Source organism: Nyctereutes procyonoides, unplaced genomic scaffold, assembly GCF_905146905.1.
Source record: "Nyctereutes procyonoides isolate TBG_1078 unplaced genomic scaffold, NYPRO_anot_genome, whole genome shotgun sequence".
Taxonomy (NCBI): Eukaryota; Metazoa; Chordata; class Mammalia; order Carnivora; family Canidae; genus Nyctereutes; species Nyctereutes procyonoides.
In genome coordinates, this window is record NW_026575024.1 from 27,343,052 (window position 1) to 27,485,326 (window position 142,275).

The following is a 142,275-nucleotide window of genomic DNA, read 5'->3' on the forward strand; positions in this document are numbered from 1 at the left end:
TTATTCATGAGACGCAGAGAGAGAGAGAGGCAGAGACATGGGCAGAGGGAAAAGCAGGCTCCATTCAGGGAGCCCGACGTGGGACTCGATTCCGGGTCTCTAAGATCATGCCTTGGGCTGAAGGCGGCACTAAACTGCTGAGCCACCCGGGCTGCCCTGGTATAGAAATTATTAAGAGAACACTCAACTCCAGCTAATGCAGATCAGAAAATTAGTATAGGAATGCCTGGTTGACTCAGCAGTTGAGCGTCTGCCTTCAGCTCCAGGGCACGATCCCAGAATTCTGGGATGGAGTCCCACATCTGGCTCCTGCAGGGAGCCTGCTTCTCCCTCTGCCTATGTCTCTGCCTCTCTCTGTGTGTCTCATGAATAAAAAATCTTTTTTAAAAAACTAGTATAGAAATTATTAAAAGAACACTCAAAATTCCTGCAGTGACCATTACTAGGAATGCAAGTGTCGAAGGATCACTGATAATTGAGAAAATTATGCAAAGTTCTCCAGAAGTTGGTTATGACGCTATGCTTTAAAGATTTTGTGAATATAGTGGGAAAAGGAGTCATCGATCCCATTAAGGTGGCAAGAACTGGCCTGTCTGTTAACTATGGCAGAAGTTGCAGTCACCGGAACTCCTAAAGAACACACAGATCCAGGAATGAGCAGAATGGGTGTTATAGGAGGTGGCATGTTCTGATTCCTAGAATAGTGCTTTATCATTATTAATGAGCTGTGAGAGGAAGTTAAAGACTGTGCTCCACAATAATAACTTTGGAAAGTCAACTGAAGGAAATGACTGAAGGAAAGGCTGGATGATGTTTAAGAAAATCAGTACAACCATCAGTTACTGGTTTCAGTTGACAACATATAATGGTTTACTGTCATCATTGACCATGCTTACTGACAGCTTATATTTTTGAATAAAAAAACATTTGCAAGCTCTTGATAACTGAATGCAGGAGCCATGTACCAATGTACTGCTTTTGACTTAAATCACTGAGATGTTTGTACTACTATTCTGTTAAAACCAGGATTTTAGTGCTTGCCATCACCAGATAAAAATTAAGAAGCAGCCTTTCTGTGGAGACCATGAATAATTGTGTACAAAGTAGAGATGTATCCAAATATGTAACAGTCTCTGTGGAATAAAAGTTTGTGCAGTGACATCTGGGTAGCTCAGCGGTTGAGCATCTGCCTTTGGCTTAAGGTGTGATCTCAGGCTCCTGGGATCGGGTCCCACATCAGGCTCCCTGCAAGGAGCCTGCTTCTCCCTCTGCCTCTGCCTCTCTCTGTCTCTCTCATGAATAAATAAAGTCTTTTAAAAATAAAAATAAAAGTTTTTGTAAAGTTGGGGAAAAAAAGACCCTTAATTCTCCTGCTTGAGACTTGTTACACTTCCCTCCCTTTCCTTCTTTAGAACATTTACTTTAGAAAACTTGTAAGTTCTTTCTCTTTATTTTTTTAAAGATTTTATTTCTTCATTCATGAGAGACACAGACACAGAGAGAGGGGCAGAGACACAGGCAGAGAGAGAAGCAGGCTCCATGCAGGGACCCTGATGTGGGATTCGATCCCAGGACTCCAGGATCACACCCTGGGCTGTAGGCAGGCGCCAAACCACTGAGTCACCCAGGCATCCCTCTTTCTCTTTCTTTAAAATGTTCATAAATCTTTTTAAAAATGTAAGTGGACCTCTAAGCACTTTCCAACCCAGGAATGTCTTTCTCGAAGACCTGGGAGCCACTTCTTTGAAATGCAGTCATCAAGAAAAGATGGCACCTCTGCGGGTAGGTAGGAGCCTAACTTCGGCAGAGTTCCTTGCTCCAAGTTTCAAAAGTACCACGTGCCACAAGGATGCAAGAATTTTGTTTTTCCTTTGGATGAAACCAATCAGCAAACACAAAGACCCACTCTAATTTTCAAGTGAATCTAGGATGAGCTATGTGTGACAAATGGTACTTTCACATCCTCTTACTTGAGGACTAGTGACTGTTTACCTTGAGAACATGTCCGTAATGAGTTATATCTGCTTGGCTACAGAAATGGCTAAGATTTCAGTCTTTTTAATCTCTTAGCAAATTGTCTATGATGTGCATCACATTCTGGTTTAATGCTATTCAGTGACAAAACTTTTTTCTTTCTCTTCTACCTCTGTGGGGTGGTTTTATTGATTGAGGAGAGATTTTGTTTTTAATTATATTCTCCCCAACAATAACAAATACAAACATACATGTGTGTGCACATGTGCACACACATAGATGACATCAACAAAACTAAGTGAAAAGAGTAGAAAGAAGTGAAAGTGAAAAAATGAAAGTGGACTACAACAATAAAAGTACTAACATGGGGGATCCCTGGGTGGCGCAGTGGTTTAGCGCCTGCCTTTGGCCCAGGGCGCGAGCCTGGAGACCCGGGATCGAATCCCACGTCGGGCTCTCGGTGCATGGAGCCTGCTTCTCCCTCTACCTATGTCTCTGCCTCTCTCTCTCTCTCACTGTGTGCCTATCATAAATAAATAAAATTTTTTTAAAAAAGTACTAACATGTGTCCCAACAAGGAGAATAACCTGCCTTGCATGTAAGATTAAGCCAGTTGATCTCAAAGTGTGGTCTCCAAAAAGGGAGCCTTTTTGCATTGTTGGTGGGAATGTAAAGTGGTGCAGCCACTTTGGAAAACAATATGGAGGTTTTTCAAAAAATTACAGATAGAACTACCATGGATCCAGAAATCCCACTTCTGGATATTTATTTGAAGGAAACAAAAACACTAATTCAGAAAGGTATCTGCATCTCCATGTTCACTGCAGCATTATTTACAAGAGTCAAGATATGGAAACAACCTGTGTCCATCTATGGATGAATGGATAGATGTGATTTATATATACAATGGAATGCTATTCAGCCATAAAAAAGAATGAAATCTTGCCACTTGCAACAGCATGGATTGAGAGCATAAAAATAAGTCAGAGAAAAACAAATATAGTATGATCTTACTTATATGTGGAATCTAAACCAAATAAAAACCAAGTTCATAGATATAGAGAACAGACTGCTGGTTGCCAGAGATGATAGAGGGGAGGTGGGCAAAATGGACAAAGGGGATCAAATGGCACAAAATTCCAGCTATAAAATAAATAAGTTATGGGGATGGACTGTACAACATGGCAACTATATTTAATAATACTGTATTGCATATCTGAAAGTTGCTAACAGAGTAAATCTGAAGTTCTCATCACCAGAAAAAGGAAATTCTATAATTGTGTATGGTAATAGGTATTAACTAGACTTATTAGTGTGATCATTTCCAAATCTATAAAAATATTATATACATATTATATGTATTATATTATATATATTATATATATACAAATATAAAATTATCATATTCTACACCTGAAACTAATATAATGTATTCAATTATACTTCAATTGAAAAAAAAAGTGTGATCTCTGAACCAGCAGCGTCAACACCATGGGAATGTTTCAGAAATGCCAATCTTAGGGGTGCCTGGGTGGCTCAGATGGTTGAGAATCCAACTTTTTTTTTTTTTTTCAAGAATCCAACTCTTGATTTTGCCTCAGATCAAGATCCCAGAGTTGAGCCCCGTGTCCAGCTCCACACTCAGCATGGAGTCTGCTTGGGATTCTCTCCCTCTTCCTCTGCCCCTACCTTCTTCCCTCACCAACTCTCTCTCAAAGGAAAACAAAAATGTTTCTCTCTGCCCCTCACCTTCTATAAAAATAAAAAATAAATAAAAATAAATTTAAAACTTAAAGACCTGTATTTTTACCAATCTTCTGGGTGACTCAGATCCATGCTATAGTTTGAAAACCAAAATCAGGCAACTAGATCTGAGAACAATCTGCCAAATCTAGAGGGCCCCTACACATGAGTGGATGCAGAAGTGGGTGGACAGAAAATTACTACAGTGAATATAGTAGCAGAAAACCAAAAGCAATCTAAATGATGGTAAAACATGGATGAAATTAAATATAGAATATAATGGAACACCACACAGTTATTAGGCCTATGGCAAAGATTCATACACTAGGAGGGCAGCACACTAAAGACACCCCAACACTTTTCCTGTTCCAATTAGAAATGTGTGAGGTTGCAAAATACAGGTAACTCAACTAACAGTGGCTTAACACACAAAAATATCTATTATTTATCCAACAATAAGAAGGGGGTGATTTGGTGGTGGCATGAAGTCATCCTTTGATCCTTCTACTGTGCCATCCTTAGTGTGTAGATGTGCTGATTACCACTTTATTCTCTCATAGCTCCAAATCCACCCTTCTTTGTTCTACTTTGTAATACTGGATTTAGACCCTGGAAATGTGCCTCTTTTGCCAACTGGCCCATGTTAGGCTTTGACAACAGAGGGTGTTGGAGGAATACCACAAAGTGGTAATTCTGTTCTGGGTTCCAGTTTTTCATTTTTAAAGGTAGCCAAGGAGCCCCGTGGCTCTCAGACTAGTTCCAGCCCTTCTCAGGCCATGCTCTTTCCACCTGGTGGCCGCTCCAGTAGCAGCGCTGGCTATATCCTCAGGCAACTGTCTGCCCAGTGACCACCTCTACAGATGAGATCCGGCCTGCTCCCTTGGGTAAATTCCCTTATGACTAAATGGGACATTTCCCAGACTGGTCACTAAATCCCTCCTGAGATGTTCTTCCAATTTGTAAAAATGACTTTCCTTGTTTGCCCTATGGGTACACAACCTGTACCCTGGAGGAGTCAGCAATGTACATCAGAAGGCAGGCATCTTGAAAAATTCCTGCATTTTGCCTCAGAGACTCTCTTCTTAGACTTTTGTCTAATGGACGTAATTGTACAAGTACACAATGTTTATCTCAGCTAAATGATGTACATTGCCAAATTGCTCTCCAAAAACAATACCAATCAGCACAGCAACAATGCAGCAATGCAAGAGAGTACTTGGTTCCCCCACACCCTTGCCAAAACTGGCTAGAAAGCACAGGTTGAAAGATGGGTGCTATGAACTGATGTTCTCTTTGCGCTGCCTCTTCCTCTCCCAACAGCCTCGAATACAGGTGCTCAATCAATCAAAGCTCCAGACTAGTAGACATTATGATCTAATCTGACTGTTCTGGGTGGCAAAGAATCCTTCCTCTGCTTCACTGCCCAGTATTCTGGCATCATGTGGCTCCTATAAAGGCAGTAGCTCCAAGAATATCACACAGAGGGTACAGACTCCATCAAATCACCACCTGCTCCCCAAGCCATCTCTGCAGCCATGAAGCTCCTGCTCCTGTTCTTTGCATCCTTTGGATTCCTGGGGACTCCAGGTAAAATGGGTGAAGGAAGAGAGAGAAGGGCAGGGGACAAGGAACACTAGCAGATCTGGTTGACAGATCTGGTGACAGGCAAGCCAAGTTGAGGCTTAGAGGCAGGACTCACCCTACTAAGTTCCAACCTAAGGTAGGGATCTCTCAGCATTCACTACCAGCCTCAATACCCCATACCCAGCCACCACCACCCAGCCACCACCCTATATATGAACTTACACAAAAACCAATCCCTCAAACTTTTTTCCTGTTCTGAAACAAAAGTGAGCCTCAACCTGGTCTGAAATATCCTTCTTTCACTTTACATGAGCTCCCTATGTCTGAGGTCTGAAGATGCTAAGAAGGCATCTCTCTCTGCCGTTTTCATCCTTTAAGATCAGCCCTGGGGTTAGTGCTCCGAGGAGAGACTGGGCCTGAGCAGGGAGGAAGACATAGGGGTCCCATGCCCTGCAGAGTGCTGGCAGGCAGGACCAAGAGACCTCTCAGAAGGCAAGTTCACACAAGATGGCAAGCAATGTGCTCAACTTGAACCCTGGGGTGAGGAGGGCATGCAGAGCCAGAGAGAGAAAGCAGAGAGCCAGGCAGTGGATGTGTAGAAAGCCAGAGGAGAAGGATTCACAGAAGAAACCAGTGCTGAGGTGATAGCAGACAGAGCTGAGATAAAGCCCTCAGATTTAGCCAGAAGGTGGCCCCTGGAGACAGGCAGTGTATGAATGCACAAACACCCTGTCAGTAGCAACCATTACTTTTCCTTTAATGCCTTGGGGAATTATCTGACCTTTTTTTTTTCTTTTCCCTGGGTTGACTGATATTTTTTTCATACTCCCTGAAAACAAATGAGGCAGAAACACCATAAGAGTGGATGCTGTAGGTAGGAAGTGCCCCACTTCCCCCTTTCGAGCCCTTTGAGTTCCTCCCTGACACGAAGACCTGGCTCCCCACGCCCTGATGTCACACATACATTCTGTGGTACCAACTACAGCCCCAGGACAGGCTTTAGCTCAAGGCAAAGCCACAGAGAGTGCTGCAGACAGAGCTCCCCAGAGTTCCCAGAGCGCAGCAGTAGAGGCAAGTTCTGTCTTCTCTTCCCTGCCTTCCCACATTCACTCGCCGGCTATCTCAGGCATACGTCGCAGAATAAAACACCAAAGGCTCCCAGAGAGCCCTGACCCCTGGGCAGTCCCCTAACTTCCACTCTTGTCCTCTCCTCTGCAGCCAGCGGGGGCGGGACCAGCTGCGGGCGCAAGTACCCCGGGCGCTGCAAGCTGCACTGCCACTCCCAGGAAAGATCCATATTCATCTGCGACAGGTACCGACTGTGTTGTATGAAAGACCCCATAAAGGGCATCACGGCATCTCCTGTCCACAGAGCTAAGTACCCCTGCAGAAAAACGACAGAAAGCCGAAATGTGGAGCAACAAATGGCTTCAACTCCACAACCACTGTCCTCTCCGAGTATTCCAAGTACTGTCATCTCCCCATAAAAGGCTAGGCTTCCCTCCTTCTGTGGCCCCAATTTATGACCCTTCTCAAAGCGCCTGTCTTCCACATCACTCCGTCATTCACTTAATTAATTCTGGAGTTTCTATCTATCCTATGCAAATGACTGCCCTGTGGACTCACCCACAGGATGTGTGTCAGTTTGGGGCCTCCAAGAGCTAATGCCAAGATGGAATTAGACATGGAAAGATTCTTTTGAGGGGGAAACACCTGTGATGGAGGAAGGTAAGGAGAAGGAGGCAGAAGAGCCTTCAGACTACAATACCTGTAAAAGAAGACAGGAGAGAGGACTGGAGGGGAGGAGCCTAAGACTGCAGATCTAAGGCTGATGGACAGGCTGAAAGCAAGGACTGCCCCTCAGAGGAGCCCCACAGGGCAAAGATCACCAAGCTCTAGAATGGCACGAATCATAGTCATGAGCTGGGAGCAGCCCCTGGAGAACATGGCCTTGGTGAATGTTACCATAGATCTGGAAGTCTGGCAGCTGGAGGTTGTCCACCAACCACCACATTCTCACAGCAGCATCTCTTGAGAAGGGTCTGAGCAGAGCACCTCCATGGCTGCCACAAAGCAGTAAATGAGAAAGAAAGGGCCAAGATTGTATGTTTTGGTCAGCCATGTAAAGCAGCTGATGAGGCATTCAGTTACTCATTTGCATAATAAAATGGACAAAATACATAGATCCAACATTCTAATACTCTTTACAATGATGCTTATGACTCAAACATGCTCACCCACAATATAAAATTGGCATAACCCTCTTGCAAAGTCAAGTGGAAATAAGAACAAAAAAACAGAATTTCTATTTGTTTAAGCTAGTTAACATTACTTCTAGGAATCTGCCCATTTGTTAAGTTACTCAAAAGACGGAAAAAGGCACAAAGGTGTTCAATGCAGTGTTATTTAAAATGGCAAGAAAATAAATAAATAAATAATAAAAATAAAAATAAATGTTTTTAAATGGCAAGAAAATAGGAAAGCTCTAAATGGTGAAATACTATACATTAATAATATGTATAATTATGGACAAATGGGAATACTTATGAAATTCAATACACTCTAATAACATTATTGAAAATAGCATTTATACTATGGTTGCCATTATCTATCCCTTAAAATGATACAATGAAACTCATGAAAATTATGAAATTATGACTTTTTGGGGAATGGAAAGCAGGATCATGCATAAGTTTCCTCTTACATCTGACGTCCATCAATTTTGTATAACATTTATGTGACAGATGCCAAATTCCACCTGAGAGAAACAAAGCAGAACATTCAGACCCAAACAATTCCAAGCAATTCTGGAAACCAGCTAACCATACAAAGCTTAATGCCAATACCTTACCTCATATCTCAATTCTGGCTAGTTTAAAAATGAGCATGATGGAGCACCTGCATGGCTCAATGGCTGAGCATCTGCCTTTGGCTCAGAGCCTGATCCCAGGGTCCTGGGATCAAGTTCTGCATCAGGCTCCCCACAGGGAGCCTGCTTCTTCTCTGCCTGTCTCTGCCTCTCCTCTGTGTGTCTCTCATGACTCCCTGCTGGGCAGGGAGCCAGATGCAGATGTGGGGCTCAATCCCAGGACCCTGAGATCATGACCTGAGCTGAAAGCAGATGCTTAACCAGCTGAGCCACGCACATGCCCTTCAGAGACTCTGATTTTAGGAATGAATAGATTCTGAGAAAATAACAAGAATCATTTTTTTAAGAAACCATTTTTTAATGTATTGTACAAATATAATCATAGCAGCATAGATTAGAAGAATGAGAAACTGGAAACTACCTAAATGTCCAGGAATGAGAAATGTTAAATAAAGTTGATATATTCATAATGTATAATGCTATGCATCCTTTAAAAATGATAAATTTAAAGCTTTCTTCCCCTCATACAGAATGAATACAACTGGTATTAAGTCAAAGAACATAATAAGGGATCCCTGGGTGGCGCAGCGGTTTGGCGCCTGCCTTTGGCCCAGGGTGCGATCCTGGAGACCCGGGATCGAATCCCATGTCGGGCTCCCGGTGCATGGAGCCTGCTTCTCCCTCTGCCTATGTCTCTGCCTCTCTCTCTCTCTCTCTGTGACTATCATAAATAAAAAAAAAAAAAGTTAATTATAAAATGAATAAGTCCTGAGATGTTATGGATAGCATGGTGACTATAATTAATAATACTTAATTATATATTGGAAAGTTGCTTTTAAAGCATGCTAGAAACTAATATGTCATTTATATCTCAATTTAAAATATATATATAATTATAAAAAGGAACAGTTCCAATGATACACAAAATTTAGATAAATTGCATTTTTAAGGTACAATATCAAAATTACTTGTGGTGACCAATGGTGAACCATCAAAGGATAAGACGCAGCCCTTGAAAAAGATAGGATACTACACTTTATTTCTACCTCCTTCACCCACAGTGCATGGAGGAGATAGAATTGAAGGGATCCTAGAGAAGATGCTGTATAACACTTCTACTTATAAAGTTTTTCCCACCCAGAATGTGTCTCCTAAAATTTCTTCTAGGTAGGGGCACCTGAATGGCTCAGTCGTTTCAGTGTTTGCCTTCAGCTCAGATCATGATCCCAGGATCCTGGGATTGAGGCCTATATTGGACTCTGCTCAGTGGGGAGTCTGCTTCTCCCTCTCCTTCTCCCTCTGCCTCTCCTTCTGCCCCTGTCCCTGCTCATGCTCTCTCTCTCTCTCATAAATAAATAAAATCTTTTAAAAAAAATCTCTTCTAGGTAAATGACCTCCAATTCTATTAGAAATCAACATATCAAGTACAGTAAGCACAAAAAATAAATGAATAAATAAATAAGGACATGGAAAATTTTTACTAATCAATTAACAACCTTGAAGTAATTAAAACACAAAACATGCTGCATGACTAGAAAAAATAAACAAATAAACATTTCTCTCCAAAAACCTGTGGAAGATTCACAAAAATTGGCAGTCTTTTTATTTTATTTTTTTTAATTTTTATTTATTTATGATAGTCACACAGAGAGAGAGAGAGAGAGGCAGAGACACAGGCAGAGGGAGAAGCAGGCTCCATGCACCGGGAGCCCGACGTGGGATTCAATCCTGGGTCTCCAGGATCACGCCCTGGGCCAAGGGCAGGCGCCAAACCGCTGCGCCACCCAGGGATCCCTGGCAGTCTTTTTAGATTGCAATCGAAAATTTTAAAAATAAAGTTAAAAGCAGAAATTTTACACTTGCCAGTCTTTACTCAGAGCAAAATACAATGAGAAATTAATATAAAGAGAAAGCCAACCGTCTGCTCTGGAGAGAGTATGAACAAAGAGCTGCTGGATTCAACGACTTGGGAGGAGCTGAAAACCACTCTGGAAGGATAGAAAAATCACCTATTGATCTGTAAGACACCTGGCTCCTTTTCCCTCTGCTTCATCTGGCCTGCCAACCAGGCTTTGATTTCCTGGGCAGAAGATGAAAGAATCCCTTCCTGTGGTAGTTATGGAGATCGAGGGAATTTGGGGAGGTGAGAGGACTGTTCTGCATCCTGATTTGGGTGGCAGTTAACACTCAGACAACTGTATACTCAAAAGAGTCCATTTTACTATCTGGTAATTCTTGAAATTAAAAAGTAAAAAACACAGATACAAAAAATGTCATTTTGGGAGGCGCCTGGGAGGTTCAGTGGTTGAATGTCTGCCTTCAACTCAGGTCCTTTTTTTTTTTTAAATAAATTAATTTTTATTGGTGTTCAGTTTACCAACATACAGAATAACACCCAGTGCTCATCCCGTCAAGTGTCCCCCTCAGTGCCCGTCACCCATTCACCCCCACCCCCCGCCCTCCTCCCCTTCCACCACCCCTAGTTCGTTTCCCAGAGTTAGGAGTCTTTATGTTCTGTCTCCCTTTCTGATATTTCCCACACATTTCTTCTCCCTTCCCTTATATTCCCTTTCACTATTATTCATATTCCCCAAATGAATGAGAACATACACTGTTTGTCCTTCTCCGATTGACTTACTTCACTCAGCATAATACCCTCCAGTTCAACTCAGGTCCTGATCCGGGGTCCTGGGACGGAGTCCCACACTGGGCTCCCCACAGGGAGCCTGCTTCTCCCTCTGCCTATGTCTCTGCCCTTTCTCTCTGTGTCTCTCATGAATAAATAAATAAAATATTTAAAAATAAGTATTAATTAATATTTTTTAAAAAGTCATTTGGGGGGAGAAACTTCTTTGATCTACTGAGACCACAGAGAACTTTTAATTTATATCAACATGGTCCTCTTACAAAATATCAACATAAAATATTAAAATATTAAGTACTCAAGAGCTATACCTAAATATATATATATATATATATATATATATATATATATATATATACCTTAAGCAAACAGTTCTCCTATGAAAAGACAAGGATTCTTTCCTTTTCTTCTCTTGGTCATTTTACTACAAAGAACTGTAATTGTGAGAAGCAGGAATGCTCAGAAGGATGAACCCAGAGCTCTAAATATGCTCAATCTCAATCACTGTTTTAATAGGTATGAGAGCTTAGCTTGCTTCTGCTTCTTTTCAAGCTATTTTTCCTTGCAAAGAAGAAAAATAATTCTGAATCTTGTTTCAAGGGTAATTGCATGATGATTGTATCCTTGGCCAGGAAGAAAAGGAGAGAGGGCAGGAAGGGAGAAGGAGGAGGGAAAATATGTTAAGAGGTTGTACTATTCATCCACTTCAAGATGAATTTTAATCAAAAAACCAAAAGGCTCTTATAAAATTGAATTGTCCTTAATAATCTATCTTTCAGAATAATCATATTCACAGAAGGAATTGAACTTATGAGTTACCAAACTACAAATTGGCAGCAAGTCATGAAACTGATAAAATAATGTATATATCATGGCATTATGCCCAGAAAAATGGTACAGTAGCTATATCAAGACATTTTTTTCCAAGGCTGAAATCCTGAGGTTTTTTAAAAGAAAATATTCCTTTTCCTTTTTAAAAAACATCCTGGGGGGCGCCTGGGGGGCTCAGTCAGTTAAGCACCTATCTGCCTTCAGCTACAGTCATGATACCATAATCCAGCCTCTTGTTGGGCTCCCTCCTCAGCAGGAGTCTGCTTCTCCCTCTTCCTCTGCACCTCCCTCTCCTCCTTCTTTCTCTCTACTCATTCTCTCAAATAGATAAATAAAATCTTAAAAAAAAAAAAACACCTACATCCTATGGACCTGGTTTATAAGCTGCAGAGAAAAGAGTAAACTACCACTCTTCTTCTAATATAGCCTATATAGTGATTTTTTTCCTTTTTGTAAGGTTTTATTTTTAAGTAATCTCTATACCCAAGGTGGGGCTCTAACTTACAACCCAAAGAACAAGAGTCACATGATCTACTGACTGAGGCTGCCAGACCCCCTGATTTTTAAATTTTAATCATTATTATCTTATTTTCAAATATAAAAGGCAAATAATAAAATGTATGAAATCATCACACTGTAGGGGCCCCTGGGTGACTCAGTTCAGCGGCCAACTCTAGATTTTGGCTCAGGTCATGATCCCAGGATCCTGGGACAGAGCCCTGCCTCCAGCTCCCTGCTCATCAGGGAGTCGGCTTCTCCCTCTCCCTCTGCCCCTCCCCTGCTCCCTCAAGCTCTCTCTCTCTCTTTCTCCAATAAATAAATAAATCTTTTTAAAAAGGAAGAAAGGAGGGACACCTGGGTGGCTCACCAGTTGGGTGGCTGCCTTTGGCTCAGGTCGTGATCCCAGGATCCGGGACTGAGTCTCACATCCAGCTCCTGTAAAGAGCCTGCTTCTCCCTCTGCCTGTGTCTCTGCCTCTCTCTCAATCTCTCTCTCTCATGAATAAATAAATTAAATCTTTTCTAAAAAAATTATTCATGAGAGACAGAGAGAAGGAGAGGCAGAGACACAGGCAGAGGGAGAAGCAGGCTCCACGCAGGAAGCCTGATGTGGGACTCAATCCCAGGTCTCCAGGATCAGGCCCTGGGCTGAAGGCGGCGCCAACTGCTGAGCCACCCGGGCTGCCCAAATAAATAAATCTTTAAAAAAAAAAAAAAAAAGAAAAGAAAAGTAAGGTAAGGTAAGGAAAGGAGGGAAAGAAAGAGTTATATTGTAAATGTTGATTGTTGATATGTAAATGTTGATATTTCTCAGTCCATTAGTCTGCTCAGGCTACTGTAACAAAATCCCATAGACTGAGTGGTTTAAAGGACAGAAGTCTATTTGCTTACCTTTCAGGAGGCTGGAAGACACGGATCCAGGGCTCACAGGGCAGGTTTCTGGAAGAGCCCACCCGGCTTATGGATGGCAATCCTCAGTCAGTGTCTTCATAGGACCGATCAGTAAGCTTGACTCTGGGGTCTCTTCCTACAAGGACACTAATCCTGAAGGATCAGAACCCTACCCTTATGGCCTCGTTTATCCTTAATCACTTCCTCAGAGGCCCCACCTTCAAGTATAGTCACACGGTGGAGGGAGAGGGTGCTGGGACTGCAACAGGGCTCTATCCCAGAACCCCAGGATCATGACCTGACCCGAAGGCAGACACTTAGCCAACTGAGCTACCCAGGCATCCCTATTCTGGTTTTTGTATTTGATTTTTATACTAAAGCAAACTGCCAATAACATTTTAATTTCCATTGCCTTTCTATAAACATTAGATCTTCCATTACCTATAATGATACCTGAGGATATACAAATGTAATATAAACATGGGTTTTGTGGTAGGCAAAATTTTAACATTACTCTCACCTCAAGATTCCTATCCCCTGGTAATTCAATCAAATACTGATCTAAGTACAGCTATGAAGAGATTGTGCAGATTTAATTATAGGCTCACATCAAAGTGGCCTTAATATATGGAGATTATCCACAAAGGCCTAACCCAGTCAGGTGAGGCGTTCAGAAACAGTTTTCTCCGGCTGGCATGAATAATGAACTAATGACTTACAACCTAGTTCATGTACTAAAATACCGAGGTTATGTTATACTATATGTTGGCAAATCGAACTCATAAAATTATATCAACATAAATAATAATAATAAATACCCAGGTTATACTATTAAATTATGGGAACTAAAATTCCACTAAAATTTTCCGAGTATATTTAACAAAATTAAGTTTCTATAGTAATTTTTAGCATTAATATTATTTGCATTGAGATGATATATTGTTTCTTATTTTCAAATGTCTTTTGGAACTTTAATCACTGATAAGCACCCATGTGTATCTAAAGACTTTTCATAATTGGTATTTAATTCTAAAACTATTGGGACACCTGGGTGGCTCAGTGGTTGAGTGTCTGCCTTTGGCTCAGGTGGTGATCCTGGGGTCCTTACATGGAGTCCCACATCGGGATCCCTACAGGGAACCTGCTTCTCCCTCTGCCTATGTCTCTACCTCTCTCTCTGTGTCTCTCATGAATAAATAAATAAATTTTTTTTAATTAATTAACAAATATAAATGCCTTGACTTTTCCGAAGTCCAAAATAAAATAGTGCATTGTAGGTATTATCTTAATAATATGTTTAAATTAGCCCTAATTGTGTTTTTACTGAATATCGTTTTCAAGTTTTATATAGTGTTACAATTTTTCTTTTTTTAAATTTTTTTTTATTTATTTATGATAGTCAGAGAGAGAGAGAGAGAGAGGCAGAGACACAGGCAGAGGGAGAAGCAGGCTCCATGCACCGGGAGCCCGACGTGGGATTCGATCCCAGGTCTCCAGGATCGCGCCCTGGGCCAAAGGCAGGCGCTAAACCGCTGCGCCACTCAGGGATCTCTATATAGTGTTACAATTTAAACATAGTTTGACATGATAATGTTCATAACACTAAACTGGTAACAAAACAATGACTAAGATTTAAGATAGTAACAGAAGTGGGGCACCTGGCTGACTCAGTCAGTAGAGCATGCAACTGTGGATCTCCAATTGTGAGTTCAAGCCCCATGTTAGGGATGATACTTTTAAAAAAAAATTGTAAGTTATAAGGGAGAAGAAAAATGAAAAAAAAATCAGAAATGAGAAAAGTAATTGTAAACCTTTCATACTGGAATTTTTCTATTAGAATAGTTTGGGTGCGCTTTTTTTCAGGCAAAAAAAAGATAAGCCTCCCACATTGGGACAACCACAGTTTGCCTGCAACTCCTAACCACGTGAAATGTCATCATCTCTACATCCATTTTTACAGCTACAGCCTTCGTCAGAGGGTGGCTGAAGGGGAGATTACAGTTCCCAGAACGGAAAGAACACTCTGCCCCCTTTTACCCTACTAAAGAAATGATAATCTTTTTCCACAAGAAAAATGACAGAACTAGGCTAGTTTTCACCCAAACTAAGTTCTTTCCCCCCTGGCGCTGCCTCTACCTTGCATCTCCTGGTCTTCTTCAAAGGGGGTCATGTGACGGAGTTCTGACCAACAGCCTGTAGCAGGAAGTGATTAATACCACTTCCGGGTGACCTGCGAACTCCTCCTGGGTAATATCCCCTCTTCCACGAATATCCTCGGGAGGCAGGCGATACCCAGGGGAGGCCCTGGTAGTCACACGTTGAAAAAGGCAGGGCCTCCCTCCACTTGAGTGAATGCATGGAGGAGCAGCCGCCCCTCACACTGCAGATTGGGGTGTATGTGAGAAGTGAACTATTGGGTGAAAATGTGGAATTTGGGAGTTTGTTCACCATATGAGCTAATGTTACCACAACTGATACCGAAAAAATAAGACAAGAAATAGAAACAAAATATTGATAGTAGTGACCTCTGCCCTGTGGAAGGAAAGACTTCACATCACAGGCACTGAGATGATCCAGACGTAACAGAAAAAAGTCACCCTGATCATCAGCAGGCCACATCAATCTTCCCAGGCTGCCATCTAGGTAGAGTCTATAGTTTGTCTGTAAGTCATTCATCCAAGTAAAATAGTGTTTCATGAAGAATGGCTAGTACAGTCCATAATTCAATGGCAAAGTATCTTTAACTTGAGACAACCATTATACTTCAAAATTGTTTTAGATGGGGGCATCTGGGTGGTTCCCTCGGATAAGCCTCGGCCTGTAGCTCAGGTCATGATCCCCAGGGTCAGGGAGGAGCCGCATGGGGCTTCCCGCTCAGCAGGGAGTCTGTTTCTCCCTCTGCTCCTCCCCAGCCACTGTGCTCTCTCGCGTGTGCACTTTCGCTCACTCTCATATGGATAAACAAAATCTTTTTAAAAATTGCTTTAGATGTATTTCCCATTTCATCATACAGAATATTAAAAAGATGTGTTCTGTAAGGAAGAAAATATTCTTCCCCTATCCTTTAAAGTCATCCAGCTAGACCAATAATTAAATTTACATGAGATATGGTAACAGGAGGGGGGTGGAAACCAAGATTTTATTACCTGTGCACAGAGCCCAATATTGAAAATTGAGACCTAAAGATATAAAAACCTGGCAGTTTTTATACATTTTAGACAAAAAATAAATTTGCGACTAATTGACAGGGTATAAAAAACAGGTGTTTGGGAGCTTTAATCAGTAGAGAATTCTAAGCAGAATTTAGACCAAGGTAGTAAATTAGAAAAAAATAACAAAGTTTGTTTCTAAGTTCTCTCAACTTTAAAGTCCCTGTCTCTGATGATAAAGATGTCTTTTACTTCTTAGAATAGGGACAGTATCTTTCACATGGGAGATTTGTTTCCTGCTTTCCGAGGACAGAGGAGAGTCTGAGTGCCCTTGCACCACTGTTTCTTTTTTTTTTTTTTTTTTTTTTTTTTTTTTTTTTTTGCACCACTGTTTCTTAAGTAACTTTTATTTAAAGCAATCAATATGCCAAAACAGCACATTTGGGAGCACTCTGCCCTCATTCCTATAGTACTCAAGGGATGAAAATGGATTAAAATTATAATTTTCAAAAAGGACATTCTTAAGTAAAACTAGGTTTTTGGGGATCCCTGGGTGGCGCAGCGGTTTGGCGCCTGCCTTTGGCCCAGGGCGCGATCCTGGAGACCCGGGATCGAATCCCATGTCGGGCTCCCGGTGCGTGGAGCCTGCTTCTCCCTCTGCCTGTGTCTCTGCCTCTCTCTCTCTCTGTGTGACTATCGTAAATAAAAAAAATAATAATAAATAAATGTAAAAAAAAAAAAACTAGGTTTTTGTTGTTCGTTGGGTGTTTTGTCTGCTTGTTTGCTTTACTGTGAACGGAAGGATACAACTTGCCCACCCCACCCCCCCACACACACACACACCACAGGCTTCATGCTATGGTGCCGGCAGCTTTATTCACTACTGCTGCTGAGCTACAAGTGCAAACGCTAACACAGCTAAAAACAAATAATGCCTTTGTGTCAATATGAAAATACTTGGGCCACTCCTGAGGACCACCTTAAGGGGTTTTTAAGGCCGCCCAGGAGTCCACTGACCATATTTTGAGGACAGCTGGGCTAAGGTATGCTGCAGTAGCAACAACCTGGAAATCTCAGTGGTCTTAAAGAAAAAATGTTTCCTTCTTTTTTTTTTTATTTAGTTTAAAGATTTTGTTTATTTATTGGAGAGAGAGCTTGCACACTAGTTGGGGGAGGACAGAGGGAGAAACAGACTCCCCCCTCAGCAGGGCACCTGATGCAGGGCTCGATGGGGGGCTCAATGGGGGGCTCAATGGGGGACTTGATCCCAGAACCTCAGGATCATGACCTGAGCCAAAGGCAGCGCTTAACCAACTGAGCCACCCAGGCACCCCTAAAGGTTTCTTTCTTGCTCATGTGCACAACCATCACATGGCAATGGATTGCTCTGCTCCTCATTGTCCCCGGGACCCTGTTAATATTCCCAGAGACCATTCCAGAAGTAAAAAGAACTCTGAAGAGCCTCCCACCAGCAATTATATGCTCTGTTTCTCAAGTGACAGTAGACACTTCTTCTTACAATTAATTGGTCAAGATTAGTCACGTCGTTCCATCCCACCACAAGGAGACAAATAAAAACCTACCATGTACCCAGAAGCAACAATTAATTACTACGACAAAGTTCATACAGTAAAATCTTTGACTTGGGGATCCCTGGGTGGCTTGGTGGTTTAGCGCCTGCCCTCAGCCCAGGTCTTGATCCTGGAGTCCCGGGATCAAGTCCCGCATTGGGCTCCCTGCATGGAGCCTGCTTCTCCCTCTGCCTGCCTCTCTCTCTCTCTCTGTATCTCTCATGGATAAATAAATAAAATCTTTTTTGAAAAAGTCTTTGACATTATAAAATATATAAAAATTAAGGGCAGCCCGGATGGCTCGGGGGCAGCCCGGATGGCTCGGGGGCAGCCCGGATGGCTCGGTGGTTTAGCGCCGCCTTCAGCCCAGGGCCTGACCTGGAGACCTGGGATCGAGTCCCACATCGGGCTCCCTGCATGGAGCCTGCTTCTCTCTGTATGTCTCTCATGAATAAATAAATAATAAAAGATATTAAAAAAAAAAAATTAAAATGATGTTTTGAACTTTAGATTGTAAAAGAATAGAATTTATTACAGGTCTGTGTTTGAAAAAACTGGGGACTGTAAAAAGAACATATATAGATAGAATGTGGGAAACCGGGATCCCTGGTGGCTCAGCGGTTCAGCACCTGCCTTTGGCCCAGGGCGTGATCCTGGAGTCCCAGGATCGAGTCCTGCATCAGGCTCCCGGCATGAAACCTGCTTCTCCCTCTGCCTGTGTCTCTGCCCCTCCCTTTCTCTCGCTCTCTCTATGTCTATCATGAATAAATAAATAAAATCTTAATTAAACAAAATAATGTGGGAAACCTCCTTTTTTTTTTTTCATCACCACCCACTCCCCGGAAACCTCCTTTATTCTCAGGCTTAAATCCAGCTTCATATAATAGAAAAATCCAAAAAGGTTTAAGCAGTATAGAGGTTTATACCTCTCTTATACAAAAGACTTCTGCAGAAAGCAGTTCCAGCATTGGTTTGACAGGCCACTATGTCATCACCAACCCAGGTTGTTAATTTGCTGTTTCACCATCCATACTGAAAAGCCTCCATACCCAAGGTCACCTCATAGCACAAAATGGATGCTGGGCTCCAGCCATCATGCTTTTGTTTCAGAAAACAAAAGGAATGAGAGAAGACCTCGCCTTTAGGAAACTTTCCCAAAAGTCCCACACAAAACTTCTGCTTACATACAACTGACTAACTTAGTCCCATGGCATACCGGCTTTCAGAGAAGCTAGAAAATGCTATCTTTATTCCTAGAGGCAAGATGTCTTTAAAATTTGGGGCTCTGTTACTAAAAAAGAAATTTCTAGATAGAATGATGGATAGGCGAAGAAAACAGAAATAGTACTTTAATACACTTTAAATATATACAATTATGTTTGTCAACTATTCCTCAAAAAAGCTGGGGAAAAATTGAAAGTAAGATCTTGAAGGATGTTTGCACAGCAGTTTTTATAGCAGCACTATTCACAATAGCCAAAAGGTGGAATCAACCAAATGTGCATTAACAGATGAATAGGAAAACAAAATGTGGTGTATACTGCCAATGGAATATTACTCAACCTTAAAAAGTAAGGAAATTCTGACATATGCTACAGTGTGGATGAAGCTAGAGGACACAGTGCTAAGTGAAAAAAAATCAGTTGCAGAAAAGACAAATTGAGTGTGATTCCACCGAACTGAGATATCTAGAGTAGTCAAATTCATAAAAACAGTAAGTAAAAAAGCAGTTGCCAGGGCCTTGGGGAACGGGGAAAATGGGAAGCTGTAGTTTAATGGGTATAGTTTCAGCTGTACAAGTTGAAAGAGTTCTGGGGATAAGATGCACAACAATGTATGCATATGTAAAACTACTAAATCACACCTAGAAATGATTAAGATGGTAAATACTGTGTTTTTTAATCACAATTTAAAAAAAATAGAACTCATAATTTTTTTTAATGAAAAATGTCATGAAAATAGGATGGATGGATGGATGGATGGATGGGGGCCGGACAGAAGGATAGACATGTAATAAAGCAAGTATAGTACATTGTTAAGAGTAGAACCTTGGTGGTGGGGAAAAGGTGTTATTTCCACTTTGCTGTATGTTTGAAATTTTTCCTCAAAAAGGGTTGGGGTGGGACACCTGAGTGGCTCAGTGGTTGAGTGTCTGCCTTTGGCTGAGCTGGTGAAGGGATTAAGTCCCACATCAGGCTCCTTGCGGGGAGCCTGCTTCTCCCTCTGCCTGTGTCTCTGCCTCTCTCTGTGTGTCTTTCACAAATAAATAAGTAAAATCTGGGGATCCCTGGGTGGCGCAGCGGTTTAGCGCCTGCCTTTGGCCCAGGGCGCGATCCTGGAGACCTGGGATCGAATCCCACGTCAGGCTCTCGGTGCATGGAGCCTGCTTCTCCCTCTGCCTATGTCTCTGCCTCTCTCTCTCATTCTGTGTGACTATCATAAATAAATAAAAATTTAAAAAAATAAGTAAAATCTTTTTTAAAAGTAGAAAAAGAAAGGGTTGGGGCATGAGTCTCATATTAAATGAAGGCTCGGAACAAGCTAACCACTTAGGCTTTTTCTCGCTCAAGAGTATCCCTTTCTTTTTTTTTAATTAATTATTTTTAAATTTAAATTCAATTTGCCAATATACAGTATAACACCCAGTGCTCATCATACCACGTGCCCTCTCCAATCCCCCAGTTACCCCATCCTCCCTCCCACTTCACTTTCAGCAACCCTCAGTTTTTTTCCCAGAGTTAAGACTCCTGGTTTGTCTTCCTCTCTGATTTTTCCCCATTCAGTTTTCCCTCCTTCCCTTGTGGGCCCTTGCAATATTTCTTATATTCCACATATGAGTGAAACCATATGATAATTGACTTTCTCTGACTGACTTATTGACTTACTGAGTTATTTCACTTAGCATAATACTCTCCAGGTCCATCTACATCAATGCAAATGGTAAGATTTCATCCTTTCTGATAGCTGAGTAATATTCCATTATATATATATATATATATATATATATATATATATATATATACCACATCTTCTTTATCCATCCATTTGTTGAAGGACATCTCAGCTCCTTTTCACAGTTTAACTATTGTGGACATTGCTACTATGAACTTTGGGGTGCAGGTACCCCTTCGTTTCACTACATCTGTGTCTTTGGGGGTAAATACCCAGTAGAACAATGGCTGAGTCATAAGATAGCTCTATTTTTAACTTCTTGAGGAGCCTCCATACTGTTTTCCAGAGTGCCTCATCCCATCAAGTGCCCACCTCAGTGCCCGTCACCCAGTCACCCCCACCCCCCACCCACCTCCCCTTCCACCACCCCTAGTTCGTTTCCCAAAGTTAGGAGTGTTTCATGTTCTGTCTCCCTTTCTGATATTTCATGGATTGGAAGAATTAATATTGTGAAAATGTCAATGTTACGCAGGGTAATTTACACGTTTAATGCAATCCCTATCAAAATACCATGGACTTTCTTCAGAGAGTTGGAACAAATTATTTTAAGATTTGTGTGGAATCAGAAAAGACCCCGAATAGCCAGGGGAATTTTAAAAAAGAAAACCATAGCTGGGGGCATCACAATGCCAGATTTCAGGTTGTACTACAAAGCTGTGGTCATCAAGACAGTGTGGTACTGGTACAAAAACAGACACATAGATCAAGGGAACAGAATAGAGAATCCTGAAAAGAATCCAGAAGAAACCCTCAACTTTATGGTCAACTAATATTCGACAAAGGAGGAAAGACTATACACTGGAAGAAAGACAGTCTCTTCAATAAATGGTGCTGGGAAAATTGGACATCCACATGCAGAAGAATGAAACTGGACCATTCTCTTGCACCATACACAAAGATAAACTCAAAATGGATAAAAGATCTAAATGTGAGACAAGATTCCGTCAAAATCCTAGAGGGGAACACAGGCAACACCCTTTTTGAACTTGGCCACAGTAACTTCTTGCAAGATACATCCACGAAGGCAAAAGAAACAAAAGCAAAAATGAGCTATTGGGACTTCATCAAGATAAGAAGCTTTTGCACAGCAAAGGATACAGTCAACCAAACTAAAAGACAACCTACAAAAAAAATAAAAATAAAAAAAAATAAAAGACAACCTACAGAATGGGAGAAGATATTTGCAAATGACGTATCAGATAAAGGGCTAGTTTCCAAGATCTATAAAGAACTTATTAAACTCAGCAAAAAAGAAACAAACAATCCAATCATGAAATGGGCAAAAGACTGAACAGAAATCTCACAGAGGAAGACATAGACATGGCCAACAGGCACATGAGAAAATGCTCTGCATCACTTGCCATCAGGGAAATACAAATCAAAACCACAATGAGATACTACGTCACACCAGTGAGAATGGGGAAAATTAACAAGACAGGGAACAAATGTTGGAGAGGATGTGGAGAAAGGGGGACCCTCTTGCACTGCTGGTGGGAATGTGAACTGGAGCAGCCACCCTGGAAAACTGTGTGGAGGTTCCTCAAAGAGTTAAAAATAGACCTGCCCTACGACCCAGCAATTGCACTGTTGGGGACTTACCCCAAAGATACAGATGCAGTGAAACGCCGGAACACCTGCACCCCGATGTTTCTAGCAGCAATGTCCACAACAGCCAAACTGTGGAAGGAGCCTCGGTGTCCATCGAAAGATGAATGGGTAAAGAAGATGTGGTCTATGTATACAATGGAATATTACTCAGACATTAGAAACGACAAATACCCACCATTTGCTTTGACGTGGATGGAACTGGAGGGTATTATGCTGAGTGAAGTAAGTCAGTCGGAGAAGGACAAACATTATATCTCTTCCTTTCAAGTCAGAGGGAGCTTGAAGTTCTCCCAAGGCACGTCAGGCATCTTCCCTCTGCTTCCTGCACAGCTGCCTTTTATCATTGTCCCCTAAACCTTATTTAAATTGAAGATGTCATGGTGGCCATGTATCTTAGAGATAGAAAGAAATTTTCCCCACTGGGCATTCAATCCCTCCCAGGTGTCATCCTTGGAGACATTTTTACTTAGACAAATAATCTCTCCAAGAAGGATCCAACTTGTGATCTGTGAACAAAGTGCGTCCCTCTTCATATTTTTTAGCAAAAAAACTTTGGGCCTAATTTTAGCACCTGTAATTCTTTGGGCTCTTTCACTAGTAAATAATTTTTAAATTTTGGCACAAATATGAAGAAGCTGAGCTCACTAGAGCAATGCAAACCAGAAGAGAATGTTCCAGCAGTTACTCAAACTCCTCTCCCACAACATCACTCATCAGTCAAATAACATGATGAAAGAAGTAAAAGATGTGACATTTCTCCATGTTTGTGCCCTTAATCATCATCTGGTGTGTCCTGAGGCTATGAAACGGTACAGAAATTCATTCATTTTCCTAGCATCTGATGGTGGAAATGCAGGCTGGTGGCATAAGTTGGATGAAGAATGCATTCAGTTGCTTCTGCAATTCAAAAAATTGGGGGATTTAAGGAATATGAGATTCAACTTGAGGGACTGCCATCAGTGCAAATAATTAATGGGTCCCAGTGCAAAGTAAAAATGTGAGGTCCCTTGCTCTAAAATCATTAAGAATTTCAAGACAGTTACAGTAGAATATTAAAACCAAGCAGAGAGTTATTTTGAGTATGGGGGCCTGTGTGACTGCACAGGTCACACATCCGTGAAGCCAAACTTGGCTCCCGTGGTAAATAAGGTAATTATTTTTACTAATGTGACCAAACTTCAGAATAATTTGAACTTGAAGCTATTAGATGATGAGATGCCCATTTCTTCAAGGCATTACTGATATTCCCACTAAGTGAGGCATGCCAATCGAGCAAATAATATTTAGGAACTGCATTTATTTCCCATTGCTGAGCTCCCTGACCTTGCTGGAATGGGCACCTAGCACACAGAGTAGGCATGCAACAATTTTTTAGGTGGATTCCACACCCAACATGGGGCCCAAACTCACAATCCAAGATCAAGAGTCACATGCTTGGGATCCCTGGGTGGCGCAGTGGTTTGGCGCCTGTCTTTGGCCCGGGGCGCGATCCTGGAGACCTGGGATCGAATCCCACGTCAGGCTCCCGGTGCATGGAGCCTGCTTCTCCCTCTGCCTGTGTCTCTGCCTCTCTCTCTCTCTCTCTGTGACTGTCATAAATAATAATAATAAAAAAAAAAGAGTCACATGCTTGGGATCCCTGGGTGGTACAGTGGTTTAGCGCCTGCCTTTGGCCCAGGGCGTGATCCTGGAGACCCAGGATCAAATCCCACGCCGGGCTCCTGGTGCATGGAGCCTGCTTCTCCCTCTGCCTATGTCTCTGCCTCTCTCTCTCTCTCTCTGTGACTATCATAAGTAAATAAAAATTTTTTAAAAATTAAAAAAAAAAAGTCACATGCTCTAATGAATGAGCCAGCCAGGCGCACCCCTAGGCATGCAATACTGATTGAATTAATCACAAAATTTAAAAGCTATGAAGCCACATTTCCAGAATTCATTCACATATTTTAACAAGTAAGAATTATGTTTGAATTTTATGCATCTGCCTTTTCCTAAGAGGGCAAACTTTAGAAAGTGCTGTTAACAAGTCATCATATTTTCTTGATGTATTTCAAAGTAAATTCCAGTCTTAATTACAAAAAGGAGCAATTAAGCTACATATCAGTCAACATTCTTCAGGTAATTTAGTGGCTCACCTAACTGAAGGACCAGGGACAATCATCAAGACTGTTGGTGAGGGCTTACATGATGCCATTTCAGAACCTGTCTTCCTTTCACCTCCAGGGGTCATATGCCACCTCCTGCTGTATTGGATTCGTTGTCAGGCTATATGTACATAATGGGTTCAAGCAGCTACAATTATGCATCAACTAATAGGAAATCCAGTAAGAAAGAGAGCTCACTACCCCTGCAGCACAAATAGAAGTCCAAGACCTGAGCATCAGGAGACCTGATTGGACTTACTTAGGTCTTAAGTCCATCTCTAAATCAATCAGTGGCTGGGGGGATAGAACACTATGATTGCCTTAGTCTTGGTCGTAAATCTCCACCCTCAAATTCAGAAATAGAGCCAGCCTCTGCAGAGACTGAGAATAGGGCCAAGGTGGATTCCCCAGATGGAAATTTTGAATTGTTATCACAGGAGGTAGAGTGGCCTCCTGCTAGTCCATCACAAGCAGAAAGCAAGCTACCTCTACTACAAAGATACTTGTGTCCCCAGAAATTTAGAGATGAGATATGAAGTCAGGAACCATCTTGAAATTTCTTTTTTTTTTTTTTTTTAATTTATTTATTTGTGATAGTCACAGAGAGAGAGAGGCAGAGACACAGGCAGAGGGAGAAGCAGGCTCCATGCACCGGGAGCCCGATATGGGATTCGATCCCGGGTCTCCAGGATCGCGCCCTGAGCCAAAGGCAGGCGCCAAACCGCTGCGCCACCCAGGGATCCCCCATCTTGAAATTTCTGACTGTGTTTCAGTGTTCTGGGACAACAGGACCAATTGGGTCTCTGAAAGCATATCCCTGCCCCTCCATTAAACAGCTGAAATTAAAGCTGAGAGCCAGCATTAGGTACATGAGTCTAGAGTCAAACTAATATGCTCCAGATCTCAAAAATAGTTCAGGACTGTGAGTGCTATCCAGATTTGTTTTTAATTTAGAACTGTTTTTACTGTAAACATCTAAAAAGAGAAAATTGTTTAGTCGATGTTATACCAGTTTTCTCTGACTTGTCCAAAATGACTCTGCCCATAACTATGCATATCTACATTAAACTTATATAAATAGCTTTTTAAACACTTATTTCTAATCCATATTTTTAACGTGCTTTTACTAAAAAAAAAAATCCACATAGCTCTAAGATGTTGACTAGTAATAACAGAACCACCATCCACAGCAGTGAGAACTTGCATCTGTTCACCTTCCATCTTGCAATATCTCCCCTATTTATCCCCCTACGCAAATCCTAATTTGCCGAAAACAGAGCTCTGCTGAAATCCCATGAGTACAAGGGCCAACTCAGAGCTAGTCACAATGCACTTTCACAGGAGACGGAGGTCATTGAACCCTGCCCAGGAATCAAGTGGGCTGGGCACCAGGTGCTGCTGCAGGCTTTTCTTTAAGATTTTATTTCTTTTAGGGGATCCCTGGATGGCTCAGCAGTTTAGTGCCTGCCTTTGGCCCAGGGTGTGATCCTGGAGCCCTGGGATCGAGTCTCTCATCGGGCTCCCTGCATGGAGCCTGCTTCTCCCTCTGCCTGTGTCTCTGCCTCTCTCTCTGTGGGTCTCTCATGAATAAATAAATAAAATCTTTAAAAAAAAAAAAAGATTTAAAAGATTTAAATCTTTAAAATATTTTATTTTTATTTCTCTTAAAAATTTTATTTATTTATTTGACAGAGAGAGCGCAAGCAGGAGAACAGCACAGGCAGAGGGAGAAGCAGGCTCTCCACTGAGCAGGGAGCCAGATGTGGGGTTCCATCCCAGGACCCTGGGATCATGACCTGAGCCGAAGGCAGACACTTAACCGACTGAGCCACCCAGGCACCCCTAATATTTTATTTTTAAATAATCTCTACACCCAACATGGAGGTCAAACTCACAACCTTGAGATCAAGGTTGCATGCTCTACCTACTGAGCCATCCAGGCTCCTAGTTGCTACTCTGCATTTTTATTTATTTTTTATTTTTTAGTGAATATTGCTGCATTCTTAAAAGACAATTGGCAGTTTCAATCCAACCAGTAAAAAAGCTGCACAAAAAGATTCTGCATTGTTTAACACAGGGACATGGTCTCTGTGAACATGAGGGCCAACTTGGAGCTTACCGATGTCCTGCTCATTGCCTCAGCTCAATGGAAGGTCAGGACCAAGTACCCTGGTTCTGTCCTCAGAAGCTCAAGACTGGTGATAGTCTCATAATGCAGTATGCTAGCCAAATCCTCCATTTTGGCTCCTCATTGGAGCATTTTCCCCAGGTCAGGACCTTGTTTCCATGACGATGCAAGTGTCACACTGAAACCTTAGCTTTACAATAGCAGAGCCAGTCATCCATTCAATAATTTAATAAATATTTATTGAGCACCAACTATGTGCCAGGAACTGCTCCCCACACCAGGGGTAGCAATAAGCCAGAATGACACGTTGCTTGCCCTCTTGCTGCTTACTTTACAGTTGGCCAGCTCAGGTAACAAACATATAAAGAAGTAAATGAATGTGTGATGTCCAGCAGTAATCGGTGCTATAAATAAAGCAGAACAGAGTGATGTGATGGGAAAGAAACTGGTCAGGCAAGACCTCTCTAAGATAGGGGATTTGAACTACCAACACATGATAAGCCAGTCTCTTGAAGACGTGTGAAGAGCATTCAGATCAGGGGACCAGCCGGTGCAAAGGCTGAGCTGGAAATGGGTTTGTCTGATGGACTGAAGGAAGGCTTGTGGAACTAGAAATAGGGACAGAAGAAAGGGAAGGGATGATGGTAGGAGGCATGGAGCAGGCAATAGCAAAGGGCACATAACAAAGGCCTCCCACTCGCCAGGCTAGTGGTCAAAAGGATCGGTTCCGACCGAGGTGAACTCTACAATAAAAGGAGTCATCAGCGATTTACCAGCAGGGGATCCATTACCTGGGGGCCCACCCTTAAAGTCGTTGACATGTTGATTTTACTGGCCCTTTCCCGCCACCTGCTGGTGATATTCAGTATGCCCACGCCATGGTCGACACCGGCTTCACGTGAGTGCACACCGAATACCCTGGGGGGGATGACCCGTTGAGGGCCTTCAAAGTCCTCTTAATTCCTACTGGTATCCTTAAGTAGAATCAGCGTTGAAGGCGAAGCCTGGTTTCTTCTTGCTATTGACAGTAAAATGGAGAGAAGAGCGACGAAGTGAGGGAAAGAGTCGTTCACTCAAAAGGAACCAGGATTTGCTGGTTTGGGGAATACTTAGACTGTGCAATGACAAAGGATACTAACATGAGGAGATTCGCTGTAAGGAGAGCATGTTCTGGGAAAGACGCTGAGAGTGCGGCTGTACAAACTTTTGCTAATACTTGAGAAAGATCAAAAGTTCAGAGGACTTAGTCATACAAAAAGCTCTTTGAAATAAGCCCACAAAAGATGCTCATTAGTCATCAGGGAAACGCAAATCAAAACCACAAGGAGGGGGATCCGTGGGTGGCTCAGCGGTTTGGCGTCTGCCTTTGGCCCAGGGCGTGATCCTGGAGTCCCAGGATCAATTCCCACATCGGGCTCCCTGCATGGAGCCTGCTTCTCCCTCTGCCTGTGTCTCTGCCTCTGTGTGTGTGTGTGTGTCTCTCATGAATGAATAAATAAAATCTTTAAAAAAAAAAACACACACACAAGGAGGTATCACTTTACACTCATTAGAATGACTATTATTTTTTAAAAAGGAAGGGGGAGAGAGAAGGAGGGAGGGAAGGAAGGAAGGAAGGAAAGAAGGAAGGAAGGACATATCAAGTGTTGATGAGGATATGAAGAAATGGGTGGTTCCTCAAAAGTGAAACAGAATTACCATATAATCTAGCAATTCCACTCATAGGTATATACCCAAAAGAACTAAAAGCAGAGATTCAAATCAATATTTGTATACCTCAGTTCATAGCGGCATTATTCACAGCAGCCAAAAGGTGGAGACAACCCAATGTCCATGAGCAGATGCATGGATAAACAAGATGGGGTGTAGGCACACAATGGAATATTATTCCCTAAAAAGGAATGAAATTCTGCCCCATGCCATAACATGAATTAACCTTAAAAACACTGTGCTAAGTGAAATAAGCCAGACACAAAAGGAAAGTTATTGTATGGTTTCCCTTACACGAAGTACCTAGAACAGGCAAAGTCAGAGACAGAGAGGAGAATAGATATTATTCTATTCTCCGGGGATGGAGAGGAGGGAATGGTGGGAAGTTATTATCTAATGGGTACAGAGATTCTCTTTAGGAAGATGAAAAAGTTCTGGAGAGAGACAGTGGTGATGCTCATACAACATTGTATGTGTACTTACGGCCATTGAATGGTGCACTTAAAATGGTTAAAATGGATAATTTATGTTACATGTATTTTACCACAATTTTTAAAGGCCCTTTGAAGAGCTGAAGCATGTGACTCACAGATCCTTAGCCAGCTGAGCAAAATTCACAAGTGGGGATGGGAGTCTCTTGGAAAGCTACGTGGAGAAGACAAATGGATTGAATTCCTATGACATGCACACTTACTGAGGGTGTCACATCAGCAGAAACACTGCCAGCTTGGAATGAGACAGAGATGCCAGAAGACAAAATGAAGGCAGGACGCCCACCTCCACAATCCTCTAGGCAGGAAAAAGGCTGATGGAACTTAGCTACAAAAAGGTACTACCTGGCATAGGAAAGGAAAAATTACATGAAGATGTAGCCTCAAGCCCAGAGAGAAGAGCCACAAGCCCAGAGGCCTAGACAGTAGATGAATTTTGAAATGGGACCAGTGACTCCTTTTTTCCTTTCATTTTCTCCCTTTTGAATGGAAAAGTCTGGGACACCTGGGCGGCTCAGCAGTTGGGTGGCTGCCTTTGGCTCAGGTCATGATCCCGCGATCCGGGATTGAGTCTCGCATTGGGCCCCTGTGAAAAGCCTGTGTCTCTGCCTCTCTCTCTCTCTGTCTCTCATGAATAAGTAAATCTTTTTTAAAAATGAATGGAAAAGTCTATAACTTCTAGGTACCTTATGTCCACCCCACCACTGTATTTTGGGAGCAGGTAACCTGTTTCTTGTGTTTCTTAGATCCACAGATGGAAATAAACTGTGCCCCATGATGAATTATTCTCAGAGCCTCCCTCTATCTAGTTCAGATGATGAGATAGGGGACTTTTGAGATGATGAGATTCAGATGAGAACTTTTTACTCTGAGTTGATGCTATCATGGGATGAGACTTGGGGATGAAGTGAATGTATTTTGCATGTGGGATGGATGTGAGTCTTTGGAGTCCAGAAGGCAGACTGGAGTAGGCAGAAAATAGTCCCCTAAAGATGTCCACATCCTACCCCCAGAATCTGGGAGTGTTATATTACCTGACAAAAAGGAATTATGATCCTAGAAAAAATTAAGTTGCTAATCAGCTGACTTGGAAAAAGATCACTCTGAATTATCCTAGTGGATACAATACCACAGAGCCCTTAACAGTGGAGAAGGGGGCAGAAGAAGAAGCCAGAGTGACAGATAACTTGACCTGCAGTTACTGCTCCTGGAGGTAGAGCAGGGGCACACCAGGAATACATGAAGACTCTAGAAACGAAAGGCTACCCTCAGCACCCCAGCCTGCATGCCCAGCCAGTGCCTGGCAATCTCTGAGTGGGAAGCAGCCAAGAACTCAGCCACCTCTGGTGCCTCCACCAAGACCTCCCTGTAAGGCGGGGAGGGGGGTGTGTGTGTGAGGGGGCGGGGGAAGAGGGGTCCTGAAGACACTTGTCTCCAATCTACCTCAAGACCTGGAACTTTCCTTCTCCTAGCCCTGCCTGTTCTCCCTTCCCTACCCAACCCCTGAAGGGGGCCCCCAGATTCACAAAACTGCAGAAGCCTTTTGTTCAGGGCTCCCTCAACAGTGAGACCACCCCCAGGCACTTGTCCACCTGACTGTGGATGCCATTCCATAGGGAAAGTGCAACAGTGTGGATGTTGGCACTTTCTCTGGTTTAGCTTCTTTGCATGAGGTAAGCAATGAAAGCCTTGACTATTGCTTTTGACTTGTCTTAGCTGGCTACTCTGACACCTGCGGCTCAGCTCCCCAGCTCATCTGAGCTCCTAACAGTACAGTGTTTAACAGTAAACTACCCTGGGGTACGTGGGTAGCTCAGTCAGTTCCCGGTCAGCCTTCAGTTCAGGTCATGATCTCAGGGTCTTGGGATTGAGCCCTGTGTCAAGGCTTCCTACTCCCTCTGCCCCTTCCCTGCTCCCACTTGTGTTCTCTCTCAAATCAATAAAATCTTTAAAAAAAAAAAAAAAAAGAGTGAGCTACCTTATGCCTGGTGACTTTGGAGAAATCACTTTGTCTCTTCATGTACTGGGTTTTTCACCCATAAGATGGAAATGCTTAACAATGCGTACCTCATAGGGTTGACTTTATGAGGACTTAATGACTGGGTATATGAAAAGCACAGAGTAAGTGCTAGCTAAGTGTTTGTGCTTATTATGCTCAACATTGTCCATTTCTGAGGTGCTGGCTGGCTCAGTCAATGGAGCATTTGACTCTTGGGGTTATAAATTCAAGCCCCACTTTGGGTGTGAAAATTATTTAAAAATAAAATCTTTAGGGGTGCCTGGGTGGCTCAGTAGGTTAAGCGTCTAACTCTTGATTTTGGCTCAGGTCACGTTCTGTTTGTGAGACTGAGCCCCACATCAGGTTCCACGCTAAGTGGGGAGCCTGCTTAAGATTCTCTCCCCCTCTGTCTCTCTACCCCTCCCTCTCTAAAAAAATAATAATTTTTAAAAATAATAAGATCTTTTCTAAAAAAGGCAAAAAACATTGTCCATTTCTGTTTGCAATTCATATAGTTTTGGAGGTGCCTACTAGCTTAATCTAGGTCATGTGTTCTGGGACAAAGATACTCTTTCCAGAAGGACATGAACAGGGAGTTGCAAACCACCACCCCCAGGAGATGCGGGCATCCATACTGCAACCACAGGAGAACACTTCGCAGAACAAAGTAGAGAAACAGAAAGAAACTGGGTCTTTGGTGACGTCACTTTATTTCTGGATAAAGCCTCGCCTCACTTAGAACATTTATTTACCTGAGCCCTCTATTGTTTAGGACAATCTGATTAGGTGTTCTGTAGCTTGTAACCAGAAGTCACTCTGTACACAGAGTGGATTGGTGGGCAACCAGAGGATTACAGCAGTCTGGGTCCCTGGGGAAGCCAGCTCTGGGGCAGAGTGTAAGGTGCAGGATGTTTATTACCAAGCAACTAAGAATCAACTGGAAGGGGCGGGGGCGGGCAGGACTGGGAAGAGGGAGAAGTCAAGCTGCCCTGCAGGCCCAAGGACAATTGTAGACAGAGAGTTCTGGAGCCAGAACAGGCCTTTCAGAGTTGTCCGAAGTGAGGCCAAGATGGCCGGACCTTTGGCATTTGCACTGCCCTGGCACTGGCTCAACAGGTCCGAGCACAAATCAGGAGGGAAGCTGGGCTCCCACTGCACCAGGGACAGAGCAGCCCAGAGCCAGGTCAGAAGGGGCGGGGCGGGGGGCGGTGTCACTCAGCACTTCTCGAGAAGTTCTGTGGCCCAGATAGAGTCAGCAGTCACCTACCCCTTATCTTAAGACAAACTTCATTCCTACCACATCTTCTCAAAGCTGAGCTGGAAATCTCCAAGCAAAAGAGCAAATACAAATCCAGCTTTATTGGTAAAAAGGAGTGGCAGACCTGACTGGGGATGCCCACCTGGCCCAGGCAGCAGCACCAACCAGAGAGAAAGGAGGAAAGGTAGAGGAAGAGAGGGAGGGAAGGAGGAAGGGAGGAAGGAAAGAAGGAGGGAAAAGACGGAGGGAGGGAGAGAAGGAAGGGAGGGAGAGCACACTAGGGTCTGAGTGGGCAAGTGGTCATGGAAGGAGACAATTCAAGGCTATGAGTATGGGGAAAAGAGCAGGGAAGAAAGGCTGGCCCAAGGCCCCAACATCTAGAAGGGGAGCAGCTCTTCCACTGGGATGTTGAGGATGACATCCATGTCTGGGGTGCACCTGGTAAGGAAGAGCAAAGAGGATATGAGATGCCAAGCAGGGACGCCAGAGTTGCAGAGTAGGGGAGCACACCCTTGGGGAAATCCTGTTCTCCACAACACCTGTACTTAGTTGGGGAGCCCCATCCCCAAAGACCTGTGACCTTGCAACCCAAGTGTACATGTGGGTGTGCACGCACACACACACCAAGAATGAAAAAGGAATGGGTTTGGCATGACTAATGTTCCCCTACAGAGGTCTAGGGTCAAGAAGGAGCAGTAACTGAGCTCTGAAATGCAGGGGCCTCTCACAACGAGCACTCTCTCTACAGTCAGAATGATCAGCTCGGACACCTGGGTGGGTGTCACCTTGAGCATTCATTCTACAGCTCTCTGAGCCCCACTCCTTCGGTCGGCACCTGTGTAATGAGCACTCACTGTGTGCCGGAACCCAGAGCAGCCTCAGTTTCCTCATTGGTCAAAGGGGGACAATAATCAATAATTCCAACCTCAGTCTTTGGCAGGCAGACTAAGTGGGGCTGTGCTGACATAGGAAAAGTGCTCAGTACCTGACGGGTATCCTTCTTGCACATAAAGGGCAAGAGCAAGGGGTTCCCACCTGCAATATATCCCCCATCTCAGGGACCAGCACACTTAGGAGGCCACAGGACTCTCCCTTATCCCAAGCTCTCTCTACCTTATCCCAAGCTCTCATCCACTCTCATGGTTTCCATACTCTCCTGACACACATGGAGGTACATAGGCATGAAATGTTAGGATGTCTGCAATCTACAGTACCTCACAAGAAAAAATGAAGGAACGAAGATGAAGCCAATATGGCAAAAATGTAACTCCTAATTTGGCACGGGCAACCGAGTAAGCATCAAAATATTCTCTCTGCTGTCTGTATATTTGAAATTTTTCATAATAATAGTAAAAAGATAAAGTATCTCTATATCGACAATGCCCAAACTTTCATCTCTAGCCAGTATCTATCTTCGGAGGTCCCGGATACCATCATGGAGAGGCCTGGCCTAGTGGGATCCCCAAGCTCTGCCACAAAGAGCCTGATCCAAGAAAGGCGGCCAGAGAACTGGCTTTGAAAGGAAGGAAGTTCTTCCTCAGGGACCCAGGAGCCAGTCACACAGAGAAAACATCCTTCTCTCCTCATGGAGTATCTTCCAGGCCATTCTTCCCTAGAGCCAACCACCCTACTCAACTCCAACTTTTTGAACAACCCAGGAGCTTAGGGGTCCACCCACTTGGTAGAAATGTGGAATCTGGGAACCAGAAGAGTCCAAAACGATTATGTGACTCATCTTCCTGTATACTAACAGGACATGAAGGCCCAGAGATGGGAAAGGTCACATCTGCCCCATGGTCAGCAGCAGAGCCAAGGTGAGACCCAAGTGAGATCCAGGTCCCCCCGTCCAGGGTTCTGCCTTCTACACCAGGCTACCTTCCCAGGGACCAGAGACTGACTTCAAGGACACAGCATAGAGGGTTTAAGAAGCATCTCCAAAAAGAGATCACATACTTGGGTCTCCGAAGCAGAACATCCGCAAATATGATCTCTCGGGGCTCCTGGACTTGGACTTGGAGCTGCTCCACCTGGGCCTTCAATATGGGTATCTCCTCCTCAAACTGGTGGATAAACTGAGGGGAGAAGCATAGCATGGAAAAGTGAGCCCAACGTCCCCCAACAGAAGGGAGAACAGGGTAAACCGATGAGGAGGAAGGACATGTAGGGAAATGGCACAGCTTCCTGGGCTCTCTGCTGTCTGTATATTTGAAATTTTTCATAATAATAGTAAAAAGAGAAAGCATCTCTATATTGACAATGCCCAAACTTTCATCACAGGGCCTCCTGGGCTCTGCCCCTCCATGCAGCACAAGGCTGCTTGCAAGTAGGGCCAACGTCTGATGGTGCTGAAAATGGCAAGGTCTCAGAGCATGGAGACAGGTGGCAGAGGGGATTAGTACCTGGTGATGAGAATGAATGGGGGCTGGCAGAGATGGTGAAGGCCACTCACGCGGACAGTGGTAATGAAAATGAATGCGAAAAGGGGGGTGACAGTGAAGTTCATTAACACGGCTGACGGCTAACGGCTAACGAGTGATGCTCAGTGGCCAGAATTAAGGGGCAAAGATAGGGAGTGGTAATGACAGTGAAGTGATAGGTGAGCAGGCAATGCCTGGCAATGTTGCTAACGGGTCGTCACCAGTGATGCTCGTCAAGAGGCAAGGCCTGGGCCTGCACCAACCTCCTTCTCAGATGAATGGCAATGACAGTAACAGCACTAGGAAGGAGGGAGGCCAGCACCAGAGGTGGAGACCTCCCAAGCACCAGATCAGGACAAGCCTGACTCCCACAGAGTCCGGGGCCCTCCCCATCCTTCTGCTCCTTCACAAAGAGACCGTCACCTTCCATGCCCACTCACTTCTCTGAACTTGTCCGTGCACTTGAGCATGTACTGGCTGTCCCGAGTCTTCTTCAGAAGAGCCTCCTGGTGGGGCTGCTGGCTTTTCTACAAAGGGAGAAGAGGTCTGGCCCCCATGTGCCTCTTGCTGGGCAGCAGAGCCCAGTAGAGACTAGTGGGGCACACGGGGGAAGGAGGCGGAGGACAGGAAAGGAAGCAGGTTTGCAGTGACACTCGGACACCCACCACAGCAGCTGGCTACTCACTACCACCAGAGCTTTCAGGAGTTTTTCCTTCTTCTTCTGAATCTGATTAGACAAATACTCCAGGACCATTCTGCGCATCTCATTAAGGTCATCCAGCTCATCCTAGGGGCCACAGGAGGGTGTGAGCTGCCAGGCCTGTGTCCAGGATGGGCCAGCGGGGCAGGGCCAGGAACTCGCCTACCTGCTGGCTGTCCTTTATCTGCTGCAACTGGCGCGTAAGGTTGGCAATCTGGACCGACTTGATAGGATACTCGTGGTCCATGTACGTGCTCAGGAAGTTCACCTCCTTGTAGGTGTTCTCAATCTTGGCGTTCAGCTGTTCCACCTGCTGCGCCAGGTCTGCAGAGGTCAGGGACAGGAGGCAGGATCCTCCCTCAGGGACCCCTCCCAGGAGATCCCAGAGGCAAAGCTCTCCTTGGCCAATGGACTGGGGTCTGGTTGAAGCAAGCTCACACACAAAGCTAAGTCCCTAGACTCCTTTACCCCCTGCAGGAGAAGAGGCAACACTGGGTAGGAAAGAGAAACTAAACCAGGGCAAGATCACTACAGTAGGGGCACATGGGTGGCTCAGTGGTTGGTATGCCGTCAGCTTAGGTCATGATCTCGGGGTCCTGGGATCGAGTCCCGCATCAGGCTCTACGAAGGAAGCCTGCCTCTCCCTCTGCCTATGTCTCTGCCTCTCTGTGTTCTCATGAATAAATAAACATTTTTTAAATACTTTTTTAAAAAAAGATCCCTAGAATGGGTGACGGGCACTGAGGGGGACACTTGACGGGATGAGCACTGGGTGTTATTCTGTATGTTGGTAAATTGAACACCAATAAAAATTAATTTATTAAAAAAAAAAAAGATCCCTAGAGTAGTCCCAGCTCTGCAGCTGACTTATTGTGTGCCTGACCAAGACTGTCCCTCCCTGGGCCTGTCTCCTCAGGCACATGCTCCCAAGCCCAACAAACCCAGGGAGATGGGGCGACACTGACTTCCTTGAGGTGACCACTGAGACAAAGTCTGTATTGACTCCCTCCATGGGGGGGGGGTGTCCCTGGGGTCTGAGGCTGGCTGACACACCACCCCTCCCCTTGGAAGGCATTCAGTCTGCTCCAGGGAAAGAAACCACAGGCTCAGCACAATAGAGGCCAGAGACCTGGGACCTGGCCCAGCCACTGACTCCCAGAGAGACCGTGGCAGGAAGCAGAGGCAGGCTGGGCCTGGATTCTGGCTCCCGGCTGTTAAGACCTTTAGCAGGCTACCACACTTCCTCTAGGTTCAGCTTTCACATCTGTAAAATGGGTGAACAGTCCCTGCCTCATGGGTAGTTGCAACAGCTGAGAGTGTGCCCATCCATACAAAGCTTCAGTGGACCAAGAAGTAGCTCAAGAAGTAAGCTATTAGCTCTGCATCGTAGTGAGCCCATCTGCCTAAGAGGGGAGATGCTGGGCCAACTGGTTTCCAAAAGGTAGGTGCAAGATGAATGCCCTGCTGACTTCCCCAGAGTCAGGGAGAGGATCAAGGAATTCACCCCAGGGATTCTTACGCTTCATCTTGGACTCCTCCTTCTCTTCCCACTCCTTAAGTTCACACTTGAGCTTCTGCAGCTTCTTCTTGTTCAAGTACTCCAAGATGTCGATGACAGTCTGTGGGAGTGGCAAGGTCAGCTCGCCCCGCAACCTCTCCTGGTGCTGCCCAAGCATGGGCTCCCAAGGGACGTGGCACTTCCTTGGAGGAGTCCCCAGATCCAAATCCACCCCTGACCCAACAACCTGACTGGAGGCCAGCCCAATCACTCCAGACTGGACCCTCTCCTACAACCCATTGCAGCCAGTGGCTCTACTGCACCCAGGCACTGGCCCAAAACCAGGCAGCAGTCCCCACTCCCTCCCTCTTTCTAAATGTCACCATGGATTTAACCCTCAACAGCCCTCAAAACCATGTCCTTTGGGCAGCCGGGGTGGCTCAGCGGTTTAGCACTGCCTTCAGCCCAGGGCCTGATCCTGGAGACCTGGGATAGAGTCCCATGTCAGGCTCCCTGCATGGAGCCTGCTTCTCCCTCTGCCTGTGTCTCTGCCTGCCTCTCTCTCTCTCTCTCTCTCTCTCTCTCTCTCTCGCTTCTCCCTCTGCCTGTGTCTCTGTCTCTGTGTGTGTGTGTCTCTCTCTCATGAATAAATAAATAAAATCTAAAAAAAAAAAAAACATGTCCTTCTCTCCATCCCCATGGCCACTATCTTATTAAGTTCTCTTCACCTCCTGCCTCAAATACTACAATAGCTACCCCTAACTATTGGGGGTACCCCTAACGATTCTCCTCTGATCTATGCTCCACTCCAGTCAGGATGATCGTTCTTCAAAAAAAAAAAAAGCTGGCCTCATCCCCCTCTTATTTAAAACCCTCTAGGGGTTCCCTTCTGCCCTGTAAATAAGATCCAATCTCCTTACCTTGGCTAACAAAGCCCTCCCCCAGCTGGCCTGAGCCAACATGTGGCTCTTTGAGCTAGCTATGCTCCTTCTCTCCACAGGCCCTGTGCACCCATTTCCTCTGCCTAGAACTCTCCTGCTCTCTCTACCAACTAGCACCTACTTCTGCAGGTTTCAACCCACACATCACTTTCTCCAGGAAAGTGACCCTCCTGTGTCTGGGTGAGAAGCCCCACTCAGGTCCCCAGATCCCCCATCCTCAGAGCAGGACACACAAACGGCTTTCTCACTGCCTGTGACCCCACTAGAATGAGAGCTTAATGTATACAAGGTGTCCCACTGATCACTGTTTCCCAAGGGCCCATAGGAAGCACTCAGGATGAACAAAAAATGTATTAATGGATTGAAGCCAGAAGATCAACAATGACTTTGTGTAAGTTTGGAGAATATTCTAAGTTCCCCAGGGCTGAATGACTGCAGTCCTTGACCTGTGTTATAGACTGAATTGTGTACCCCCAAACCCATATGCTGAAGCCCTAACCCCCAACATGACTGTACATAGAGACAGGGCCTTTAGTCAGGTATTTAAGGGAGTCAAAAGGGTGCAGAATCTGATAAGATTATGAGAAGAGGAAGAGACACCAGAACACACTCCATGTGAGCAAAGAGGAAAGGCCATATGAGAACACAGAGAGAAGGCAGCCATCTGCACCCCAAGGAGAGAGGCCTCACCAGACCTCCACCCTGCTGGTGCCTTGAACTTAGACTTCCAGCCTCCAGAACTACGAAAAATAACTTTCTATGTCTAAGCCACATGGGTCTATGGTGTTTTGCTATGGCTGCCTGAGCAGATTGAGTCCCCAAGACCTATTTTGTCTTCATCTCACAGGCTCCGGAGAGCTCAGTCCCTCTTCTGCTTGGGCAGACTGCAGACAGGGGGCATTAATTCTCCATGAAATCATTTTCTGTGACTCTAGCTCTGTTCTGGCAGCTTTCCCAAGGGTATCCCAGAAGAGGCAGAGGGTGCTCCCTAGGATCTCCAGAAAGTTGGTCCCCCTGTAGACCATAAGCACCACCACTGGCTGAAGGAGCCTATCCTGGTGCCAACAGCCCGTGTTCAAGCCCCAGTTCTGACCCTTGCTAGGTGAGTGAGCTAGGGTGACCTTGAGCTAGTTATCCAGCCTATCTGCGTTTCTATTTTTTCCTATGCAAGATAAAGATAATAATCCCCACCCCATGGGGTTGTTATAAGGATTTATGTGGATACGAACAGAACACTTAGTGTTACACTGTGTGAGTACTGATGGTGGTGGTTGTAGTTACAACACCCCCTTTAGGATAAGTGCTTTGTGCTCTATTTTACAGAGCTCAGAGGCTAACTCGAAGTCCCCCAGCCAATAAATGCTGGCGTTGGGATAAGCCCCCAACTCGGTAAGGTTCCAAAGCCCAAGTAGGTGGGGAGAAGTGTGTGAGAGACGCATCTTCCAGAGGGTGTTAGCAGCTTGTGCAACCGGCCGGGAGAGGGCGCCCGAGCGCTCAAGGGGACGGCGCCGTGGGCAGGACGGAGGTGCATTGGGCGGAGGCCAAGGTCGGTGGGGCGGAGGCGGTTGAATCTCACCGCAAGGCTGTCCTGCTGCTGCAGCATCGCGCGCACTTTCTGGGCCGAGCTGTCCTCCATGTCCTGGATGGACTTGATCAGCTCCCAGTTGAGCTTGGTGAGGAAGACCTCATGGCTGCGGAGCTCCTGGAGTGTGGTTCGCCGGTTCCTGAGCAACGTCTGCAGGCGGAGGGGAGGGCAAGGCTGGGAGGCGGTGCTGCGCGGGGCGGCCGGAGCCTGCCAGAGCCCAAGGACCGCTTCGCTCCCGCCGCACGCCCGCCCCCTTGTGGTCTCCACTGGTAAATGCGGCCCCATTGTCTGCGGGTCACAGCACCCGATCTATTTCATCCGTTCTGAAACGTCCATTTCCCCCTAATTTTACATCTCAGAGGTGGACGCCTCTTACAACTGGTGGCATGCCACAATCTAATTGACAAAATTTGTTCGTGGGAAATAAGATAAAGCTGCACCTTATTATCACTGGCCTCTGAGAATCAAAAAAATATAGTAGTAACCATAGTTAATAAAAAACACCCCAGGTAGGTAAGAAAGAGGCAGAGGTGATGGGCCACGTCTGGAGAAGCAGGGGAAGCAAAATGGATGATAATCGCTACCAATGCTCATCAGGCAGCTGGGGTGAATGAGTACTCTCTCATTTCATACATCACCCAGTGGAAAGGAGGGGGCTGAGAGGGTAAGGGGCTTGCCCCAGGTCACCTCCAGCAGGTACACAAAATCTACAGTAATAACAAGAATTGTTGAGGGCCTACTATGTGTTGGGCACTGTGCCTCACTTGGCACATGGCACATGATATCAGTTTATCCAAAGGTCCTATGTTTACTAACTCCTCTATTTTATTGCTAAATGGAGGCTCAGAGAGGTTAAGTGACTTGCCTAAAGTCACACAGCCTGTACGTAACGGCACCGGAATTGGAAAGCCAGACTTCTGACTCCCAATGTCTGCCTTCCCACCACATCAAGACAAAGAAGCAAGTGAGCTTAAAGTGGCAAGATTTGGCTGAACCTTGTGGTGATTCAGATTTGGATGTTAGGGGGGGGTCCCTGGGTGGCTTAGTGGTTTGGCGCCTGCCTTCAGCCCAGGGCGCGATCCTGGAATCCCAGGATCGAGTCCCACGTCGGGCTCCCAGCATGGAGCCTGCTTCTCCCTCCTCCTGTGTCTCTGCCTCTCTCTCTCTCTCTCTCTCTCTCTCTCTCTGTCTATCATAAATAAATACATCATACAATACATACATAAATAAATAAATAATAATAAATAATAATAAATAAATAAATCTTTAAAAAAAAAAAAGATTTGGATGTTAGTCCTAGACTTAGTTCAAATACCAGCTCTGCCACTTACTCCCTCAGGGAACCTGGGCAAATGAGTTAGCCCCCAGAACCCTGCTATACTCGTTCTAAAGGTTAGGAAGCTAACACTCGCTTCCTAGAGATGCTGGAAAAAAAACAAATGAGATAATATTCACAATCAAGCCACTTAGTGGCGGTGCCTGGCACACTCAGGTGCACTCAGGAACTAGAGATGATACTGTTCTAACTGGCTCTAGTGCTCCACCACCATCAGACTTATGTGCTCTCTTTATTCCTCTGTTCTTCCTCATTTCTCTGTCTTCACTAGAAGCCACCCTTTCCTGGTGCTCAGCTCCCATATTCCTCATATAATAATAAGAGTAATAGTGCAGGGGCCCCTGGGTGGCTCAGTTGGTTAAGTGTCTGCCTTTGGATCAGGTCCTGATCCCAGGGTCCGGGATCGAGTCCCACACTGGGCTCCCTGCTCAGCGGAGAGCCTGCTTCTCCCTCTCCCTCTCCTTGCTGCTCCCCTGCTTGACCTCTCCCTCTCTCTCTTTCTCTCTCTCTCTGTCAAATGAATAAATAAAATCCTTGAAAAAAAAAAGAGTAATACTGCAAACATACAGAGTGTGTACTATGTGCCCAAAACTATGCTCAGCACTTCACATAAACTACTTCACTTGGCACTATTATTAGTCCTGTTACACAGAAGGCCACGGAGCCAATCTCTCTGGGGCTGGCGCCAGGAATCTGTATCCTTAGCACACACCCCCGGGGATTTGGATAAACTGTAGAATTAATGACCTCTGCTCTAGAAATGGATCTTCCCTGACCACCAGATTTAGTGCAGAAACCCTGCTTTGTTTCCCTCCTGACCCTTAGCCCCAATTTGTTGTTATATATTTTTCTTATTATCTTATTTTCTTCATTTTCTTATTTCTTACCTATCTCCCACTAGAATGTAACGGCCAAGAGGGCAGGGGCACTAGGTGTTCTGTCACAGAGGTAGGACACAGCACATAGGATGGTGCCTGGAGCTCCATTAGTATGGGTTGAATAAACTGATGAGTAAATATTCTTTGGGGTTTTTTAATTCATTTATTATTGGTCCCCCCACTACAGTGTAAGCTCCATAACAGCACCAATTCTGAGTGCCGTGTTCACAGCTGTGTCCCCAGCCCCTGGCGTGGTGCCCCTCACATAGTAGGCACTCCCTCAATAGCTGCAGATTGAATAAGTAATTGTGCTGAGACTAAAGGGCAGAGGCAGGATCCTGTTCCAACTCTAAAAGCAAACCAAATGAGTAGTTACTTCTCCCTTCCTGTTTCCCCCTTGTCTCCACAGCCCATTCTCCACACAGCAGCAGCAAACCAAGGACTCCTGTGAAAACCTAGGTCATATCACATCCCTGATCCACTCAGAATCCTCCATGGTCTTACTGCCTTACTCAGCATAGAAACATAAAGCTCTATCTTGGACTACAGAGCTGCAAACAAGTCATCACCCATACCCTCAAACCCACCATCTTTCCTCGTCTCCTGCTCTAGACACACCAACCTCAGGACCTTTGTATTTGCGGTTCCTCTGTCTGGAACATTCCTCCCTCAGATGTCACCTCTTAAGCAGCCTTCTCTGACCACCCTGCCTAAAATAGTCACAGCCACCCTTCCTCTGTGCCTCTCTAGCCTCTAATCTTACCTTTACCTTTCTTCATTGCTCTTAGCATCATGGCACATATTATATACTTATTTGTCTTGTTTACCGTCTGTCTCTCAAAGTCGAATGTGAGCTCCCTAAGGTCAGAGGCCACATCACTGGTGAATCCTCACACTTAGAACATAGTCTGGTACATAGTAGGTATTCAATAAATATTTATTGACTAAATGATTGAATGATCACAAGAGACAACATTAGGAATTGGTTGGGAGCCCAGGCTGCAGAGCTAAACTGTCCAAGTTCTAAAGTCAGGATAAAAATAACACCAGACATACAAGTTCCTCCTTTAAGAACGCTGGGCCACCTCTGAACCATTCCGCAAAACTGGAGGTTAAAGGGAAGAAAGGTTTCAAAGCAAATACATTCTTTCTTATTTCTTATATAGTAGTCATTGTTCACTGAGCTCTTAAAAATTTTCTTGAAGGGCAGCCCTGGTGGCGCAGCGGTTTAGCGCCGCTTGCAGCCTGGGGTGTGATCCTGGAGACCTTGGATCAAGTCCCACACAGGGCTCCCTGCATGGAGCCTGCTTCTCCCTCTGCCTGTGTCTCTGCCTCTCTGCCTCTCTCTCTCTCTCTCTCTCTCTCTCTCTCTCTCTCTCTCTCTCTCTCTCTGCCTCTGAATAAGTTAAAAAAAAAACTTTCTTGAAGAAAGTACGAATTCTTCTCCAATATTTTATAGCATTTATGTATTTAATATTCTACTTTCTGCTAGGGACACAAAAGACTCCTCCCCTTTTAGTCATTTCAAATACTTTGAAACATTATTCAGAAGCCATCAGAAAGCAATAGATGTGAGAACATGAATTATCTAAAGCTGTATCGGATGATGTGAAAAATGTAATAGTGAGGGATCCCTGGGTGGCGCAGCGGTTTGGCGCCTGCCTTTGGCCCAGGGCGCGATCCTGGAGACCCGGGATCGAATCCCACGTCGGGCTCCCGGTGCCTGGAGCCTGCTTCTCCCTCTGCCTGTGTCTCTGCCCCTCTCTCTCTCTCTCTCTGTGTGTGTGTGTGTGTGTGTGTGTGACCATCATAAATAAAAATTAAAAAAAATTAAAAAAAAAAGAAAAATGTAACAGTGAGCCTCTGAGTTTTGCTCCAAGGTGCAGTTTTCCACAAAAGGTTAATTTATTAAAAAATTTCAAATGAACAAGCCACCAGATTGTGTCCCTAATGCAGTGAAATAAAAAAGCAATTCTGGGGATGCCTGGGTGGCTCAGTGGTTGAGTGTCTGCCTTCGGCTCAGGTCATGATTCCAGGATCCCCGCAGGGGGCCTGCTTCTCCCTCTGCCTATGTCTGCCTCTCTGTGTCTCTCATGAATAAATAAATAAAATTTTTAAAAAATAAACAGGTGATTCTGATCATTTTCCTGGTCTTCAACACAAAGGCAAACACCTAGCTTAACCAGCTTTGATCCCTTGTGCTATCACTTTCTAGCCATGTGACCTGGTACAAGTCTTTGATCTCCCTGCACCTCAGTTTCCCACCTGTAAAATGGGGGGTGATGATAAGCATGCCCACGGCACTGCTGAAGAGAAAGTGAGTCAAGCCCGGCATCTGCAAAACTGCATGTTCAGTGCATGTTTGCTCTCACTCTCCCCCTGTCCTCCTATCCCTACCCAGAGTCCCAGCATCCTGCTCATACCCTCATTAGCTGAATTTTAGCCTGTGCCTTCTCAGAGTCCAACTTCCCTCTGTGCTTTTCTTGTGGATTCCTCAGCTGGCTTGTCATCAACACGGTGGGCTTGGAATACAACCCTAGGGCATGAAAAAGAGCAGAGAGGGAGTGAGGGTACGGGCAGGCCTAGGGTCTGGTCCCAGGGAATGCACCATCCAGGTGATGGCCCAAGCCCCAACCCCACCCACTCTCAACCTAATAATACATGTCAGTGAGGTGGAGCATGGGACTCACATCAATCAATAAGCTCCCAGGCCCCACTCTGGGCCTTGATATAAAGGACAGAAATATGCAAAGGACTTCCATATGACTGCCCGGTAGCAAGGGCAAGAAGTAATGACCCAGACAGTCTGGGTTCAAACCCAGGTTCTGCTTTCTACCAGCCATTTGAGCTTGGGCAGGTCACATGACCTCTCTGTGCCTCAGGTTTTCCCTCCTATAAAACAGAAGTCATCATCATGCCTACCTCATAGGGTTGTCCTGAAGATTAAATAAGATGTTACTATACCTTAAAGTGTTTGGAATAGTCCCTGACACATTCAGTGCTGAGTATGCGTTCCTAATGGTCACTGTCATAACTGATGACCTGAGGATTGGCATCAGGACCACAGCATCACACAAAGGCCCAGAAGCTGTGCTAAACTCCCAACTAGTTATCTGAAACACCTATAAAAGCTGTGGTCCTGCCAGACAAGGACATATGGAAATAGTTCAGATCAGAATAAGGCATTTGGAGGGCATGTTCTAAGAACCTCTGCTTCTTCTCAGGCCTAGCCTAAAACAAATCACCCAAATCATCTGACTACTATGCCCACATTCTTGACTCCCACCAAAATCCCTGCTCCAGGTGCAACACAGTACTTTTCAGAAAATATTATTTCTTTAATGGATCAATATAGCTAACCCTGGAAAAATTTTACTAATAACTACTGAAATGATGAAGTAAATTAAAATAATTTTGTGTTACAGTTATGAATTACCTATATATATCAGGTATTTAATTGTATTGTTTAAAAGATGGAATTATCAATAAATTAATTTTATAGTTCTAAATTTTTTAAGATTTATTTATTCATGAGAGACACAAAGAAGGAGGCAGAACATAGGCAGAGGGAAAAGCAGGCTCTCCATGGGGAGCCCAATGTGGGACTCGATCCCAGGAACCCAGGATTATGACCTGAACCAAAAGCAGACACTCAACCACTGAGCCACCCAGGCTCCCCTATAGTTCTAATTTAAATGAGATTTTTATTCAGATTTAAGTTAAATGTTTTAGACATTCTTTTTTTTTTAATTTTTTTTAATTTATTTATTTATGATAGTCACACAGAGAGAGAGAGAGAGAGGCAGAGACACAGGCAGAGGGAGAAGCAGCTCCATGCACCAGGAGCCCGATATGGGATTCGATCCCGGGTCTCCAGGATCGTGCCCTGAGCCAAAGGCAGGCGCCAAACCGCTGCGCCACCCAGGGATCCCCTTTTTTTTTTTTTAATATGTTATTTATTTACTCATGAGAGGCAGAGAGAGAAAGGCAGAGACACAGGCAGAGGGAGAAATAGGCTCCCCTCATGAAGCCCGATGCAGGACTCAGTCCCGAACCCTGGGATCACGCCAAGAGCCCAAGGCAGATGCTCAACTACTGAGCCACTCAGGCATCCCAGACATTCTTATTAAATGTGTATAAATTACCAAAACTTTTAAGAGAACATAGATTATCCATGCCTAGAAGTTTATTTATTAGATGTACAAGAATTATTTAAATCCTCAATGGTTTTTGTTAATCAGACAAGTGAACTATTTGAAAATGAAAAATGAATATATTAAATTTTAAAATGTGGCTTAAAAGGATTAGGGGAACCTAATTAACCAAGTTCCAAAATCTTGGAGTGTTTATAAAAATTTTAAGATTAGTAAGTTGAACTTAAGTACTTAGATTTATAGTTTTAATAATGACTATTTATTTTCATTAGTGATAGTAGCCTTGATTTATCTTTTTTTTTAATTAAACTTATTATTTTGGGATAAGTTCAAGTACATGCAGTTTTAAGAAATAATACAGAGAGAAATCACTGAATTCTATTCCCGAAACCATTATTGCACTGTATGTTAACTAACTAGAATTTAAATAAAAAACTTTTTTAAAAAATAAAGAATACATAGAAATCCTATGTATCTTTCACCCAGTCTCTCCCAATGGTAGCATTTTGCAAAACTAACTGCAATATCAGAATCATGACACTGACATTAGATGGACAAGATACAGAACATTTCCATCAACACAAGCATCCTTCATGTTGCCTTTTATAGTCACATCCTCTTCCCTCCCCTTACCATGCTCTCCCTACCTTTGTCCATACCCCTGGCAATCACTAATCTGTCTCCATTTCTAGAATTTTGTCATTCCCAGAATGCTGTATAAATGGAATCACAAAGTATATAACTTCTGATAATGGCTTTTTTCACTCAGCAAAATTCTGTGAATTCATCCAAGTTATTGACTATATCAATAGTTCTTTCCTTTTTATTAATGGAGAGTATTCCATGGTATGGAATTATTTAACCATTACGGACTTCTGGATTCCTTCCAGTTTGGGAGTACTATAAATAAAGCCGCTATGAAACATTCATGCTCTGGCTTTGGTGCCATAAATTTTCATTTCACTGGAATAAATGCCCAAGAGTACAATTGTTGGGCAATGATGAAAACTGCAGATTAGTTTCATTAGAAACTGCCATATTCTGGTGCCTGGATGGCTCAGTCCCTTGAGCATCTGACTCTTGATTTTAGCTCAGGTCATAATCTCAAAGTCATGAAATCAAGCCCCAGGTCAGACTCTGTCCTGGGCCTGGAGTCTGCTTTGGATTCCCTCTCTCCTTCTCCCTCTGCCCCTCCCCCACCTCATATGTGTGCACAGGCTCTCTCTCGCTCCAAAAAAAAAAAAAAAAAGAAAAAAGAAAAACAAAAAGAAATTGCCATACTTTTTTCCAGAGCAGCTGCACCATTTTACATTCCCACCAGCAATGCATGCATGATCAAGTTTCTCCTCTTTGCCAGTATTTGGTGCTATTCACTATTTTTCATTTTAGCCATTCTGATAGATGTGTAGTGACAACTTGTTGTGGTTTAATTTGCATATCCCTAATGAGTAATGATGTTGAGCATCTTTTCACATGTTTATTTACCATCTGGATATCCTCTTCAGTGAAACGTCTCTCCTTCATGTCTTTTGCCTATTTTCTTTTTTTTTTTTTTTTTAAGATTTATTTATTTAGGGATCCCTGGGTGGCGCAGCGGTTTGGCGCCTGCCTTTGGCCCAGGGCGTGATCCTGGAGACCCCGGATCGGATCCCACATCGGGCTCCCGCTGCATGGAGCCTGCTTCTCCCTCTGCCTGTGTCTCTGCCTCTCTCTCTCTATCATAAATAAATAAAAAATTTTAAAAAAAAATTTTTTTAAAGATTTATTTATTTATTTCTGGGAGACAGTGAGCTGAGCGCACACCAGTGAGTGGGAGGGAGGAGCAGGGGGGAGAGAGAGAATCCCCAGCCCACTCAGCACTAAGCAGAGCCTGAGGTAGGACTCCATCCCATGATCTTGAGATCATGACCTGAGCCCAAATCAAGAGCTGGACCCTTGACCAACTGAACCACCCAGGTATCCCTCCTTTGCCCATTTTCTTTTTTTTTTTTTTTTTTTTTTTTTGAGATTTGATTTACTGGGCAGCCCGGTAGCTCAGCAGTTTAGCGCCACCTTCAGTCCAGGGCGTGATCTTGGAGAGGCGTGATCTTGGAGAGGCGGGATCAAGTCCCATGTCAGGCTCCCTGCATGGAGCCTGCTTCTCCTTCTCCCTGTGTCTCTGCCTCTCTCTCTGTCTCTCATGAATGAATAAATAAAATATTTTTTTAATTTTTTTATTTATTTATTTGATAAAAAGAGAGCCTGCAATCAGGGGAGGGGCAGAGGGAGAAGGGGAAGCTGACTTCCCCCTGGGCAGGGAGTCCCACATAGGGCTCAATCTCATGGCCCTAGGACCACAGCCTGAGCCAAAGCTAGATGCTTAACTGACTGAGCCACCCAGGCACCCCTCTTTTGCTCATTTCCTAACTGAATTGTTTTTCAATTCAATTGTTAGAAATTATGGAGTTTTGAGAGTTCTAGATATATTTCACACAGAAGTCTTTTATCACAGGTGGTTTGCAAGTATTTTCTCCAAGTCTGTAACTTGTCTTTTCATCCTCTTCACAGGGTCTTGCACAGAACAAGTGTTTGATTTTGACGATGTCCAATTTATCCATTTATTTCATTTCTCTTTTATGGATCAAGCTGTTGGTTGAAAGTCTAAGAGCTCTTGACTTGGCCATGGATCCCAAAGGCTTTTTTCTCCTATATTTTTCTCTCAAAGTTTTTACAGTTTTACATTTAACATTTAATTTTTATTTCATCTTACATTTATATTTAGAGATAATTTTTGTCTAAGTTCTTTTTTTTATTCTTTTTTTTTTATGATAGTCACAGAGAGAGAGAGAGAGAGAGAGAGAGAGGCAGAGACACAGGCAGAGGGAGAAGCAGGCTCCATGCACCAGGAGCCTGATGTGGGATTCGATCCCGGGTCTCCAGGATCGCGCCCTGGGCCAAAGGCAGGCGCCAAACCACTGCGCCACCCAGGGATCCCAATTTTTGTCTAAGTTCTGAAACTCAAGTCAGGGTTCTTCCTCTTGCCTATGGATGTTCAATTGCTCCGGCACCATTTCTGGAAAAGGTTTTTTTTTCCTCTGCTGAACTGTCTTATCAAAAATCTTATCAAAAATCAGCTTATCAAAAATCAGCTGGGCATACTTGTATGGCTCTATTTCTAGTTTCTCTATCTTGCTCCATTGATCTATTTGTCTGTCTCTCTGCCAGTACTATGCTATCTTGATTACTTAGGGTATAATAATATGTCTCAGTATCAGGTAAAGTGACTCTTCCCACATTATTTTTATTTTTCAGAATAGTTTATGTATTCTAGAGCCTTGTTTTTTCTATATAAATTTTAGAATAAACCTGTCTGTCTACAAAACAACTTGCTGGGATTTTGACAGAAATTACATTAAACTTATAAACCAAATCGGGGAGAACTGGCATTTTTACTATGTTGAGTGTCCTAATTATGAACATAGTATGTCTTCCCATTTATTTAGTTCTTTGATTTCTTTCATTAGTATTAAGTAATTTTCAGTATATAGGTCCTACACTTGCTTTGTTAAGTTTAGACCTAAATATTTCATTTTCTGGGGAACCTGCCTGGCTCAATCAGTGGAACATGCAACTCTTGATCTCAGGGTTCTAAGTTTGAGCCCCACATTAGATGTGGAGATTACCTGAAAAAAAACAAATAAAATCTTTAAAAAACATATTTTAGGGGCACCTGGGTGGCTCAATCAGTTAAGCATTTGCCTTCACCTCAGCTCATCATGATCCTGGAGTCCTGGGATCGAGCCCCACATTGGGCTCCCTGCTTTGGGGGAGTCTCCTCCTCCCTCTGCCTACCACTCCCCCTGCTTGTGCTCTGTCAAATAAATAAATCTAATATATATACATATGTGTGTGTGTGTGTATATATATATAATATTATAAATATTATAAATGTACTTTTATACATTATAAATGTACTTTTAATTTTGCTTTCCTCATATTCAGTTAGCACATAGAAACGTGATTGGGGCACCTGGGTGGCTGAGTCCAACTCTTGATTCCAGCTCAGGTCATGACCTGAGTCACGAGATCAAGCCCTGCATGGGGCTCTGCACTAGGTGTGTGGAGCCTCCTTGGGATTCTCTCTCAAGGAGAGAGCCTCTGCTCCTCCCTCAGCTCTCACTTGCTCTAGATAGATAGATGGATAGATAGATAAAAAGAAACTTTCAAAATGTTCTTGATTTTTGTGTACTTGTATTCTGCAATCTTGATGAGCTCATTAATTCTAGTTTCTTTTAAATTTAATAATTCCTTAAGATTCTCTATGTAGATGGGCATGTCATCTGTAAATAAAAAGTTAAATCATTCTGAATCATGTCAATGTTGGTGTCTGTCTTCTCTCACTCGCTGTGATTTTCCTTATTTTTGGTATGACAAGTAACTTTTATTGTATCCTCAATGTTTTATTTTTTTAATTTATTTATTTATTCATGAGAGACACACAGAGAGAGAGGCAGAGACATAGGCAGAGGGAGAAGCTCCATGTAGGGAGCCTGACGTGGGACTTGATCCCGGGTCTCCAGAATCACACCCTGGGTCGAAGGCAGGCACTAAACCGCTGAACCACCGGGGCTGCCCCTGTATCCTCAATGTTTTAAATAATACTCTGGATCCTACTTCATCGTCATTTTAGCAGATAGTCACCAGTTGAAACGTAGTATAAAGGCCAGATGACTGCTCACCACTCTGGCAGTCCACCTTCTTCTTTCCAGTTTTCAGAGTCCTCTTCTGTTCATTGTGTTATGTCCAGGGCTTTTTTCAGTTGTAAAAGGGAGGACCAAAAGGAATGGTGCTACTCCATCTTGGCAGAATCAGTTGATTTATCTTTATTTTTTAAGTTTTTTAATTTATTTGTTTGAGAGAGAAAGGACATAAGCAGGGAGAAGCAGACTCCCCATTGAGTAGGAAGCCCAATGCAGAGCTTGATCCCAAGACCCCAGGATCACAACCTGAGCTAAAGGCAGATGCTCAACCACTGAGCAACCCAGGCGTCCCTGATTTATCTTTTTTAATACACAAAGCTGCCCTCAAGGACATGACTTTGCATAAGACATGTTACCAACCTAAGCTTCAGTTCCTTCATCTGTAAGATGGTGATATCATCTCCCAGGTCATAAGGAATGAATGAAATGATAACCTCCTTCTATCCATTTATCTCCAGTGCATTTAAAGTTTTGTGTAGTTACATGTTTGAGGTCAGCACTGTGAACTCTACACAGTTAGAAACCCAATCTGTGAACTCTACACAGGCATAAACCCAAATTCCTTTACCATGAGTCAACAATGCTACCCCAGTGCTGGGCACATGGGTACTCAGCAAATGAAAGCTGCTGAATGAACACATGAATGAGTGAATGAATGAATGAATGAATGAAGCATCTACAACAGAGCCTGACACAAAATAAGTCCTCAGCAAGCAGTAGCTATGTTCATCATTATAATTTATACAGATGATTTCACTTGCACAAAGGCAGGAATCCTTGTGGACTGGGGCTGTGACAAGTAACCTAAATGGACTCGCAAGAAGGGAAACTGGAACACCAACTCAGGTCCATGTTTCTCTAGCACCCATACTCTCTCCACAAATACATGGTTAATATTGTGCATCCTCAAGGGGAGCCTGGGTGGCTTAGTCAGCTGAGCAATCCACTCTTGATTTTGGCTCAGGTCATGGTCTCAGAATTGGGATCAAGCTCTGTATCAGGCTCCACATTCAGTGTGGAGCCCGCTTGATTCTCTCCCTCCCTCTCCCTCGGCCCTTCCCCCGACTCTTTTTTTTTTTTTAATTTAAAAGATTTTATTTATTTATTCATTCATGAGAGACACACAGAGACAGAGAGAGGCAGAGACACAGGCAGAGAGAGAAGCAGGCTCCATGCAGGGAGCCTGATGTGGGACTGGATCCCTGGACTCCGGACTCACGCCCAGGGCCAATGGCAGGTACTCAACCACTGAGCCACCCAGGTGTTTCTTCCCCTGACTCTTAAAAAAAAAAAAAAGAAAGATTGTGCCTCTTGGAGCCAAACTGCCAAATGTCACAGCCTGGCTCTGCCCCCTTCTACCTATATGACTTTCAAAGTTACACCTGTCCATGCCTCATCTCTTAAGAGAAGGTGGGAATAACAGCACCTTCAATACCTCGGGGTTGTTGAGAAGATTAAATAAAGTGATACGGGTCAAGTGCTGAGAATAGTATCTGGCACAAAGTAAGTGCTTGGTACATGTTAATTGCTCTTGTTCTTACCATGGTTGTGTCTGTTGCATACCTCACTCCCTCCCCAGTGAAAGAAAGGAAAGAGTTTCCTTGTAGATACTGTATGACTAGGGTCTAGAGCCTAAAACAAAAATTCTGAAAAAATAATAAAATAAAACAAAACAAAAATTCTGTCACTACCAAGGGTACTTTACTTTACATCAAAGAGTTTTGACAGGGGGTTTTAATTTTCTTTTTAAGATTTTATTTATTTATTCATAGAGACACAGAGAGAGAATGAGAGGCAGAGACACAGGCAGAGGGAGAAGCAGGCTCCATTCAGAGAGCCCAATGTGGGACTCGATCCAGAGTCTCCAGGATGACGCCCTGGGCTGCAGGCGGCGCTAAACCGCTGCACCACCGGGGCTACCCTGACAGGGGTGTGTTTTAGATACATTGGCAGGGAGGATTTGTGGTTCTCACAAATTTTGGGGGTCCAAAAGGCATCTGGCAGTGGGGGCCAAAGATGCTAGATATCCCCCAGAACAGGACAGCCCCAGAGAACACAGAATTCTCCTAAGTCCTGTATGACTTTCCAAAGCCCTAACAGATACTGATATTGGTAAAAATCTTATTTATAGTGATCTGATTCAGAACTTAACTCTTTCACATATAAACACAAAGAATATTTTGCAGGGTTTTATGGCTATGCTGACTTTTCCAAGAAAGCAGCTACCATCAAGGGAAGATTATACTTTGCTCTGTTTAGAACTTTATCAAGAGGTGGGCACCAGGGACGCCTGGGTGGCTCAGCGGTTGATCGTCTGCCTTTGGCTCAGGGCGTGATCCCAGAGTTCCTGGATTAAGTCCCACATCAGGCTCCCTGCATGGAGCCTGCTTCTCTGTCTCTTCCTCTCTCTGTGTCTCTCATAAATAAATAAAATCTTAAAAAAAAAAAAAAAAAGAGGTGGGCACCATTGCAGGTAATGCACCATCATGACTGCAATGACAAATCCCTCTGGATATCTGAGTCTCTGATATCCCACCACGAGTCAGTCTGCATTTGCAGTGGTTAAATTCACCACACATGATTCCACATCTGTGGGTAAGCTTTGTCATCTAGTAGAGTTCATCCTGAGCATTTACATACTGAAATATATGTTATTTAACTATAAGTAACCTTCCTTTACTTTTCCTTTACTTTACACTTAGGGAAGCATATTAAGTTTTTTAATTATATACATAGATCAGTTATATTTTCTATGAAGTTTATTTCAGATACTAAAGAAATATTACAAAGTATTTGTTATTATTTTTTTTATAATTTTTATTTATTTATTATAGTCACAGAGAGAGAGAGAGAGAAGCAGAGACATAGGCAGAGGGAGAAGCAGGCTCCATGCACCGGGAGCCTAATGTGGGATTCGATCCCGGGTCTCCAGGATCGCGCCCTGAGCCAAAGGCAGGCGCCAAACCGCTGCGCCACCCAGGGATCCCAGTATTTGTTATTAAAAGGAATGTTGGGTCTGAAAAGGTTGAGAGCAACAGTGCTTTACATAGATCTCATTTAATTCTTGCAACAATTCTATCAGGTCCTCATTCTACAAATGAGAAAACTAAAGCTCAGAGAGAGAAATGGCTTTCCAAGATAGAGAACAGCAGAGCCAAGATATGAATCTGTGTCAGCCTGAGCCAAGGGCCTGAGAACTCTCCTGGACAACATGACAACATGGCAGAGATTATCCTGAGTTGACAAAACCCTGTTTCCTTTCCTCTTGGACACAAAGCAGGACAACATTTCTCATCTTCCCTTTTGGTTAAGGGTGGTCATATGACTGAGTTATGGCCACTGGAATATGAGTGGGAGTGATACATGTCTTGTCAAGTCTAAGCCCTGAAAAAAACTTGCCCTCAAAACTACCCATATTCTTACACACGCCCTCTCTCTCTTTACTTTCTACCAGCTGAATGCAGAAGTATCTAGCAGAGGACTTCAAGACCTTACAAACTGTCAGAGCCATAAAGGTTGAAGGAACCTGGATCCTTGAATGATCATGTAGAAAGATTACTTCCTCCCCTGCAGATCCACAAATGTACTTTGACATAAATGAGAAACAAGCTTCTGTACTAATACCTGAAACCTGGGGATTGTTTGTTACAGCAATTAGCCTAGTCTAACATAATTGATGTCACCAAAGGTGAAGCACTTTCCATACACTTTATCCTGACCCAATCTGCTTATCACCCATCAAGTGCCTCTGCCCACCTGGCAGGATGCTAGTCAAAGTCTTCGTTGTGCTTTTCTGGTGGCCTCTGGTTTGTAGGACTGGAGGCAGAGTAGTAGTAGATGGCTTGGTTTTCTGCTTGGACCGCTGCCATGGAACATAATCCTACCAGATACAACACAATCAGTCACATAGCCTGATGGGTTCAAATCCTAGCTTCGCCCCTTACAGATATCTGTGACCTTGAACAAGTGACTTTTGAGGTCTGAGCCTCAATTTTCACATCTGTAAACTAGATCTAATTATAAAACCTACCTCCACAGGTTGATGGGAGAATTCCAAGAGATGATATTTGTAAAGCATGTGGTAAGAGCTCCATAAATGTTAGCTATCACTTGTTTTATCAGCCAGCCATAATTTACTAAGCTGGATTCCAGGCTGTGAGAAACACAAGGCAGGGAAAAGACCCAAAGGGAAACCAGAGGAGCAATCAGAGATGACTAAGAAGCAGTGTATTATACCCTCATATTCTGATAAGGTGTTTGGAGGCATGGCACGGGTCCTACGGCAAATGTGTGAGACACGTAGGCCTGGCACTCAAGGCTCCAGGTTCTATCGGCCGGGACAGTCCCGGCCGTGGCGGACTGAGGGCCAGGCCCCAGGGTCAGCAAGCCCCCATCTCCCCCTAAGGCCTCCCCAACTCACCGGAATCTGGAAGTTGTAGACTGTGGAGTGAATCCCAGGGTGCTTGGGTCTGGAAAGAGTTGGGGCGGGAAAGAACTTCCATCATTCCCAATCCCTGGGACTGTAAGCAGCAAGCGTGAAACAGGCGTGGGACGTCCACAGAGACCACAGTTCACTAGGAACGGGAGCTAGCGGGGGCAGGGAGAGCGCGAGGGAGGGCGGGGCTGGCGAGGGAGGGCGGGGCTGGCGAGGGAGGGGCGGGGCCGGCGAGGGAGAGGCGGGGCTGGCGAGGGAGGGCGGGGCTGGCGAGGGAGGGCGGGGCTGGCGGGACGGCGGCAGGGAGGGGGCGGGGTCAAGAGACCGCCGCGCGGGCCCAGCGAAGGGGGACACGCATGCGCACTCCGCCATCCTTCGATTCCTCGACCTACTTCAGGAAGACGCGCGCCATTGGGGAAAATGGAAGAAGAGTCGTGGGTCCGTGGGGCCCTGATCTCTTGCGATACTTCTCTACTCGGAGTCTCCAACTCTCTTGTTTCAGCGTGCACCGCGTGGTAACCCAGGCCGCTGAGGCTTCCCAGCGAGACCAGTCCCGCCTCTCCGTCTCCAAGGAAACGGACGCAGGCTACCGAGTGCCTAGAGGGACTAACCTCTCCGAGTCCTACTCCATCCAATCTTTCACCTGGCCCTGCCCATCATCCTAAAGAATTGTCATATTTCTCCTCTCATCAAACCCCCAGCGCTTTCTTCTCCATCCTTATTCTTGGCTAATGACTTTGCTTACTAGAACACTTAAGAAAATCGTGAGGATCAGTAAACTCGCATTTTCACATCACCTCCTTACCCACCTAATCGCCTCCCTCCTGTGACAGTATAAACTGCCTAAGCCCGATTCCTACAACTGTGCACTGAAGCCAGCCTACTCTCTTCATTTTTCTCTAAGAGACCGCGCCAGCAATTCTGTTTTCTCCCATCATCCTGTATTATTCCCATATGTATTATTCCCGTTAGTATACCAACATATTTTATTCGATTTTAAAAAGCGACCACTTTGCATCTAACTACCCTGCAATTTCTGCTTCACTTTACAGCACAATTCATAGAGAGGTTTACCTACTGTTGCCCGCTCCTTTCCACCTCTTCAGTCAGGCTTTCATTCTCCACCTCTCCACTAAAACTCCCCTTGTCAATGCCACCAGTGCCCTCTGCTTTGCTAAACGCCACAGTGACTCCTCTGTCGTTTTACTTGGCCTATCTGCAGCATTTGACAGAGCAGATCACTCCCTCTTTGAAACACTTTCTAAACTAGGTGCCCTAAAAACCACTCTCAAGTGGCTTCCTGATCTCTCCTTTGATGGTTCATCCCCTTCTTCCTTTATTACTGAGTGTCTCAAGGTTCAGTCCCAGCCCTCTCTCTCCATTCACACTCCATTCATGTTTCCTTCAAGTCTTGTGACTTTGGATGCTAGCTCTACCTGGATGCCTCCCAGATTCGTATCTCCAGCCTCTCCACTGAATTCCAGCTACACACTTCCAACCACCTACTTAGCATCTCAACTTGAGAGCCTAACGGGCAATTTTTTTTTTTTTAAGATTTTTATTTACTGGGAAGCCTGGATGGCTCAGTGGTTAAGCAACTGCCTTCGGCCCAAGGTGTGATCCTGGAGTCCCAGGATCTAGTCCCACATCAGGCTCCCCTCCATAGAGCCTGCTTCTCCCTCTGCCTGTGTCTCTGCCTCTCTCTGTGTCTCTCATGAATAATAAAATAAAAGATTTTATTCATGAGAGATGCACAGAGAGAGGCAGAGACACAGGCAAAGGGAGAAGCAGGCTCCCTGTGGGGAACCTGATGCAGGACTCGATCCCAGGACCCTGGAATCACAACCTGAGCTGAAGGCAGACGCTCAACCACTAAGCCACCCAGGTATCCCTTAATAGGCAATTCTAACATGCAACTCTTCCTCCAACTCAAAATGGCAGCCCTCTTCCTGAAGTCACCCTTGATTCATCTTTTGATTCACCTCTCATCCCACATCAAGTCTGTCATACTTTCAAAGTACATCTGGATTCATACCACTTACGACCACCACCCACACATACACACACCTTCCTTTCCTCTCACACCCACACTACAACCTTGCAGGACAGAGAGACCTGCCTACCAAAATGTGGCCACAGATTTTTTTCCTCTCTTGCTCTCCAAAACCTACTTCTTTCAAGGTCCAACTCAAATCATGCCTCCTCCAGAGTTTCCTAATGAGCTTTTTTTTAAAAAGTCCAAATCTGGGGTGCCTGGGTGGCTCAGTAAGTTGAGCATCTGACTCTTGGTTTCAGCTTAGGTCATGACCTCAGGGTCATGAGACAGAGCCCTGTGTTGGGATCTGAATTCAGCCCAGAGCCTGCCTGTTTCTTTCTGTCCCCCAGTGTCCCTCCCCCTACTCGCTCGCTCTCGCGCACTCTGTCTCAAATAGATAAATAAAATATTTTAACAAAAAAAATTCAATTCCAGAAGACTGTCATTTAAAACCTAGACTAGGGGGATCCCTGGGTGGCTCAGCTGTTTAGCGCCGCCTTCGGCCCAGGGTGTGATCCTGAAGTCCCCGGATGGAGTCCCACATCGGGCTCCCAGCATGGAGCCTGCTTCTCCCTCTGCCTGAGTCTCTGCCTCTTCTCTCTCTCTCTCTCTCTGTCTCCCATGAATAAATAAATAAAATCTTTTTAAAAATAAATAAAATCTAGACTAAGGTGCCAAATTGACCAATTCTGATATCCTTCTATGGCAGTAATTTGCCAGAAATGAGTCGTGCCTCCCCTTTGTAGATGGCCTTGGTACCCATCTGGACTGATTTGCTCAGAGGGTACCTGCCTGGCCCCTGGTTCTGTGATCTCCACAATAGGCCAGTCTGACTGCTAGAACACTGCTAAGGAGAATGGCTGACAGTTTTTAAAGAAATTCACTGAAGGGGCACCTGGGTAGCTAAGTCTGTCAAGCGTCTGTCTTTGGCTCTGGTCACGATCCCAGGGTCCTGGGATTGAGCCCCAAATCAGGCTCCCTGCTCAGGGGGTCTGCTTCTCCCTCTGCCTCTGCCTACTGTTCCATCTGCTTGTGCTCTATCAAATAAATAAAATCTTTAAAAAAAAAAAAAAAAAGGTCAGAAAACTCACTCTTAAAAAAAAAGTCACTGAAAAATAAATTAAAATGTTCAGTCTTTTATCCAACTCACAGGGAAAATTGCTGGCAGTGATAATCAACAAGAAATAAAGCCAAAAATAACCAAAAAAGAACACAGAAATCTTGGACCTGCAAAATTTGAGCTGAGAAAAATGGAATTGATGGAAGGAATGGCTATACACATACCAACAAAATCTTACAAGATGTTATTAGTAAAGTTCCAGATGGACCTAGAACCCAATCCACAGATCAAATATTTTCAAAATACAGATCTCTTTGTAGTCAGAAATAAAACAAAAATGCCTAATATATGTTGGTTATATGACAGTTTTTGGCTAGTGTAGTAAGATAAGAAAAAGTATAAGATCTGAACAGAAGAGCAAAACCTTTGTTATTCAGACAATGTGACTATCATCATAGAAAAACAAACTGAGGCGTGGGTTAAGCATCTGCCTTTGACTCAGGTCATGAACTCCAGGTCCTGTGATGGAGCCCTGAGCAAGCAGCAGGCTTCTTGCTCAGCAGGGAGTGTGATTCTCTCCCTCCACTCCACCCAACCGCTCCCCACCACTCATTCTCTCTCTCAAATAAAAAAAAAATAATTTTTTAAAAAAGCACAGTGATTCTAAAAACCACTGAAAATTTTAAAAGATGTCAGCACTGTTGCTATTACACAAAATTCAACTGTATTCCCTTTAAATGCCAATAACAAATATTCTAAATATATTTACAAGGGCAATCAAGTATCATACCTTACAATAATTTTTTAATTATGCAAGACCTTTATGAAGAAACTATAAAATGTTATTGCAATTTATAAAAATAAGACTTAAATGAGAAATCCAGTGAGGTCATAGATGGAGCAATTTAATATTATAAAATGGCTAATTCTGGTACAAGTTGAATGCAATTGCAATTGACATCCCAAAAAGTGGTTTCCTGGAACTTAGTATATTGGTTCTAAATTTTGTACAGAGGATCCAAATATAGCTGAGACAGACTTGTGGAAGGAGAAGGAAGAATGCTTCCCATAAATAAAATAGAGTTCGGTTTTCTCTTTAGTATATGGAGTATCTAGCTATAGCAGGCTCTCACTTATGGAGAGCAATAATCAGCGGGAGTTGACTTGTGACTGCCCCTTCAAATCGAATACTGCTCTCCAGCTCACTCAGCACATTGTTCTTCTTTAAGGCACATGCCTCATCCTATAGATATGTGTATGATAGTTGCTCGGGTGGGAGGATAGGGTAAGAGATATAGAAGAGGTTATTTTAGGGATCCCTGGGTGGCGCAGCGGTTTAGCGCCTGCCTTTGGCCCAGGGCGTGATCCTGGAGACCCGCGATCAAATCCCACGTCGGGCTCCCGGTGCATGGAGCCTGCTTCTCCCTCTGCCTATGTCTCTGCCTCTCTCTCTCTCTCTCTCTCTCTATCATAAATAAATAAAAAAAAAAGAGGTTAATTTAAAATTACATGGGTTCTGTTAGTTTTGTAAATATCCTCCCAGTGAGCTGCCAAGCAGAAAGAAGAGTGGATCGTGTGACTCTTAAGAGTTTGATGCTTCTGGTAGTGATCTGAGCAGGATCATGGGAATAAGTGGCAGAGAAAGGATGGAAGAAAGCACACCAGAGGTTATAGTGTGAAAGATGCAAGGTCCAAATGGCACAAGACTTGGGGATGTTGGCTTCCCTGAGGCAAATATGTGGAATTAGGGTGAAGAGAAAGGTCGAAAGGTCGTAAGACAAGAACTGACAGGGACTCTATAATGCTAAGCAAAACTAGAAGTGTCAGAGAAACAAGAAAGAATCCAACACCAACACAGAAGGAAACATCATCTTTCCTGGGAACCCACTGTAGACCAAGCACTTTGACACAGGCTCTCTACTTGAACCCCAACATTAGTCCTCTGAGAGTAGACATTAATATCCCTTTGTTACAGATGAGCAAACTGAAGCAATGTCTGAGGTCATTGGCCCCATGTGACAAGGCTGAGATTCCAAGCAGTCAGATTCACACTAGGGCCTCCTGCTTCCACAGTCCACCTCTTCTTTCACTAAAGTCACAATGGTCACTGAAGCACCCTGAAATGCACACAGACTTGCATGAAGAAAACAGAGCTAACAAAGGATATTGTTAAACACATCCCCTCAAACAGCTAGACTTTATCAACGCTTCCAAAGCACCAGTTCAGACAGATGAAGGAGGAATAGGAATTCTGTCCAGCGCCAACTTTAGCCGAGCATCTTTGTGTTAACCAGATTTTCTGGAAGAGTCTGATGCAAACAGCCTTAACCCACAACGTGAGAAGCAAGGCAGTTTTAGAAATATAAGTCACCTACATGAGGTCGCCTGTTTTAATTCTGCCACCTGATCAAGTGTTTTAACCCTGTCTCCAAGCCCCTGCCTCCTGTAAAATGGGTGTAAATTACAGCGTGGTTCTGGAAGATTCCATGTGATAAATCTCGCAATGTCCTACTATGCTTAGAACAGTACCGGGCACCTAAGAGCCCAATATATTACCATAGTCGCCATGAGTATGATGGAGGTCTTTTTTAAAAATAATGCAGTAATACTTAGAAACGTTATCTTAAAAAAAAAAAAAAAAAAGGACTGATGGATATAAGTGTAGTGGGATGAGGCATAGTAAAAATTCTAATGATGGAAAGTTAAAATAGTCCAAAGTTAAAGGTAAAATGTCCACCGTAAAATTCAACTTTCTCTAGGTTTTAAAATGTCCATAACCAACGCTGGAAAGACAATGCACGGCCGTGCGCTCGGAGAGGAGGGGGTAGTTTCGTTTTGTTCCCTGTCGAACAGAAAGGTACATAGAGAGAAAACAAAATGGGCGAGCTCCTCCCCAGCTCGGGGCCGCCTCGGGGCCGCAGGGCCGTCCGCAAAGCCGCCTGAACGAGATCGAGGACCGCTGGCGAAGGAGCGAATCCTCGAGAGCGCGGCCCGCGGCTGCCAAGCCCTCGCGAGGGACAGGGACGCGCTCCAGGCGGCGCCTCCCGCCTCAGCGCCCAGGAGGTGGGGCCGGAGCGCGCGCCGGCGGAGGCGCGGCGCGGCCGTTACCCGGGGACTCGGGGCCGGCGCCGGCCGCAGCGCGCCGCGGGTAAATACCTTCAGCTGGGCGGGGGAGAGGAGCGTCGAATTTCAAAAAAAAAAAAAAAAATCCACACAAACACACACACCCCCCAAACCCCCCACAGCCCCGGGCGGGCGGGCGCGCGGATGGGCGCCCTTTGGCTGAGGGAGCGAGTGGAGGATGCTGGGAAGGAGGTAAAATGGCCACCGGCGGCGGCGCGGAAGAGGAGAGGAAGCGGGGGCGGCCGCAGCTCCTGCCCCCCGCGCGGCCCGCGGCCCGCGGCGAGGAGGCCGAGGGCGGCCGCGAGAAGATGGGCTGGGCCCAGGTGGTGAAGAACCTGGCCGAGAAGAAAGGCGAGTTCCGCGAGTCGCGGCCGCCGAGGCGGGAGGAGGAGGGCGGCAGCGGCGTGGGCGGCGGGCTCGGCGGCCCCGCGGGCCTGGCGGCGCCGGGCCTCGGCGACTTCCCCCCGGCGGGCCGCGGGGACCCGAAGGGTCGGCGGAGAGACCCGGCCGGCGAGGCGGCGGACCCCCGCAAAAAGAAGGGTGCAGCCGAGGCGGGCCGGAGGAAGAAGGCCGAGGCGGCGGCCATGGCGGGCCCGGCCAGGCCTGGCGCGGCCGAGGACGCGGCCGAGGGGCCCGCTCAGGACGAGCAGGCAGTGGCAGCGGGCCCCGCGGCGGGCCCGGGCAAGGGCCGCTTCCTCGTGCGCATCTGTTTCCAGGGAGACGAGGGCGCCTGCCCCACGCGGGACTTCGTAGTAGGCGCGCTCATCCTGCGCTCCATCGGCATGGACCCGAGCGACATCTACGCAGTCATCCAGATCCCGGGCAGCCGCGAGTTCGACGTGAGCTTCCGCTCCGCGGAAAAGCTGGCCCTGTTTCTCCGCGTCTACGAGGAGAAGCGCGAGCAGGAGGACTGCTGGGAGAACTTTGTGGTGCTGGGGCGGAGCAAGTCCAGCTTGAAGACGCTCTTCATCCTCTTCCGGAACGAGACGGTGGACGTGGAGGATATCGTGACCTGGCTCAAGCGCCACTGCGATGTGCTGGCCGTGCCGGTGAAAGTGACCGACAGGTTTGGGATCTGGACCGGGGAGTACAAGTGTGAGATCGAGCTGCGCCAGGGGGAGGGCGGGGTTAGGCACCTGCCGGGGGCCTTCTTCCTGGGGGCCGAGAGGGGCTACAGCTGGTACAAGGGTCAGCCTAAGACGTGCTTTAAATGTGGTTCCCGGACCCACATGAGCGGCAGCTGCACGCAGGACAGGTGCTTCAGGTGCGGGGAGGAGGGGCACCTGAGCCCTTACTGCCGGAAGGGCATCGTGTGTAACCTCTGTGGAAAGCGAGGACACGCCTTTGCCCAGTGTCCCAAAGCAGTTCACAATTCCGTGGCAGCTCAGCTAACTGGGGTGGCTGGGCACTGAACACCCGCCTGCCTGCCAGGGTGAACACAGAGCCAGCTTACCCCTCTTAAGTGCCAAAACTTTTTTTTAAACCATTTTTTATCGTTTTCGAAGGAGATCTTTTTAAATCTACAAGAGACATCTTTCTCTCGCTCTCTCTCTCTGCCTTCTTAAACCGAGTTTACTCCGTTTCAGCCTTTTCTGAATTGGTGACTCTGTCATCAGTAACTACCGAGGACTGTAGTGTCGCCTCCCCCTTTTTAAAATTTTGTTTTCGTTTTTGTATCTGGGTTTTTGTGTTTTGTTTTGGTTTTTTTTTTTTTTGTGGTTTTGTGTGGGGTTGTTTTTATTTTTTTGTACTTTTTACTCCCCACGCCTTGTCTTCTCCCGGGATTTTCACCCATTGGGCTGCCTTGCTCATCTTTATGCCCCAGCACTGGGTACGGGGCCCACCACGTAGTAGGCACTCCATCAGTGTTTGTTGAATTGAGAACATTGTTGACTGTGGCTTCTGTCAGGGTGTCTACTTTTTGCAGCTCTTCCCCTCCCCTTTTAATTTGCTGCTTCTATTCTATGTGGTCTGAGAATTTGTGAAACCAGTGTTGTTAGAAGTGTATGTAATCTGAGTCAATAAGCTCTGAATGGTGGCCAAGGGCCTCTCTTGTGGCATTAGAATGCAAGGACTTTGGGACAGCTGTTCAGTGGCTCAGAAGCCATTTTTCACAGAATCATGGAATTAGAATTTTCTTGCTGGAAAGGAACTGAATATTGGTTTAGACCAATCCCTTGGACTTCCAGCAGATGAAACAGGCCCATAGAGGTTAAATGACTGGGTCAAAATCACATAGCTGTCTGGTGCCAGAGCTAGCCTAGAGTAGAGTTCCCTGACCCCAAGCCCGGTGCTCATTCCACTACCTCTCACACTTCACAACATTTTCCTCAACACTTGAGGGCCCAGAAAGTCTGATCCCTCCTGAATGATGAGCCCAGAAGAATGCTAAGAAATCATCTGGAGGGAGAAGCAGAAAGGGATTTAGCAGGGCTTCTGAATACTTGGGAGATAAGGAAGGAACAAAGGAACATAATCTAGGATGCACTCATTGCTCCCTGGGGTGTCATATCTGGATTAAAGTGCCAAGTCCTTTGGGGCCTTACCCTTCATCGTTCATTGCCACCACTTAGAAATGGGGGTGCTCCTGAATAAGGAGACCTACCAGAGGTTTACATTTGCACCTTAGCCTCAATAGCTAGAAACCCCAGAGAAGCCTCTAACTGGAGCTCATCTACAATTTCCTGACTCGCAGGAGAAAGGTGATTTTAACCTGGAATCATAAGTAAGCTGTTAACTCTAAAATGTGCTTGCAAAATAGGTCAAGCAAGAGGGCATTGGGTCAATAAGTGTTACCAAGTTAAAGTAGAAGAGACAGTACACTGCTTTTCTTTTTAGTCTTTGTTTTTCCTTTGCTTTATGTTTTGCTATTTCCTTGTGGCTTAGAATGTAAAATCGATTGTTAAAAAGTTTTGTTCTGAATAAATATTTATCTTTTGTATTGCTAACACTGTTGCCCTATCTCCTTTCAAAGTGTAAGATCCTCAGGTACATAGGCTCTAGTTCAATCTATACTTCTACACATTTGTTTACGCTGCAACCACATTTCCAACCCCTGCTGGCTATACTTAGCACCTACTTTGTTGTGCCAGGCCCCTTGGAATTGTTTCCTAAACCCCGTGGATGCATTGCACTCAGCACATTGCAAAAACTCAAATTTTAAGCCTTAACTTTGCTCCAAGGAATCAAAATTGCTGGTGTGAGTGAAAATAGTTTTAGTAAGCAGCCCCAAGCAATTCTGACCCGCAGCCAGGTTTGAGGCCACAGTTCTGAATGGTACTAACTTGAGAGAGATGGATTCTGGCCTCAGGAGATTAAAATGGGGAAGGCAGAAATAAGATGTTAGCTTCATCATTTTACAGTTACTCTGAGTGCCATGAATTGGAATTAAACTATTTCTAGGCTTTTAAAAATGTCATCTCTTCAGGTATTAAGGGAGAAAGAGAAAGTCCAGGAAACTTCCCGGGGAGCAGACTCCTCCAACCCGGCCCTGGAAACCCCAGACACAACTGACTGAAGGATTTTCAGCTCTGAGCCCTTAAAGTGATCCAGTGCCAAGAACTAAAGTTCTCAATGTCTTGATTCTCTAACTCAGTGATTTGAGGATATTTCCAGAGTTGATAAGGTGGTGTTGAGGCCTGGTGGGCTCTTAGGAGCCCTGCCTGTCCACACCAGATAAGCCCCTCTTTTCTGTCTCCCAAAGCATACAGACCCTTCCCTCCTCCATCCCTCCCCCTCATCTCTCCTTCTCTGCCTTGGGTTTCCCTCCTTCCTGGAGCGGGAGGCTGGGAGAAAGCCTGCATTCATCATACCCGCCTTCCCTCCAAGCGGGCCCTGTGCCAAGGAGCCTCCTTGGAAGGAATCTTCTCTCTCTCTGCCCTCCCCCACCCCTCAACTCTCCTGCCGGGAGCGGAGGAAGAAACTAGTTCCCTGCCCATCCCCCACAGGATCTGCTCCAGGGCCTCCTGCCTGGCGGTCTGGGGACGGAGCCCTGGCCCGGAACGGAACAAACCTCCCCCAGCTTCCTCTCCTGATCTAGCAACCCCCAAATTACAATCTTTCACTGTTCATGGGCTCCTAGGGATTGTGCAGAGATCCCCAGACTGAGGCTGGCTGACTAGCTGACGCCCTAATCCGGCTTTCAACAGAGAGCTGGGGCCATTAGAGCCAAGCCCTCCTGCCAGGCACTTTGCACACAGTCAGCAATGAGACAGTTACTTGCGGAGGGAGATACAGATAGATAATGAGCAGTTTTTAAAATAATGTGAGGTATTTTTAAATATTCTGAAAAAATATGATGAGTGTATATTGTATGAAGTACCGATCTCCTGGAAGAGAGGATGTCCTGACTGAAGCCTACAAGATGAATAAGCCAGGTGAAGAGGGCAGAGCTGACCACATCACAAACAGCCTGTGCAAAGGCCCAGAGGCCAGAGCACACAGGATTCAGGGTGGCTGCAGACTCACAGAAAGATACGCTTGGGAAAAGGCCGTGAAGAGGCAATCCTGGGCCTGTCAGTGTTACTTAAGAGGTCTTTGTCCTGACCCCCTCCAGTCTAGCCACCTCCATTCCATCCACTTACTTAGCATGTATAAACACCAACTCTTTCTAGGCAATGGAATACAGCAACATAGTCAAGGTCCCTGGGACTCAACACAAACTATGACCAAGCACTAAAAGAAACAGAGACTGATCTGGTCTTGAGGGTGAAGGATAACTTTCCAGAGAAAACATCTTAACTGAGATCAAAAAGTTGTGTAAGGAGTTTAATTGACAGATGGGGTTGATTGGATGCCTGGGTGGCTCAGCGGTTGAGCATCTGCCTTTGGCTCAGGGCAGGATCCCAGAGTCCCGAGATCAAGTCCCACATCGGGCTCCCTGCACGGAGTCTGCTTCTCCCTCTGCCGGTGTCTCTGCCTCTCTGTGTGTCTCTTATGAATAAATAAATATTTAAAAAAAATGAGATGTGGTTGGCAAGGGTGTATTAGCCTAGCCGAAAGGGATAACAAGTATAACAACCCTATTGCAAGAGGAAGCATGGCCCATTCTAGAAACCAAATGAAGCCCAGTGTATTCAGTCCAGGTTTAGAAACAAACCACTCTAGATATTGAAGAAAATAATGGGGCCTAGGTAGGGTATTAGGAATGACTCCTAGAACTAACTGAACTAACCTACTAAAGCAGCTGCTACCTCTAATGGAAAGGAACCAGGAAGCCTTCACTGGAAAGGTTGAATTTGAGAACACACTACTGAACCTACCATCCAAGGACAGGCTGCCAGGATCAGAAGACCACTGCCAATTCAGGACAATGAAATATGTTTTTGAAGCCAGAGACATGACACTAGTGTCTCCACAACCTTCCTTATGAGCAGAAACAGCTGAAACTATTTGACTCTTGCCTTACTTCCACCTTCAGACCTCATGCTAAGTATATCTACTTGCTGGAGCTTGAGGTACAAGGGAGTCAGGAAGTGTTTGAACTTTCCAGCATGTGTAGCACCAGAAGGCACAAAAACAGTGGGAATCAGCGCGCTTGGCTGGCTCAGTCAGTAGAGCCTGCGACTTTTTTTTTTTTTTTAAAGTTTAATTTATTTAATCTCTACATCCTGGGATGCCTGGGTGGCTCAGCAGTTGGGCACCTACCTTTCTTTGGCTCAGGGTGTGATCCCGGAGTGCTAGGATTAAGTCCCAGTTTGGGCTCCCTGCATGGAGCCTGCTTCTCCCTCTGCCTGTGTCTCTCATGAATAAATAAATAAAATCTTAAAAAAAAAAAAAAAAAGATGGTGGGTCCATTTCCCAAGATTCGGAACAGAGGAGAAAATCCAAGTTTGAGATGAAAGTCTTGAGTCAGATTTGGGACACAAAATGTCTAAGAGAAGGTATAGAACAGGTAGTTTATTTTTTTTTTTTAATTTATTTATGACAGTCACAGAGAGAGAGAGAGAGGCAGAGACACAGGCAGAGGGAGAAGCAGGCTCCATGCACCGGGAGCCCGACGTGGGATTCGATCCCGGGTCTCCAGGATCGCACCCTGGGCCAAAGACAGGCGCCAAACCACTGTGCCACCCAGGGATCCCTAGAACAGGTAGTTTAACACAAGTCTGAAACCCTAAGGAAACTTCTGGGCTAGAGAAATAAACAAGAGTCCTATAGCAATGGCCTTCAAACTCTTTAACCACATCCCACACACAATAAGACAGACATTTTAGGGACACCTGGGTGGCTCAGCGGTTAAGCTCTGCTTTCAGCTGAGGCCATGAGTCCCAAGTCCCTCCTTTCCACCTTGGGCTCCCCACAGGGAGCCTGCTTCTCCCACTGCCTGTGTCTCTGCCTCTCTCTCTGTGTCTCTCATGAAAAAATAAAAAATCTTTAAAAAAAAAAAAAGCTTTTAGATTGTGGCCATCAGACATTTGGACATATGTACTTATGTATGAGGAAGCAATTTTAGGGGCACCTGGGTGGCTCCGTTGGTTAAGCATCTGCCTTCAGCTCAGGTCAGGATCCCAGAGTCCCAGGATTGAGCCTGGCATCAGGCTTCCTGCTCAGCGGTGAGTCTGCTTCTCCTTCTACTCCCCACCTCACTTGTGCTTGCTCACTCTCTCTCAAATAAAATCTTAAAAAAAATAAACAAGTTTATATGTATATAAAGAAATAATATTAACCCTGTGGGTGGTGTGCCCTGACATTGTTCATTCTATTGCTTCATTATTTTATAAACACATGACCCATTAAATTGATTTTTACAGTCTCTTAACGGATCATGAGAGAAAGCATAGGGGAGAAAGTATAGCAACTTGGATCACACCTTAAGCAGCTCTGACATGTGAGTTTTCCCTGATGGAAAAGGATAGGGTAACACACTAATAAAGGAAAGCCAGAAGAGAGAAGGGAAAGAAGAGTGCCGAGACACAGAAACCAAGAAAGGAAAGTTCCAGTCAGAGGGATTAACAACCGCATTATTGAGTGCTGCAAGAGATCAAGTAAAATTGGCCTTGAGAAATATTAAGTAAAGTCAGAACTCAAGAGTACCCATTAGACTGTCACGTGGAGGTCACTGGTGAGGGCCGTTTAGAGGCATAGTGATGGCAGCAGTAGGCAAACGAAGGAACAAATAACCTTCCTAAAATGCCAATCCAGTACTCTGACACTCTCTCAGGGGCTCCCTATTGCTCTAGGGAGTCAGCCTAGCATCCAACTCCTTTTGCCAAGAGGCTCGTGGGTGCCTCTGGAACTTCATTCTCAGCCAGAGGACTCATTACATCTGTTCATGTAAACTCTAGGTATGGCCAACAAAAAATAAGCAGAAGGAGTTCAGTATGGTGGAGGGTGGAGCAGTACAAGAGGAAGCTACGGGTGAACAGGCCTCAGAGTATACCAAGTTTAGGGTGGAGTGTCATGAGAGTGTACCAGATATGTGCAAAGCAATGGATCCATACTACTGCTACTTACTGGATTGTCAACCCGACAGAGAATATTTAGGGGAGGACAAGTTTCATGAAAATAAACATAGATAAAACATGAAGGAGAATGCAAACTTTACAAAAGCTTTAAAATAAAACATGGGGAGAGCCTGGGTGGCTCAGTCTTGTGAGTGTCTGACTCTTGATTTCAGGAGGGGTCATAATTTTGATGTTGTGGGTTTGATCCAGCCCCAAGTCAGGCTCTGAGCTGGGCATGGAGCCTAATCAGGATTTTCACTCTTCCTCTGCCCCCACCTTAAATAAATAAACATGGGGCACCTGGGTGACTCAGTTGGTTGAGCCTCTGCCTTGGGCTCAGGTCATGATCCCAGGGTCCTGGGGTAGAGCCCCACATCAGATTCCCTGCACAGCAGGGAGCCTGCTTCTCCCACCACCACCCCAGCCCCGCACATGCTCTCTCTCTCTCTCTCTCTTTTTCTCTCTCTCTTTCTCAAATAAATAAAATCTTTTTAAAAATAAATAAATAGGGCAGCCCGGGTGGCTCAGCGGTTTAGCGCCGCCTTCAGCCTAGGGTATATTCCTGGAGACCTGGAATCAAGTCCCATGTCAGGCTCCCAGCATGGAGCCTGCTTCTCCCTCTGCCTGTGTCTCCGCCTCTCTCTCTCTCTCTCTCTCTGTGTCTCATGAATAAATAAATAAATCTTTTAAAAAAATAAATAAATAAAGATTTATTTATTTATTCATGAGAGACACAGACTGAGAGAGAGAGGCGGAGACACAGGCAGAGGGAAAAGCAGGTTCCTCGTAGGCAGCCCGATAGGGGATTGGATTCCGGATCCCAGGATCAGGACCTGAGCCGAATGCAGGCGCCCACCCGCTGAGCCACCCAGGCAACCCCAAAATTCACATAATCTTTAACACAGCATTCATTTATAGGAAATGAATCTATAGCTAAACTTGTGCGCAATACCAGTGTACCAGGATGTTCGCTGAAGAATTAGTAGGGGTAATAAAGCCTGGAAACAGCCTGATTGTTTATCAATAGGTAACTATTTAGATAAGCTATGGGACATCCAAATAGAGGAACACTATGTAGCTGTTTAAAAGAACAGTTTTGTATATATTAAGACAGAATGCTCTATAAGATGTATCTTTTTTTTTTTTAAATCTTATTTATTTATTCATAGAGACACAGAGAGAGAGGCAGAGACACAGGCAGAGAGAGAAGCAGGCTCCATACAGAGAGCCCGACGTGGGACTCGATCCAGGGTCTCCAGGATCACACACTGGGCTGCAGGCTGTGCTTAGGCGGTGCTTAACCGCTGCACCACCGGGGCTGCCCTATAAGATGTATTTCAAAGTGAATGAAGCAGGGTGCCGAAGAGTATCTGGCTCTTAGTTTTGCTGGGATCATGATCTCAGGGTCCTGTGATCAAACCCTGCTTTGGGCTTCATCCTCAGCAGGGTAGTCTGCTTAACTACCCTCTCCCTCTTCCTCTGCCCCTCCCCCTGTTCTCTCTCTCTCTCTCTCAAATAAATAAATATCTTTAAAAGAAAATAAAGTGAACAAAGCAAGATATGGTATGTTACTGTTTAAAAATTCTAAATTTAAAAAAAAAAATTCTAAATTTAGGGTGCCAGTATGGCTCAGGTCATGATCTCAGGATCCTGGGATCCAGCCCCACATTGAGTCCCACATTGGACTCCCTGCTCAGAGGGGAGCCTGATTCTCCTTCTTCCTCAAAGTTTACCCCTGCATGTGCTCTCTCTCTGTCTCGTTCTCTCTCTCATATAAATAAAATATTTTTAAAATAATAAAAAATAAAATTTATAATTTTGATTTTATTTTTAATTGTTATAATTGACAATAAAATTGTAAGATATTTAAAGTGTACAATGTAATGATTTGATACACGTATTTTATTTTTAAATTATGGAATTAATGTGTACACTCTGCGGAGACGAGTCCATTTCCTATTTATTTATTTATTTATTTATAAAGATTTTACGTACTTATTTGACAACGCATGCACACCCAGGGGGAGTGGCAGGCAGAGAAACAGGGAGAAGCAGACTCCCCGTTGAACAGGGAGCCCAATGTGACGCTCCATCCGAGGACCCTGGGATCATGACCTGAGCAGAAGACAGATACTCAACTGACTGAGCCATCCAGGCGCTCCCCATTTCCTCTTATTTTTTTTTTTTTAAGATTTATTTATTAATGAGAGACACACAGAGAGAGAGAGAGAGAGAGAGGCAGAGAAGACACAGGCAGAGGGACAATCAGGCTCCATGCAGGGGGCACAATGTGGGACTCCATCCCAGGACTCCAGGATCATGCCCTGGACCAAAGGCAGGTGCTAAACCGCTGAGCCACCCAGGTGTCCCTTGTCTTTTTTTTTTTTTTTTTTTGTCCTTCTCTTTTTTTAAAGATTTATTTATTGGGGCATCTGGATGGCTCAGTCAGTTGAGAATCTGGCTCTTGGTTTCAGCCCGGTTATGATCTCAGGGTCCTGGAATCGAGCCCCACCTTGGGGTCCATGCTTAGTGAGGAGTCTGCTTGTCCCTCTCTCTCTCTGCTCCTCCTCCACCCCACGCGCTTTCTCTCTCCCTCTCTCTCTTAAGATAAAGGGGGAAAAGTTATTTATTTATTTGTTTGTTTGTTTGTTTGTTTGTTTATTTATTTGAGAGAGAAAGGAAGAGAAAGAGTGTGTGAGGCAGGAGGGAGAAGGGACAGAGCGAGAGTGAGAGAGAGAATATCAAGCAGACTCCCAGTTGAGCGTGGAGCCTGACACCAGGCTCTAGGCAGGATCAATATTACCACCCTGAAATCGCTAACAGAGCAGACCCTAACCAACTGACCCACTCAGGCACCCCTCTACTTGTCCTTCTTTAATGATACTCAAAATATCCCTTAGCATTCTTTCATCTTTAAAAACCTAATTCTCTTCTTCAGTGTTCTTACTTTTGATAAGGGTTTCCTCTAGCCTGAGCAGTCAGGCCCATCCTCCCCTATTTCTCTGAGGGCTTATCACTGAAACAGCCTGCATGTCCCCTGGCACAGTGAGGCACAGGAGAGAGCACCAGGTTCCTGGATTCCAAATGCTTGACTTCAATACTCCCTTATCACTGGCAAGAGTAGCCAGTGCCCTGAGACCTGATTACGCCTCCCCAGGAGCTGGAGTGAGGATTCTGTAGGTACAAGAGGAACTGCCCACCAGAGTTTGTGTCCTCCCTTTCTAGAACATTTCCTGAGACCCCAGAATTCCCTTCCAAAATATCCCTAAGCTCCTTTGCAAAGCCTTTGTGGGTCCCATCCATGGGTTCATCTCAGCTGAGGATAAGCTACACTGCCTAATACACACCTTATAGCTCTGAGGTTTAGTTATCAAAAGTAGCTGCTTGCAAGACACAGCTTGGATATGGGGGCTGAGTTGTCCACTCGTGCACGCTCGGTCACTCACTGATGGGATGGGAGATAGCTGGACAAGAGCAGAAGGCAGGATCCAGTAGCTCTTCTTGGGCCAACACATTCTGGCACAGAACTCCAGGGGTCCTGGAATTCTAATTCGAACTTGGCTTTCCAGGTTTTTTGGAGGGTATATTCGTCAAGATGGAGAAGGAAAAATATTTTATCCAGCACATCAGACGAATGTCTTAACATCTATTTAGAGACATATAGGTCTCCAATTGTATTCTTGTCCCAGGGCCCATAAATGCCCAGGTTTGGTTGTATCATTTCTTAGCTCAGACAAATCACATAACCTCTCTGGGCCTGTTTTCTTACCCGCCCCCACCGCCCCACCCCCCACCCCCAAATGAGCTTAATGATAACTGCCTCATCAGGGATGGTGAGAAAAATGAAGCAATTCATGCAAAGGGCTTGGCTGGGTGCCAGGTCCTCAGCAAACAGTAGCTACCCTCCTTACTTTTCTCTTGTTGGCTCCCCAGCTAGCATCTCCCATGATTTTCTATATGACATCCAAACTGGTGTCTTTTGTAGGATTTCCACAGAGCTCCTCCCTCCTCCCTCTTTACCCCGTAACCATAAGCGCCCCATTCTCTCCACCCAGGCGAATCCCACCCCTCTTCAATTATGAAAACTGCTACCGGTGATTGCACGTTTAGGATGCTTCAGGCATTGTATTAAGAGCTTGACTTGCATTATCTCAACTCGGTTCTGACACCAACTCAATGAGGTATTATTACTCCCCAAACACAAAGACACTGGATCTGGAGCGTTGAAGCACTGGCAGCTGGCAAGTAGCAGAGCCAGCGGGGATGGGAACCGAGGGAGTCTCACTGCCTTGTCAGGTCTTCCAAATACCCAGTCATGATCCCACATGCCGCCCCCTCCCTCGTGCAGCGCACAGGAGACCCCTCTCTCCTGCAAAGGCCGTCATACCCCATTAGTTCTCCGGATCTGTTTGTGGACTTTCAGCCCAATAGGGCGGGCACTTTGTCTCACGCCACGTTGCCCACATCGTGGATCCTCCCTCCGTCTCCCATTTCTCTTCCTCCCTTCCTCCCTCCCATTAAATATTGAGTTCCTACTCTGTGCCAGGCTTTGTGCTCGTTCACATGCAAAGTATCACCAATGAAAAAATCAGGGGAGGATGGACTTTTATGTCATTTTTCTCGTTCTTCTTTATGGCTTTCTGTTTGGCTGATGGGTTCCCCTGGGTGCCCCCCACCCCCCTGGGAGCACGCAGGCCAGGCTCCTAGAACCCAGTTCCAATGCTGCTTTGCTAAGTAGCTTTGGTCGGAGGAAGGCCCTGTCCCCTTAACTCCCAGCCCCCACGCCTCCTTCTCCGGCCCTCAAATCCAGGCCGCCCTGCCCCCTCCGGAAGGGGGAGTTGGGGGCGAATGCCGAAATCTGAGTGGCTCTTTCAAGCCTCCGTTGCTGTAGCAACCGGCTGCACGGGTCGTGGCGGTCCATTACACCATCCTCCGGCGACGCAGCCAATGGGCTCCGAGCTCCATCCCCGGCGCCCCCACCCCGAAGCTGCCCCGCAGCCCACCAATGGGTAGGTCCCTTGGCATAGAGCCCTGCCCTCGGCCCAGGCACACCACCAATGAGCTTCGACCCCGCTCTCCCTGTAGCTTCAATGTAGCAACAAGAGTCGATTTTTCAAAAAAAAAAAAAAAAAAAAAAGGAATTCTCTAAATTAGAAGGAACTAGTAGTAACGCCTCTGTCAGTTGCAGCCTGAATGATCTTTGGCTGGCATTTTATTTAAGGCGAATAAAACTGTTCCAATTACGCGACAATATATGTCATTCTGTACTGAACACTTTTGGGCAATGAAAAATGCAGGCAATGGGGTTGATATCTGCTCTCTGTGGATTTCTTTCATTATAGGTATTTTGATTTAACTTAAAATCATCAAGGAACCAGTCATCTTTCCTTGTTTGTATTTCAAATCCATACAAATTAAAGATGCTGAGTTTTTGATGCTGAGTTCATGAGATATTGACCTATGTAATTGGTAGTCAACTCTTCATTGGTTTAACTCCTGCCTGAATTCCAATAGTAAAACTGTAGGATAAATGAATGTTTATTTTAATCCATTGAAGAAATAACATTTCCAAGGGATGTTGTGTGATGGCTTTGACACTCTAAAGTCTAAAGAAACTAAATGTGTATTTAAAACCTTGTGTCATTAAAAAAAATCTTATTTTTTTATTTTAATTTTTTAAAGTAGGCTCCATGCCCACCGTAGAGCGCAAGGCAGAGCTTGAATTCACGACCCCGACGAGTCCAAGGTTTAATCCACTGAGACACCCAGGTGCCTCCAAAATAAACTTTATTTCTTTTCTCTCTCTTTTTTTTTAAGATTTTATTTATTTATTCATGAGACAGAGAGAGAGAGAGAGGCAGAGACAGGCAGAGGGAGAAGCAGGCTCCATGCAGGGAGCCCGACGTGGGACTCGATCCAGGGACTCCAGGACCACCACACCCAGGGCCAGAGGTAGGTGCCCAGGGCCAAAAGTAGGCACCAAACCGCTGAGCCACCCAGGAATCCTAAACTTTCTTTTTTTTTTTTTTTTTAAGATTTTATTTATTTATTCATGAGAGACACGGGGAGAGAGAGAGAGGCAGAGACACAGGCAGAGGGGGAAGCAGGCTCCATGCAGGGAGCCCTACATGGGACTCGATCCTGGGTCTCCAGGATCACACCCTGGGCTGAAGGCGGCGCTAAACCGCTGAGCCACCAGAGCTGCCCTAAACTTTATTTCTTAAAACAGTTTTACATTTATAGAAAAATTGTGAAGACAATACAAAATTCTTTATCTCCCACCTACCCTGTTTCCTCTGTTAGTAACATTTTATTTTAATATGGTACATTTGTGGGGCACCTGGGTGGCTCAGACGTTGAGCATCTGCCTTCAGCCCCAGGGCGTGAATCTGGAGTCCTGGGATCAAGTCCCACATTGGGGTCCCTGCAGGGAGTCTGCTTCTCCCTCTGACTATGTCTCTGCCTCTGTGTGTGTGTGTGTCTCCCATGAATAAATGAAATCTTTTTTAAAAATATGGTACAGGAGCTTGTAAATAAACCCTCATGTGAAAAAAAATAAAAATAAAAATAAAAAATATGGTATATTTGTTATGATTAATAAACTAATATTGATATATTATTAGTAACTAAAGCTTATAGTTTATTCAGATTTCTTTAGTTTTTACCTGATTTTTTTTCTATGCCAGGACCCCATCCAGGATGTCATATTATCTCATGACTCCTTGGTTCCTCTGGGCCGCAGCAGTTTCTCTCAGACATGAACATGATTTATCACTGTTGGTACTGACCTTGACCACCTGGCTGAAGAGGAGCTTGTCAGGTTTCTCCACTGGAAAATTACTTTTCGTTTACCCTTTTTCATTCTATCTTCTTTGGAAGGAAGTGAATTAATATGCTCAACCCACACCTAAGGATGGCAGTTATGTTAACCTCCTTAAAGGTAGAGTATCTACATAAGTTATTTGGAATTATTCTGGAGTGAAGATTTGTCTTTTCTACTTATTATTCGGTTATTTATTTATATCAGTATGGACTCATGGATATTTATTTCATATTTTAAGTTATAATCCAATACTACTTAATTTTGTTGCTCAAATTGTTCCACCTTTTGCCTTCGGGAGCTCTTTTAGTTAACACCTGTTTTCCTTGGACATACCCCCATCGTTGTATACCCTTTCGTCTTCTTCTTGATCTTGGGAACCTCCTTCTTTCTGGCATTATATGATACTTCAGGCTTATCTTGCATATTTCCTGCTCAGGTCCTAGAATCAGCTGTTTCTCAAAAACCCTGATTCCTCCCATTGGAGAATGGTATTATAAACTAAGATCTGGATGCTAAGTATGCTCATTGCTACTGAGGTGTCATTTCTTTTAAGCCTTCAAAACTAACAGAACAAAGAAATATATATGTATATACTAACCTGTTTGTAAACACATATCTATAAATATTTCTGTATGTAACCATCTGTATCTATATTAAACTAAACATGAGTTTATATTTATATTTTGCTATTCTAATCCATTAGCACATGAGTCATTATAACCTTCTCTCCTTGCTTATCTGTAAATTCCCACTCCAACAGTGAGAAACTTGGCTCCTACTATCCACCATCCATTTACCTAATTGTTCAACTCCAGTGTACATGTGCAGCAGTATCAGGATTGTTGACCCATATCCCTGTGGGAAACTTTATCAACTAGAATGCAGTACTTCTGTACACTTTCTGTGGCTTTTAGTTTTACAGGATCCACTTATTTCTTTTTTTTTAAGATTTTATTTATTTATTCATGAGAGAGAGAGAGAGAGGCAGAGACACAGGCAGAGGGAGAAGCAGGCTCCATGCAGGGAGCCCAATATGGGACTCGATCCTAGGACTCCAGGATCATGCCCTGGGCCGAAGGCAGGTGCTCAACCGCTGAGCCAACCAGGCGTCCCTCTCTGGATGCTTGAAATTATTTTTTAAAAATTCACCTGCATTAGCATTTACTCTTTAAGTTGTACACGTCTATGGGTTTTGACAAATGCATAATATATTCACCATTATAGTATCTTACAGAAGAGTTTTATCACTCTAAAGTGTCTTCTGTGCTTCATCTATTCAATTCTCTCTCTCTCTCTCAAACGTTAATAACTATAGGTCTTTTTTTCTAAGATTTTATTTATTTATTTGAGAGAGAGTGTGAGTGAGTGAGTGAGTGAGTGAGTGAGAGAGAGAACAGAGCAGTGGGGAGAGGCAGAGGGAGAAGGAGACTCCTTGCTGAGCAGGGAACCTGAAGCGGGGCTCAATCCCAGGACTCCAGGATCATGACCTGAGCCAAAGGCAGATGCTTAACTGACTGAGCCACCCAGGTGCCTCCATAGGTCTTTTTACTATCTCTATAGTTTTGCTTTTTTATGCTTTAAAAAAAAAAAAGATTTATTTATGAGAGAGAGAGAGGGTGTGAGGGGCAGACGGAGAGAGAAACTTAAGCAGACTTCCATTCTGAGTGTGGAGCCCAACCTGGGGCTTGATCTCACTACCCTGAGATCACGAGCCAAAATCAAGAGTTGGCTGCCTAACTGACTATGCCACCCAGATCCCCCTGTGCTTTTTTTTTTTTAAGAGAAGATATACAGGAGTATATTTGTTGTTGCTTTTGTTATAGCTACCACTCACTGAATCCTTACCATGTCCCATGTCCTGAACTATTATACTCTCCCATTTTGCAGATAAGAAAATTGAAACAAATGAGTTGAAATAACTCCCTAAAGACTATTAATATTGAACAAATTTTTACTTCAAATCCTGGACACATTGATTGTTTAAAACCCCAGTATTTACATGCTTGACTTCTGAATCATCTAAGGGAGTCCACCACATTTAGCCAGTAAGATGAGTATGACCTACTTCCTGCTTTACCCAAGCAGTCCCAATTTATTTCTGTTGTTATAGCAAAATTATTAATGTGTCCCCTTCATCATAAATTATATGGTTACTGCCAAATGAAAAAGTCTAATGAATTTTAGAGTCAGGTTATAGGGGTAAAAATTATACTCCAGGAGATGAGGGGATGTACCAGTGGTGTGTGATTTCAGAGTCACCAGGCAGGACCTGCTATCCAGATCAAATCCCCTCTGCCATCCAGTCACCTTCCACTTTTTTCTCCCAATCTGATTAATCCCCATTCCATCAGTCATGCTGGTGCTGTTAGTATTCATGAGAGACACACAGAGAGAGGCAGAGACATAGGCAGAGAGGGAATCAGGCTCCATGCAGGGAGCCTGATACAGGACCCGATCCCGGACTCCAGGATCACGCTCTGTGGTGAAGGCAGACACTCAACTGCTGAACCACCCAGGTGTCCCATGCTGTGCTGTTAAAATGACTCTGCCACTGTCCTTTTCTGCCCATAGACATGTCCCCAGCTATGGTCTCTCTTTTCTGCCTTGTGCTTCTCTGAGTCTCAAAGTACATCTCATGGATTGGCCATCCAGCATTCCAGCAGGATTTTTAAGGCTCTGGCATTTCACAAAGAAGTAAAAAAAAAAATTCTCCCCATTCAAAAAAAATAAAACCCACATTTTAAAACTTTGGAGTTAAAAAACAAAACAAAACAAAAAACTTTGGGGTAAGCAAAAGATTGTCAACTTTTTATTTTGCTAAAATGAGAAAAACCTCCATCTTCTATATTAGTCTAGTCTTTTGGAAATATAATGTAAGCCTTAAGTGTAATTTAAAATTTTCCAGAAGTCACATTTTAAAAAAATTTTAAAAAGAAAGAAAAAACAGGTGAAAATAAATTTTTAAAGATTTATTTATTTTAGGGCAGACCAGATGGCTCAGCGGTTTAGTGCCGTGTTCAGCCCAGGGTCTGGTCCTGGAGACCTGGGATCGAGTCCCACATCAGGCTCCCTGCATGGAGCCTGCTTCTCCCTCTGCCTGTGTCTCTGCCTCTCTCTCTGTGTGTGTCTCTCATGAATAAATAAATAAAATCGTTTTTTAAAAAATTATTTATTTTAGAGAGGGAAGCACGTGTGGGGGAGGGGCAGAGTGAGAGGGAGAGAGAGAATCCTCAAGCAGACACCCCACTGAGCCCAGAGCTGGATGCGCAGCTCCATCCCAGGACCCTGAGATCATGACCTAAGCTGGAATCCAGAAGCAGCTGCTCACCAACTGAGCCACCCAGGTACTCCAAGTTAAATTAATTTTAATATATTTTATTTAACCCAATATATCCAAAATATTATAATCTCAACATACAACCAACAGAAAATGTATTAATGTAATATTTTATACTTTTTATGCTAAGTCTTTGAAAACGAATGACAGTCTTGCACTCTAGCATATTTCAATTTGGACTAGCCGTTTTTTAGTGCTCAAGAGCCCCATGTGTAGTTCTAAACTATTATTTGGTAAAAGAAAGATTCATTGTACACACACACACACACACATACACTTTCATGATCTCTGGTGTTTTTTTTTTCTTTTAAGATTGATTTATTTATTCATGAGAGACAGAGAGAGAGAGGCAGAGACACAGGCAGAGGCAGAAGCAGGCTCCATGCAGGGAGTCTGATGTGGGACTTGATCCTGGACCCCAGGATCAAATGCTGAGTCCCAGGCATCCCCATAATCTCTAAATTTTAAAGAAGACATTTAGATAAATCAAAAAATGAATTACCTTGTTCTTACTGTTCTCTTTCTGCATTAAGAAAGTCCTTGATGACCATGCCAGTTCACAGACTGATGTTTTATTTTATTTTTTTAATATATTTTTTCTTTATTTATTTATGATAGTCACACAGAGAGAGAGAGAGAGGCAGAGACACAGGCAGAGGGAGAAGCAGGCTCCATGCACCGGGAGCCCGACGTGGGATTTGATCCCAGGTCTCCAGGATCGCGCCCTGGGCCAAAGGCAGGCGCCAAACCGCCTCGCCACCCAGGGATCCCCGAGACTGATGTTTTAGAGTAAGACACAGTTGGGATGGGTGGAGTTGCAAGATGGTATATGGGTTGGTTCCTTCCTCCCTTTGAACTCCTATTGAGAGTCTGTGTTGTGTGAAGATCTGCTAGATGCGGGATGCCTGGGTGGTTCAGTGGTTGAGCATCTGCCTTCGGCTTGGGTCATGATCCTGGGATCCTAGGGTTGAGTCCCATGTTGGGTTCCCTGCAGGGAACCAGTTAGCTTCCTGAGCACTGTGTCTCCAGACCCTTGGGTACAACATATGTCTCTGTTTAAACAGTAGATTCAAAATAAGCAATGATAGCACAGATTATGAGGCTGAAGATTCAGAATTTGAGTTGTTTCAACTCTGTCATTCAATATGACCAGGTGAAGCTTTTGTATTTAAGTTAAAATAGTGAAACAAAGAGCGAACTACAGTGTGGTACTGCAAATTTTATTATTTAGTAAAATTGTATTATTATACTATATACTATATTGTATTACATTTTATTACAATTTTCATTTGATAAAAATTATGCATTTTTTGTTTTTAAGTAGATTCCATGCGCACTGTGGGGCTTGAACTCACAACCCTAAGATCAAGAGTCACATGTTCTACTGACTGAGCCAGCAGGTGCCCCTGATAAAATTTTGCTTTACAGAATTTGAATTATTTATTTATTTATTTATAGAGATTTTATTTATTATTTATTTATTTATTTATTTATTTATTTATTTATTTATTTATTTATTCATAAGAGACACAGAAGGAGAGAGAGAGAGGCAGAGACCTAGGCAGAGGGAGAAGCAGGCTCTATGCAAGGAGCCCCATGTGGGACTCAATCCCACATCCTGGGATCATGCCCTGAGCCAAAGGCAGACAGATGCTCAACCGCTGAGTCACCCAGGTGTCCCTGAATAATGTATTTAATCTTAAAATCAATTCTTAGGGCACCTGGGTGGCTCAGTGGTTGAGCGGCTGCCTTTGGCTCAGGTCGTGACCCTGGGATTGAGTCCTGAATCAGGCTCACCACAGGAACCCTGCATCTCCCTCTGTCTCTGCCTTTCTCTCTGTGTTTCTCATGAATAAATAAAAATCTTTTTTTTAATTGATTATTTTTAAACAATTTTTACTATTTTATTTATTAATTCGTGATAGACATAAAGAGAAAGGCAGAGACACGGGCAGAGGGAGAAGCAGGCTCCATGCAGGGAATCTGACTCCGGGACTCAATCCCGGGACTCCAGGACCACGCCCCGGGCCAAAGGCAGGCACTGAATGGCTGAGCCACCCAGGGATCCCCTGATTCTAAATTTTAAAGTGTTTTCTTGGAGGGGGGCATCTGGGTGGCTAGTTGGTTAAGCATCTGCCTTTGGCTCAGGTCATGATCCCAGGGTCCTGGGATGGAGCCCTGCTCAGTGGGGAACCTGCTTCTCCCTCTCCTGCTCCCACTGCTTGTGCCCTCTCTTTCTCCCTGTCAAATAAATAAATAATTTTTTAAGAAGTGTTTTTCTTGTTTTTAAACCATAATGTGACATAATTATCATTGCTCACTATGTATGCTTATTTTATTTTTTAAAGAATATATTAATGTAATTGAAAACTATTGATTTGATACTCTTCCTTTTTTTGTATTGTAATGTTTATTTTTGCTGACATGATTACATATAAAAAGTTCAAAAAAAGGATATTTTAACCATCTACATTTCTTTTCTGGCCATTATCCTTAGTATTGTTTCTTGCATTTTATGACCGTTCTTGAAGATATTGTCATTCAGAGGATGTGGGTGTTAAAAGTTATCTGTCCTGGGATGCCTGGGTGGCAATGTGGACGTTAAAAAGTTATGTCCTAGGGATCCCTGGGTGGCGCAGCGGTTTAGCGCCTGCCTTTGGCCCAGGGCGCGATCCTGGAGACGCGGGATCGAATCCCACGTCGGGCTCCCGGTGCATGGAGCCTGCTTCTCTCTCTGCCTGTGTCTCTGCCTCTCTCTCTCTCTCTGTGACTATCATAAATAAATAAATAAATAAAAATTTAAAAAAAAAAATAAAAAATAAAAAATAAAAAGTTATGTCCTGGGATTCCTGGGTGGCTCAGTGGTTTAAGCATCTTGATTTTTTTCTTTTTCTTTTTTTTTTTAAGATTTTATTTATTTATTCATTTAAGAGAGAAGCAGAGACACAGGCAGAGGGAGAAGCAGGCTCCATGCAGGGAGCCCAATGTGGGACTCGATCCCAGGTCTCCAGGATCATGCCCTGGGCCGAAGGTGGCGCTAAACTGCTGAGCCACCTGTGATGCCCTCTTGATTTTTTTCTTAAGTCATTATCTTGGGGTTGTGGGTTTGAGCCCATCAGGCTCTGGGAGGGGTCTGCTTAAGATTCTCTCTCTCCCACTCCCCCTCCCTCTCCCCCGCTATCCCCACACCATTTCCAAAAAAAGAAAAAAAAAAGCTATATGTGGGATCCCTGGGTGGCGCAGCGGTTTATCGCCTGCCTTTGGACCAGGGCGCGATCCTGGAGACCCGGGATCGAATCCCACATTGGGCTTCCGGTGCATGGAGCCTGTTTCTCCCTCTGCCTGTGTCTCTGCCTCTCTCTCTGTGTGTGTGACTATCATAAAAAAAAAAAAAAAAAAAAAAGCTATATGTCCTGAGTGTCACATGAACCATGAACAGGTAGGCCACTGGTGCACTGAAGGAAAGGGACTTAGGGCTAGAAAAGCTACAAGGAGAGAGAAAGAGGTGGGAGTGCTGGAAAGGGTGGGGGAAGGAACTTCACAACATCCTGTGTGGAGAGGCAGCAGAGCTTGTCCCACAAACTGAAGAGGCCAATGTGGCTGTAAGTTGACTGAAGACAAAGAAAGTGAGAGAGGAGGTCAGGTTGTGAGTAGGGGTCAGACCAAGCTTGGCCTGGTGGGCCCCATGAAAGCCTGGTGTTCATCTTGAGAGTAATGGTGAAACCACTGAAGGCTTTAAGAAGAGAAGACACACAATCAAATTCGTGCCTGGAAAATACCATCACTCAGGCTTCAGGGAGGGGAATAAAATGGAAGGACACCTGGTGGGTGCAGGGACCAGAAAGGAGGCTAGCAGGTGACCAGATGAAAGGTGATGTCTTGTTGGGTAGCGGTGGTCAGCATATCTTCAAGAATTTCCTGGTCTTCCTACTGCAGTCTACATTGAACAGCTCAGTGGTGAGCTCAGCCTTGAAAACCTATGGCCTATAAGATTTAGACTCTGGGGCCCCCATTTGAAAGGATTCAGGGTAGTCTGTGTACACTGATAATCATCACATCTCAGTGGCAGACTGGAGTTTTAGGTTTTGTTTTCCAAAATTTTATTTTCTTCTCTGGGTTCTCATAGGAATTTGAGTACACTCCTGATAGAACATTGCCTTTGATTCACTCAATAAATATTTAATGAGCCCCTATTTTGTGTTTGGCACTCTCTTAGGGATAGAGCCATAAAATAAAACAAATATATCTGCCCTCTTGGAACTTACATTCTAGTGGAGAGAATATGGGCAAAAGACAATTGAACAAAATAATTCCAGAATGTGAAAACTGCCACGAAGGGGCACCTGAGTGGCTCAGTGGTTGAGCATCTGCCTTCAGCTCAGCTTGTGATCCTGGGTTCCTGGGATTGAGTACCACTTTAGGCTCCCCGCTGGGAGCCTGCTTCTCCCTCTGCCTATGTCTCTGCCTCTTTGTGTGTGTCTCTCATGAATAAATGAATAAAATCTTAAAAAAAAAAAAAAGAAAGAAAGAAAGGGGCAGCGGTTTAGTGCTGCCTGCAGCCCAGGGCGTGGTCCTGGAGACCTGGGATCGAGTCCCACATCAGGCTCCTACATGGAGCCTGCTTCCCCCTCCTCCTGTGTCTCTGCCTCTCTCTCTCTATGTCTATCATAAGTAAATAAATAAATCGAAAGAAAGAAAGAAAGAAAGAAAGAAAGAAAGAAAGAAAGAAAGAAAGAAAAAGTGCCATGAAGTAAGTAGAAATGATGCTGAGAATAATATGGGCAAAAATGAAGACGTCTGACAACACCAATCTTTGGACAAGATGTGGCTGAAAAGGATCTCTTCTGGGGCACCTGTGGGGCTTGTTGGTTAAGCATCAGACTGTTGGTTTTGGCTCAGGTTATGATCTCAGAGTCCTGAGATCAAGCCCCTCCATGGGGAGCATGGAGCCTGCCTGGGATTCTCTCTCCCTCCCTCCCTCCCTCTCTCCCTACTCCTCCACCCTCCCACACAAGTGTGCACAATGTGCTCTCACTCTCTCTCTCTCTCAAAAAAAAAAAAAGATTGAAATAATGAAAAGGATCTCTTCTATGCTGCTGGTGCAGAAGTAAATTGGTACAACTTGGAAGTTTGACATTACTTTGTAAAAGTTAGCCACAAGTTCTCAGATGTAGCCATTACAATTTCCAGGATATACTCTGGAGACCCTGCATTTGAGCTCCAGGGGCACATCTAGGACTGTTAACAGTAACAGTCTTCATATGAACAAAAACCTGGCAATAATCCAATTGTCCGTGGATGGGACAACAGATAGGAAAACTGTAGTATATTCCTGCAGCAGAAAATGAACCAACCTCACAGTGGTGCAATATTTTAGGTGAATCTTAGCCTTGTAATACTGAGTGAGAAAGTAAATAACAGACTATTACGTACAACATGATGCCTTTTTGACAAAGCTAAAGGGAAGAGAGTATCTTTTTAAGAAGCTGTACTTTCAAAAGTAAGAAGAGAAACTGCAACCCTCATACACTGCTGGTAGCAATGTAAAATGGTTCAGCCAATCCACTGAGACAGAATAGATAAATGGTTGCTTATAGCTGAGGGTTGGAGCAGAGGTAGAGGAGATGGAGGAGAAATGGATAACAAGCACAGAGTTTCTTTGGGGGCTGATGAAAATAGTCTAAAATTGATTGTGGTGATGGTTGCACAACTCTGAACATACCATTGCATTGCACACTTTGACTGAACAGGGATCCCTGGGTGGCGCAGCGGTTTGGCGCCTGCCTTTGGCCCAGGGCGCGATCCTGGAGACCCGGGATCGAATCCCACGCCGGGCTCCCGGTGTATGGAGCCTGCTTCTCCCTCTGCCTATGTCTCTGCCTCTCTCTCTCTCTCTCTCTCTCTGTGACTATCATGAGAAAAAAAAAGAAAAAGAAATGAATGAACATTGTGGTCTATGAATTGTATCTCAATAAAGTTGAGCAAGGAGCCTGAACCAGGGGTCTGTCTTGGGACCTGAGACCATGACCTGAGCTGAAAGCAGACGCTTACTGACTGAGCCACCCAGGCACCCTGGTTAACTGGTTTTTATTATATTATGTATAAATAAATATAAACAAACAGAAAGTGAGTCAACTATGGATAATGACAAAATGTGCCACAGACAACCAATTCTGAGATGTAGGGGAGTGGGTGGGCTACATCAGAGAGTGATCAGGGCAGACCTCTCCCGGGAATCAACTTAAGCTGAGGCTAGAATAAAATGAGTCAACCATGTGGAGATGGGGGTGAAAAAATTTCCAGGCAAAGCTGATAGCATGTACAAAGGCCGTAAGGTGGGCCCAAGCCTTCTGGGCTTGAGGATCATCCAGGAGGCCAATCCTTTGAAGCCCTAAGAATAATAGCAGTAGCCACCAGAGTGAGACCTTCAAAGTTCCTAAGCACTGAAAAGATGGCCATGCCCTCATAGAGGTCATTTAAAAGAAAACGCATTCTTAAATGGGAAAAATGTGAAAGTGTTAGAAAAATTATTTTAAAAAGTTTTAATTTTCCCATGATTTGAAATATATACATCCTTTTTTGAAATAAATACATCCCCACTCCGCCAATTTTATTTTCATGTTGATGTCTCTACGTTGTTGGTGCCCAGAGTCCCAGACAACAAATATTTATTGAGCATTTACTGGGTGTCAGGGATTTGTTCACAGCCATTTTTCCACTTAACTTGTAAAACCACCATAGGAGGGAGAAACTGCTCTTTCTCATTTCAAGGAGAAAGAAAAGGAGGCACTGGGATGCCAATACAGTAATTCTGACTCAGTGGAGGATTGAACTGGCCAAGCTCCCGTTCTGAAGGTTCAAACCTGGGGGATCTCCAATTCTCAGGGCCCAATAAATCTTGGAAGAGCCCGTCGGTCAGAAGCAGGGCCTTCTCCTTCCCAGAGCCCTGTGCCTTTAAGAGTCTCCCCCTCCCGCCGGCCACGCTCCAATTTCCCTCCCGGGCACCCAGAGCACCACCCCGCCCCCCGCGTCTGCAGAGCCGCACCTCAGTCCTTCCTCTCCGCCCCACACTCTCCGGCAGTGCTCTGGGTCCCCACCCACCCGGTGGTGGGTGAGGTCTGCCCCCGGGCTCTCACCCTCCGCCCTCCGATAGGATACTGCCCACTGCGCCCCAGCCGAATGCCACTTTTGAGACCCTGATCCCGACCCCCCCAGCTCCTGAATCTGAGGGGCGAGGCCCCGGCGCCCCTTCCCATCGCCCAGGCCCGTGGCGCCGTGAAGGTGACCTCCCCCGGGGGCAGCACAGGGCCCGCGGTGCCTGAGCAGGCTCACACGTGGTGAGCGGGGAGCGCGCAACCCCTCCCCGCCACGCGCCTCGAGCATGCGTCGCGGACACGCCCCTTGGCCTGGCTCCGCCCCCGTGCCCGCGCACGCTTCTCCAGGCTCGGGAGGGACGTCGCGCCCCGGTCCCGCAAACTGCGCGTTGCGGTGTAGGGTGGGACCTGGGATGGGACACTCCCGCATCCTCGAACCTCGCCTGAAGACTGTAAGAAGCGAAGCGGACAGTCAGTCCTGCCCAGGACCCTTGACTGGTAGGCAAGATGCCCCAGCGAGATGCGCTGAGCTGGGACCGCGAGCCTAGGATTCGAGCCCTAGTCGGCTTGTCTTCCTTGTTCCGAATCCGGAAAATGGGCGTCATACTCTCTTCTTTCTCAGGACTCTTGTGGCGCCTCAAACGAGAGTCAAAAAAAATGTGAAAGAGCTTTGTTCATTGCGTTCAAAAGCATTTGTCCAGCCCCTGTGTGGCTGGACCCTGTGTGTCCTAGGCAGGGGCTACATCTGTGAAACAATGAGTCTGGCCCCTTGAAGAGCTCTCCCGATCCTGAGTACCCCCCCCCCTACACACACACATTCTGTTCTGGGATGGTTCAGAAAGACGCCTCCAAAAGAGGAGGGGGCGGAGGCCCCACCTGGCGGCAGGTGTCACTGAATAAGCTAAAATTTCAAAGGCAACGTGGGGCGGGACGAGCTCTGAGAGGCAGATGGGAAGCACGCTCCGCGTTCCCCACCCTCCTTCCAGTCCCCAGCCTAAGAAAAGAAACCGACCTCATCCGACACCCTCCAACCCAGCCGCGAGACCGCCCAGCCCCGCAGCCCGAGCCCCGCCCCGCCCCGGCAGCCAGCGATTGGGAGATGCAAATACCAGCTTCTCTGCCCAGCAACGGGTGACGCGCCGCCCGAGCGCGAGGCGTGGCCCGGCCGCAGCCCAAGCGGGCACCTCGGTGTTTACACGGGGCGGCCCCGCGCGCGCCGCAGCGGCCCGCAGACGGCGAGGGGGAGGGGTGGAGCGCGCGCCGGCGGGGCCGCGCGGGGAGAAAGACACTGGAAGGCGGCGGGGCGGGGAGCTGCGCGCGCGGGCCGCGGCTGAGCAGGAGGCTGCGAGGAGAGCCCGCGGGGGCCGGAGGGTGCGATTCCTCCGCCCCCGCAAAACAATGTGCAGCGTGCGGCCGGGCGCAACTTGCCGGAGGCGGCGGGGGCGCGCCGAGCCCGCCTGAGACCGCGCCGCTGACCTTCTCCCCCCGCCGTCCGTTGGGCCCGAGCGCCCAGCTCCTCGCTCCTCAGCTCGCGGGGGCCGGGCCGAGCTGCGGGGCGGGGCCGCCCCTCCGTCGCTGCTGCCTCCTCCCCCACCCCCAGCCGCGGAGGATGCGGACGGCCCCCGGCGGCGTCTAGCGGCCCCGGGCCCAGGCGCGATGGTGCAGCAGCGGGGCGCGAGGGCCAAGCGGGACGGCGGCCCGCCGCCCCCGGGGCCCGGGCCGGCCGAGGAGGGGGCGCGTGAGCCCGGCTGGTGCAAGACGCCGAGCGGCCACATCAAGAGACCGATGAACGCATTCATGGTGTGGTCGCAGCACGAGCGGCGGAAGATCATGGACCAGTGGCCCGACATGCACAACGCCGAGATCTCCAAGCGCCTGGGCCGCCGCTGGCAGCTGCTGCAGGACTCGGAGAAGATCCCGTTTGTGCGGGAGGCGGAGCGGCTGCGCCTCAAGCACATGGCGGATTACCCGGACTACAAGTACCGGCCGCGCAAAAAGAGCAAGGGGGCGCCCGCCAAGGCGCGGCCCCGCCCCCCCGGCGGTGGCGGTGGCGGTGGCGGCGGTGGCGGCGGCGGCGGCAGCCGGCTCAAGCCCGGGCCGCAGCTGCCGGGCCGCGGGGGCCGCCGAGCAGCGGGCGGGCCTTTGGGGGTCGGCGCGGCGGCGCCGGAGGACGACGACGAGGACGACGACGAGGAGCTGCTGGAAGTGCGCCTGGTCGAGACCCCCGGGAGGGAGCTGTGGAGGATGGTCCCGGCGGGGCGGGCTGCCCGGGGGCCCGCGGAGCGCGCCCAGGGGCCGTCGGGCGAGGGGGCGGCTGTCACCGCCTCCTCCCCCACTCCGTCGGAGGACGAGGAGCCGGAGGAAGAGGAGGAGGAGGCGGCGGCGGCGGAGGAAGGCGAAGAGGAGACGGTGGCGTCGGGGGAGGAGCCGCTGGGCTTTCTGTCCCGACTGCCCCCCGGCCCCGCCGGCCTGGACTGCAGCGCCCTGGACCGCGACCCGGACCTGCCGCCCCCCTCGGGCACGTCGCATTTCGAGTTCCCGGACTACTGCACCCCCGAGGTTACCGAGATGATCGCGGGGGATTGGCGCCCGTCTAGCATCGCCGACCTGGTTTTCACCTACTGAGCCCACCGTCAGCGGGGCGCGCACGCCCCCAAACCAGCTGTTTACATACAGGAATCAGGTATTGGGGCCCCTCGGAGGCCGAGGCTGGCACCCCATCTCCCGCGCAGCCTCCCCCCTCCTAGACGTGCCCACCCCCCTCGAATCCAGACATGCCCCTCCCCCGCAGACACACCCCAAGGCAGCCCAACCCCCACTCTCCCTGACATCCAAGCCCCGCCCCTTCTTGCCCCCTCCCGCACAGCCACCAGCAGCCAGCCCCCCTCCTTTACACCTCCCGTCCACTCCTACAGACCTGCACCCCTCCCCCATCTCGCACACGCCCCTCCTCGTGGCCGGAGGACACGCCCCTGCCCTTGCTCCCGAATCCCTCCGCCTAGCCCGCCTCTTCTCTTGTTTAGGGGGGCGCTGCGGCTGGGCGGCACCGCGCGCTCCTCCCAGGCCCCTCTCCTCCCCCTCCCCCTCCCCTCCCCCTCCCGGAGCGCTGGGGCACGCCCCCTTCTCGCGCATGCTTAATGCTCCTTGGGAGGAGGGGGCCGGTCTCAGTCGGACCGCACGCCTCTGTGGCCGGCTCCGGGAAGAAGTGGGGAGGGTGTTGAGCGATCCTGAGAAATCTTTTATCCGGGAGCCGCGGCTTCCTTTCAACCCGACGGGGCGTCGCTGCCTTAATGGGAGGAGCACTAGGAAGGGGGAGAAGGAGACTAGCTGGCCCGGAAGGGTTTGGTTTGGAGCTTGGAACTCTCCCTGGTGGCAAAGCCCCTTTTCCTTGCGGGGTTGCCTAGATTGACGTGCATCTCCTTCTCCCACCGCCACCCCACCCCCATCCCCGCCCCACCCCCACCCCCCACCCAGCCTACCTACACGCACCGCTAGACTGCCTCCACAGTCTACCTTGGTCCCAGAAACCTCCCTTTTCTTTCCCCCACCTGGGAACTGAGAATAGGGTCTTCATCTGGAACTGCACCACGAGAGGACTGCCCAAGGAAACTCCGCACCAAGGCATTTATGGGAGTCTGTCTGGAGACAGGGTTCTTGCTGCTCTGTCCACCCCTCCCCAGCCGAGTGCCCCATCACGACAAGGCACACTCCCAGCCTGGGCTTCTCCCTACGCCCGCCACTCCCTCCTATCACTCGAGTCCTGTGCCCACAGTGACAGTATTCAGTGGGAGAAACTGAGGCACGGTGGTACTGGGTGGGGGGTGTTGAGACTGAGCCACGATAGCAGCCGGAGTGGCAAGAAGAGCCCCGCTTTTAAACAGCTGGCTTGAGAAAGACTATCGACTGGGCCAGTGAGACTGGAGGGAGGGTCAGAGTAGCGGAGGTGTGTCGTTTGCGCCTGTTTTTCCACGTGAAAACTTGGTACAGGGCTGCTGTCTGAGGAGGTTGTGTTCAGTTCGGGGTGCCCTCGGGGACCCTGCCCCTCTCACTCCCCAACTCTCCAATCGATCAAGTTCCGCCCCTCCGGCCTCCCCACACCCCTTTCTGCCCTCACTACCTGTATCTCACCGGCGTGTGTTCACCCTCCCGGGTGTGCACACACTCTCATTCACACACACAAATCTCAGGAACAAACGGTCCCAGAGTCCTCCTGGACCCCTGCCCAGGGTCTCCGCAGGTCTCTGCCCCACGCGTTCCCGTCGCTGACAAAGCCACCAGCTGCCTCCTTTAAGCTTGGTGCTCCGGCTCTGGGCCTTTCTCGCTCTCTCTTTTTCTGTCTCTCTTTCTTGCTCTCTTTCTCTCTTTTTCTTTTTTTTTTAAAGAAAAACAACAACGAAAAGACAATGAAAAAACCCAGAAAACGTCATGTGAGTGAAGAGATGTCACTGTCTGTGGTCTTGGAGAACTAGTCTAGTAGCTGAGGGGAGGGGTCCCTCTGGTCTGGGGCACTGGCACCCACAGCAGGACTTCCGCCAGTCTGATGCCAGGACTGAATAAAGTGTATTTGCCCCGACCTCGCCCTGTGGTTCTACATGTCTCTGCCTTTCCTCAACGGTCCCTCAGACAGTTGGCCAGAGTGAAGTCCATGTGACTTAGCACCGTGCAGGAAGAGTGGGGTCCATGGGCAAGGCACCTGGCCCCTTTAGGCCTCTGTCTCCTGCTCTCTCAGGACTCCCTGGTCTTTATTAAGGGTGACAAGGCCAGGTGTGTGACATAAATGAGAGAGGCTGGGTAGACACTGGCTTTCTGACCGACTTCGTTGGGGGCAGCAGCTCACCTCAGGCAGCTGTGACCTTGTGAGAATGCAGCCCACAGTGGCCAGATTTTCAAAGAGAAGATAGATACCTGGATGTTTCTATGAGCATCTCAGTTGCAAAATGAAAGCTGGTTCAAAAATTTTTAAATCCTTGTGCTCAAATGAACCCAAGTGTGCAGGCATCCCTGGTCCAAGGGGCCCAGTTTGACCCTGACCTTAACGTCAATTAGAAGGGTCAGGCCACATTGTCTGGGCCCCAAAGCCCCAGTACCACCACCACCACCCAGCACCTGTGTGACCTTGGGAAAGTTGACTTCACCCTGATTCTTTTCATAGGAGTAACGTGAGGATGATAACAGTGCCTGCTGCAGGGTGAGATGAAGTTTGAGGTGAGAAGCATTTAATAAGATGCTCCCCAAAATGTACTACTACACTGTCCAGAGGAGAAAACAGAGTCAGGATGGCAATGCAGTGTGTAGGAGGGCCTGCGAGCAGCCAAGGTCAGAGTCAGGGCCCCACGCTTGGGCTCTCTCTCCCTGTGGAGTGTTAGGTCAGGGTGCTACCTCTCCCTTGTTTGCCTCTGCAGGTGGTGGTAGGCTGTCCCCTCAGGGCTTCTAGTGGGGTAGGATTGGTCCCAGCACCTGGCGCATCATTGGCCCACAGTATAGATTTATTGAATGAGTAAGGAAGAGCCATGGGAGCCCCAGCAATACCTGTCCTTGAAATTCTTATCAGTGGGTTCAGGATGCAGAGGAAAGCCTTTTCAAAATTCTTTGTCCTCCTGACACCCTTCCCCCGAATTCCTCTACTGCCAGATCCAGTGAATTCCTAGGGTTGAACAGAGCCTGTGTGCCTGGGAAGAACCACGGCCAAGTGTGCAGACCTCATTCAGAGAGGGTATTTGGGGACTGGGATACCCAAAGGCAATTTCAGAGAAGAGTGTGGCAGGCTCTGGAGGGCTAGGTCCCTATGGAAAGGGGGTCTGGGTGGGGGAGGTGCAAGAATTAGTGACCGTGCTCTCTGAAAGCAAGATGGCAATCAGTCCTCTAGGAAAGAATTGATAAGGTGAGAAATACAGAGATAGGTGCCACCTGAAACGCCCTTGAAAGAAGGACTTCCCCAGCCATGAGAAGTAAGGTCAGTGGATGGCCTCCAGCTGCCAGAGCCAATCCACCCAGGGCAGCCTGCACCCAGCGTCCCAGGGAGATGGGGTATAAACAAATGCCTGGCCTGGCCTTTTGGGTTCAGTGTGGGGGACAGACCTGACAGGCAGCACAAGTACACCAACTCCCCCTGCCGACACTCACCCCGGACCCCTCCAGGGTGGCCGGAGCTTTGCCAGGCCTGCAGCGCAGTTTGACCTCCCATACTCAATCCTGCGTGCTCCCTCTTCTTTTCACAGGTGTCTTTATGCCTAATAAATATCTTGCACCCTAGACTCTGTCTCCGCGTCTGCTTTTGGGGGGAACTCTGTGCAGTGGAGAGTGTGAGGGGCCCGGACAGAGGGAATTGGGTTGCTGGCCCTACCTGCACCTGGGTTCCTCTGGTGTCCCCTGACCTCAGGAGGGGGTCTCTTCCTTCCCCCTCCCACCCCACGCCAGCAGCCCTAGCCTCAGGGCCGCACCCTTTCCAGGCGGCATCAGTTAGAAACTGCAGCCTCAGCCCTCCAGTGACTGCAGATCCCTCTTCTGGCCGAAGCTGGAGAGAGGGAGGTTGTAGGTCTTTTTGCCCTTCAGTATGCTGCCGCCACCGCTGTTGTCAGGCAGTGCCTGGCTGGGATAGTCCTAGATCGCTGTGGCACTTTGGGCAGGGTACTTTTGCAGGTCTCAGGTCCCCATATATAATGCTGGGGAGGGGAAAGTAAGAACGGAAGGGAGACCATTTATTGTTACTTGCTTCTTTCCATTTCAGAAGGAAATGGATTCTGACCTGGAAAAGGTGGGGAGAGACCTGCTTGTGTGGACTCTGGGGACACCTAGAGGCTGAAAGGAATAGGAAGCGTTTGAGGATGGGGCTGGGGTGTGTCCCACTCCAATCTCACTTGGTTCATGTAGTCACTCATCCATGGCTTCCTAGACCTGGGCAATTTAAACCATCTTGGTTCCAAGGCTTTAAGTACACCTGTACACCAAGGTGTTGGTTATTTTTGCTGGGTAACAAATTTCCCCAAACTTAACAGCCTACAACAACAGGCATTTATTGTTCCAGTCTCTGCTGGCCAGGTATCCAGGCGTGCTTTAGCTGAGTTCTCTGCTCAGACTCTCACAGGGCCACATCAAGGTGTTGGCTGGACTGCCTTGCTTTCTGGAGCTCAGCGTCCTCTTCCAAATACATGGTTGTGGGGGCAGAATTCAGTTCCTTGGGGTCAAGGTCACTCTCTGGGTTCTTCCCTGCTGTCAGCTGGTGCCACTCCTGAATCCAGAGGGCTACTCCCAGTGTCTGTCTTCCCAGTGTTCTCACAGAATGGCACCTTATTTTGCTAAGGCCAGGAAGAAGAATATTCCTGCAGCTTCCAGTTGCTTGCCTGAGGGAAGGCTTGCGTTAATTGATTCATTGATTCACTCATTTTTTAAAGTAGTCTCTATGCCCAACATGGGGCTACAACTAATGACCCCAAGGTCAAGAGTCACATGCTCTACTGACTAAGCCAGCCAGGTGTCCCAGGGAATGCTCTCTTTTAAAGGGCTCAATTGATTAGATCGAGCCCACCCAGGAAAGTCTCCCATCTGGTTGACTAAAAATCAACTAATTTGGGACCTTATCACATCTGCAAAATCCCTTCACCTTGGCCATATAATGTAACCAAATCACAAGAATGACCTCCATCATACTCACTGGTCTCACCCCCACGGAGGGTAGCAGGTTATGTTGGGCATGTACCAGCGGGCTGGAATTTTGGGGCCATCTTCGAATGATGCTTAATATAGCTGTATATATGCTATATATGCTCAAGTCCATATCTCCATCCTGATGTTGCCAGACTTGTGTCTAGTTGTCTCCTTGTCATGTCCACTGGGATGTCTAATTGTCACCTCAAACTTGGCATGCCTAAACATGAATTCTTGTTTCCACGTGCTTCCTTTCCCCACCCCACATCTTCACATCTCATGTGACTAAAAGACCAGCAACCTGTTGGTCATCCTTAGCTCCTCTTTTTCCCGATAGCTTCATATCCCTTGTTCATGTTGGCTCTACTTTCAAAATGTATCCTGTGTCCAATCACTTCTCATGGTCCTCCCCCCTCCCTGCCCACCTACCACCCATCTCTTGCCTGGTATCCTGAGTCAGCCTCCTCACTGAACTCCTTGCTTTCTCCTTTGCTCCAATCACAGTCTTCTTGTCCAAATAGCAGCCAGAGGAATAGGCTATAAATCAGACTATGTCCCACCTCTGCTCAAAACCCTCCACTGGCACCCATCTCATTCAGACTAAAAGCCAAAGTCCTCAGCATGGCCTGCAAAATCCTATATAATTTGGTTTGTAGCCCACTATGGGATTCACCTCTATTGCTCTTTCCTTCCTTTGCCATACTGTAGCCACACTGGCTTCCTTGATGTTCCTTAAAACTACCAAACACATGTCCACTTCAGCCCTTTTGAACAGCCCTTTGCTGTTCACTCTGCTGGAAATGCTTTTTTTTTTTTTTAGATTTTATTTATTTGAGAGAGAGAGAGAGGGTGAGAGAGAGCATGAGCAGGGGGCCAGAGGAAGAGGAACAAGCCAACTTGCCACTGAGTGGGCAGCCTGATGCGGGGCTCAATCACAGGACCTTGAGATCACAACCAGAGGGGAAGGCAGACACTCAACCAACTGCACTACTTGGGCGCCTCTGTTTGAAATGGTTACTACCTCCGAATTGGCCCTCAGGATTCAAGAGTTGCACCAGTTGACAGTGAGGAAGAACACAGGGAGAGACCTTGACCCCAAGGAACTGAATTCTGCCCCCACCACCATGTATTTGGAAGAGGACGCTGAGCTCCAGAAAGGAAAGCAGTCCAGTCTTTGGATCTTGGTTCCAACGTCACTACCTCAAAAAGGTCTTCCCTGATCATTCTTAAAAAGTAACACACATCCTTACATTATCCTCTTATTTGCTTTCTTTTTCTTAATAGCATTTATCATTGTGGTATTTGTCATATGCAGTTTTAATTTTGTAATTCTCTCTAATTAGTATGTCAGCTTCTCAAGGGAGGAATGGCTTCTACATGGGATTCCTTGCCTTGGCTCATTCAGTCACTCATTTACTCACCTATTCAACAAACATTTATAAAGGGCCTGCTTTTGCCAGGCTCTGTGCTGGGTGCTGGTGTACAAAGGTGAAAAAGACAGACATGGCCTGTCCTCACTGAACTCATAGTCCTGAGGAGGAGAAAGACATAACCAGAGGGATGGAAGTACATTGATGGAGATGGATGTGGGACTGGGGGAACACAGAGAGGTACTTAATGTGGACATGGAGCAAGGGCATGGTTAGATCATTTTATGGAGACAGTGATGTTTAAGCTGTGACCGAGACCCTCAGTAAGGTTGTTGTGGTTTTATTTTTTTTTAAGGATTTTATTTATTTATTCATGAGCGAAAGACACACACACAGAGGCAGAAGCAGGCTCCCTACAAGGAGCGCCATGTGGGACTCGATCCCAGATCCCGGGATCATGCCCTGAGCCACCCAGGCATCCCAGTTGTTGTGGTTTTAGAACACAGCTACAAGTTCTCTGACATCCTTCCCATAAATTTACTTCTTCCTGAGACTGGGCTGGCCTTCGTGATCCACTTGTAACCAGTAGAATGTAGCAGAAAGATGCTGTAGGTTTCTACATGAAAATACCAAATAAGAAGTCCACGTCCTTAAGATCATCATGCAATGAAGAAGCCCAAAACATGGGAGGAGCTCTGTATCCATGCTCCAGGTGATGCAGTCACCTCCCCATGTATATGCCCATGCTATGAGCAAAGGAGAGCCCCCAATCATTCAAGCCACTCCCAGGTGAAACAGCCTGAGGGGTCTTTTGAGAACAAACATGACCAGGATGCCTTGATGGCTCAGTGGGTTAAGGCTGTGACTCTTGGTTTCTTTTTCTTTCTTTCTTTCTTTCTTTCTTTCTTTCTTTCTTTCTTTCTTTCTTTCTTCTCTTGGTTTCTATTCAGGTCATGATCTCAGGGTTGTGAGACTGTGCTCCATGTCCAGCTCTGCTCTTAGAGGGGAGTCTGCTTGGGATTCCCTTTTCCTCTCTCTCTGCCCTTCCCCTCACTTTCTCTCTAAAAATAAATAAATAAGGGGCACCAGAGTGGCTCAGTGGTTGAGCATCTGTGTCCGACTCAGGGCGTGATCCTGGGGTCCTGGGATCGAGTCTGCATCAGGCTCTTCGTAGGGAGCCTGCTTCTCTCTCTGCCTATGTCTCTGCCTCTCTCTGTGTCTCTCATGAATAAATAAATAAAACCTTTTAAAAATAAATAAGGGGATCCCTGAGTGTCTCAGCAGTTTAGCGCCTGCCTCCCGCCCAGGGCGTGATCCTGGTGTCTGGGATCAAGTCCCGCATCGGGCTCCCTGCATGGAGCCTGCTTCTCCCTCTGCCTGTGTCTCTGCCTTTCTCTCTGTGTGTGTCTCTCATGAATGAATAAATAAAATCTTTAAAAAAATAAATCTTAAAAAAAAAAAAAAGAAATGTGACTAACTCTGAAACCTTTCAGTGGTTCCCCATTACCCTCAGGATGAATGCTAAGATTCTTGGCATTCAAGGCCTTTTACAGTTGCAGCTGTACCCTAAAACTCTGCCTCAACCATGCCAGTTCACTCCCCATAACAATACCCTCCTAGGCCATTTGTCTTTGCTCTTGTCAAGAAATTACAGGGAATTTGGGCTAATCATCTTGCCTTTTGAGGTCTTACTTTCCCCATCTAGGCAGTTAGGTGGTTGGACCAGAAATATTTAAGACCATATCCAGTCTGGCATTCAGGGAGCCTATGAAAAGGAGGGAGAAACTGCTTACAGCCAAACCTGCCTATCTAGCTTCTTTTAGGTTGCCTAGCAATGGATGCCAAACATCTCCCCATTCTAGGAGGTTTCTTAGCAACCCAATTTCTCACCCTCAGTTGTTTTCAGGGTTTTCTGTTAACTAAATGAATCTTAAGTTCTGTTCTTTCCCTTCCAAGAAAATCTGCCGCCAAGGAACTCTTTGGAGACCTGGATCTCATTGGCCAGAACTAATCACATGTTTTTTTCTGACTTCAAGGGAACTAGGAAATGTATGTGATGCACATGGAAATTTGGTGAGCAGTCTATGTCTCTACCACAGGATTGAAATAAAGCTTCCTTGACAAGCTGACATATGAGCAGAGATCTGAATAAAGCCAGAAGCTAGCCATGCAGATATCTGGAGAAGGATCAGTAAAAGCAGAGAAACAAGTACAAAGGCTCTGACACCTTAACATGGGAGTTCGCCTGATGCACTTAGTTCATTCAAGGATGCCGGTGCGGCCGGGGTGGTGAGTGGTGAGTGAGGAGATGGAAGAAGAGGAGATCACTAGGTAAGTAAGGTTGTGGGGGAGGGGCAATCGCGGGTCCTAGTAAGACTAGTTTGGGGTAGTCATTGCTGTGTAACAAATCATCTTTCAACTTACTAGCTTAACACTGTTTTATTATCTCCTGAGATATTGTGGGTTTATAGGATTTAGTGGGATAGTTATTCTGCTCATGTGACATCATCCGAGGGCCCAAGTGGGCTGACATGTCTGAGATGACTCACTCACACCATGCTGTCCAATACAGTGTTTTGTGCTAGCTGTGGGCTGGAGGTTTGTCCGGGGCTGTCAAACCCCAGCTGGGGCTGGAGCACCTGCATGTGGCCTTTCTGTGTGGCTTGGGCTTCTTTAAAGGCACGGGGACTGGGCTCCAAGAGGGAGCTTTCCAGAAGGGAGTGTTCCAAGAGGCAGGGAAGAAGAAACTGGTCTTCTTGAGAGCTAAGTCCAGAACAAGCACAACGTTGTTTTTGCCACCTTTGGCTGGTTGAAGCAACCGCCGTGCCAGCTCAGACTGAGGAGAAATAAACTCCATCTCTTGAAGGGCAGAGTGATGAAGAGTCTGTGGCCATATTTAATCTACCACAGTTTTCTCCTTTTATCCTGAGTAAGATGACATGTCATTAGAGGGTTTTGAGCAGGCAGTGAGACTGCCCTGTGAGAATCTGACTCATGCATTAAAGCTCACTGTGGCACAATGTAGAGAAGAGACCACTAGGGGGCAGGGCAAAAGCCCTAGATGAAAGAGAATGGTTAGTGGGGATCTAAGATGACGGTTAGTTATGTTCCAAGTGGGGCCCTGGCTGACCCACTGACACCTGACTGTCCAATATGATGGCACTAGCCATATGTGGCTATTAAAACTTAAAGTAATTAAGGTTAGGAAGTGCCTAGCTGGCTCAGAGGGTAGACCATGTGACTCTTGATGTTGGGCCGTGAGTTCAAGCCCCACATTGGGTATAGATAGAGCCTACTTAAAAATAAATAAGTAAAAAAAATAATTAGGTCAAATGAAATTTAGAATTCAGTTCATCAGTCTTACTAGCCACACTTCAAATGCTTAATAGCCAAATATGGCCAGTGGTTCCTGTTTAGGCAGCACACACAGATCTAGACCATTCCCATTGTTGGAGAAATTTCTATTGGATAGCACTGGCTTAGTAAACCTTCTCATCTCTTACAGGGTTCTACATCTAAAATCTTTAACTACAGAGTCCCACTCTCTGACCTCAGGCTCCCTTCCTTCCCATCTACCTATTTTTGGACTTCATTGAGTTCCTCCGTCTGGAATTCCTGCATCTTCTACAGATCCATCTGCTCTCCTCCTGAGCTGCATTGGCATCCTTCCTTACTGAGCCAGGATCCATCCTGAGGTTCATTATCAGGTCTATTTTCTCCTCTGCTCTCTGCATCCACATTCACCCCCTCTTTCTGCCCCACCTGTTCAGGAGCTGGGGTTCCAGTGGCCTCCTTCATTCCCATTTCTCCTGACACTGCCAAAGAAAGTCACAACCATACACGCTATTGTCTCTACAGATCCTGGCCTCAAAGCCATGGGAGCAAATTCAGATTCTGCCACATTGTGTCTGAATGACAGGTTGGTGACCTCAGGCAAGTGACCTCATAAGGTCATTGAGAAGATAAATTATGCTGGCACACAGGAAATGCTCAGTATGTGACATCTGTCACCACCACCGCCATTATCATTATTGATTATTCCAAATCTTTACTACCCTTTGAAAAGATTGTAGTAAACTATACATAACTTAAAATTTATCATTAGCACATTCACAATGTCGTGCATCCAGCACCATTATCTAGTTCTAGATTATTTCTATCACTCTAAAAGGAAAACCACAAAGCAATAACTCACCATTCCTTCCTTCTCCCAGCCCCTAAGAACCACTAACCTGTTTTCTGTCTCTGTGGATTTTCTGACTCTGGCTATTTCATATATGTGAAAACATACAATATGTGGCCTTTTATGTCTGATCCACCACCCTTTTTAAGCCTCCTTTTGAACTAAAACCTTCCTCTTTCTTTCTTTTTTTATTTTTAATAATTTACATTCTAAGTCAGTGCTACACCCGACATGGGGCTTAAACTCACAAACCCAAGATCAGGACTTGCATGCTCCACTGACTGAGCCAGCCAGGCACCCTTAAAACCTTCCTCTTTCTTAATAGATGATGCTTCTTATTTTTCTCCAGAGCATTCAATTTATCAGATGTCTTGTCACTCAATTCCCTACCCTCCTCACCTATAAACTAATGTAACAATAATAGTAGTAGTGACAACGATCATTTGTTGGGGTCTTACTCTGTGCAAGGTGCTTCAGTAGGGGTTTTATATGCATATCTCATTTCACTCTTATAACCTTCCTAAGAAGCAACCACTAATATATCTATTTTATGGTCAGGGAAACGGAGGCTTAGAGCAGTTAAATCATGTAAGCAGTGAGTGGCAGAACCAAGATTCAAACATGGATCTGTTACATGCAGAGTTCAACTCATAACCACCACACTGTATCTCTTCTTGGTGGCCACCCTCCTTCTTCCCCCAGCTCTCAGAGGACACTGGATCTTTCCTGTGCTGGCCCAAAGCCCATCCTTCCTGTACACCTGACCTCATCCCTTCCCATTGCCTCTAGAACCTCATCCATCCCCTCTCCCATATCATCAGAGCTGAAACTGATTCAAACCATTGTGGACTGGAATCATCTGATTGCTTCTTCACTCATCTGATGCCTAAAGTGGGATGACTCAAAGGCCAGGCTCAGCTGGGACTGGTAGCTTCATGTGGACCTCTCCATGTGGTTTCTGCTTCTTCACAGCATGGTGGCCTCAAGGTAGATAGACTTCCTGCATGGCTCCTCGGGTCACCAAGAGCCAGAGTTCCAGGGGAGGTGCATGTCCTCTTATGTCCTAGCCTTAGATGTCAGAGCATCACTTGCCCCATGCAGCCATCAGCTCATACAAGATACAAAGAGAGGGTATATAGATTCCCCCGTCTCCTTTGGAGAAGTGCTAAAGAATTTGTGGCCATTTTTAAAACCAGCACAGGTTGTTCCCAATCTTTTCTTATTCCTGTAGCTCATTTTACCCCCTACCATCTCTTGGAGCCATTCATTTCTCTGCAAGGTCCACTAGGCTGACATAATTATCTCTGATGTGGAGATTCCTCACTGGTCTCTCTGCTGCCACTCTGGAGCATTCTATCCTGCAGCCAGAGGGATCTTTTCAGTGTGCAGTTCAGATCACATCCCTCCTTCAAATGCTTCCATGGTTCCCCATGACTCTTGGGTTGAACTGCAAACTCTTTTCCTTGGCTTGTTAGGCCCTGAAGGGTGTCGTGTATGCCTGCTTATCCAGCTTCATGTCCTGTCACCACTTGAGGCCTTTAGTTTTGGGCACCAGGACTTCCTCTTTCTGTCTCTGTCTGTCTCACACACAGTTAAATGAGTAATTAATACATGGAAAGCACTTAGACAAGCCCTTTGCACATAGTGAACATCATATATTTGTTATTATTATGAGTCTATGTTCAGTAAATATTTATTGAGTGGCCTACTCAATGCCAAGCATGACATGACGCTTCGGAACACAACAGTGAATGGAAAAAGATATGGCCTCATCTTGCAGTTTATTGGTCTCTGTATCTCCAGCCCCAGCACATGGAGAGGCAGAATGGATGTTCAAGGCATGAAGGTATGTTTGTGCAATGCTGTTTGATGAAGTTCAGAGCAGTGCAGTGACTTTCCCAAGACCACACAGCAAGTGTGGGACAAAACCAAGGCTGTGGGCACAGGACAAGAAATGAAGTAGACACAATTATCTGGCAAGGGCTGGCTCTCCGCACACGCTGCCCAGGGCAGACCTGAGGGTAGGTTAGAGAGACCAAGGGAGGCTATCTCGTTTGTTCCTTCCAGAGAGGAAAGGAAGCTACTCTCCCAACCCCTCCTCCCTAACCTCAACTCCCTTCTCAAGATTCGAGGGGCTGACCCTTAGCCAGGTCAGGGGGTCAAAGAGGGAAAGAGAATGGAGAGAGGATAGGGGACTCCGTAAGAAGTAGGGGGCTCCCGAGGGAGAGGGGGCTCAGCCATGGGTGAGAGACCAGAATCTGTGGAGCAGGTGGCAGCTCAGCAAGATGAGCGTTTGTGTACTGGGTTAGGGACTCCGTGGAGGGAATGGAAACCTATAGAGGGGGCCGAGGATGCAATGAGGAAGTGACGGCTCAGTGAAGGCAAGGGTCTTGGGTCAGAGGGGTGAGAGATGGAGGGAGCGATGGAATGTCGGATGAGGAGTTTGAGGGACCGAAGGGGGGGAGTGCGTTCCGGGGAGGCCGTGGGGTTTCCGCGAGCGGTCTGGGGCCTCAGAGTGAGAAGGAAACTCTTTTTTTTTTAAATTTTTTTATTCATTTATGATAGTCACACACACACAGAGAGAGAGAGAGAGAGGCAGAGACACAGGCTGAGGGAGAAGCAGGCTCCATGCACCGGGAGCCCGACGTGGGATTTGATCCCGGGTCTCCAGGATCGCGCCCTGGGCCAAAGGCAGGCGCCAAACCGCTGCGCCACCCAGGGATCCCCGAGAAGGAAACTCTTGAAGGAGACAGGGGCTATCCGTCCTGCAGGGGTCCGCAATCTGCAGAGCCAGCCCTTGGGGCGGGCGGGTGCCCCCCTCCTACCCCCGTATCACCCCCGCCCCCGGGCTGCGGCGCAGGCGCCGACAAAAGCAGCTTCTGCTCGGCTCTCGCTCTGGCTCCCGCTCGGCGGAGACAGCAGGCGGAGAGGTGAGCTCGGCCCTGCTCCACGCGCGCCCTGACCCCCACCCCGCCTTCTCCCGGGTTCCGGGGAGCCCCACCTCAGCCCGCATCCCCAGCCCGGCCGCGTCCAGCCTCGGACGGGGCGGCGGCGCCCGAGCCTTGGTGTGCCCTGGGCTTTGGGCGGTGAGGTCCCAGAGAAGTGGCAGGGGGCAGAGATCTCACCAGCCCCATCTCCCGGAGACACCTCAGTGCCGAGTGGATGCGCAAAGGCTTCAGAGGACGAGACGCTACCCACCTCTTTGCTAGAAACCTATTCCCACCCTCCGTGCCTCAGTTTCCTCCTGGGGGAAAGGCGGCTGTTGATCTCGACCAGGGAACTGGTGGGCCGGTCAGAAACAGTGGTGCGGTGTAGAGCAGGAGGAACTGGCCCCCCAACAGGGCGCCCCTTCACCGAGCCAGGGCAGCGCCCGCCACTGGAGTGGGAGGGCCTGGGGGTCTGGGAAGGAGAACTGAGGCGGCGCAGGCAACAGATTCCATCCGTCTTCAGGCCCTCGCGCCTGTCACCTTCGCGTACTCCTCCCTCCCCTCGCCTCCGCCGCAGTCTCCCCCCTCGGACCCTGCGGCCCCCTCCTCTTCCCGCTCCTTTCACACCGAGGAGCTCCTCCCTCCTCCTGCCCAGGGACACCTCCCCAGCTGTTCCTAGGGCAACCGGCGTCCCGGGTACCCGCAGTGGGGTCCGGAGCCTCCTCTGTCCCGCTCCCCCTGATCGCCGGACCCGCTCCCTGCAACCTTAACTCGGGGGGAGGAGGGGCCAGGCCGAGGGGGAGGCGGCGTCAAGGTCAAGGTCACCTTCCTTCTCCAGTCCCAGCAAGATCCAGAGACCAGGTATAGTTAGGGGAAGAGGGACCGTGAGCTGCAGGGGCAGGAGCTGGCCCAGACCAACAATTCCTGAGCCTCTCTTCCCTGCCCCCTCTCCCCTCCTAGGGTGTTTAACGAATAGTCGCTGCTTTGACGCCGACGGCCCCCGGCCGGCACTCACCCTCCGGACCCCCGGGAGCCTCGCGGGCGCCGGGCCGGGGCGGGTCCCTCACTGGCCACACCCCTCGGGGCCCCGCCCACCGGCCTGCGGGGCGATCCCCGCTCCCTCCCGGGACCGCCCGTCGGCTTCTTCTCTTTCGTTTTTGGTCTCTGCCTTTTCCCATTCACTGTCCAAAAAGATGTATTTTTTGTCTTTTCCTTTTCTTTTCTTTTCCCCCCGAGTTGTGGGTGAGGGTTGTGAAGAGCCGCGATTTATTTATAGAACAGGCTTTTAAGAAAAGCACTTCTGGCGCTTGTGTGGATCCGTGGGGGCTCCAAGGGTCGCCCCAGCACGCTTTGGCTGTGTGTGTGTGTGTGTGTGTGTGTGTGTGTGTGTGTGTGTGGAGTGTCTTTGTGTGTAGTGTGTCTGTGTGTCTGTTTCTCTGTGCTACGTGTGTCTATCTGAATATGTCTCTCTGTGGTATATGTGTGCCTGTCTGGGTATTTCTCTGTTAGGTTTGTGTATCCGTGTTGGTGTGTGTCTCTGGTGTGTATGTGCATCAGTCCATGGTATGTCTCTGATTTGTGTATGTATATGCCTATCTGTCTGTGCTGTGTATGTGGGTGCTGGTGAGTGTCTCCATGCAGGAAATTGAAGGCCACATCTGACTGGAAATTAGAGGGGGAGTCTAGAAATCTGTCTTATCCTTCGGTGTAAGTGCATTGCTTTATTTTTATTTTTTAGAGATTTTATGTATTTAGTGAAACAGAGCCTGCGAGCAGGGGTTGGGGTAGAGGGAGAGGGAAAGATAGAATCTCAAAATGCACCCCCTGAGTACTTGGGGGCTTAATCTTACGACCCCTGAGATCATGACCTGAGCTGAAATCAAGAGTTAGAAACTCAACCAACTGAGTCACCCAGGCACCACACTCACTGCTTTATTTTGTTTGAAACTGTTCAGGGGTCCTGACACAGGAGCCCAGTCCTTCGCCAGTGCAAACACACACCCCCTTCCCAAACCCACCCTTCCCCTCATCCCCTACTTTGGTTGTAGTCCTGTCTGCCTATGGATATACAAGTACTTTCCATTACCAAGTTTTCAGTGTCTCTGTCTGTGAAAAGATTCTTTCTTTTTTTAAAAAAAATTTTTTTTGATTTTTATTTATTTATGATAGTCACACACACACAGAGAGAGAAGCAGAGACACAGGCAGAGAGAGAAGCAGGCTCCATGCACCGGGAGCCCGAAGTGGGATTCGATCCCGGGTCTCCAGGATCGCGCCCTGGGCCAAAGGCAGGCGCCAAACCGCCGCGCCACCCAGGGATCCCTCTTTTTTTTTTTTTTTAAAGATTTATTCATTCATTCATGAGAGACACACAGAGAGAGGCAGAGACATAGGCAGAGGGAGAAGCAGGCTCCATGCAGGGAAGCCCGATGCCTGACCCAGTTCCGGGACCTCGGGACCATGCCCTGAGCCAAAGGCAGATGCTCAAGGGCTGAGCCACCCAGGCATCCCCGAAAAGAGAAATTCTTAAGATTAGTGGTTGCCATAGGCAGGGCAAAATGTGTGAAGGGAGTCAAAGATACAAACTCCAGTTATAAAATAAATAAGTTACAAGGATATAATGTATAGCATGGTGACTATGGTTAATAATACCGTATTGCATATTTTAAAGTTGCTAAGAGAGTAGAACTTAAAAGTTCTCTCATAGGGAAAGAAATATATTGGTAACTAGGTACAGTGACAGATGTTAACTAGGTTTCTTATGGTGATCATCACAAATACCAAATCATTATGTTTTACACCTGAAACTAATATGCTTTTTGTCAAGTATACCTCAATAAACAATGTATTCTTAAAAAAGGAGGGTTCTTAGATAGGTTTCCCTAGAAAGCTAAAAACCCTTAAACCTAAGAGGGCCCTGACTTTCACCTCCTCTGGAGTCAAGATGACTTGGGGTTTGGAGGCTGTGGCCTTGTGAGGGGCAGTCCTGGGGAGGGATTTTTTAGAACCTTGCACCTGGGGAAGTTGTCCTGATTGGGCAAGTGTCAGCCATGATGACAGTTATCCCCAAGAATACCAAAAGAGGGGAAGATTTTGAGAGGAGATGGGGGATGAGAACCTCTTACTCCAGATATGGGACCCAAAAAGTTTAGGATAAAAGTAATAATGAAGAGAGGGACCTGGGTGGCTCAGTCGGTTAAGCATCTGCCTTCAGCTCAGGTCATGGTCCTGGAGTCCTGGGATTGAGTCCCACATTGGGCTCCCTGCTCAGCAGAGAGCCTGCTTCTCCCTCTCCCTCTGCCTGTTCCCTCTGCTTGTGCTCCCCTCCCCCTCTCTCTGTCAAATAAATAAAATCTTTAAAAATAATAATATTAAGAAATTATAGTAATAGTAATGACAACTGGTACTATTTCTTGGCCTCACATATGGTAACTGTGTGAAGCAGGTGTGATTATTAGCTGCTTTACAGATGAGGAAACCAATTTTTGGAAAGTGGAAGGCACTCGCCTAAGGCCACACAGCCAGGAAGTTGTGGATCTGGGATTTCATCCGACAGTCAGACCCCAAAACTCACAGTCTTAGCCACTGGGTGGCCTCCAGACTAAACAACCTTATTTATTGGCATCTACAAATGTCAAGCACTGGCCTTAAGAGATCCTGTGCACTGACTCATTCACATTGTATGTGTAGAAATTCAAATCAGTATCTAGAAGACCAGGCTGTATTATGAGTGTGGGTTACCTAAAATGGGAGGAAAAGTAGATGACACACAAAGATTCAGGGGCCTGGGAGGGTCTCACGGATCGCTCCCTCTGTCCACTGCACCTTACTTCCCCCACAGAGATCCACGATGCCAGACTGTGACCGTTCCTGCAGCTGTAGCCGCGGCCCCAATGTGGAAGATGGCAAATGGTATGGGGTCCGCTCCTACCTGCATCTCTTCTATGAAGACTGTGCAGGTACAGCTCTCAGCGATGACCCTGAGGGGCCTCCTATTCTGTGTCCCCGCCGACCCTGGCCCTCACTGTGCTGGAAGGTAAGGCCAGAGAACAACTTTTGTGATTTCCTGTGGCTGCAGGGAGGAGATGGGATCAGTGGATAGAAAGAAATGGGAAGGTATAGCAGGTAGGAGTCTTGCACATGCAAGCAACCACAAGAACAACAAAAACCCAGTTGGGGGGCACCTGGCTGACTCAGCTGGTAGAGCATGTGACTCTGGATCTCAAGGTCGTGAGGTCAAGCCCCACATTGGGCGTGGAGCCTACTTAAAAAAAACTGGCAAATGGCTACTGTTAAGTCATTCAAAACCTTACAAATTTGGGGCACCTGGCTGGCTCAGTTGGTAGAATGTACAACTCTTGATCTCAGAGTTACAGGTTTGAGCTCCACACTGGGTACAGAGATTACCTAAAAATAAAATATTTTTTTAAAAAATTCAAGCAGGTTTAAACAATAAAGGGAAAATGTAGGTCATTTTATTGAAAGGACCAGAGGTTGAGCAACTTCAGACAAAGGTCAATCCAGTGGTTCAAGATTTCTCTTAGTCTTCAGCCCCCCACCCCACCATGGTGCCCCTACTCTGTGACTCATTTAGCTTTAGGATCTACCCACATGTTCCCCAGGTAGTTGCTACCATGCTGATCCTCAGTGTTTCACTCCACACCATCTACAGGAAATCAGAATTTCCTCCAGTATTTCCTTCAGAAAAGAAGCAATGCTTTCCATTTCCAGTCCTGTCAAGCATTGCATTGGCTCTGATTGGATCACATGCCTTTCTCTGAACTAATTACGGTGGCCAGGGGGCTAGTAAACACTGACTGGCAGGAAGGGCTTCATCTCAGTTAAATCTTACTGTGGCTTCACAATGATATATTGAGGTTCTGTTGCCAGGGCAGTCGAAGACATGAGAGAAACAGTGTCTATAACTGCCAGGGAGAGTGGTCAGTGAGGGCTCACAGTGTAGGGAAAGGTGGCAGTAAGCTGAATCCCTACAATGGGCACAGTTCTTTGCAAATACTGTAAGGGGACTGAGGCAGAGGGTCCTTCCTCTCTGCTTTCAAAGGGCTTCATTCTAGAGGGGAGGCAAAGTGCCAAGATACGTAGAGTGAATGCACAACCTCAGGACAAATGATCAGAGAGGAAACGCTCTCGGTACCTGGGGTGATCAGGGAAGATTCTCCGGAGAGGGTGCGTATGTATTTTTAAATTTTGAGCATCTTCTAATTGCCAGGCACTGTGCTAGGCTCTTGAGGACAGAGAATTTAAGATGTGTTTGGTCCCTCTCCTCTAGGAGCTCCTCGCTGTGGTTCATTTAGTCATTCTGCAAACATTCACTCAGCTGTGGCTCTGTGCCAGTGCCATGGGGATCCAGACTGTGTCTGTTCTCATGGCTCTCCAGGCTCTCATTCCAGCAGGGCAGGCCGACCACACTCCCGTAGTAATGAGAGTACATGTTCAAGTGTGCACCAGGGTGAGTGCACTGAAGAACAAATGTACGCAGGTTTGTACAAATGCAAAGCAGGAGACCCTGACCCAGTCCCAGCGGCATCCTGAGAGGCTTCCCTGAGAAGATGAGGTTTGAGATGAGGTCTGAAGGATGTGTAGGAGTTATCTTGACTGAGAAATAAGTAGATGGGACAGAGAGATGAGATGGGACCCAAATAACAATGGAGGAAAACTCAAGGTAGACAGAAAAACCCACTAAGTGGGAGCTAGAAAGGACATTCATTGACCAAGGGGCCTCAAGATTCCAAATAGAACCTGACAGCTTGTGCCCTTCATCAGTTAGATCTTAGAAGATGTGTTCTGTGAATCCCCTGTGATTCCTATCTCTTAAAGTTAGACCAAGGTGTTACCTTTAAGTCCAGTTGGGATCACCTGCCCTCCCCCCCAGCCGGCCCTGGCTACCTCCAAATCTGTCTGCCTGTCTCCAGATCAGTCTGTCTTCGGCGACCCTGCTTCTGCTGCTGGGTGTGGCAGCCCTGACCACCGGCTATGCGGTACCCCCCAAGCTGGAGGGCATCGGAGAGGGGGAGTTCCTGGTGTTGGATCAGCGGGCAGCCGATTACAACCAGGCTCTGGGCACCTGCCGCTTGGCAGGCACAGCACTCTGTGTGGCGGCTGGGATCCTGCTGGCCATTTGCCTCTTCTGGGCCGTGACTGGCTGGCTGAGCCAGGACATGAAGGCAGAACCCTTGGACCCCGACGCTGATGGCCACGTGGAGATCTTCGGGGATGAGCCAGAACAGCAGCTGTCGCCCATCTTCCGAGACGCCAATGGCCAGTGTTGGTTCTCACCACCTGCCAGCCCCTTTGGGCAATCGTCTGTGCAGACCATCCAGCCCAAGCGGGACTCTTGAGCTGCCCACAAGGCCAGAGGAGGAGCCAGACCTGGGTCTGGACCATTCCTCTGTCCCACCACACCCTGCCCTCCGATTGTCTCCCTAACTTCTCACTTTCAGTGGGGCCCCTTCCTCTTATGCCCCCAGAACCCTAGGTCAAGAGAGTCTGGAGCTCAAATCCCAGTGCCCCTTCCCAAGGATTGGGCCCCAACTCATCCAAGATGCCAATTTTTCCCAAGTCCTCCCAAAACTTCCCACCTAACCCTCCTTCCCAAGACCCTTCAGGAGCAGAAAACATCCTCCTTGATCTATCCCCATCGTACTCTGTGTGACCCCGGGCAAGCCACTTATCCTTTCAGACCATCAGTTCCTGTCTCCATACTATGAGGGGTTTGGATCAGGTTCTAGAGTTCCATGACTTTCCTCTTCTCCCCAGCTATGAGCATTACTCTCCATAGACAACGTTGGGGGGAGAGGTAGTGGAGTCTTTCTCATCCCCTGACCCCTTCCTATGTCAGCTGCTCCAGGATGCCCGAGGATGGGTCAGAAACATTCACTTGGACTTCACCTCCAGGATGGTGCAAATAGTCACCTCCCACAGAAGGTTTTCTATGTGTGTTTTGGCATCAGAGCCCCTCTGTCCCACCCATCATGGGCTATGTTTAGCCTCAGTTTACAGATGAGGTGGCTGAGGGAGGCTGGCCGTCTGCAGGAATTTGAACCCACATCTTCTGTCCCCTCTTGGGCCAACTCTTGTTCTACAGCTGGAACAGGGGGCCTGCTGGACACTTTCCTGGCTTCCAGGGAACCTCCAGGAGTGGAAGATGGTTGATCCAGAGAGCCTGGTTGGAGGCCTGATGGTCCTACATGGCTCAGAAGATACTTTGAACATGCATTTAAATGGTCTCCAAGAGCCAGGGGTAGGAGAACTGGGATGTCTTTGTCCCTCAATATTCATTCCCCTAGAAACCATCATCCACAAGTCCTGAACTTACCCTGTAACAAATGTGTCCTACTGGGGGTACCAGCACCTCCATCCTGCAGGCTCCACAGCCAGACACATCATCTCCATTCATTCCACGAGGGGGAGCTCCAAGATAGCTGGAGAGAGGCGCCGCTGCACCTGGCCCAGGTCCCACCTCCAGCCTGGAGGTCTCCGTTCCCTACCAGGCAGGCACTACTGCCCCTGTGCCCCATGCCCCTTCCCCATCCTGCACACCTTCAGTCTTACCTTCCCTTTGAATAAACAGATGGGATGGATACTGACTTTGCTTCTTTTCTCCCTACGTGCCACGGGTAGAGAGGAAAAAGACTATTGGGAGCTCCTACCATGTGCTGGGCACTTAAGTCCACTATTTCTCATTAGCTCCTCATGATCACTCTTTGAGAAAGGGGACTATTATCTTCATTTTACAGATGAGTTAACTAGTGGTCAGAGAAATGACCCAAGGGTGGATTTATTATTTTTTTAAAACATTTTATTTATTTATCTGAGAGAGAGAGAGAGAGAGAGAGAGCACACAAGCAGGGGAAGCCGCAGAGGGAGAGGGAGAAGCAGGCTCGCCACCCAGCAGGGAGCTTGATCTGGGGGCTCAATGTGAGGGCTCCATGCTGTGGGGCTGATGCTGTGGGGCTGATGCAGGACTCCATCCCAGAATCCTAGGATCATGACCTGAGCAGAAGGCAGACCCTAAATCGACTGACCCACCCAGGCGCCCCTCAAGGATGGATTTATTTATTTTTTATTTTTTTATTTTTTAAACTTTTTAAAAATTTTTTAATTTTTTTAATTTATTTATGACAGTCACACACACACACACACACACACAGAGAGAGAGAGAGAGAGAGAGAGAGAGAGAGAGAGAGAGAGAGAGAGGCAGAGGGAGAAGCAGGCTCCATGCACCGGGAACCCGACGTGGGATTCGGTCCCGGGTCTCCAGGATCGCGCCCTGGGCCAAAGGCAGGCGCCAAACTGCTGTGCCACCCAGGGATCCCTCAAGGATGGATTTAAACACTAACTTATTGGAAAGGAAATTTCTCCACCATCTTGACAACCTACTGTCCCATCCCCAGGGGGATGTGAAGCCTGGAGTTCTGGAAGAGGGAGTCAGAGCCAAAGCTGGGATTTCTTCCAGAGCAACAAGAACACCTAACCCCCATGAGCACTTACCAGAGGCCAGGCCCTCTTCTCAGTGCCTTACAGACACAAATTCATTCATTTACCCTCCTAACAACTTATGAGGTGAGGACTATCATTCCCAAACCTGGCTCCCAGATGGCAGGTTTGTATTTCCAGCCGTGTTCACCTGCATGTTGAATCCCAGTTCAACTATCCCAAAATGCTCCCATCAACCCTCCCCTCCCGCCCCACCCCTGCTATGTCACTCACCCCTGAGAAGGTGGTAGCTCCAGCTCCCTGCTGGCTCTAAGCCAAACCCTCCGAGCAAGCGATCCTTAGCTCCTGTCTTTCCTCACCTTCCGAATCCAACCCAGAGCCTAGCCAACCTTGCAAATGCGGCCTGACCTGGCCACTTCTCTCCATCATCACAGCTTCTCCTTGGCCTGAGTCACCATCGCCTCTCACTGAGATTATTACACCAGCTTCTCCCTGGTCTCCCGGCTTTCCCCTTCGTGCTCCCCCCACCCCTGAATCTAATCTTTGCAGTGCTCTAATTAGGCAGATCCATGTATAACCAAAGTTAGGTCATGCCCTTCTCTGCTCAGCACCTCCCATGGCTCTCACCTCACACAGTAAAACCAAAATGCTCGGTGGCTGTAAGGCCTTACCTGATTTGCTGACACTACCTTCTCCTTTTCTTCGCCTGTGACCTTGACTCCCTTCCTGTCTCCCTTCCCACGGGACCAGCCTCCTTGCTGTTTCTCCCACATTAAGGCCAGCTCCTGCCTCAGGCCTCTGCCTAGCTGTTCCCTCTGCTGGTACACTTTCCCCAGCTCACCACCTGGCGGCCCCCCTCACCCCCTTCAAGTCTGCACAAATGGCCTGTTTCTCAGCAAGTCCTTCCCTAGCAGCCTGTTTTAAAATGGGACCCTGCCCCAATATCCCATTCCCTGTGCACTTTGGAGTCTGGTTTTTGCTTTCCTACAGCATTTATCAACCTTTCAGTACACTCTATAACTTACCTATTTGTTAAACTATTGTTACCTGTCTACCCCTGCCACAGTATGATCTCCACAAGAACGAGGATCTTTGTTCACTTTGTTTATATCCCAAGTGCCTAAAAAATGCCTGGCACAGAGTAGATGCTCAAGAAAAATGGGTTAAATAAATCAACCACCGTAGTTTTATAGATAAGGCCAGTGAGGCTCAGGAACACTGAGTAGCTTGCCCAAGGATGCACAGGTAGCAAGGGGCGGAGCTGGGATTCAAATGCAGGCAGTCAAACAGCCTGCACCTATACATTGCATCTTGGTTCGAAGGCCGAGAGCTGGGGAGACAATATCAAATGTCAGTAGTGGTACTTAGGAGTGTTTGTTGCCCTGTGGAAATGCAAACACAGTGTTAACAGATATTTTTTTTTTCCCCAGAGAGGTTAGAATCCAAATCTGTATATGAGATGTATCCATTTTTAAACATTAGTATCTGTTTCAAAACTTGACTAAGCACTGAGCAAGATGAAACAGTTCCAGGGGCAGCTTCAACTCATGAGCTGAGGTGCACGACCTCTGACCTGGACACTGAGTTAGTGCCCAGGGCTGAGCAGGACCAGGGACAGAATTTCACACTGACAAAATGGTTCCAAAAGCGGAGGTGGACCTCCACCTCAGAGTATCTATGTTGCATTAGCTCTCCTTTCCAGCTGCCTAGTAGGTAACCAGCCCTGATCTATAACCCCAATAAATCCCAGGCCCCACAAAGCCCCATCCCCAGAGAATATCTCTTTTCGAAGAAGCAGAATCCAATAACCAAAGTTAATTCCCACCAACGCCAACTGTCACATGAACCCTTGAAGAATGGTAAAGGGGGCTGTTTCACTGTCACACTTTGCTAGTAGAGATGTGTACTGGGTTGAATACTGCTTCCCCAAATTTCATGTCCACTTGGAGTCTATGAGTGTGACTTTATTTGGAAATAGGGTCTTTGCTGATATAATAAAGCTAAAATGAGTTGCCACTGGATTAAGATGGGCCCTAATCCAATAACCGGTGCCCTAATAAGAAAGGGAGATTTGGCCATGACACACACACACAGAGGGCAGATGGCCACGTGAAGATGGAGACAGAGTCTGGAGTGACGTGTCTATAAGCCCAAGAATGCCAAAAGTTGCCTGTAACCACCAGAAGCTAGAAGAAGCATAAAAGTCTTCCTCCCGGGGCACTTGGGTGGCTCAGTGAGTGAAGTGTCTGCCTTTGACTCAAGTCATGATCTCAGGGTCCTGGGATCTTACTCCCTATTGGGCTCCCTGCTCAGTAAGGAGCCTGCTTCTCTCTCTCCCTCTGCCACTCCCCCTGTGTTCTATCTCTCTCTCTCTGTGTCAAATACACAAATTTAAAAATCTTAAAAAAAAAATTAAAAAGCCATCTTCCCTAAAGACTTCAGAGGGAGGATGACCTTGCCAACAACTTGATTTCAGACTTCCAGCTTCCTAAACTGGGACACAGTACATTTTTGTTGTTTGAAGCCACGTGGTTTGCAGTACCTTGTAGAGAAGCCCCAGGAACCTAGCACAGGGCGTAAATTGGTGCAGATTCCAAGAAAGGCAGTTTGGCAATATCAAAATGGAAAATACACATGCCCTTTGATCCCTCCCTCTTGTGCAGATATATTGGTAGGTTAAATTCCACATGTAGGAGCACCGCAGAATTGTTTGTAAGAGAAAACATTTGGAAACAACCTAAATGTTCATTGGCAGAGGACTAGTTAATAAAGTATGGCACATTTATACAGTGGAACAGAATGTCAAAATGAGAATATCTTTATGTACTGATCTGGACTGACCTTCAAGTTATATTGTTAGATGAAAAGGTGTAGGGTAGGGGCACCTGGGTGGCTCAGTCAATTAAGCATCTGTCTTGGGTCAGGTCATGATCTCAGGGTCCTGGAACCCATCAGGCTCCCTGCTGAGCAGGGAGCCTACTTCTCTCTCTCTCCCTCTGCCCCTCCTCCTACTAGTGCCCCCCCCCCAATAAATAAAATCTTTTTAAAAAACGTGTAGGGTGCAAAACAGTATGAATACTTTTAAACCATTTGTGGAAAAAGAAGAATATTTATGGACATTGCTTGTAGATGCCTAAAATCTCTACTGACTTTGGTCACCTCTGGGGAGGAGCCTGCAGAAAGGGTGGTGGGGAGAGGACGGGAAGAGAGACTAGCACTGAAGTGGGAGAGCTTGGTTCTTATCTCACAGATTTGAAGAATGAATCTTATGGACCAAGGAGAGTGAGGACAGTAATAGTTTATTAAGTAAGGATACAGAGAAAGCTCTCAGAAGTGAGAGGGGTCCTGACAAGGTTGCTGCTGAAGGCTTTCTGGCTGGCCTTTTATTGAGAACTTAACCAGGGACCCCACAGCCATGAGGTCTCTTTGTGCTGTCTGGAGAGAATGACATATGGCTGTTTTGGGGTCTGAGCAGTTTCTGTGGTTGCTTGGTAACCATCAAAGGAAGATACTCACTCCTTAACACTTTGGAGTGAGGGGCCAGATTTACATTTTTGTCTCTGTTTCTGTTGCCTTATCTCTGTTTACTTGGGAGAGTAGGAGCCTGCCTCTGGGCCTTTCAGGGTCCTTGGGATTTATGGGAGCCCAGAGATTTATGGGAGCCTGACTCTGGGCCTTTCCCTTATCTTTCCCTGCCTAGCCCCATCTGTCCCTAACTCATTCCTCCCCCTGGAATAATAACCTTAACTGCAATTAGGGATTGGGACAACAACCTCTCTGGCTGCTTCAGGCTGAAAAAGGGACGGCATAAAGGGTCAGCAGTCAGAGCATTCCCAAGGGTTGGTCAAGAGGTCCACAGTATGGCTCCCGAGAGATGTTGGAAGGCATGAAGTGCCACAGGTACTGACAAACACAGAAATACAAAATCCAAAAATATTTCGAAGAGTAAAATAGCATCTCTGAAATATTGACACCAGTTTCCAAGCCAATCAAACAATCTTGGAGAGACTCTGATTTTTGTCCAGTTGAGTTTGAATGTCATTTATTAATTGTGAGCCCTTATAAGAATTGTCAATTATATTAAAACAGCACATGTGTGGAAACTCTTTACCACCTAAGTGATGTTGAAGAAGCAAGCAACTGGGATGCCTGGATGGCTCAGCGGTTAAGCGCTTGCCTTTGTTTTGTTTTGTTTTTGTTTTTTAAGATTTTATTTGTTTATTCATGAGAGACACAGAGAGAGAGACAGAGACTCAGGCAGAGGGAGAAGCAGGCTCCACACAGGGAGCCCAACATGGGACTGGATCGTGGGTCCCCAGGATCATGCCCTGGGCTGAAGTCGGCGCTAAACCACTGAGCCACCCAGGCAGCCGGAGAGCTTGTCTTTGGCTCAGGGCGTGATCCCGGAGTTCCGGGATCGAATCCCATGTCAAGCTCCCTGCATGGAGCCTGCTTCTCTCTCTGCCTCTCTCTGTGTGTCTCTCATGAATAAATAAATAAAATCTAAAAAAAGAAGAAGCAAGTAGTCAATAGTTGCCAAATTTTTTAGAAATCCTGCCCTAACTTTACTTAGTTCTTGTTTTAGAGCATCTAATGCTTGGGATGTGTGGTTTCTGGTTCTGCTGAGCAAACAGTTTGTTTTATCTCACGATGTAAGACTTTTCCTAGCGCTGGGAGACCCACCAAGGAGAGGGCTAAGGCTTCTGCTTCCACAGAACTGATATGATATAAGATATCATATCATATAATATGGTATGGTCTGATATGAGAACCACATTGTCATCGCAATCAGGAGATAGATGAGGCAGTTCTTGCTGGAACAGGCTGCTGGGAATGGGAAGAGTAACAATCCTAGTTTGCCTACAGTACATAACCCCAAGAATTGTTTAGGAATGGTGTAATAGGCCATATCAGCGCAAAATAAGGACCATCCTCTTGGTAGATGTAAGTCACTAGTTGGGGATGGGAAGTGTAAAGTTGCATTGATTAGTAGGTTTATTGCAGGCTATGCATATACAATTGGCTTGAACTATATGTTTTTAGATATACTGGAGGCCTGTATTACAGAGAGCTTGAAGCTGAGTAGTAAGACTCTTGAGTAATAAGACTCTTGTTGAGTCATAAAATTTTGGCCTGGGTGGCCCCCCACATCCACTAGACTATTGAAAAGCAAGCTTTGGGGATCCCCGGGTGGCTCAGCGGTGTAGAGCCTGCCTTCAGCCCAGGGCCTGATCCTGGAGACCCGGGATGGAGTCCCACGTCAGGGTCCCAGCATGGAGCCTGCTTCTCCCTCTGCCTGTGTCTCTGCCTCTCTCTCTCTCTCTCTCTCTCTCTCTCTCTCTCTCTCTCTCTCTCAGTGTGTGTGTCTCTCATGAAGAAATAAATATTTTTTTTTAAAAAAGCAAGCTTTATGGGGAGTAGTTGTTGGCAATACAAAACTGAGGTTGATTCATGACATTGAGAGCCATATGTACCCCAAAATTAGATGTAGCCAATAGTTTCAATAGTTAGGGTTTACAGTGACCTTAGTGGGAAAAGAACTTCTGTAGTCAATACCGGAAGATCCTGTTTTCATTTTACATAGATGTATTTTCCAGCGTCCATTAACGTGCCGCTAGCGGCCAATTGTGTGGTATAATTCTTGTTTTGTTTATAGGATTGATTTGTTAAGTTGGTAAAACGAGAGGTACTGGCCATTTTCTGTTCGTAAATAGCAGTGTCTTCTCCCTCCCCCCCCCATACTATGGGGCTGGCAGGCAAAGAACAGTTGGACCAGTACTGGAGTGTTAAGGATTCCCCCACAGTTATATTAATGGCCTGGGATGTTAAAATAGAACATTCTGTCATGGCCCCCAAATACATATTATTCCATAGTAAAAGTAACCCTCAAATCACGGCTCTTAGGTTTACTTGCTTTGTCTTTTGAACAGTAAATGAAGGTCTTCTATAGGCCCATAGGAATAGGTTGGAGGATCACTTGCAGGATTATCAAGGCCTGATGTCCACTTCTTAATATGAATGATGAAACCAGGATTCAAGACCTGAAACTTTAACAGCAGTTGCAGTAGAGAGAATGACAGGATATGGTCCTTCCCATATTTTATTCACTGATGGGGATTTAGTGGGTAAAGTTTTAACCAACACCAGATCCCCCGTTTGATATATAGAGGGTCCCTTTTCCTGTGGCTGCTCTTTGGATAGTTGTTGTAGTTGTTATTGGAATTGAGCTAAAGATGTTCTGTGTTTAATCTGGGCATCTGTCTCTGAATCAAATAGAAAATCATTGGTTAGGAAAGCAAGTCCATATAACCGTTCATATGGACTAAGTCCTTGGATTTTTGGAGTTTTCCTTATTCTAAAAAACACTATGGGAAGGGCTGACGTCCAGGAGAGCTGGGGCTCCAAAATTATTCTGAAATAATTTCCTTAGGTGCCTTTTTAGGATCTCATTTATTTTTCCCACCTTTCCTGAGGACTGAGGTTTCCAAGCACAACGTAAGTGATAGTCTATGCCCAGGGCCTTTGATCTTCCCTGGGTGATAGTGGCCTTAAAAGAGGGACCATTGTCATTCTACAAACTTTTAGGCAAGCCAGATCTAGGTATTATTTCATAAAGCAAAAACCCTGATATGTGCCTTTTCAGTCACATGGAAAGGCCTCTACGCAGTTGATAAAAGTATCAACCCATACTAAGAAATACTGGAAACTTTTTGACTTTGGCATATGGGTAAAGCAAAAGCATTGCCCATAGTTGCTTGGTCGGTCCCTTTTGCATGTCCCCTGCAATGTCTAATTGCTACCTCTAGGAACAGAAAAACAGATTTTAAGGGACACCTGGGTGGCTCAGTGGTTGAGCATCTGCCTTTGGCTCAGGGCGTGATCCCAGAATCCAGGACCGGACCCGAGGCCCACAAGGACTTCTTGCAGGGGGCCTGCTTCTCCCTCTGCCTGTGTCTCTGCCTCTCTTTCTCTCTGTGTCTCTCATGAATGAATAAATAAAATCTTTAAAAAAAATCCCAAATTTTAAAAGGGTATCTATTTCCTGGTGATATTTTATAGGGAACCCATTTACTGTCAGGAAATGTCACTCTTTCCTGCATGGGCATGTAAGACTAAGAAGGCATATCTAAGCCTGTATAGATATTACAGGTCTAACATTCAGGTCAAGGCTATTAATTCAGCTAGCAGAGCTCTAGAGCCAGGAGAAAGGGGGTTTGCTTTCAATTACCTTGGAAGGTAATTACTTTTCAATTATCTACAGCATATCTGGCCTTCCTTATTCCCTGTTCTGTAAAGGAGCTGCCATCAGTATATAGGATCCAATCTGGATTGTCTAGTGGAGTTTCTTGCAGATCCTGTCTGGCAGCATAATTTTGCATTACAATTTGGGGATTCTTGGGTGGCTCAGCGGTTGAGGTTGAGCATCTGCCTTCAGCCCAGAGTGTGGTCCTGGAGTCCTGAGATCCAATCCTACATCAGGGTCCCTGATTCTCTCTCTGCCTATGTCTCTCTCTCTCTGTGTGTCTCTCATGAGAAAATAAATAAAATCTTAAAAAAAAACTGCATTATAATTTGTTTATAATCATGTTCAAGTTTATCCTCCTCCTCCGGTAGGAAAGTTGCAGGATTTAAAGATGTATAGGTTTTTTGTTTTTAAAGATTTATTTATTTATTTATTTATTTATTTATTTATTTATTTATGAAAGGCACAGAGAGAGAGAGAGGCAGAAACACAGGCAGAGGGAGAAGCAGGCTCCATGCAGGGAGCCTGATACAGGACTGGAATCCCGGGTCTCCAGGATCATGCCCTGGGCTGAAGGCAGGCGCTCAACCACTGAGCCACCCAGAGGTCCCAAGATGTACAAGTCTTAATGCAAATAGCAGGTCCTTCTAGGAGTAAGGCTTGATATCTTAAGAGGTGACTATCAGCCAGAAGTCTCCTTTTGATTCCAATAGTCCTGTTATATTATGAGGGGCATAAACAGTTATATCTGCCTCCAAGGTTATCTTAACGACTTCAGGTATCAGGAGGGCAACAGCGGCTACAGCCCATAAACATGCCAGCCACTCTCTTGCCACTATGTCTAATTCCTTGTTTAAGTATCCTATCAGTTGTTGAGTTGATCCCCTAGTCTGGGTCACAACTCCAAGAGCTATTCTGTTCCTTTCCATGACACACAAGTTAAAATCCTTTCCCACAGAAAGACTTAGAGCTGGAACTTTTAATAAAGCTTATTTAAGTTTGCAAAAGGCCTGTCAGGCCTTTAGCTCCCATTGTAGGATATAGGTTCCATTAGATTAAGTTTCCTTTATTTAGTGATATGGTGGGTGGGCTATTTCTCCAAACCCTGGTATTCATAACCTGCAGTATCCTATAATTTCCAAAAAACCTTGCTGCTGTTTAAGGGTGCAAGCGAGAGGGAGAGACAAGAGAGGCTTAAACTGGGCAGTCTGGGTTGGCTCAGCGGTTTAGCGCCACCTTCCGCCCAGGGCGTGATCCTGGAGACCCGGAATAGTGGGGCTCCCTGCATGGGGCCTCCTTCTCCCTCTGCCTGTGTCTCTGCCTCTCTCTCTCTCTATGTGGGTCTCTCACGAATAAATATTTTTTTTTTTAAAGATAGGCTTAGTCCTTTCTTCTCCTAGAGCCCTCATGCCTTCTGATGGTATTAAGCCTAAGTATTTTATAGAAGTCTGGGATAGTTGGGCCTTTTTCCTTGACATCTTATATCCTCAAGAGGCTAAAAAGTTAAGTAAAGCAGTTGTTCCCTCTTGAGAAATCAGGTTGGTGGGAGCACAAATAAGAATGTCATCCACATACTGCAAAAACCTTAACCTGAGGATAATTAAACTCCAAAAGATCCTTTGCTAGGGCCTGACCAAATAAATGTGGACTGTCCCGAAATCCCAGGGGCAAAACAGTCCAAGTAAGCTGTGTATTTTGTACTGTCAGATCTTCGAAAGAAAAGATATTGAGAGTCAGGTGGATAGGGATACAGAAAAAGGTATCCTTAAGATCTAGTATTGAGGGCAGCCCCAGAGGCGCAGAGGTTTGGCGCCGCCTGCAGCCTGGGGTGTGATCTTGAACTAACCTCCATTCACCATTAGGCTTGTATATTCCCCAAATGGGAGAGTTACAGGGCTTTAACTGTTACAGGGCTTTAATGTTGTAGGGCTTTAAAAGTCCCTGTGCCTTTAAGTTATTTATGATGCTTTCTAATCCCTTTTTAGTCCCAGATTTTAGAGGAAATTGCTTTTGGTGGAGAAAGGAGGAAGGATCCTTTAGGCGGATCACAACTAGGGAGGCAGTTTTAGCCTGTCCTGCTTTTCCTCCAGAGGGTTGACCTTCATGTCTGTTAGAGGGAGACATAAAAGTTGTCCTGGGCCCACTAATCCTGTGGTTGTCATTTGAGCTAAGATGTCTCTTCCTAACAAAGGAGTTGGGCTTTCAGGCATGACTAGAAATGAACGAGTGAACATTATTTCTCCCCAGACACAGCAGAGGGGCTCTGAAAAGTACTTGGTCAGGTTTCTCCCGAGACACCCCTTACAGTAACCTTATGAGTAGTGAGGCTACCAGGATTGGAAAGGAGGACAGAATAAGCGGCCCCATATCCAGAAGGAAATTGATTTTATTTCCCTCTATGTCCAGGATAACCCGAGGCTCCTGTGTCAAGTGACAGGGGCAGAGACATAGAGCCCCCGGGGCCCCATCAATCCTGCTAGATCCCTCAAGAAAGGGACGGGCCTCCAGACTCCGTGAGGGCGGTCAACCTTCCAGTGGTCTCCTTTGCATCTAGGAGAGGGCCGTGGTGGCTTTCCGGGGCATTCCTGTTTGAAGTGCCCAATCTGCCCACATTTATAACAGGCACCAGGAGCTTCTCAGGTGGACTGAAAGTCTTGTCCTTTTAGGGCCGCCACTAGAAAAACAGCTTTCTTTTGATCTTTCCTTTCTTTTTCTCGGGCCTCCTGCTGATCTCTATTGAAAAAGATGGAATTAGCCATCTTCAGGAGGGTGTTTAGGGAGTTGTCCCAACCTATAGCCATCTTTTGTAACTTTCTCTGAATATCAGGAGCTGATTGAGTTATAAACTTATCTTTTAGTATTATTTCCCCTTCTAGAGTATCCGGGGTCAGAGAGGTATGCTGTATAAAGCCTCTCTTAGTCTCTCTAAGAAGGTAGAAGGGGGCTCTAAAGCGTCCCTGAATTACTCGGGCCAGCGTGGAATAGTTTAAAGCCTTTTTCCTAGTTCTCCTCAATCCTTCCAGAATACATGCCTGAAAATGTTTCTGTTTCCAGACTCCCACAGAACTATCATAGTCCCATTGGGGGTCACCTAGAGGAACCGCCTGTTTACCCGTGGGGAAAGCCTCTTCCCCAATCTGTACTCCTTCCCCAAAGGCCACATATATTAGTCCCCAAAGGCTTCAGCAGCCTGCAAGGCAGCCTGCCTTTCTATAGCGGTCAAAGTCTGAGTAAGAATCAACATTACATTTCTCCAATCTAATTCAAACAATTCAAATTTGGGTTATATTCTGCAAGACATCAATATATTGGTCAGGGTTATCTGTGAACTTGCCCAAGTCACTCTTGATCTGTTTAAAGTCTTAGAGAGAAAATGGCACATGTACCTTACTGGGGCCAAATTCACTAGGCATTTCAGGTATCGGATATAGCCAGTGCGCCTTTTTCTTACTGGGAGGGTTCTCAGTTTGAGGCAACCCCAGATTAGGCGGGCATGAGGGTTTAAGGGGCAGGTTTTTCCTGGGAAGGAGCCTCAGGGGGCGGGATTATTATACATTCCCTTCTCCTGATATTTTTCAGAGGGGGGGGGGTGTTTGCCTTACTAGATTTACATAAGTCTATCTGCTCTCCTAAGGCAAAGAAAGCTTGCACAAAAGGAACTTCCCACCATTTACCCTCCCTTTTACAATATAGATCTAACTGTAAGATAGTATTGTATTCAATACTTCCCTCAGGAGGCCAGGTCTCTCCATCCTCCAGGCGATATTGAGGCCAAGCCTGGGAACAAAAAAACTTCAGACACTTTCTTTTAAGTGTCAGTGGGTCAAATTTTCCCCAATTTTTCAGAATGCAATCCAGAGGTGTCTCCACCAAGGATGGTTTGTTTCCCATCTCGTGATCTTGGTAGAAGTCTCTTACCGCGTACCTGTTATAGAGAGGTGACTATGAAGGCCTCCCTACAAATCAGCTCGCAACTAAACCAAGGCGTCCCTTGGTTCACCTACCCAAGGTGAAAGAGTAGCCCAACATCTTGGGATGAGGTGGGATCAGGCTGGTGGGAGTAGCCACTCTTACCGATCCTTCACCTGATCTTCCTGGTCTCCTGTGGATCTCCCCGAAAAAGTTAGGCCTAATCATAGAGTTTAGCGAGGTTAATAGGTTTTTTTTTTTAATTTTTTTTTTTTTAGGTTAATGGTTTAAACTATGATATTCCTTTTAGAAGGTTGAGGAAGCAAGCAAAACACATAGGGTCTCTCAGTGGGAGGCGTATGCTACTTGTGGATAAGGCTTCCCTGGAGGTGTGACCCCCAGGGCCAGTCTCCATTCTTTTATGTGTCTTGGAGATCCCAAGGCCACCAATGGTAAAAGAGGGCAGGCTCAGAGCGCTGGATTGCAGTGCGCCCCCTGCAATGAACCTTAGACTAGCCTGGAATCCTACAAATGTCTTATTCTTCAGAGCTCTCTTGCATGAGGCCTCATTGTCTGGTCATGTAAATTTGCTTGCATTCTTAGCCCCATGATGAGTCAGGCCAATTATAAGCCAATTCCAAATAAGTTTCCTTACCTCACGTTTCTTACTTTTCTGTTCATATACACGAGGTCCCATTTGCAAGCATGACCCCACAGTAAGCAAAGTCTCTGAGGCAGGGAAAAGCCAATTAAGAAAGCCAGAAGACTGAAAGCAGAACTAGTTAGGGGTAGGCCAACATGCCCTTCCTTTGGGGAAGGGAGATCGACCAAACCTTTCCCCAGAAGCTTGTCACCTGAGTCTTCAGACGGGCAGTCATGCTACTCACCTTTAACTGGCTGACACGTGTCCGGTTTTGCTGTTTGTTATGAGAAGAGGTTATCCAAGGGAGAGACGTCTCCCAGGAAAGAAAAGGAAAAAGTCCGCATTTACTCACCCTTCTGCGGGACCGATCCCGGGTGTCAGCACCAAAATGAAGCCGGAGAGCTTGTTCTCATCTCACGGCGTCGAAGAATGAACCCCAAGGACCAAGGAGAGAGAGGATAGCAAAGGAAGTTTATTAAGCAAAGGTATAGAGAAAGCTCTCAGAAGTGAGAGGGGTCCTGACAAGGTTGCTGCTGAAGGCTTTCTGGCTGGCCTTTTATTGAGAACCTAACCAGGGAGCCCACAGCCATGAGGTCTCTTTGTGCTGTCTGGAGAGAATGACATATGGCTGTTTTGGGGTCTGAGCAGTTTCTGTGGTTGCTTGGTAACCATCAAGGGAAGATACTCACTCCTTAACACTTTGGAGTGAGGGGCCAGATTTACATTTTTGTCTCTGTTTCTGCTGCCTTATCTCTGTTTACTTGGGAGAGTAGGAGCCTGCCTCTGGGCCTTTCAGGGTCCTTGGGATTTATGGGAGCCCAGAGATTTATGGGAGCCTGACTCTGGGCCTTTCCCTTATCTTTCCCTGCCTAGCCCCATCTGTCCCTAACTCAACACCACATAGTCTTTCACCCTTTTTGAATTTTGAACCATGTAAAATGTATTACATTTTTGACAATAATTCACTTTATTTGAGAGAGAGGATGCATGCACGCATGAGGCGGGAGGGGGAGAGGGAGAGGGGAGAGAGAAAAATCTCAAGCAGACTTCTCCACTAAGCGTGGAGCCCAACAGGAGGCTCCTATATCATGACCCTGAGATCATGACCTGATCTGAAATCAAGAGTCGGACACTCAACTGACTGAGCTACCCAGGCACCGGCAGGTGAAATTAATTTTAATAATATATTCTATCTAATCCAATATATATAACATATTATCACTTCAACAAATAACAAAAAAATTGTTAATGAGAGGATTTAATTTTTTTCAAACTATTGTATTCAAAATCTGGTATGAGGGAGAAGGGACAAATCCTCCTTACAGGAGAATTCCAGTTAATAGATACAGTATTGACAGGATTAGAACAATCCCCCCTAGCACACCACAGTAGTAATTGCTGTAGGCCAAATGCACCTATAAACATTCAAATTAGTGGGTGAAACTTTAAGGTGAAAAAGGATATTTGCAACTACCTCCCCTTCAAATAGGTATCATTTCTGTGGTGGCTTTAACATGTGTCCACACGTTCTCTGATGCCCTCCTCCCCAGGCTGTGAAGCTTGGTTCCCCTCCCCTGGAGTGTGAGTTGGACTTAGCTTCCAACAGATAGAATGTGGAAAGGGGAAAAATAAAGACTTGACAGTGGAGAAATCTGTCAGGTGCCGCCTGAACCAAACAGTCAGATTAGCATCCCCAGTAACAAGTCTTGAGATAGCATGGCGCCCTAAAATGATGTGATGAGAAGCGTACATCATCCTGTGGCATTCTTCTTCCCAACTTCCATTACTGCAGCCTGACCTTGGGAAAGCTAGCTGAAGGACATGGGGCAAAATATCTGACCAGCACTCTTCAAAAGTGCCAAGGTCACAAAAGACAAGGAAAGACCAGGAAACTGTCACTGAGTGGAGGACAGTGAGCAGACATGGCTGAAGGGTATATAGAAACCCCCTCTATTACCTTTGCAACTCTTCTACAAATCTCTCATTACTTTTGCGCTCTTTGGTCTGGAGCACAGAAGCGAGATGACAAAGGGGATGTCATCATTTGGAAGGCGTCGCAGTAAGATGCACAAATCATGCTGCCGCTGTAGCTTTCAGGCCTACCACCTTCAGAAGTCTACCTGTGGCAAACGTGGCTACCCTGCCAAGCGGAAGAGAAAGTATAACTGGAGTGCCAAGGCTAAAAGGTGAACCACCACTGAGACCGGTTGAATGAGGCACCTAAAAATTGTCTACCACAGATTCAGGCCTGGATTCTGTGAAGGAACGACACCTCAGCCCAGGAGGGCACCCAGTCCATCTGAAGGATTTCAATGATTAGTCACACAATAAATGTTCTGGTTTAAAATAAAATAAGGGGCGCCTGGGTGGCTCAGAGGTTGAGCGTCTGCCTTTGGCTCAGGTTGTGGATTCCAGGGTCCCGGGGCTCCTACAGGGAGCCTGCTTCTCCCTCTGCCTGTGTCTCTGCCTCTCTCTCTGGGTCTCTCATAAATAAATAAATAAATAAATAAATAAATAAATAAATAAATAAATAAAATCTTTTTTTAAAAAAAAAGATAATAACACAACTGTTTTGGTCAAGATGGAGTAACAGGAATCAGGTTCGCCCTCCCAACTGAAAAAAAACAAAGGATCAACCAGGAACCTGGTGAGTGAGAGGAGCCCCACAGTGGCCCCAACTGACTTCTCTGGGAGCTTCCAGGCTCTTGTGGAGATTTTAATACTCTCAATAAACGAGGAAACAAGTAGACAGAAAATCAGTGAAGGTATCAGTACGGGGAGGTTTAGCCGATACCATCATCCAACCTAACTGACATGTACAGGGTGCTGCCCCCTGCAACAGCAGAACGCACAAGGCCTTGGGCCCAGGTGGCTCCCGGAGACCCAAGGGGCACCTGGAGGCTCTGAACTCACTGGACAGCGAGCCCGTAGCGGCCTCGGGCGCCCTCTGGTGTTCCTGCAAGGTGGTGGCAGCTCAGCCGGCGGCCCTCTTCACCTCCGGGGGCAGCTGTTTCCTTTAGCCGGCGATCCCACCTCTCAGAGGTGGGGGGAGGTCGGGGAGAGTGGGAAGGGCTGACGGGCTGGGGCGCCGGGGTGGGGCGAGGTTCCCCTTCGGCTCCACCCCTTCCTTTCCCCGAGCCTGAGCACCCGACCCAGGCCCCCTCCCCCCGGGGGCTGCCCCTCCCTGCTGTGGAGTCTTGCGTACCCTCCCCGTCCCTACTGACCCAAGGGGCGAGGTGATTTCTCAAGCCAGCTTCGGAGGAGCTCCTTCGCCTCACCCCCAACTGGGTCGAGGAAGACGAGACCCGAGGCCACTGCCTGGGCTCTCGGAGCGCTGTGCCGGGGCGGGGAGCGGAGATGCTCCCAGGGTGAGACCGAGGAGCAGAGCGATATCGGTAGGGATGGGGAAGGCATCAGGGGGAGGTATGGGGTGAGAGCGCCAGCCCTGGGGAGACGACCAGCAACATTCATGCCCCAACTCTTCGTCCCAAATCTTGTATAGAGAGCAGGCTGAGAGGGGGACAATCCAGGGTGCAAGTCACCGTGTGAGTCTGGTGATCCCTAACCTCTCTGTGGCTTGGCTTTTTTTCCGTCTAAAATAGGGCCAACGAGGGCTCCTGGATGGCTCAGTGGTTGAGCATCTGCCTTTGGTTCAGGGCGTGATCCCAGGTCCGGGGAACTGAGTTGGCATGGGGCTCCCCACAGGGAGCCTGCTTCTCCCTCTGCCTATGTCTCTGTCTCTCTGTGTGTCTCTCATGAATAATAAATAAAATCTTTTAAAAAAATAACAAAAATAGGGCCAATGAGAATGCCAGTCTCTTGAGACAGTTTGAAGACCTGTGGGCTACACACAGTGTTTGGCATGTAGGAGTGCTCCATAAATGCCAGCTCGTCCTCGTGCCAGAGGAGACATCTGGGGTTCAAATTAGCAGGCCTCACACAAGTTATAATTATGGATGACTCAGACGTGGTCCTGCCCTTGGACCCTGCGGGCCAGCAGAGGCAATATAACAGAGTCAGGGCTGCAGCTGAAGGACGAGGTAATGTCCTATCACAGAGGACAAGTGCCAGGACATTCAGAGGCCAACACACACAGTGCTTGTCTGTGCCATGCTGTGTACTCAGTACTTTGCATAAACGCACTTTTTGTCCTCATCCCACCGTAATGGGGTAATCATTTCTTCAAATCACAATAAAGGAACCTGAGCACAGTGTGTAAGCCTCTTGCCCAAGGCTACAGAGGTGATATCTGAGCCCAAATGGTCCAGGTCCAGAGTGCCCCATAACTCTGGCACCGACAGATGCAGCAGAAATGACCAGATTCTGCCAATTGATCAACCTTAGAGGGAAAGAGGTCATACTCGTAGCCGCCCACGAGGGTCTACAGAGACACAGGCAAGCACCAAAGTATACAGTAGGTACCCAGGCATCATGTTTCCACAGACAAACACACTGGTTTATCCTGCCTATGACAAGTGCTCAGAAAATCCTCTGGAAAACCACCCTGACAATGGTGTACATTGTTGGGAAAAATGTAATCAGTGCAAATGAACTCACAGACACACACTTCCATCTATGAATCGGTGGGCCCTTTGAATAAGCCTGTTACACGTTTGGTGTGTGAATTATTAGAATGGCACGTGTGTGGGCATGCCGATGCACTCAGTATGTATTTGCACTTACACTGATTTTTTTTTTTTGCAGTTACATTTATTGAGCATCTACTATGTGTAAGTAAAGCTAAGGCTCGGAGAAGTGAAGTGGCTTGTCCAAGCTCAAACAGCTAGGAAATGGCTGGGATTCAAACCCTGGTCCTGCAATATTGGGCAGTGGTGTCTATCTCCGCTACCGGGCATGTTCAAAAGCGAACAGCGCCATAGTTGGATGTTCCCATTGACATTCCATGTAAACTTGGACCATTGTGTCCTATTACAGGCCACATCCCCGCGTGCTTGTTCACAGGTGTGCTCCCTTGCTCAGAGTGGTGGTGGGGCTGGTGACCCTGGCCCCCCTCCCAGTCTCAGGCTGGGCTGGCATCACCAAGGGCTGTGAGCTTCCTGTCCCAGCCTTGCCAAGCCCTAAAGCACACAACTCAAAGCCAGGCCCTGGGCACCAGGCCATCAGGAGCCTGGTGATGGATTTCATAGGAAATCCTCATAGGATTTCATAAGCATCTGGCTCCGGACCTGCGGTCAAGGCAGGGAGAGGGAGGGAGGAAAACAGGATGTCCACTGGGTGTCCGGGTAGGCCCGCTGGCCGGGTTTGGCTGGCAGGGGCGGGAGGGGGGTTGGCTGCCAGGCTGTGGCATCTAATGCACACTCAGCAGGATGCTTGCCGTGTGAGGGATGCGGAGGGTGCACTGGGAGGGGTCAGGGCCACACTGTTGCCAGATCCCGGAGGCCCTGGGGGAGGGAGGAGAGAAACAGGAGGGAGGGGGTAAGTAATAGAACACGGACAGAGGAAAGGGGTGAATTCATCTTCTCTACAGATCTTGAGTGCCTGTCCTGGGCTGGGCACTGTGGGTGTGGGGTGGGCAGGGGGCACTGAGTCCTGCTGTTGCAGAGCTCAGAGAGCTCAAATGGCACCCATCAGACCGGGGAACTGGGAGGACCCAGCCAGTGGGAGGAGTCATCAATGTGTCCGTAGGGAGAAGAGTATGCAAGAGTGTGCAATAGTGTATGTATACACACACAAGCACCTGTACAGCCTGCTGTCCACGTATGTCCTGTGAGCACAAGCATGGCCTCATGCCTCCCCCTCCTAGGTCTCCCCCTGACCCCATCCAGTCCCTTCCAATCATAGGACAAAAGTTCCCCCTCAGCCCAGACTCTGGAGCTCAGGGGTAAAGGCCTCCCAGCAAATAGACCCCTGGTGTCCCTCACATAGACCTCTCTACCAGGAGCCCTGAGTAGTGAGGCACATGAGCAGCCCCGGGCCACTGCCTGGGTGCCCAGGCATGTGGGATGTGCCCAGGTACGTGTCCTGCATTGAAGGTACCGGAAGTGCCTCTGGGGAGTCCCACAGAGGTGTGATGTCCTTGGCCACTGAGTCCCCACTGTGGGCATAGGCACTGTGCTCAGTGCTTCAGACAGGGTGAGTGACCTTAGGCATGTCGGCCTGTCAGAGCCCTGGCTTCTAATCTAAAAAATGGAGTAGCGATACTCACTTCCAGTCTTGTTAGAGTAATGCAGTGAGCCATGATCCCAACAGTCTTACTATTTTCCCCAAGTCTTTGTCTTCCCAGTGATCCCATGTCCTCCTTAACAGCAGGCCCTGGGCTTCATATTCCTGTTTCTCTCATGACTCATCATCACATAGGATCAAATAAATACTTGCTGTAAGAATTGTTGAGCAGAGGGGCCTGGGTGGCTCAGTGGTTGAGCATCTGCCTTCTGTTCAAGTCATGATCCCAGGGTCCTGGGATGAGTCCCACATCGGGCTCCCCACAGAGGGCTTGCTTCTCCCACTGCCTGTGTCTCTGCCTCTCTTTGTGTTTCTCTCATGAATAAATAAATAAAGTCTTAAAAAAAAGAAAAGAACTGTTGAGCAGAGCTGTTCATTCCCTACAGGTAATGACAGCCATTTGCACCTACTTAATAAAAATACCCAGCTGGGCAGCCCAGGTGGCTCAGCGGCTTAGCGCCGCCTTCAACCCAGGGCCTGAGCCTGGGGACCAGGAATCAAGTCCCATGTCAGGCTCCCTGCGTAGAGCCTGTTTCTCCCTCTGCCTGTGTCTCTGCCTCTCTTTCTCTCTGTGTCTCTCATGAATAAATAAATAAAATCTTAAAAAATAATACTCAGCAATTCTGAGCTTTTATTATATGTGGGGCATTGCGCTGAGCACTTTACATTCATTCTTTTGACAATTCATTGACCACCCAGAAGGAGCTGGCTATGTGCTAGACGTAAGAATGTGGCATTGCTGCCCTCTGGGTTCTTTCTGGTGGGTTTGGGAGGGACAGATGATAAATAATTTAATACACAAGTGAGATAATTTCAAACTTTGGCAAGTACTGTGAGTAAATTAAGACAGGGATAGGACCAGGGGCCCAAGGCAGGACGAATTTGGTTTGTACAAGGACTAGAAAAAAAGGAGCACGTTTGGAGCTGACTGAACAAGGTGGGGGTGGAGGAGGCAGGCCAGGCTGGCCTGGGCCAGCTCCTCAATGGTCATTCCAACTTTACAGACAGGGAGCTGCTACTGGTAGAGGGCAAGCGACTGGCCTGACATCCCAGTACTGGTTAGAGCCTAAGCAAAGATACAAACCTAGGTCCAACCTGGCTCTAGATCCAAGCATTTTTTTCCTTCACTATGGACTGCTGCAGAGACACACATCTGTGCACTACCCAGTAATATATGCATGTTGGCACACACGTGCACACTACACACACTGCACGCTGGCCCACAGTGAGGGGCTGCAGGCTCAACTGTCACTAAGTGTCAGAGGAGCAGAGAGCCTAGGAGCCAAATATTTCTGATATTTTTCCCTGTCTTGTGGGGCCAAGTAGAAGGGCTAGATGTCACCTTTGGCCAGCATTCCAGAAGTTCTGGGCCAAAGGAGGATCAAATGACAGGAAGACAGAGTGAGTGGGAACTTTGGGGCGGGATGCAGACATGGGGGGAGATGATAGGGAAGTGACAGCCCAGCCTATGGGCACTTCTGGGCAGGGGAAGGAGGTGAGAATGGAGGCGAGAATGGAGGCAGCAGAGGGAGTCGAAACGTTCTTGGAAGCATAGTCCCTGCCAGGCCAACACCTGGCTTCCTCTTACCTTTGCTGGGTCACCTTCCCAGATAGGGTGCTCACTGCTCACCGAGGTAGCCTGGGAGGGGCTGACTTTGATAACTTCCTCTTCCCCATCTGCCTTTGTGGCTGTAAAATGTGAAAAGACTCATCTGTTAGAATGAGAAACATACGGAAGCCGCATGAAGGCACTTCTGTTTTTCTGAATCGGATTGGTAGAGATGGAAAACTTTGATAAGGCACTGTTCCGTCGAAGTTGTGGGGAAATAAGCAGTCATAGGCTCTGCTAGGAGGAACTGGCACAATCTCAATGGATGGTCCATCCAGAAATTTCCCTTATAAGTGCAGGTGCCCAGGGGCTCCTGAGTGGCTCAGTCGGCTATGCATCTGACTTGATCTAGCTCAGGTCCTGCTTGATCTCAGGGTTGTGAGTTCAAGTTCCACACTGGGCTCCATGCTGGGCATGGAACCTGCTTAAAAAAAAAAAAAAGTGCAAATGCCCAAACTTTTGACTTAGCCATTCTATTTCTAGGAAATTAGCTCAGAGTTGCTCTCTATTCCTCCACGTACAAATACTGCAGCATTGTTTGTACTAGTCAGACTGGAAATAACGAAGTGTTCATTGACAAGGGATGCTTTCAATACACCAATACATCCCTACAGTGGAATACTACAAAGCTGTAAAAAATCAGGAAGTTCTTTTTGAAGGGATGTAGAATGATCCCCAAGACAAATCGTTGAGTAGGAAGAAAAAAAGCAATCTGAAGGACTGTGTATATGCTCTCACCTGTGTGTGAAGTGAATGATAGTCATCACTATGTCTTTAAGGAAATGTAAGAAAATTGGTTGCCCCCAGAAAGAGGAATTAGGGGGCTGGAAACAGGAAAGAAAGGGAGACTTCAAGTATTACCCATTGTACCTTTTGAATTTTGAGTCAAAATTTGCATAAATACAAATATTTAAAAATCTATCCTCCTGAAAGTGCCACATTCCTGCATACTCCTTGCCCTCAGCAAACTCCTTGTCTCCTTGGACAAAACATCCTGGAAGAGAAAAAAAAGACAAAAGGCCTGAGTGTAAATTCTACTTCCATCACTGACCCACAATGCGACCTTGGGCAAAATGCTTTCCCTCTCTGGTTCGTATTATACGACACCCAAACAATGCCCCCAGCTCTGGCATTCTATGTCCTCCTGGTAGACCAAGCACAATGGCTAGAGCCAGAGGGTAGGCACAATGGCTCCTTGCTTCTTGATTCATCTGATTTGCCTAAACTGAGTACCTCCCATGTGCCAGGTTCGTCTCTATTTCTTGCCGTACAAGCCCCCAACCCTGGTGCCTGGCATGGGAGTTAGTACACCACAGGAATTTAGGATAGACTTCTTAGCTTACAAATGAGGAATGGCTATTCAGGCGGATGCAAGGTGAATGTGGATGGACAGGTAGACAGTAGAAGGCAGCTAAACAGATTCATGGGTGGATGGATCTTTAAGACCAGGGACTTTGCTCAATCCTACAGCCCTCCTCATGGCTACCGCCTATTTTTTTGGTTGTTTTTGTACTCCCTTTTTTTGCAGCAAAGGTCTTTGAAAGAGGGTCTATACTCACTGTCTCTAATTCCTCTTCTCTCTTAAATCTACTCCAATCACACTTCTACCTGCACCCCCTCCCCCAATCCCACACCCACTGAAACTGCCGTTGTCAAGGGCATCTTGTCTCAAAATTCAACACTCAATTCTCGGTCTTCATCTATCAACTGATCAGTAGATTTTGCCAAAGTTTGCCCCTCTCTGCTCCCTGTTACACCTTCTCTCTTCATCTGGCATCCGGAACTCCACACTCTGCTGGCTGTCCTTGTTCCTTCCTGCTCAAGTGGCCCAGGACCCAGTCCCCCACATCTCAGCCAGTCTCGGGCCCATGGCACCAGATCTACATCTTCTAAGGGGTAGGTGGTGGGGAATGGGTTATAAGTGAACAGTAGATGGATGGATGAGGGATGACTATATTGATGGAGGGATTTAACCCATTCAGCTGCTATTTACCGAGCATTTACCATACACTGGTGAGCCAAACCAGCAAGTGCCTGTCCTAAAGGAGCTTATGGTTTCATGGGAGAGACAGATGTAGATATGTAATATATATGCAATTATATAGAATTAATATATTTAATATTAATATATGATTACATATAATTAAATACATACATAATTCCAAATTATAATGTGTGTTTTGAAGGGAAAAAAGGATGCTCTGAGAGAATGAAATGGATGAGGGATGGAAAAAGACAATAAATGAGTAGATGGAGGTAGACAAGACTTGGGCTGGGCTGCTTTACTTCAATGGTCCTGGCTGGCCCCATGCACCATCCATTTCCAGACGCAGGATTCTCCCCACACCCCACCTGTAGCTCTAACCTCAGGGAGATTGTCCTCTCTTCCTGTGCTGACACCGCACCTGCCCCAGCCCATCCCCAGTGGCCCTGCCTGACTCCAAGTCCTGCCCCACCCTGCTGAGTCATAGTCTTGGGCCGCTCTGAGGATAGCTCCATGGGGTTTCCAGCTCCATCCAGCCCTTTGGCCATCTGCAACCCGGGACAGGGTAAGATTGCCAGGAGGGAGACCAGCAAGTGCCAAGCAATGATATCTATGCCTCAGGACGACTCTCTCGATCCTTGAGAGACCAGGCCTAGGGCTCCAGTTGGAGTCGCTCTGGGGGTGGGGTCAGGAATAAAGGATTAGAGCCAAGTCTGTCTGCAGGATTGTAACTTAATCATGAGCTGGAATTGGAATTTAGGTCAAGGGTCAGAATGGGAAAAGGTGGGTGCCTAGTCAGTGACCAAGGCAGTGCTTGGTTTGGGCTGGGGTCAGGATTTAGCTCCAGCTATGAGCAGTGATGGGGGCTCAGGTTATGTCCAAGTTTTCAGCTTAAGAGCCCAAAGTCTGGAATAAGGCTCAGTCTATGACCAGAGTCAAGGATCAGGGCTCAGTCAATGTCCAGGGCACTGGTCTAGTCTTCTTTTTCTCCAGGGATGGACAGGGTGGGTGGGTTGGCTCTGGACCCCTTTTAGCCTAAAGTTCCATCATCCACACAGACAAGTAGCACCTGTGCCAAACCCTCTCCTTCTTCCCCTCACCCTCCCTGGGTCAGACCCTGAGGCCCAGGCCTGGCTCAGTGTCCCCCACAAAGCCTAGCAGTCCTTGTTCTGGCACCCAGGGGACCAGAGTGGGGGTAGGGGCTCTGGGGCAGGACTCTGTGCCTGACTCAAGAGGGCACCTTGCGTAAGGCTTTCTGATGCAACTCGCTGCTGGCTGAACACCTCAGTACCCCCTCCTACTCTTCACCCCACTCCTCAAGCTTTTCCCAGAAACAGAAGGGCTGGGCAGTGGCCTGAATCAAACACACATAATCCCTCTCCTTCCGGGGCCCTGATGGCTTTGGGAGCAGCAGGAGCCAGGCTGACAGACAGGCAGGCAGAGCAGGGATCCAATGACACAGCAACAGCTCCATTATTGGAGCAGGCCGATCTAGGGCTTCCTCCTCCTCCCAGGGGGAAGGCAAGGGAGAGAATCAGAATCCCTGGAAGCTTGCAGAGCCCCACCTTCAACACACACAAACCAGTAATTATGAGGACTGGTGGCTGCCCAAGGTCACCCAGTTGTGAGCCAGCAAAGCAAGGTGAGAACTGAAATCAGCTCTCCTCCAGTGGTCCCTGGGTCCTCCCGCCACAGGCTGGGGAGAGGACCCCTCATCCTTGAGGAGGGCGTGGGACTTCCCCAGGAACTTCCAATCCATCTAGTGGAGGATTCTGAAACAGCCAATGACATGGGCTTTGGAACCACACAGACCTGGGTTCAAAGCCCTCTGGCTTGCTGTGTGATTCTGGGCAGGTTACTTCTCTCTGACATCTGGTTTTTTTACTTGTTGAGAAAGAGCCTAAATTCACTCTTTAATTCACTGGTCAGGGTTGCAGTTGAAAGCAACTGAAAAGGACACGGCCCAGCCTGCCACATGGGGGATGCCCAGGAAATGTGCCCCTACCTCTCCACCCTCTCAGCAAGCAAGGGTGCATGTTGCAGTGGGAAGGGGTGGAGCGGTGACACACTCAGCTTTGTGGAAACGGTCAGCCACTTACCATCAAGTGCTTATCCTATGCCAGGAACTCCTCTGAGCACTTTGTATTAACTCAGTTAACCCTCCATTTACTCCAGGGTTCTGGGTCTCAGACTAGCTAAGTGACACACACACACCCCACCCCGGGGTCAGACAACTGGTACAGGCCAAGGAGGTGGCACAGAGCAGTAGACAAAGACCACCTGGACTTTGAGCCAGACTGCCTGGTTCCTAATCTCACTGTCCCCATTTACTCCTTAAGCCAGTGATGCCATTGTCCGAGCCTGTTCCCTCATCTGCCTCCAAGCATGAGAACAGGGACTTGGGGAAGTTTGAGGATGCAGTATGATGAAGTAAGGGAAGCACCCACACAGGGCCATGCTCCATCCATGGGCAAAGAATCACATTCCCACACTCAGAGGACAGAGCTGGGTCACCCAGCAAGGCTGCAACTGCCACTGGGCCACCCCTGGGCTATATTGTCCCCAGACACTGGCCTTCCTGTCTCTCCTGGGGCCCAGCCTGAGCCAGATTCAGATGATGAAGGATTTCTGCAAAGCTCTTGGAAGGCCCCAGAGAAGAAGGAGGTGCCCAGTTGCCTAATAAGGGCTCCCCAAGAGGAGCCGGAGCCAAGGGCTGTAACTCTTGAATCACCCACTATCATTCCCAGATCCATTGGCCCAAATCTGTTTACCCAATTGTCCTATTAGTTCTGTAGTGTTTTTCTTTCAATCAGCTCATTTTTTAAAAAAAGATTTTTATTTATTTATTTATGAGAGACACAGAGAGACAGAGAGAGAGAGGCAGAGACACAGGCAGAGGGAGAAGCAGGCTCCATGCAGGGAACCCGACGTGGGACTCGATCCCGGGTCTCCAGGATCACACCCTGGGCTGAAGGCAGGAGTTAAAACACTGAGCCACCCAGGGATCCCTCAATCAGTTCATTTTTTTTAAATTAGGGAAATTTGGGGATCCCTGGGTGGCTCAGCGGTTTGGCGCCTGCCTTTGGCTCAGGGCCTGATCCTGGAGTCTCGGGATCGAGTCCCACGTCGGGCTCCCTGCATGGAGCCTGCTTCTCCCTCTGCCTGTGTCTCTGCCTCTCTCTCTGTCTCTCTGTGTCTCTCATAAATAAATAAATAAATAACAAACAAACAAACAAATAAATAAATAAATAAAATCTTTTTTTAAAAAATTAGGGAAATTGGGATCCCTGGGTGGCGCAGCGGTTTGGCGCCTGCCTTTGGCCCAGGGCGCAATCCTGGAGACCCGGATCGAATCCCACGTCGGGCTCCTGGTGCATGGAGCCTGCTTCTCCCTCTGCCTGTGTCTCTGCCTCTCTCTCTCTCACTGTGTGCCTATCATAAATAAAAATAAAAAATTTAAAAAAAAATTAGGGAAATTTGGGGCACCTAGGTGGCTTAGTGTTTAAGCATCTGCCTTCAGCTCAGGTCATGATCCCCTTGTCTTGGAATCAAGCCCCGCTGTTCAGTGGGGAGTCAAGTCATTGAATACAATGAGAGCAAACAAGATTCTTAGATTCTAGCTAAATCCTATCTCTTGTTGAAGGCACTGGGCTGAGTCTGCTCTCTCCTCCTTATCAAGTGAGGTGTTAAAGACATAGAAGCTAGGGTACCTGAGTGGCACAATCATTAAGCACCCCTTGGTTTCAGCTCGGGTGGTGATCTCCGGGTTCTGACCTCAGAGTTGTGAGGTCTAGTCCTGTGTCAGGCTCTGGGTTCGCTGAAGAGTTTTCTTAGAGCTCTCTCCCTCTCCCTCTGCCTTTCCTCCCTCCTCCTGGCCCACCTCTCTCTCAAATAATAAATAATCTTTTGAAAAAAAGACAAGAAGCTATTAAATGAGATTTTCTTACTAGTAATTGGAGGAATAGGATCTGATTCAATATTATTTAATAGTCTTGAGACCTTCAAACCACCTGGCATCCTACCATGGGTGTACATTTTATATTTAGGAAAACACTGACCTAATCCAACTCTCTCTTCCTATTTTACAGGGAAGAACAGTAGGGCTCCCAAAGGGGAGGTGACTTGCCGACCATCTCACAGGACTGATGGCTTTTTTTTTAAGTTATTTATTTATTTATTTATTTATTTATTTATTTATTTATTTATTTATGATAGTCACACACGCAGAGAGAGAGAGAGAGAGAGAGAGAGAGAGAGGCAGAGACATAGGCAGAGGGAGAAGCAGGCCCCATGCAGGCAGCCCGACGTGGGACTCGATCCCGCGCCTCCAGGAACGTGCCCTGAGCTGCAAGCGGCACTAAACCGCTGCGCCACCGGGGCTGCCCTCAAGGATGCCTTAATGCATTTAATCCTTAGGACTAAAGTGCAAGGAAGGGTATAATTAATCCCATTTTATGGATGCATAAATCGAGGCTCAAGGCTATTTAGCATCTATGCTGTAAACCCAACAGGCTTTTCACTTCTGTGCTATACATCCTGGATCACATGCCAGGAATTCTTGGTCTAGGGTTGTGCTACTCGATTTAGTAACCATTTAATACGTGAAGCTATGGAGCATTTAAAATATGGCTAGTATGACTGGAAACTGAATTTTTTCATGCGATTGAGCTTGAATTTTTAAGCAGGTAAAATATTTTATCCATTAAACACAATTTAATTGTTTTGATAGAACAACATTTCACTTTAAGCGTAGACAGTTTAGCTCCCATGCTGATTTCTTTACAAACTAAGTATAAAATACCAGATTTTGAATACATTAGTTTGAAAAAAATTAAATCCTCTCATTAACAATTTTTTGTTATTTGTTGAAGTGATAATATGTTAGATATTTTGGATTAGATAGAATATATTATTAAAATTAATTTCACCTGCTGGTGCCTGGTAGCTCAGTCAGTTGAGTGTCCGACTCTTGATTTCAGATCAGGTCATGATCTCAGGGTCATGAGATAGGAGCCCCCTGTTGGGCTCCAGGCTTAGTGGAGAAGTCTGCTTGAGATTTTTCTCTCTCCCTCTCTCTCTCTCCCCCTCCCGCCTCATGCGTGCATGCATTCTCTTTTTCAAATAAAGAAATCTTTAAAAAATTAATTTTTTTTGTTTTTCTTTAATGCATGACTAGAAAATTTGTTTTTTTAAAATCGTTTATTTTTTATTTATTTTATTTTATTTTGTTTTATTTTATTATTTATTTATGATAGTCACACAGAGAGAGAGAAAGAGGCAGAGACACAGGCAGAGGGAGAAGCAGACTCCATGCACCGGGAGCCCGATATGAGATTCAATCCCGGGTCTCCAGGATCGCGCCCTGGGCCAAAGGCAGGCGCCAAACCACTGCGCCACCCAGGGATCCCATGACTAGAAAATTTGAAGCTACATGTGCAGCTTATATTTTATGTTCTGTTGGTCTAGAGAACTGGGATTTGACATCCTCAGCTGCAACAATGCCCCTCCCAAATCTGGAGGGCCCTGCCCTGGGTGCGTGCAGTTCCTTCCAGAAGTCATATCCACTTGTCTGGGTGAAGGCTGCTGGGTTGCAAAGGTTGTAAAATGTCCCTGGACAGTGCAGCTGCTGGAGTTAGCTGCCCCAACAAATCTCAGATCTGCTTCATACTACAAGCTGGGTGTTTTTGGGTAAGCCCCTTCCATTCACTCATCTGTAGAACAGAGGTCATAGTTGCCTATCTCATTGTTCCTTAAGTGCCTCAGGGACTTTGCACTTACTTTTTCTCTGTCCCCTCAGATCTTTGCACTTTCACTCATCTCTCCTTAAGATTTAAGTTTAAACATCACCTTTCTGATGAACCCTCATGAAAACAGACACTCCTCAATCATATCTGAGAGAGGGCAAATCTATCCTATTCAAACCTGTCCTATTTCTTTATTCAAGAAACTACATGACATCAATTTTAAGTGATCTGGGTTATTTGTTTTGTTTTCTTCATAATGGTCTGTCTTCCCACTGATTTATAAAATCTGTGAGGGTTAAGGGATGCTTGGGTGGTTCAGTGGTTGAGGCTCTGCCTTCAGCTCAGAGCTTGATCCCGGGGTCCCAAATCTGGTCCTGCATCAGACTCCCTGTGAGGAGTCTGTCTCTCCCCCTGCCTATGTCTCTGCCTCTCTCTCTCTCTCTCTCTCTCTCTCTCTCTGTGTGTGTGTGTGTGTGTCTCTCATGAGTAAATAAATAAAATCTTAAAAAAAAAATCTGTGAGGGCAGGGATGGACTAATCTTGTCACTGCATTTAGAGTCCCCAGCATTTAGAACAGGGTCTGACACAGCATGAACAAAGTTATGAATGTATGAGCAAACCCGGTACAGTGCTGGCTTCATAGAGAAGCTCAAAAAATAACCAACTCCACCTTTCTTTGTCCCTTACCGCTGTGGGATTTTCCAGTTGACTCTAGGTGTCCTGGCATAGAAAATGATTTCATTAGTCCCTCCCTGGCAGGGGAGTCTCCAGGGTTAAATGAGATCCCAGAACAACCTGGTGCACCCTGAAGGTCCTTAGACACAGGTGAGCTGATCCCTGGGGTTCTGGAACCTGAGAAACAAAGGTAACTCCACCCACCATTCATCCAGTCTCTGCCTGGAGGAGTATTTTTTTACACTGGTACATTCAGACATCAAGACCTAAAAGGGATTTCCAAGAAAGGTGCTGGACTTTGGGGCTGCACAAGGATTTAGCTTGCCAAACAGTAAGTGGCCCCAGCGCCTCCTTGGCTTAGGGTGCAAATCCTGTTATGGGTGCCTTCCCCTCTGAGCCTCATTCTATTCATTGAGCACTTAGGACGTGCCTACCACATAGTTCTAAGCATTTTCTCCCAGTGAAAACCTTATGAAGTGAATACTCCTATAAACCCATTTTACAGAGGAGGAACTTCAGCTCCAACAGGGTTTGAAGTAGCTTTCCTGAGGTTGCACAGTGCATCTGTGGAAAGCTAGGGGTGCACTCTTAGGCAGGCTGGTTCTAGGGCACTGGCTCTTAACCATGAGGCTGCACCGCCTCTCTCCAAAGAACCTTGTGAGGCCTGCCCCAGCTCAGGTCTTCTCCCCAAGGGACCACACTAGTTCTTCTGAGTCCGGAGTCAGCTCCTAAGTCTGCAGTCTTTGCAAAGCTCCAGGGCTGCTTTCCCAGCGCTGGGCCTCACTGTAGGATGGGGGGAGCAGAGCTTCCTGCCTGCCCAGGGTCCTCCTAAAGGTTAATCAAGCAAAGGTGGGAAGGTTCTTTATAAACAGGAAAGCACCCGGGAACTGTCACAGTTTGCTCTTTTTCTCCTCTGCATCCTGAGATGGAAGGATGTTCTCCCTCATTTCACATACGGGTAAACTGAGGCTCAGAAAAGCTCTTTCCAAAGTGATAGGGAGAGGCAGTGGGGGGTGGTCTGCGCGCGGCCGGTGGGGGAGGAGGCGGAGCCCAGGCACCCCTGGAGGCCGGGTGAGGCGAGAGGGGCGGGGCGGGGCGCGCGGGGGCGGGGCTCCCGGGGATGGTGCAATCCCCGGCCTGAGCGCATCAGGCGGCGGCCGATTAGCCCAGGTTTGCATCACCCGGGCCGGGGCCGGGGCCGTCGCGGGCGCCGGGAGACACTCGCAGCGGAAGCGCGGGCGGCTCCGCACGTGTCCGGCTGCCGGGGGCCGGGGTCCCGAGCTCAGTCGCGTCGCAGCGGGCCCCCGGCCACGTGGGAGAGCCCGGGCGACCCCGGACCCCGCCGCACGCCCGGTAGAGGTACCCAGTGGGGCCCGAGAGGGGCCGGGAGCGGGCGGGCGGGAGGGGCGCACCTGCGAAGGTGGCGGCGGCGGTCTCCCGGGGGCTGAGGGTGGCGGGGCGGAGATGTGGGAGTGTCGCCCCGAAAGGTGAGTGTGGGGCGGGGGAAGGCGTGTGTGAGGGGCCCGTGGGCGTCGCTGGGGACTCTGCAGGGCCTGTGTCACTGTAGAGTGAGCCTGCGGGGTTGGGGAATGTGTCTCGGCGGACGGTGCGGACGGTGGGGAGGGCTGCGCACCTGGTGGCAGGTGTCCGCCGGGCGGGGGACACGCTGGGGCCGCGCTGGGGTGTCCTGGGGGTGGGTGCAGGGCGAGTGGAGCGAGGACGCCGCGCGCGGGTGCGGGACCCCAGAGCGCACGGAGCGTCGGCTGCAGGTGCGCACCTGGCGCTGCGGCCGCGGGTTGCGGGTTGTACTGCGCGCGTGTGCGGTTCGCCCCTGCGGACCCCGGGGGTGAGGGGCTGGGGCCCAGGTCCGCCCCTTCTCGCAGCCCTGGGGCCGGCCTCTCCGCCTCTCGCCGCTCCGTTTCCGCTGAATCCTCGGCCTCAGGACACCCGCTGCCCGCCGCTTCCGCTCCCACGGGAGGAGCCGGGCTGGGGAGGGCGGGGCGAGGGCCCATGGGGGGATGGGGCACGTGTCAGACCTTGCCTGTGACCTTACTGCTGTCCGCCGTGCGCGGCGAGTGTGTGTGTGCCTGCACGCTTGTCCAGAGAGGACGAGATGCGTGTCACTTAACGATGTGTATGCTCCCCTCTGCCCTTAATGTGGTGTCTCAGCTGGCTGGCTTGGACAACCTGTGCGTTTGAGAGGTGTGTGTACACCTGTCTGCTCTGGGTTCTGTGAGTGTGTGCTTGGTATGACCTGCCCTGGTTCCCCTAGAGGTGTCAGGGAACAGCAAGAGGTAGATATTGGGGGCTGCTCCATCCTACAGTGGAGATTCTAGTCCTGCAGTGTGGTCTGCAAAGTCCCTTGCTCAGTTACAGTAACTCCACCTGCCCCATGGAGCTTATCCCAAGCCCCACCCACCTCTGAGGCATGGATATGGCCAAGCAGCCTGGTGTGCTGATGTGGCCACAGGAGAGCCGCCCCAGCCACAGTCCCAAGGAGAGCACTGAAGGACCTCCCGCTATGAATAGTAGTAGAAATGGGCTGACAGTGGTGATCATTTACTGACACCCACCCTGCAACAGGGTCACTAAATTATTTGTGCTTTTATTTCATCATCGCAAAAAATCATATGGACTTTGCATCCTGCTCCCTCTTTACAGATGAGGGCACTGAGGCTGGGGAAGACTGCAGGACTTGCCCAGAGCTACCCAGCTGGGAAAAGTCTGAGCCAGGATTAGGAATATCTGACTACAAGAATATCTGACTACAGCCACCTGCTGTTTCATTCTTACACATTGGGATTATGGCCTTTCACTCAATGTGGAGTGTCCTTCCCAAGGCATCCCATGCTTTTGGGAGTATGTGGCCCTCAGTTTGAGAATGGTCTCTGAGAGATGTTTTCTGCCCCCGACCTTTGGGAAAGTCTTTAACTGGGCTGAAGTCTATATCCTGCTAATGTCTTATACCTGGGCTCCTTGTCCCTCATCTGGATCCTGAATGGGTAGGCAGATGGGTCCTAGAGAGAACTTCTCTGCCCTGACTGCCATTGCAGTCTCCTCCATCCACCGCATACACAGTTATACAGCTGCCCTGCTGATGGCTTCCGCCGTAGTTCAATGAATTGGGGCCTTTGAGAGGCCTCCCCTGCTTGCCTTACTTCTTACCTGATGGTGAAACCTAGCTGTCTATGGACTAACTCTGCACATTGATCTGTGATTCTGATCACTCTTGGGCCATCAGGCAATAGTAAAATTCACATTTGAAAAAAAAATACACTCTTTTTGAAATACTCAGCAATAAATTAATGCAGAATCTTTATTTTAAACTACTGAAACTGAAAATTCCCTTGCCTCCCCACCAAATCCCTTCCTCTGTTGGAGTCCTCCCAGAAGGCCAGGAGCTACTGTGACCAGTTTAGTCTGGGTCATTCCAGAATTTGTCCTGTACATTTACATATCTACATATATGCAAATATGAAGATTTTTTTTTAATGCTGGTGGTTTTTTTTTTTTTTACAAGAATAAGATCATCTCCAGGTATATTGTTTAGCAGTTTGCTTTGTTCTTTGGACAATATATTCATTCTAGAGCTTACATTTATATATACATTCAGTACATATGTCATTCATTCATCATCCCTCTCTCCCTCCCTCCCAGTCACAGGTCCTAGCTCCTTGCACTGTGTGACACTTTTTTTTTTTTTAAGATTTTATTTATTCATTAGAAACAGAGAGAGGAAAAGAGAGAGACAGAGAGACACAGGCTCCATACAGGGACTTGATCCCCGGCCTCTAGGATCACAACCTGGACTGAAGGTGGCGCCAAACCGCTAAGCCGCCAAGCCACCGGGCCTGCTTTTGTGTGACACTTTGCTGGAGTGCAAAGTCGCTCTTCTTCCCTCTCACTACCACTAAGTCCATCTCTCCACTTTGTTTCTTCTTTTTTGTTGTTTTTGTTTTCATTTAACAGTTCACTTAGGAGATCTTTCCAGTTAGCACATAAAGAGTTTTTCTTTTTCTCTCTTTTTTTAAGTATACCCAGCATGGGGCTTGAACTCCCCGC

General features: G+C 46.9%; 5 protein-coding genes across 10 annotated transcripts in view; 4 read left to right on the forward strand and 1 right to left on the reverse strand.

Moving 5' to 3' along the window:
* Window positions 1-31,518: 31,518 nt before the first annotated feature.
* On the reverse strand, window positions 31,519-56,365 carry CUNH20orf96 (chromosome unknown C20orf96 homolog). Of its 3 annotated transcripts, XM_055343442.1 has the most exons (11): window positions 55,122-56,365; window positions 54,715-54,763; window positions 54,051-54,174; window positions 43,825-43,937; window positions 39,179-39,337; window positions 36,683-36,782; window positions 35,330-35,487; window positions 35,149-35,250; window positions 34,904-34,990; window positions 34,000-34,118; window positions 31,519-32,484 (listed from the first exon to the last, which is right to left on the reverse strand). In XM_055343442.1, exons 1-11 carry the CDS (start codon window positions 55,139-55,141, stop codon window positions 32,424-32,426), a joined length of 1,092 nt encoding a protein of 363 aa, XP_055199417.1. In that variant the 5' UTR covers window positions 55,142-56,365; the 3' UTR covers window positions 31,519-32,423. The 3 variants fall into 3 exon arrangements, with proteins under 3 accessions (XP_055199417.1, XP_055199427.1, XP_055199436.1); XM_055343452.1 differs by lacking the exon at window positions 55,122-56,365 and having other exon boundaries at window positions 54,325-54,791; XM_055343461.1 differs by lacking the exons at window positions 54,051-54,174; window positions 55,122-56,365 and having other exon boundaries at window positions 54,715-54,911.
* A 1,501-nt stretch (window positions 56,366-57,866) lies between these two features.
* On the forward strand, window positions 57,867-80,958 carry ZCCHC3 (zinc finger CCHC-type containing 3). Of its 4 annotated transcripts, XM_055303216.1 has the most exons (4): window positions 57,867-62,013; window positions 74,207-74,341; window positions 75,076-75,329; window positions 78,391-80,958. In XM_055303216.1, the coding sequence occupies exons 1-3, from the start codon at window positions 61,145-61,147 to the stop codon at window positions 75,278-75,280; spliced, it is 1,209 nt and encodes a 402-aa protein (XP_055159191.1). In that variant the 5' UTR covers window positions 57,867-61,144; the 3' UTR covers window positions 75,281-75,329; window positions 78,391-80,958. The 4 variants fall into 4 exon arrangements, with proteins under 4 accessions (XP_055159191.1, XP_055159187.1, XP_055159199.1 ...); XM_055303212.1 differs by lacking the exon at window positions 78,391-80,958 and having other exon boundaries at window positions 75,076-78,265; XM_055303224.1 differs by lacking the exons at window positions 74,207-74,341; window positions 75,076-75,329; window positions 78,391-80,958 and adding an exon at window positions 69,559-70,129 and having other exon boundaries at window positions 57,869-62,013.
* Window positions 80,959-86,822: 5,864 nt separating this feature from the next.
* SOX12 (SRY-box transcription factor 12) lies at window positions 86,823-90,220 on the forward strand. The gene has a single exon (XM_055307663.1). It carries the CDS (start codon window positions 87,300-87,302, stop codon window positions 88,266-88,268), a length of 969 nt encoding a protein of 322 aa, XP_055163638.1. The 5' UTR covers window positions 86,823-87,299; the 3' UTR covers window positions 88,269-90,220.
* A 6,506-nt stretch (window positions 90,221-96,726) lies between these two features.
* Window positions 96,727-109,247, forward strand: NRSN2 (neurensin 2). The gene is made up of 3 exons (XM_055304861.1): window positions 96,727-96,988; window positions 105,608-105,802; window positions 107,700-109,247. The coding sequence occupies exons 2-3, from the start codon at window positions 105,617-105,619 to the stop codon at window positions 108,123-108,125; spliced, it is 612 nt and encodes a 203-aa protein (XP_055160836.1). The 5' UTR covers window positions 96,727-96,988; window positions 105,608-105,616; the 3' UTR covers window positions 108,126-109,247.
* Window positions 109,248-139,370: 30,123 nt separating this feature from the next.
* TRIB3 (tribbles pseudokinase 3) overlaps window positions 139,371-142,275 on the forward strand; it is a 13,292-nt gene continuing 10,387 nt past the window's right edge. Inside the window, exon 1 of the mRNA XM_055343624.1 lies at window positions 139,371-139,572. The gene's annotated coding sequence lies outside the window, so the exon portion shown is untranslated. The remainder of the gene's footprint in view (window positions 139,573-142,275) is intronic.

Excerpts from the sequence above, each read along its gene's own strand:
- CUNH20orf96 (XM_055343442.1), bottom strand. The coding sequence starts at position 55,141 with ATGGCGCGCGTCTTCCTGAA. Across the intron at positions 54,764-55,121 it reads ATGGCGCGCGTCTTCCTGAA|ACCCAAGCACCCTGGGATTC; the intron begins GTAGGTCGAGGA and ends AACTCTTTCCAG. Across the intron at positions 36,783-39,178 it reads AGCAGCAGGACAGCCTTGCG|ACTGTCATCGACATCTTGGA; the intron begins GTGAGATTCAAC and ends CCACTCCCACAG.
- ZCCHC3 (XM_055303205.1), top strand. The coding sequence starts at position 61,145 with ATGGCCACCGGCGGCGGCGCGGAAGAGGAGAGGAAGCGGGGGCGGCCG.
- SOX12 (XM_055307663.1), top strand. The coding sequence starts at position 87,300 with ATGGTGCAGCAGCGGGGCGCGAGGGCCAAGCGGGACGGCGGCCCGCCG.
- NRSN2 (XM_055304861.1), top strand. The coding sequence starts at position 105,617 with ATGCCAGACTGTGACCGTTCCTGCAGCTGTAGCCGCGGCCCCAATGTG. Across the intron at positions 105,803-107,699 it reads GGCCCTCACTGTGCTGGAAG|ATCAGTCTGTCTTCGGCGAC; the intron begins GTAAGGCCAGAG and ends GCCTGTCTCCAG.